Source organism: Antechinus flavipes, chromosome 4, assembly GCF_016432865.1.
Source record: "Antechinus flavipes isolate AdamAnt ecotype Samford, QLD, Australia chromosome 4, AdamAnt_v2, whole genome shotgun sequence".
In the NCBI taxonomy this organism is placed as follows: Eukaryota; Metazoa; Chordata; class Mammalia; order Dasyuromorphia; family Dasyuridae; genus Antechinus; species Antechinus flavipes.
The window spans coordinates 140396760-140522361 of NC_067401.1; the positions used below are offsets into that span (position 1 = coordinate 140396760).

At 35.3% G+C, this 125602-nt stretch overlaps 2 protein-coding genes across 6 annotated transcripts in view; both read right to left on the bottom strand.

Moving 5' to 3' along the window:
- ITGA2B (integrin subunit alpha 2b) overlaps positions 1-6140 on the bottom strand; it is a 16231-nt gene extending 10091 nt beyond the window's left edge. Inside the window, exons 1-14 of one of the 2 annotated variants that reach the window (XM_051994842.1) lie at positions 4935-5875; positions 4127-4248; positions 3872-3969; positions 3395-3575; positions 3187-3236; positions 2944-2989; positions 2589-2717; positions 2360-2407; positions 2159-2202; positions 1786-1839; positions 1525-1577; positions 1148-1356; positions 797-979; positions 57-102 (exon numbers count right to left, since the gene is read on the bottom strand). In XM_051994842.1, coding sequence (XP_051850802.1) covers positions 57-102; positions 797-979; positions 1148-1356; positions 1525-1577; positions 1786-1839; positions 2159-2202; positions 2360-2407; positions 2589-2717; positions 2944-2989; positions 3187-3236; positions 3395-3575; positions 3872-3969; positions 4127-4248; positions 4935-5122 — 1451 coding nt within the window. In that variant the 5' untranslated portion in view covers positions 5123-5875. Of the gene's footprint in view, positions 1-56; positions 103-796; positions 980-1147; positions 1357-1524; positions 1578-1785; positions 1840-2158; positions 2203-2359; positions 2408-2588; positions 2718-2943; positions 2990-3186; positions 3237-3394; positions 3576-3871; positions 3970-4126; positions 4249-4934 lie in introns of both variants that reach the window. The other variant, XM_051994843.1, reaches the window with a different exon arrangement.
- A 9882-nt stretch (positions 6141-16022) lies between these two features.
- GPATCH8 (G-patch domain containing 8) lies at positions 16023-121427 on the bottom strand. 4 transcript variants are annotated; one of them, XM_051994846.1, is made up of 9 exons: positions 78927-79001; positions 72799-72816; positions 70641-70713; positions 46701-46745; positions 44535-44602; positions 43745-43831; positions 37681-37824; positions 22736-22866; positions 16023-21094 (listed from the first exon to the last, which is right to left on the bottom strand). In XM_051994846.1, exons 5-9 carry the CDS (start codon positions 44559-44561, stop codon positions 17227-17229), a joined length of 4257 nt encoding a protein of 1418 aa, XP_051850806.1. In that variant the 5' UTR covers positions 44562-44602; positions 46701-46745; positions 70641-70713; positions 72799-72816; positions 78927-79001; the 3' UTR covers positions 16023-17226. The 4 variants fall into 4 exon arrangements, with proteins under 4 accessions (XP_051850806.1, XP_051850804.1, XP_051850807.1 ...); XM_051994844.1 differs by lacking the exons at positions 46701-46745; positions 72799-72816 and adding an exon at positions 121199-121427; XM_051994847.1 differs by lacking the exon at positions 46701-46745.
- Between the last annotated feature and the right edge of the window lie 4175 nt (positions 121428-125602).

Genomic DNA, 125602 nt, shown 5'->3' on the forward strand with positions numbered 1-125602 from the left:
CTTCTCAAAGGAGCCACTGAGATCCCTTATGAGAACTGTTCCATGCTAGTGCTCACCTGTATACGGCCACTTGGTTGGCTCCAAATGCTCCCACCAGCAGGTCTGTGGGCAAAGGAGGTAGGGTCAGAAATAAAAATACTGCATGTCAAACCATGTGTTCCCCAGTCACTAGCTTAGAAGCTATGGATTTCCCCTTGTTTTCTCTTGTCTTCCTCCCCCATGGAAATTTGGGCTAATGAAGAGCGCCATCTGCACCCAGAGAGGACCGTGGGAATTGAGTGTGGATCTCTTTTTCTTGTTTGCTTGCATTTCATTTTCTCTCTCATTTTTTCCCCTTTTTTATCTGATTCTACTCGTGCAGCATGATAATTGTGGAAATCTTGTATAGAAGAATTATACATGTTTAACATATATTGGATTGCTTGCTGTCTAGGAGAGGGGGTGGGAGGAAGGTAGGGAAAATTTTTATAATGTAAGGTTTTACAAGAGTGAATGTTGAAAAATAACTATGCATATGTTTTGAAAATAAAAAAAGCTTTAATAAAAAAAGAAAGCTGAATAATTAGGGATCTAGATATAGGATTCAGCTTAGATGAAAGAAGGGGAAAGGAAGAGATCTGGAGACCATGAAATGATAGATTTAGGTGTGGGCACTCGGATAGAAAGAGTTCCTAACTGTAATGTTCCCTGGCATTGGGAAGCAGTGTCTGAAGCACTTTCTTACATAATTTGGGTTTGTCCCAAGAATAGCAACACTAGATTAGAATGGCAACCTAAATAGGAAGAAAGAAGGCACCTGGGTATCCATTAGCATCAATGTCAGTGGCCCCTTTCAGGGCAAAGCCAAAGCCAGGACCTTGGTGGAAAGGGCTATCAAGAACCTGTGATGGTCGTGGGCTCAGGCCCTCATCCTGTCCCTGGAATATAAATACTCGGCCCCGTCCATTGGGGCCTCCAAATGGGGCACCTACTGCTATATCTGAGAAAGAAAAGAACAGTCATTATACGTCTTCATCCAGTATACTCAAAACCCAAGTCTACTCTTTCTCTTCCTCCTTCTCCTCCTCCTCTTCTTCCTTCTCTTCTTTCTCCTCCTCCTCCTCCTTCTCCTCCCCCTCCTTCCTCTTCCTTCTGCTTTTGATCTCACCATTGTATCCATCCTGGTCCAGATCACCAAGAGGAGCAATAGCTGAGCCAAAGCGCCCATATAACTCAGTGCCCGTCAGATGCTTGGGGTTGCCCAGGGAATGTGGGGTTCGAAGCTGCAGATAGACGTATACTCGTCCCACTTCTGCCAGCTTTCGGTTGGCTCTCTGCTCCATGAAGAGTGGGGCACCTACCAGCAGATCATCTCTCCTGTTAAATGGTGTGCATAGTCACCACGAAGTGGAAGAGGATAGGACGCCAACCCTTGTAGAAGGCTATAGTCGTGGTCTTGTTTTGAGGTACCATGTCTTTTAAAGTACTAGGTATAATAATGCCCAGAAGGATGCTTCCTCACATTGGGATTTCACCCCTCCTCACCCATCCCTGTTGATGTCAGTCACAGCCACCGTGTGCCCAAAGTATGATGCAACCTGTAAGGAGACACATGTTACATTCTAGGGTTTCAATCTCCTTTTTTTCAACTCAGGGCAATCCAGATAATCCTCAACATCTGGACACATTCCTGCCAGTGGCCTTGTCCATGACATTGACAACATAATAGCCCCTCCCATCCATGGATCATCTTCTCCCACCAATCCAAATCCCTCCTACCCCATCCAGGTTCCCTCTTCCCCCAACCTGCTCTCCTTGAAGCAGATGCAGGATGCTGTGGTTCTGGTAAAAAATCTCCACCTGTAGGGAAGGTAGGGCCTCAGTTCCACTACAGACATAGGTGAATGTCTGAGGAACCTGGGGGCCTGGCAGGAATCATGACTATTTTTGCCTACTGGACCCATTGTGGGGAACCCAGCCAATCATGAGCGATACCCTTCACCACTAGTCCCAATGGGAGATGATGGTCTGGCAACAGAAATGGAGATGAGACTGGGAAAAGGGAGAGGAACTTGAGAAAAGGTCATTCTGGAATTGTGGACTGAGATTGAGGGGGAAATTGAGTTGGTGGGGGTGAGCAGGGCAATGGTGATGGAATTAGGAAGACTGAGGGACTCACCGCTCCCAGTGTTGTGCTCCAGTTGGGGACACCCAGTACATATTCTAGAGAAGAATAGCCCATCCTCTGAGCAAATTAAAGCCAATTTTTGCTTTTACCCCAGGTCCTTGAGGGCCCTTCATTATATCTCAGGGACTTAGAAATGCCTCCCTCTCAGGGCTATCCTCAGGCAGAAGCTCTGAGTGGAGAGAAGTGTCTTACCTATATCTTTAGGATTTCCATTAAATTCTCCCACAGCCACAGAGTACCCTGTAGATAGGGAGCGGTCGTTGATAGGGGGCCACTCCCCCACCCCCTCACTCAAAGAGAAAGGGTGAGGACCAGGACAAAAGGAAGGAGTGATAGGAGGGCTGCGGTGAGTAAGATGATGGGGGCGGAAATTATCCAGGCAGATAGCCATGGCTTGGGGAATGAGGAAAAGACCCCATACCCCGATAGGCGTCCCGATACTCGGATTTAAAGACATCCTTGCTCAGACGCTGGGAAGGCACCGTCCAGAGAAGTGAGGATGTGGTGTAGCTGGACATGATGTCAGAAAGCTGAGCGCGGGCTAGCAGACCTGGTGAGTGGAAGACAGTTTAGTCTAGGGCTAGAAAGGGCTTTTCCTCACAGCACCCCTCAGGGTCTCAGCCCAGGACTAGGGGAGGGGAGCATGCATCAAGGATGATGTTCTGACCTATTTCCCCTGGGGCACATTGGGAAAAATCTCAAGAGTGATGGAGGACTGGAGAGAGGAAGTGGGGGTGGATAAGGGAGGGGGAGGGGCTGGTCGGGAAAGACGATACCTATGAAATAGTAGCCTCCAGGAGCCCCCAAAACCAGCTCTCCAGACTGAAAGAGAAGCACAGGTGAGGGCAGCTCCAGGCAGACAGACACTCCATTCCCCACCCCCACCCCCACCCCCGTTGCCTCAATTCAATAATTTAACTCAAAGCTACATTCATGAAGATTCTCGCATTGTGCCCCCATTCTGAATCCCCTCCCTACCCCCCAATTGTAATTTCTCTTGCCCTTAGCCCCTCATTCACCTGGGTGACTGTGGAACTGAAACCTACTTCGCAGTACCGCAAGTCTCTGCCTGGAGCGGGATAGGAAGAGAGCATGCGGAGAGAGGAGTTACTCACCTGGCGGAGCCCCTCCAGACCACAAGGGGCAGGGCCAGGGAGCGGGCGTGGCCATCTCTGGGGGGGCCTAAGGGAGGGACCCGGAGGTCGCGGGGGCGGGGCGGGGGCTCACGGTAGTTCCCCAGGTAGACGTAGTTCCCCAGGTAGAGCTGGTTCATGGCATTCTCCCGGCAGGGTGCGAACTCGGCGCGACGGCCGCTCTTGGGCTGAGCCACGAAGCAGCTCCCGACCGGCGTCTTTCCGGCCTCCTCAGTCAGCTCCAGCACGTTCCAGTGCTGCCAGGGAGCGCATGCCTGCGGGAAGGGCAGGCCGCAGAGGGTCCTGGGGATAAGGCGGCGCGCAGGGCTACTCCCCTGCCGCGCCTCCCCACCCTCAGCGGCTGGGGACCTGGCTCTCTCTAACTCCCTCTTCCCTCTCCGGGCCTGCCCACGGCTGTCCAGTGGCTCAGTGCCCATCGTGGCGCTTCTTCATGCTTGCCTGCTATCCAATGCCAAGCTCTAACTGTTCCCTGGCAGCCCAATGCCCTCCTTCAAACCTGCTGGGTCCCCCATCACTATCACTTAAAGGCCCATGCTTGCCCGGTGCCCACCACAATGATGTCCTTCCAACTGACAACGGATGCACCAAGTCCCTGATTAGCCTTGAAGGTCTTGAAAGTGATGGCGCCCACGCTGTTGTTCTTATCGTCTGGAAGGGAGAGGAGAGAGTCTGGGTTGGAGGTCATCAAGGACCACTTCCCATGCTTTCTCCAGCCTGCACGGCTGTCACCCCAGCAATGATCGCTCTTCGTAGCGTTCTCTCCTTCCCTCCCCTCGCCTTTTCCTTTCCAGAACTCAAGACTCACCGAGGTCAAATTTCAGGGTGCTGCAGTTACTCCCCTTGGCTGCCCAGGGACAGAGGAACACACCTCCAGTCTCCTCTCCGGGGCGGCCTACAGCCCTTGGGGCTCCTACCACGATCCCGATGCTGTAGATAGAAAGAGCCCTAAACTGGGATCCTCTGGTCAGCATCACCCAAGGGGAGCAGGAACAGTAAGATGAGACTGATCAAAGTTTGTGGGGAGATGCTGGGGCAGGGGATCATAAGAATTATGAGGGAAAGACTGAGTTTAAGGATGAAAAACCTCACGATTAGGTGTGGGCTGGGGGAAGAGTGTGATTTAATATTGGGAATATCTCTGGTTCCTTTTCTTTTTATACCCAGACTAAATTCTCTTTTAGCATTTGTTGTTTTCATGCTGACCATGGCATGTCCAGGACCCCTTAAGATTGCCCTTTCTGGCTAGGGTCTGTATCCACCCTCTTTATCAGCATCAAGCTTTTATCAGTCTTGCTCTCAATACTTTGGAAAGGATTATACAAACTTTTTCCCTTAGAAGTACAAATGCTCAAAAAGGGCAACGAGTGGGACTTCTCCCACAGATACCTAAATTTTAACAAAAGAACAATTTTATTCATGCCATGAAATGGAAAAAAAAATTAAAGGTAGAATTTCAGGCTGAGTTGGTAGGGAAACAATTTGAGGGACCCAGGTGACGGTCTACTTTGGCTCCTAAAGATTTCTGTCTGTAGACACAAGCACGCGTCCCTGTCCCCACTCTGGTCAGCTCAGGGCCCTCTCTCTGCCCTAGTTTCCACTGATCCATGACTCACCCGCCATAGTCATCCTGGTAGAAATCCAAAGCAAATCCAAAGTGGCTGCCATAGGGACCCATATAAAGGGCTGGCTGTGCAGCATCCAGGTTTAGGGCCCAGGCAGGGGGAACACCACCCAGCACCAGCAGCAGATGTATCCATCCCAAGAGCCAAAGAGCAGGCAGCAGGCACTGAGTCCTAACCATCTTCTTCCTGGTGATGAACCTTGAATAGAACTTTTTAAAGGCAATTCTTTTTTTTTTTTTTTCCACTGCCACCACTGCCAACCTCAGGAAGTTACTCCTTATCAAGCTGGCTCCCAAAATAACTCATTGAGTGACAGGGATGAGACAACATTCTTGTAACACTGCCCACTGAGTCTGCTGGTTTGACAAGTGGGAAATTCATCAGGGGATGAATGCATTGGAATGGAATTCCAATAATTGGGGGCGAGCTAACTTTCCCTGAAATAGAAAAACCAATTTTTTTTCCCTTTCATTTCTCTTACCTCCTCCCCTTGCCTTGCAGATACAATACGGTAATATCAGTGGCAGCTGTTTCCTTATTACTAGTTAGCATTACCACAGTTCATCAGTTACCACAGTTCTGCAGCTTCCTTTAAGGGGGCCATTCAAGTCTTCCTTAGGAGTTTGTTCACAGCAAATAATGGGTAGTACTGGCATTGAGTCTGCTCCAGTCACATAGCAGAAGACAAGATAGTAATGCTGAATTAGAGCTAAGTGGAAACCTAGTAGAATGGAAGTGTGAGGGAAGCTCTCCAGAGCAAGACATAGAGTACTCTGCCAAAGAGGAAAAAGGGTACAAGGGCAACGTCAGTCAGTAAGGAAGCAGGCACAAAGAAAGGTCAGAGGCAAGGAAGAGATGCCAATCCCACCTGTATCCCTCTGCTCATTCCATCATTGTGCCACTTGAAACCCTAGTTCTGTTGCCAGATTTCTGAATATTAGGCGTGTGCCTTTCCTTGGAAATTACTTTGTACATTTTGTTGTACACTTATTTCAGTCATGTTTAACTCCTTCATGAGCCTATTGGGGTTTTCTTGGCAAAAATACTGGAGTGGTTTGCTATTTCCTTCTCCAGCTCATTTATGTGACTTGTTCAGAGTCACACAACTAATGTCCGAGGCCAGATGTGAACTTAAGGAGATGTCTCCCAGCTCCAGGCCCCACACCCTATCCATGTCAGCACCTATACTTTTTATTTAATTCTGTTTTTGTTATACCTTTCCAACATAATATAGAGCTGCTTTAGGACAAAGCGCCTAACAGTGCTGAGACATACCAGGTACTTGTGTAGTCTTTAGAATTCACCTCAAACACTATATGCTCCAGAGGCATTGTCATAATCCAGAGCTCTCTTAACCACCCTTGTCAAAACTCACCGATTATCATTCTGTAAATGGGTGGTGGCAATGAACACAGTACTAAGCCTGTAGTCAGGAAGACCTGAGTTCATTTCAGAGTTAATAGCTACATGATCCTGGGCAAGTCACTTAACCTTTGTCTTAGTTCCTCATCTGTAAAATGGGGATAACAGTAGTCACATCAACCTCACAGGATTGTTGTCAGGATCAGATGAGATATTTGTGAGGTGCTTAGCACAATGTCTGGAACATGGCAGGTGTTTAATGCTATTCCCTTTCCTCTTATTTATACACTTATTGAAACAAGAGGTTTCTATCCCATCTACGTGTTTATTTCCTAGATATGGTATTCCCCAGGAACATATGAACCCTCAAGGCAAAAATCATACAACCAAGTCTGGCATGTGCACACTTAAGTATGTACTAGTAATAATGGACTAGAACTAAAATAAATTCTCCCCCTTCCTAATCCACGTGTTTAAAATTCATAACATATTTGATATCTGATGATTAATTAACCTTTCCTACTTGATTGTTCCTTAGTTTTTTCCATGAATTCCCCAGTGCCCAAGTAAGGTCTTGTAGCCAGCTTATATTGAATGCAAAATTCAATTCTATAAATACCAGAGTGTTTATATGATCAGCAATATGGAGGACACAAAATTGGTATTAAAATAGGCTCTGCCCTTAGGAAACTTGTAGGTCACCAAAAACAGGAACCCAACAAATACATATGATAAAGGGTCAAATTGCAAGGAACACACACAAAATGCTCTAAGTATTGAGACCAATGTGAAATGAGTGGTTATGGAAAAAATGCGATCTATGCTAGAGAGTATAGTGTTGGAATGGAAGCCCACATCATTGGTTTTACCACTAATAGAAGTTTTGAGAACTATTTGAATTAAAAAATTCAACTGTACAAGGAAGGGGAAGTTGTAGCTAGAAAAGTACTTTAGATAAAAAAAAAAAAAAGACTCCTGAGTTTTAGTGAACTGCAAATTCATTATGAATTATGGTGATAGGGGAGCCTAAAAAGTCAAAGATTTTAAGATAGGGTCTTAATCTGTAGCTAACTACTTATCTATATAACTTGGGGACTGGATGAACAAATTATGGTACAAAAATGTTATAGAACATGCTCTTATTAGTGTAATGGCCAACCAGAATTCCAGAGGACCAAAAATGAAACATTTTGACTAATGTCAAAACTTGTTTCCCACCTCCTAATAGGTAAAGGACTCAATTCAGAATAAGATGAAAAAAATTTTTTTGACATAGTAACCATGAAAATTTGTTTTGGTTGACTATACATCTTTGTGATGGACTTTATTTTTTATGTGTTCTCAGTTGGGATAGTAGAGTGAAAAGGCAGATCTTGGACACCTAAGAAAATAAATTTTAAAATGATTTAAATTGCAAGTAGTGCAATAGAGTGCTGGGTCTAGAATCAGGAAGACATGAATTCAAATATGACCTTAGACCCAAGCTTTGTCAACCTGGGAAAGTTGCTCTGTTTTCTTAACTGTAAAATGGGGATAGCTCCTACCTTGGAAAGATGTTGTGAGGATCAGATAATATTTATAAAAGTGCCAGACATCCTGTGTGTGAAGCGAATAATGTCCTTTTTCAAAGCAATTTACAACTCTATTCCAAAAGCGACTAAATTGTTCATATTCTCTGACTGACACCATAGAAGCCTGAGAATAATAAGCCCAATGAGAGTGCAAAACTATTTTGAACATATCTTTTAGTAGTGACAAAAGAATTGGAAACTTAAAGGTATCCCTTTGAAGAAATTATTATATAAACATAACAGAATACTACTGTATTGTAAGAAGTGAAGGAGATGGTTTCACAGAAATGTGGGAAGATTTATATAAAGAGGTATAGAGTGAAGTGATAGAATCAGCAGAACAATTTACACAGTAACAAAAACAATTGAGTTTTCTTAGACTTAAGAACTCTTTATCAGTGAAATGATTTCAGAGATCTCATGTTAAAACTTGCTGCCCACACCCTCAAAAGTTGGTGGAGTTGGTGCAGAATGAAATATTTGAAAATTAGTTTTCCTTAACTACATATTTGTTACAAGGATTTTGTTTTCTGTCAATTTTTCAATGCCCATTGAACAAAAAGTATTAAAATAAAATGAAAGTTAAAAGAGCAATTTCAATTAAATGAGGCCACAGGCCAAGTTCTAATTTATAAAGCAGAGATTTTTAAAGAAGAAAATATAGATGGTAGGATCAATGAATAGGGAAGACCTAGGTTTGTCTGTAGACAGCAGGGGAGAAGCCAATAGATGAAGAGCTAGAAGCTAATAGTAGGGGACAATCTGCTGGAGAAGGTAAAGGATAGAATCAAGGTTAAATATTGGTCTCCCAAAGGGCTTCCTTTTCATCAGATTGTAGAAGATGGAGGATTCTTTGAGATGATAAGGAGAATAATTTCTCCACAAATAATTCACATTTTTTAGTTAAATACAAGGAAAGGTCTGATTTGAGATGGTTAGTGAAGAGAATGCTATAGCAGATAGGAAGAGATGTTTGAAAGAGCCACTGTGGCAAATGGAATAGATCCTCACTTGTGCTTTGTTACAATAAAGGTTACTGACCATTTTGTAGAAAATCAGACAATTTTGTGACTTTCCCTACCTCTATTCAGTAGCATATAAATAAAAGTAGCATGATGATTGTCATCCAGTATTAAGGGTAGAGTAAAAATTAGTTCATCAAAGGGTGAGATTGGTAAGGGATGATATGTATCTGCTGTTGGGGTGATGGCCTGGGAGAGTACAAAACAGACTACAGAAAGTATAATAGATGAGGCAGATAATGGATTTGGGTTCATAATTACACAATCAAAATTAATGGGTAAATGGTACAATCAAAGGAATTGGACTTGCTAAGTTGGAATGGAGAAATAGGTCATGGAAACTAAACAAACTGAAGAATGAGAAATATGACATTTAAGGGAACATTATTACGTAGGGAAGAGTTGGATTGAAGACTAAGCCAGACTGTAAACCAGATACTAGACTCACTGAGTCAATAGAATGTTCTAGAGAATCAGAAGGAAGGTTGATTAAAATCTCTCTTGAAAATGGGTAGGGATGGTAATGAAGCCAAGATGACAGAGGGAAGCTAAGGAAGTAGCTTGAGCTCTCCCCAGTTTCCCTCAGAAACATTATCAAACCAAGCCTGTGAACAGATTCTGGAACAAGAGAGCCTACAAAGAGATGAAACAAAACAATTTTCCAGCTCACGATAGCTTGGAAGGAGTTTGGAAAGGTCATTTTCACTTGGGTGAAAAGGGAGAGCAGCCCAGGCTAGACCATGTCCAGGCAAGTCAGCAGTAAGGTCTTAACAGGACAGACCAGCAACTGTAACCCCTCAGTCTTGGCTTAACAGAACAGTGGCATAGCAGACTAGGCCTAGCAAACTGTCAGCCAGGGAAACCAGGCAACAAAGGGCTGGACTAGATCAGGCTATCCTCAGCACTTTGAGCAAGCAACCAAACACAAAAGGCCCCAACACTCAAAGTCAAAACTCAGTCTTACAAGCAGCTTGGGACAGCATCTCTTGTGGCCCAGGAGCAGAACTTAACTTTAAAAGCCATGAAATAAACAAAGAAGAAAGGAAGATAAAGGAAGGAAGAGGAAGAAAGAAAAAAGAACCCTGACCATAGAAAGTGGTGACAAGGGAGATGAAAACACCAATTCAGAACAAAATGCTTACATGTCCGTCTCAAAGGAGGATATGAATTAAGACCAGAGTCTTCTTGGAAGAGCTCAAAGAATTTTAGAAGTCAAGTAAGAGAGTAGCTAGGTGGCACAGTGGATAGAGCACCAGCCCTCTAGTCAGGAGGACCTGAGTTCAAATCTGGTCTCAGACACAACACTTTCTAGTAGTGTGACCCTAGCAAGTCACTTAAAAAAACTGGGAAAACAATTGAGTCATGCACAAGAGTCAACAGCTTGGAAAAGAACAAAAATTGACTGAAGAAAACACCTTTAAAAGTAAAATTAGCCAAATGGAAAAGATAAATACAGCTAATTGAAGAAAATCATACTAGATTTAGAAAATCAAACTAGAACTGTGTAAATGGAAGCTAATGACTGACTCTATGAGACAATCAGTCAAATAAACTAAAATGAATGAAAAAATAAGATAAAATGTAAAATACTTCAATGGAAAGACAACTGACTTGGAAAATAAAATGGACACAGGACAGACAATTTGAGAGCTACGATCAAAAAAATTAGCATGGATAGCATTTTTCAAACTACCTGATATACTAGAAGCAAAGGGCAAAACAAATCATTGAAAGAATACATTGATTACCTCCTGAAAGAGATCCCACAAGATAAACTCCAAGAAATACTGTAGCTAAATTCAAGAATTAGGAAGGTCAGCAGATGGAGTAGGAGGAAATGGTAGTATCATCAGATTAATTGTAAATAAATCATAAAATTAAATGTTGTGTCAAAGTGGCAGAGGGTTAAGCTGCTGGGTTGTTGTTTATCTTTCATTTCTGAAGACCACCATGATATCTAAAGTGAATTGGATTTAAGTGGCGGGCTGGGCAAGGTCACCTACATTTTTCCTCTCCAAAGCCATCTGGGTCCAAGGGCCAAATAGAGATCAGGATGACTGGAGACAGCCCTGGATGCAGTGAGAGACCTTGGCTTTTTTAAGTTGTTAGATCTGTTTCACTGAGGCCATACTCATTTGGTGATTAAGATAAAACTTGTTAGCAAAACTTCAAATGAAAAAAAGTGATAGAGGCTATTTGCAAACAGAAAGTATCAAGGAATGTTTTGATTATCTCATGATGTGGGGATGGGGGTGGGGAAAGGACAAGGAGTATGCTGGTAAATGTTATCAGGAGGGAGCCAAGTCTCAATGAATAATAGGAGAAAGCTGAAATGCCACTCATGGAGCAGGCATTCCAGAAGAAAAGTGAAAAAAAAAAGGCAAGTTTTGACTTGAACATGGCTAGGATATGGGTAAAGTAGATGGGCATGATGAAGGGGATAGCTGAAGTTTGAGGGTTCAGCAGTGTCTAGTACGACCAGAATTGAGAGAGTAATGAGTGAAAACGTTAACCCTCAAGGAATAAATCCAGGTAGATAATCAGTTTATAAAAAAGCTTTTTTTGGAAACATTAGATGAGGTTTTCCCCAAGCTTCTTGAAAGGTGGCATCACAGCAGGCATGAGAAGATATGGCTTAAGCAGATATGGGCATGCCAGCCAGTGCTATTTTATCACGAAGGATCCTTTGGAAGCCAGTTAATAATAGTCATCCTTGGAAGCTAGTTAAGTCATCCATAACTATCTCCTTTATGCAGCTTTAGGTATTGGCATACCTAGAATTGGCAAAACTCATTTTCCCGAGTTCAAATCTTGCTTTAGTAGTTGTGTGATCCTGGTCGTCATTTAACCCTGTTTACCCCAGTTTCCTCATCTGTTAAATGATCTGGATAAAGAAATGGCAAACCACTCCAGGATCTCAGCCAAGAAAATCCCAAATGGGACCATGAAGTTGAACACAAAACTTACCCACCAGAGACCCCTTCTCCCAAACAAAACAAAGCTTTTCCCATAGTCCTTAGACCAGAGATGAGGAATCTTTTTTTTTTTTTTGGAGGAAAGCCATACAAAATGATCAACTTGTAGAACTCAAGTGGTGGGAGGTTTCAGCTCATTCTCAGTTGTGGATGCCTTAATTTCACAGGCCCTACATAGGCCCAGATTGGACACTTCCCATACCTGCCTTAGATAAAAGTCATCTCTCTTCTAAAATCTCATGGCAAACAAAGAATGCACATGTCTTTTTGCTTAAATAGGTTCATCAACTATCTGCATATTTTATCCTTTTAAGAGTATAAAAAGCTCATAGAGGGAAGGGTTTATCTTATTTCATCTTTGTATTATCCAGTACACATAATAATTAACAGCTTGTTAGTGTCACAATAGTTTATAGAACATTTTGCATACATTAATTTGATAATTCTTATAACAATCCTGTCAGGGAGGTATATTTATTGTCATTTTGCAGATGAATCTGAGGTCTGGAGAGACACATCTTTTAAACAGTTATTAAGCAGCAGCATTGGACTCAAAATCAGTCTTTTTTCATTTTATTTATGAATGATAAATTAAGGACTCACTATAGGTTAAGTGCTAAAAAAAACAAAACAAAACTGGAAGTCCCTGCTTTTAAGGAGCACACATTCTAATTGGAAAAGTATATAAAACAAAGTTTAGCTGAAGGGAATTTGAAATGGCCTTAAAGTCCTAAGAGGTCAGGAAGGCAGATGTCAAGGATTAGGGTCCTTTACTGTAAAAGGGGTAGGCAGGGCACAGAGACAGAGCATATGATAAAGTTTGGAGGATCTTAGAATACAGCTGTAGGGTTAAGAAGAAAGGTTGGTGGCTGCTTCCAGCTGGTTGGAATTGATTGGTGATCAGTTAAGTAGTCTAGACAGGAATGGGAAAGGAAAACAAGTGTCCATCAGTGGAGGTGGCTTTTCCTGCCTAATGGTTGTGGAATTGAATGTAGAAAGACATTCTGGCTGAATCCGAACAAGAGAACTAGGGTCAATAAATTTTAAGTCTATATGATTTTTTTGGACTTGGTTTAAGGGACAACTTAATGATTAGAGCAAATTCAACAATGGAACAGGTCCCCTTGGTAGTGAATATTCCTTTAATGGAAATGTTTCAGGGAAACAGTAGGATTAGTTTTCATGGGTTTTGTAAGGGACTGAAATAAATGGAACTACATTCCTACCAATTCTAAGATTTGGCTAGGTAGAGAATGAGGAAGGGCATTGCATGTAACAGTGGAGAGGAAGAACAAGAAGTGGAGGAAATAAATACAGCAATGTGTTAGTGAAGAGAAAAATAATTCTGCTGAAATGTACACTTAGATAAGCCAGATTATGAAAGATACTGAAAAACAGATATGGAAGTTTGAACTTTATCTTGAGAGCATTGGGAAAACACAATCCTGGAGGACAATCTGATTAAAATGGAAGATTAATATGACAGTACCATCCATGGTTTGGAGGGAGCAAATAATGGGAGTGAGGCCAGCTATAATGCTATTGCAGTAATCCAGGCATGAAAGGATTCAAGTGACTGATGGGGGAATAAAGGGCTAGTATAAACCATCTGGAAGGGAAAATTGAGGGTACTTGATTAGAGACTAGGAGAGTCAAATGATAACTCGAAGGTATGACTGTGACTCGAACAATGGTGCTACCATTGATTGACACAAAGAGGAATTCTAGGTTTTGGGTTTTTTTTTTTTTTTTTGAGATTGTGATATCCCAAGAATAAGATTGGTATCACTTACTTTACCACTCAGTATGCCATTTTGAATATAGGGGGCCACAAAGGTTAACTCATCAAGCTTACTTCTTAATAGAAGCACAGCTAGTGGTACCTCAGCAATTCATACTCTTTATCTTTTTTTCCTGTACCATCCTTCCCTCTCCCCCACCCCCTGACCACAATACACATATAGCAGATCTCTGCTACTCAAAGCTTATCAACTAGGCACACTAATGCCAAATTCCATACAGCATTCTCAATAACGCAATTGGGAAGTTCCCTTCTTGTTAAATGTAGAACAGATGTGCAAGTAAAAAACAAAAACATTTTTTGTTCTCTTGTCAAACAATCCAACATAAAATGAGGGAAAAGAGGGAAACTGCCCTATCAGGTGGAAAAACCAGAAGAAGCCATAAACGAGATAACATAAAAATCAGATTTATCATTGGTCTTTTTTCTGCTTAGCATCAATTAGGGCTTGTTCTCACTGATGTATTTCTGCTCATCAATAGTTCTGCTTCTTTGGAATGCTTCAGAAGAACATTTCAAAAGAAAAACTGATGCCTGGAATAGAGAATTCATTGTAAAGAACATGTATTTTTGCTCATCAATAGTTCTGCTTCTTTGGAATGCTTTACAAGAAAATTTCAAAAGAAAAATTGATGCTGGAACAGAGAATTCATTGTGAAGGACAAGTATTATGGAACCTTAAAAAAAAAAAAAAACTTTACTATTCTGAGACCAAATTTTTAAATCAACAGGAAATCACTTTTTTGAGTTACCCACCAAAAGAAGTACAGTGCTCTGCACTCATGACCACCAAGGAAAAGGCGCTTCAGTTGTTCCCATCCTTCTCTATGAAGGTTGTCCCCATCCTTTTCTATCAAGGTTCTGATCAGGTTCAACAGGTATGATTCAAATCCAACCAAAATGTTTTCAATTGACTCAACACTTTGACAGCCTTAAGCACAAAGATGCCATACCTGACCCACAAACCCATTTTGCCCATCCTAAGTGAAAAGGGCTGAATCATGACAGAATATGCTGTTTCCATAAATCACTGGTTTATTAGAAAGTTTTCTCTCCCCTCATTTTACAGCATATATATATATATATATACCTATCTATCTATATCTATATATATATCTACCTTATGTGATAAAGTTAAATACAGTCTGTTATGCTTGTAAGTAGAATAGCTTCCCCCCCCATTTTAAATTACTATTCTGTGAGTTTTAAAAAAAACTGCCCCCACAAAAGCAGCAAGGCTGCTAAAATCCATGGGCTCCATCTACAAGCTAATGGTGAGCAGCATCAAAATGTTAATACTGTATCATTTATACCATTTAAATATTTACATCAACTTAAAGAAAAAATAAGTCCCTTCACTTAAAACAAATGATTTCATTTTTCCAGTGCTATTAATTTTAAAAGCAATGTTTGTTATTTAATGAGGAGCATAGATGAGGGTAAAGGCTCCAAGCTTTGGGTTTGCTTACAACTCGTTCCTTGCATTCAAAATGCTTTTTGTCTTTTTCTGAGGGGAGAAGAATGAGGAGAGTGGGGAGTAAGGAGTAGGAGAAGAGTAGTAGTGAAGAGGATGGAAAAAAAGAGGCACTCCTAAGAGCCCCAGACTACTAATTTCTCACCCTTTTAGGTGATCATCCTGCCTGGTTCAACCAACCAATTCTAGTCATGAAGGTTGGTTGGGTTGGGAAAGAGCCACCAACATTATTAAAAGTTAAGAGATGAGCTAAAGCCTCAGCACCAACTCAGGATAGTGTATTATGTTAAGGCAAAAGCCTAAGTGAGGGATGAGGAAGGGGTGCTGAGGTTAAAAACTTTTCTGGTCAGTAACTTTAAAAGAAAAAGGATGTGTAGTCCTACTATGTGAGTAGGACTAGTAACTCCTTTAGTCAATCAGATGAAAATAAATATGCAAGCCTCTCAAAAAGAGAAGAAAAACTGGCCCTTGCCTATTTTTCTTCTCTAAGCTTTCTCTATCAGTTTAGAACCCAAAAGGCACTATTAAAAATAAAAAGGTCAGAAAGTCTGAAGTACTAAGAAATGTTTTGAGAGTAGAATTGGAACAATACATTAATAATGACAGAAGCTGAATGAAATAATTACTCTGGATTATCTCACCCAGATAATAAAATTCCTAGCTTTTCAACTTCCCTACATCTGGTGCCTTAAAGGCCTGCCCCTCTGGAACATGACAACTTAAGCATATCATGTAGTACCCCCACAGATGAATGTTCCCTACAACACCTCCCATGGCTGCCATCCATTAGCTCTTAGGAGTCCCAGTGTTGAGTGCATGTTTTACTATAATTACTCAACATTTCTCAGCAAAAAAACAAAAACAAAACATTAAATGATTTTTCCCTTTTGCTTTTTTTTTTTTTTTACATTTTATAGTACATAACTTCAAAAATACATGAGCTTGATAAAATATACATGCTTAGTCATTTTGCATCTAGCAGAAAACAAATTTGTTTTTATTTTATTTTGTTCTCATTTTGCAACCTTTAAAAGTGTCTTAAACTACAGCAAACATATTTACACAAAGCCACCAGAACAAGGATCACTTAGAGTTGGCTGTAAAAAATATTATTGCAGTATACTACAAATATGGAACCTTTTTTCTTTTTTTTCCATGAGCTACAAAAAGCAGCATTTACGTTTACAGAGTTCAGTGCAATTCTTTACATTAAAAAAAAATTCCTATAAATTAAGAAGGAAACAACAACATGACAGAAAAAAGAATACGCTTTAGACACTCAAGCTCCTCTCTGGGGAAGCATATAGGGATATCCATGTTCCACAACACCCAATTCATCATAGAATCTTCTTTTCTGGACTATGTAGATGCCTCTTTTAGGGTGAGGAATGATTTTCTCTGTTTAGGTGAGGAGTGGATCTAACTAAAGTTTGGTGTCCAGGTCCACCTCTTTTCCACTTCACAACTGGGACAATGTCAGGTCACCATGGGATCAATTGCCAAGGAACCCAACCCAAGGCAGAAATGCTTTTCAATAAAATGCTACCACTGCCTACTAGGGAAAATTCAGCTTGCCCACAACACTGCTGACAAGGAATGGAGCAGCTGGGTTTATAACAAGTGCTCGAGTGACAACCTATTGGATAGAAAGGAGGAAATGCTAGTTGTAAATTTATAAGATAGGGCAGAGGTGCAAAGACCAGGAAGGGAATGGGGATGTGAAGTGGGGTTGACAAAGTTTCAGTGGAGAGATGCTGCTGCAAAGGAAGTGGGACAACATATGGAGATGTTCTCTGTGTTGAAAATACAAGAGGAGGATAGGGGAAGGAGGAAGAAGAGGGAAGGTGGGAAATGAGAAAGAAAGGAAAAATTCCCTGATTATTAGCCCAATGCAAACCTCATATCCCAAACCATTCCTGCAAGCCAAGAGTCATTTCTTTGGCTATCAAAAAAAAAAAAAAATTCCCCACCCCAACTTCCACTTACTGGTTCCAATGGCTCAGCCCCCTTCTTAGTAAGAAGTTCAGGTGTCGTCTCACTCCTTCTCTCCCCACTTATCCCTCCCCCTCTGCATCCACTCATGTACCATGGCTAGGTGGATGCTGCAGGTCTTGACCTGAGAAAATGGGGTGCAGTAGTGGGTGGAGGTGGAGAGCAGTGGCAGCTGCTGCAGCAGGGCGTGGGGCTAGAAGTGTGGGATAGAGAGCTGCATGGGGGACTGGGTGAAAGGTAAAAGGCCCTGGATGGATGGCAGAAGCAGGAATGATGTGGATGGGATGGCTGGCAAGAAAGGTAGCTGGGTGGCCAGGAATAATTGAGTGAGTGAGGTGAGATAAGGAGATGGGAGTCAGGTGGGGCTGGGGAATGTGGTGCACCTGGGCAAGGGGTTGGGGATGGGGATGAGGGTGGATGCCAATGGCGGCAGCAGCGGCAGCAGCATGATGTTGCAGGATGGCATGCTGCACCGTGGTGATGGAAGTGGCTGAGGCTGTGGCAGGCTGCTGAATGTGGATGGGCTGAAGGGCAGGTGTTGCAGGGGCCAGGGCTGCTGAAGCTGGGAAAGCCTTCACTTGCTTGGCTAGAAGCTGCTGTTGGATATGCTGTTGGGCTGCCTGCTGGAGTTTACTATACTTCTCCATCTCTTCTGGGGTGAAAGTGATGGGCTGACTCTCCAGGGGAGCCAGTGAGGCATCATCAGCCCCATCAGGGGACTCAACACTGGGTTCCCCACTCGGAGGTGCATAGCTGGGGAAGTGCTCCATGTCTGGGACTAAAGGGAGAGCACTGGATTCACTGGGCATGGACTGACTGGCTCCATCCAAGTGCTCCAGGGTATCCCCATCACTGGGCTCAGGGAGGTAGTTGTGGGGCATGACAGGATCCCCAGGATAGCAGTTAGGGAGTGCTGGGGTGTTCAAAGAAGCTGTGGAGTGTTCAGGGGCGCTTTCTTCAGGGTTTGGCTCTTCAGGAAGTGGGTCTGATGTGGGCCTTGCTGTGTCCTCTGAAGAGCATTGGTGTCCAAATGAGGCCTCAATGATGCCCAGGGGACCCTCCTCTGTCTCTGACTGTTCTTGCTCATCACCCCGCTCCAGGCCAGATTCTTCACATTTTTTGGTGTTTGGTTTGCGAGTGGCTGGGAGCTTCCCTATCAATGGGAGAACTGACTTATTGCCAAGGGAAGGTGGCAGCTTAGGCCCAAAGTAACCCTGTGGAGGATCCTTCAATTTGAGCCCTACCTTGTTTGGGATAACTTCTTCACTTACACTTGGTTTTCTTTCAATCTTCCTTGATTGAATCTTCTCTAATAATAGCTTAGCAGTAACTGAATTCTTATCCTCTGGGCTGCAATCACCATCAGATACCCTTGTTGGGCCAGTGCTATTCTGTGAAGGTGGATCAGAGCCTTTACTGTCATCCCCTCTACCATCTTTCTTTCCAGCTCCCTCGGCTCGACCTGACCTGTAATAGTGTGGGGACTGGGATCGATAGATTTTAGAACGGATGAAATCCCTGCGACCCGATCGTCTCTCCTCAGGGCTCTCATGCCCTCTGGAACCCTTTCTGGAATCTGACCTCTGGGAAGGGCTGCGGGTACTGCGGCTACGGTCCCGGCTATAGCTCCGGCTCCTTTGCCAGCTATGGGCTGTAGTGCTCCGGCTTCTCCGCTTGCTTCGGCTGCGACTACAACTGCTGCTTCGACTTCGGCTACGACCTCTGCTCCTTGACCTCGATCGCTCTCTGGTGTGGCTCCGCGACCGACTACGTGACTGGCTACAACTGAGACTGTAGTCATCTTCTGAGGATGAGTATTTGTGTCGCTTGGATCGATGTTTTGAGCTGGCATAGTCTGAGTCATCCTCTGAGTCATGAGAACGCTTTGAATGCCTTCGTGACCGGTCGCTGTAGTCGCTATAGCTGTCATCTGAGTAACTACGTTGCCGGCTATAGCAGCTCTGGTCTGTCGAAGCATCTGAGCTGCTCGAATAGGACCGCCGGGATGAGCGGCGGGAAGAATGATGCCGGCCGGACCGAGAACAGCTGCGGGAGTGTTCACTGCCAGAGTCTTCATCATCGTCCTCACTGTCCTGGGATGGGGATTTCTGGTGCTGCCGGCGTGATGAAGCTGCATCACTCTCCTCATCTCCACTACTAGGCTGGCTGCTTCTTCGTTTAGTGCTCACTCTTCGTTGGCAGGCAGATGGAGGTGGGTCGGCTCGGTGTTTTTTGCCACCATGATCCTGGGCACTACTGCTGCCACTTCCTCCCTCCTCCTTCTTGCCACTATTTCCCTCATCAGCTGGAAGTGCTCTCCTTTGGGAATCTTCCTGTGTTCGCCGGCGTCTCCTGGGGGGAGCAGGGCTGCCACTCCCTGGGGGCTCGGGTTTAGGTCCCCTTTCTGAGTCTGCAGGGGCTGATGATTTATTTTTCTTCCGTTTTCGCTTCTTGCGCTTTTTGGACTTCTCCCCAGACTCAGTTTTAGAGCCTTTGTCTTCTGGATCATCTTTGTGTTTTCGCTTATGTTTGCTGGACTTTTTGTGTTTTTTCTTCTTCTTCTGTCGGCGAGACTTGGCAGCTCGCTCTTTCCTGCTGGGGAGACTCTTGCCTTTGTCCTCCACATCTTCCCCACGGCTCTCCCCAGGTTCCTGCCTATGAAGGCTACTACACGCTGACCCTGAGGGCATAGCATCTGTTTTCTCCCCTGAAGTATGGCCTGTATTCCCTCCATCCTTGTTCTTATTTGCATCTGCAGGATCAGAACACTGAAAATGTTCCTTCGAGGGGCCTCCCAGATCCTTTGGTTTTTCTATCCCTTTTGTTCTGGCATCTTTATTTCTCGACAATTTAAAATCAAAGTACAGAGGGTTACAGCTGTATGAAATGGAGGGTGCTGTCTTGGTGAAAATGAGCAGTTCTGATGGCCACTGGAGAGCAGTGCTTTCATCTTTGCTCAAAACTGGAAAGAAAGGGCCTGTGGGGTGTTTAGGGCCCTCTGGGCCCTCTTTCCTTGCTGGAGTAGTCTGGGCAGCTTCTTTAAAAGGGACAGATTCAAGGATTTGATTTTCTACAAGCTGCGGACTTTCTCCACTATGGTCACTGGCATCTACTTGGCCTTCTTTTGCTTCAGCCTTGCTTCTAAGCTCTGTAGACTCAATCACATTTGGCTCTTTCTGTTGCACAGGGTTTTCTATCATCATCTTTTCTGCTCCTTGGCTCAATGCTAGCTTATTGCAGCTCTTAAGCTTGGGAGAACTGGTTTTTTTGCTTTCAGAGGTACTCTTTGGGTGTGCGTTCTGATCTGTTTCCATTTGTTCACTGGCTCGCATGAAGAGAAGGAAAGGAAAGTTGGGCTTCACTTTGCAATGAGCTGGAGGGATGTAGTGGTAATATTCAGGCTCTGCAGCTCCAGAACCATCTTCTCGTTTCATTTTTTTAAGCTTGGATAGTGTAGAGGCAAGTGACCCACCATCTTTTTCATGTGCATCTTCATCTTCCCTTTTCCCTTCAGGGTTACTGCTGCCATCAGAGTCTCCCACTTTCTGCAACGCTCCTGGGTCAGAGCCTTTCTCATCTGCTTTTGTACCATCTTCAGAGCTACCTTCCTCAGCATGATCCTTGAAAACAGATGCTATTGATTCGAGTTTGACAGGGGCTTTTTTGGCAAAAGAAAATGAGACCCCCAATTTCTGCAAGGGTGTCCCCAAATTATTCTTGATGCCAAAGCTGATGGCCTGAGGGGCCAAAACAGGAGCTTGTCCCAGACCAGCAGTGCCACTAGGTTGTACTGAAGTGAATGGGCCACCTTTGTCCGTGGTGAATTCAGTGCTCAGGCCAGAAGCAGCAGAAGCTCCTATGCCACTACTGGCAGTTGATTCATCCTTGTCATCTTCTCCTTCTTCATCTACAGCCACTGTGGTTGGTCTGAACATAGGGCCACTTCCAAGGGCACTGCCCAATGATTTGGAAAAAGGAAAGGTGAGTTATTAAGGATACACTTCACAAGTTTCACAAACTACTTACTATCTTTTACTTTGGCTTTAATATCTTTTCCCTTCACTGGCCTTTGTTCATCTACTAGCAGAAAAAGCACCATGTAAGTAATAGAAGATTATCTCCTCCTGAGTTCACTGTAATAAGAATTTCCTCAAAAGAGGCTGTGAAAATCTTATTCCACTAATTTTGTTTTCATCTCTGACCCTCAGTGCAAAAATACAGATTTTCATATGTTATGCTCCTGATCTTTTCCCATGGGACATCATCTTATTCTTTAATAGGGTGTCAATGGTTTTCCAAGTTTTATCAAAAATTAGTCTTCATTTCATTCAAAGAGGTAGTGGTAGAAATAATATATTAGAACTCTTAAAATAAGAAATCCCATCTTACTTCTTCCTGCTCCTCTAACAACAAAAAAGTCTTTAAGAGTTTTACCTGTATTACTGACTAAAGATGTTATCAGCCCTCCTTGCATACTATACCTAATCTATTAAGATGGTCTCTTTTAAGATTTGCTTGGTATTAATTAATAATGCTGAAAAGCATGACCACGGAGGAACATGCCACTTGCCAAAAAACATCTAATCATTATCTTCTTTGTAGTTTTTATATCAAAAAGCCTGTAGAGTACAGAGACATTCACTACAAATTATTAAAGCACATAATATAAATGACAAGGAGATTTATTTTTTGCTCTGACCTTTCCATGTTACTCAAATTCCCATGCTATTTAAAAGTCTTAAGAATTCATGTATTCCAATATCTATGTTAGCTCCAAAACTTGCTCTAAAGTTCTATTTGCAAGTGCTAAGACATTGCCCACAAAGGACTGAAGCTTTTGGGGAAAATGGAAAGCTCCAAAACTACATTAGGAAAAAAACCCAAAAAACTGGAGAACAATTAAGATTTTACAAAGGTGGCTTGGCACAATGCTTCTAAGCAAAAACAAAACAAAAACAAAAAACATAACCTCAAAGTTGGAATCAGCTCACTATAATGAATTTAGGGTAAGAACTCCAGCAATACTCCCTGGAGAAATAAATGTATGTGGTTTCATAAGGAACCACCAGAGAAGTGAGTAAGGTTTGATATGATTTAAAGGTAATTTAACTCAATATTGTTTCAAGATCTCATAAAACAAACTCTCTTCAAAATTCCTCCTAAGACCTTTCCTCCTTTAAGCATCAGGACCTAAAATGTATATCAGAAATACTCATTGAGCTAATAAATTTACAAAATAGACACAATATTAAATGATTAAATCGGGAGAAGTCCATTTCAAGAACAGAAATCGCATTTTCTATTTCTTTAGTAACCTCTTCCTCTATAATAATCCCATACTTAGTATGGCATATATGTTTAAAAAAAGCTTCACTTTGTCCCTCAGTTTCTCCATTAATAAAATGAAAAAAAAAATCAGTTTTTTCTCACTCATGAAGGAAGGAGGGGAAGAATAGACTCAGACCTAGTCATCCCCCTCTATTCCTATCCTATCTAACATCTCCTCACCTTTTTTAACAGAAGAGAATAAGTTCAAGAAAATGTTTAGATATCAAAACTATTACTAAGTCCAGGCTCTCTGAGAGAGGGACTCACCATTCAGCTTGCTTTCTCTGCTCTGCCAATTCATGCAGTCGTCGCAGAGCTTTCTCTTGCTTTTTCTCATCTTTCCTTGATCTTGAGGAGACATTACGAGCAAACTCTCTCTGCTTGAGATCTTTCAATCTCTGTGGTGACAGAAAGCAAGGAAAGAGTAGGTAGAGGGGATTAGAAGTCTGGGAAATGAGAAGCTGGGATTCCAGAAACTCCACCCCCAACCAATGGTTATTGAGCTAAGGCTGAGAGTCTCTTGGTCCCCAAGAACACATTACAATACTTTCCGAAGGTCATTGTAAATAATAGTTGATCAAATTTGGCAGTGCCATTGATGTATCTGCATAATCAGGGCAGTTATTTACAATATTGCATAATAAAATGTTGATTTCAAAAGCAACAAGCAAATCTCAGAACATTGAAAGTAAAGGGACTGTTTAATTGTCTGCTCTTTTAGAGTATAAAAATATTTGACAAACAGAGCATAACAGAAGTCTTAATAACATAGCCAAAGAGAACAGAAAGGGATTAGCTAGTGCAGAAAATTACCCAGGCATAAGATCTTGAAAAGCAATGTACAGATTACATGGGGAACAAGTTTCTGAGACAGAGCTCATGACTACAAAGTACAATTCATTTTATCAGAAAAAAAGTGCTGCCCCATCTTTCTAGTTTGAACAGACTTTTCCTGCTTATTTAATTAATGAAGTCTCAGGAGAGGTCTTCCCAGTACTAGCATGAACACAGCTTAACAACCTGACCACTTTCTCTCAGTCAGTCTGCTGAAAACAGACAGGAATTTGTGTAGTTTTTCATTCTTAGAAGGCCCTGAGAGGAAGCTCCAGGGGCAGGGAAGTGCGTGTGGGGGACAGAGATAAGTCAAAGAAGTTTGTCAATGGTCACATTATTTTGAATATAGCAACTTGCTAGAATGGAGGAAGCTTATTTCCAGGAGATTATCATGTAGTTTTCCAAAACTATTTTTAAATGGTGCCATGACACATCATCATCAATATTCAAAAGGGACAGAACCCAGATATTTTCATTATGCTAGATAATAGGAAAAACAAAAAATTAACAAACATATCAGTCTTACAACAACATTGGAAAAGGGAGTTTGACCCAATATAAAGTGGACATTGCTTTGTGAAAAAGATGAAGTTTGACAGACAGAGGAATTCTCTTACCTAATATTGATGAAATGTGATTGAATTGTTACTGAGTTGGAAAGGAAGGGGGAAAGAGTGGAAAAGACACACAAAAAAGATACAGCTAAAGACACTAGTAGAAAAACTCACTCTTGTGATCTGGGCTCCCAAATTAGAAGGATTTGCTTTCAATACATCAGCTGAAAATGTCACATCACAAAGAAAAAAAAGGAAAAAATAAAACAAGAGTGGAAGAGAAAAAAATAAAAGCAAGCATTACTACACAGGCTCTCTCAGTGAATCTGTAAGCTATTATAGTGAACACAGAAGGATGGACCCATCATCTCTAATACAGTGGGGGTGAGGGTAAGACCAAGCACCTAAACAACATGCACACCCAAACACATGCACACATACAAAACACTGACTAAAAATCCCACCCTGAGTAACGAGACTAGCTGTGCTTTTTTCAATAGAAAATTAAGAATGCACATTGCTGCCTCAAGTAGTCAGCCTTGGTTTGTTTTTTTTTTGTTTTTGTTTTTAAATCACTTTTGTTTATAGGAAGTTCAAGCCATCAACAAATGGGCAAATAATTTCACAGCTGGCTGCCAAGATTTTGAACTTTTTACTCCATTTTAAGGTAACTGTTATAAATTGTGACCAACTATTTTCAATAAAGACAAATAATAATTTCCTCCCTTTAAGAGTATTAAGACAAAGTGACAGGGTAGGAGTAGCAGGATGTTTATGTGTCTGTTTCAAGCCCCCAAACTTAAGTTTTAACTTTTTCTCTTCTCCAGACATGCAACTAATTCTCTAGCTATGGATTTAAAGGGGAACTATTCTCTTCCATCTAGAATTTTCCTTGTGATCACACAGAACTGAAAACTGTTCCTCTACCCAATCACTTCCTTTTACTATCTTTCACATTTTTCCTCTTTGGGAAGACATTTCCTGACTTCAGATATGATGCTTCTGAAAGAAGCTGTAAAATATTACTAATTAACACCCTCTGGGGGGTTTCATTTCTCTAAGTTCTTCATTCCTAGATGTGTTCAGACTGTCCATTGGAACCACGTCTATTGTGTGTAGTCAAGAGAAATCTGATTATAATAACAGTTCTGAAAGGGATGGAGGGGGAGAAAAAGAGAACAGGTGAAGAGAAGATAGAAACATATTATGATACAAATATGATAATGCCATGCCTAGGAGCATCAGAGACTAAAGAAGCAAACTTGACATTTTGTACTATGTAAGTATAGCCTTAAGAGGTGGCAATCAACTTGTTAGGAGGCAAAATCCTTATTTGGCACTAGAAGTTTAAAAATGCATTTTTAAAATTCAAAAACCAGACTAAACAGTCTATCACTCAGGTCAATATGAGTAGTACTGTGAAAAGAATAAACAGTAGCAGAGAAATTTAGTTTCTTCATTTAACCAACTTTCTGGATTTTATGTATAGGTAGTTCCTAATTCGGTATTGGCCTCCTAAGAGTTCTCTTTACAGATGATTAACAACTTTCAACACAAAATTCTGAAGATTTTATATCGAAATCTTCTCAATTTAGTTGTAAATAGATGCTTAAAATAACAAATATATAAGCTGCAATTCTTCTCTGAGAAATTAGCTGTTTGTCATATTCTACAATGCTTAAGTAATAGCCTACATTTCCAATTTTTAAAATCAGAGCTGAGGCTTTATATGTGAAATTGGAGAGGCCAGTTTCACTCTAATCCTAATAAAGTCTATGTTGAGACTTACCTATACCTAGAGTTTTCCTTCCTTTTCCCCTCAACATGAAGTTCAATATAACTTCAAGATGTGAATGTTCTGAAGACAATAGGAAAAAGGAGAAACAGGACCACAGACTATTAAATTCTCAAGAAAATATTAGTGAGAGGGTGGATGAATAATCTTTGTGGGTCTTTAAGAAGCAAATATATATTATTATCTAGAATGATTTAAATGCAAATCTACTCAAAAATTCATCTGAATCCACCTTTATTTTCACAGAGTCTATTATTTGCAAAACATCAACATTAGTTTCAGATCAGACTTTAAGGACCTAATGTTTTTTTCCCAAAAGGTCAATGTATTTTATTACATTTCAGGTAAGACTGATGTGAAATGATACCTACCACCCTGTCCCAGTATCTCAAAGGAACTATTACAATGTCCTATAATGAAAAAAGTATCATTCAGTTCTCTCTCTCTCAAAGCTTTTCTCTCTAGTTAGTGGGGAAGGTTCATTTGTAAATAAAACTAACCAAATGGAAAGTATATGCATTCCCAATTCTTTCTACTACAGGACCAGAAGGGGTATAATGGCAACAAGTAGGACTTCAAACATCATCTAGAAATACCATCATTGGTAAAATAAAGGAGCTTTATTGCCATCAAGGTACAAACCTGAATTCAGTCAGTGGGATTTTCAATGGCTGCTTATGGCTTCATTCCATAAAGCAAATCAGAACTGCTTCTTAATTAAGACTGTAAACATGCATTCCTGTGATTTCTACATTCTTCCTATTACTTGAAGTCCAAATTATATGGTAGAACTGAATCTTAGGGAAGGTCAAAGGAAAAGCAGCCAACTTATCTACTCAGAAAAGAGAAATAAATCGTACGGGAGAGGTGACAAAAATAACAGATGTGGCTTCAATCTACGCAATCTGCTAGGAAAAAGTAACTTATTTTTATATCACTCATAAGAATTCAACTTAAGAATACTGGCTGAAACATAATTTACTCTCTAGAAATATTATCTGCTTGTTGACTCCAAAGTAACATTACCTCAAACTCTAATATCCTTCTAAAACTGCTCCCTAAGGTTATTTATACATTTGCTTGTTTAGAAAAAAAGTTTTTTTTTTTTTTTTAAGGCACCTTGTTACTAAAATGCACTAAACTATACTACATTATTATTGGCCAAAACACATTTTGAATCAAGAGATTATTTCTCCCTTGAACATTATATGGAGCATCTGGTTATTCATTCATTCATTTATTTATTTTTGCCAAGTCAACAACTTATTTCGAAGATGTACAAATCCAGTGTCAAATGGAAGGAGCTTCTGAAACAAAAGATAATGTTCCAATTCAGTTTCAATCAAATGGCTATAGGAACCCAGATTAATTTATCCAACTAGATTTAATTCTCCTTTTATCAATAACCTGTCACGTTTTATCAACATGATTAAAGCTCTTTGGACTATTGTCAGAAATCAATCAGAATCTAAGATAAAAGTCAGAAAGAAAATATTGTATAAACACAAGAAGGTCTCCATATGTATACAAATGTGGGATCTCATCCCCTACTACAATGCTTGATAACCAACAACACTGATTGAAATCCTGGCTTTCATTATTTCTTTTTTACAGTATGTATAACTCAGGGTACAAGAATTTTTACCTCCCTGAGCCAAGACTTCCTGAGCTTAAGCATATATATTCAAATGGGAAAAACAATGAAACCAGGGTTCCTAACAATTCTTCTTATTCAACATTTATTAAGTGCTCATCACATGTCAAGCACTGAAGGTATAAGAACAAAAATTAGTTCATGACCTGAAGGGTTTACATTCTACTGGGGAATATGCAATACAAACTAGATCGGGAAACCAAATAGATCACAGATTTAGAATGGAAGCATGATGGTAACCAAATAGATCACAAGTTTAGAATGGAAACATGATGGTGGACTTTAATACATTTCTCATTGAATTGAGACTTACAACATCCTCCTAAAATAGATTTTACAATTACTTTCATGGCCACAAGAAAATTATTTAGTAACCCAAATGTCAGTTTCTTTGGTAAAATGGTGATAAAATCTTGTAATCAGGTCAAAGTTGGAATCTGAATTCAGGTCTGTCTAATGCCAGGTCCAGCACTCTATCCACTAATACACTGTCTCTCATGCACCCTAGAATTTAGAAATGCACAATGCGCTCAGAGAAAGGATAAATAGGTTATACAGGAGAAGTTAGCTCAGGAAAGATGGGAAACTCTTGAAAGGCTTTCTTAAAAATAATATGGGTACAAAAAGCACATGGGAAAGATTAAAGACATGTATAAAAGATAGTATTCTTTGCCAAGGAAAATACTCTTAGTATTTAAAAGAATTTTTCAGAGTACTTTTCAAGCTGAGTAGGAAAGACAGAAAGCAAGAACCCAACTATTCTTGATAAATTGAATTTACTAAGGTCAGTAAACTACAGATGTTGAAAGAACTGATAATGTAATCGTGGAGCCGCTGTCAGAGATTTTTGAAAGATTATAAAAAAATGGGAAAGATACTGCAGGTTTAAAGAAGGGTTAATGATATCTTGATTTTCCAATAAGGAAAGAGAATAGATTATATAGTTTTTAGTAAAACACCTGACAGAGGTGAACCTGATGACCTGATTTGATAGAAGTGAAATGGCTTATTGATTAGATTTAAGGAACAGTCATTAATGGTTCCATATGAACTTGAAGGAGGTCTCTGGTGGAAAACTCTTGGGATCTATCTGTTTGGCTCTGTGTTATTTAACACTTTTATCAATGATCTGAATAAATAAACAGAAAGTTTTCAATTTTCAAATGCTACAAAACTGTGGAGGATATTAACTAATATTAATAGGTATTTCAAATGATCTTGACAGGCCAGCACACTTGGTCAAATCAAATAAAATGAAAATGAGTAAGAATAAATATAAAATCTTTCACATGGGTTTAAAAAGTCAACTTGACAAGTAATAGGTAAGAAGACATGGCTAGACAATAAGAATTTTTGGAGATTTTTTAAACAGACTGCAAGCTCAATATAAATTAACAGTGAGATAAGGAACAATGTGAAAGTGTGATAAAGTGATCATAAGTTAAATTTAAAGGTACATAGAATTATGAAGGTGATACTTTTCCTTGATATCTAGAGCAACTTTTTTTCCCCTATCTAATCCAGGCTCCACATTTTAGGAAGGAAACCAACAATGAATGAGAGAGAGGAAAAACATTTATTAAACACTTATCCTTCTTAAAATGTAAATCAATCTCTCTCTCTCTCTCTTTCTCTCTCAAACACACACACACATACTCACACACACACACACCCTTCCTCTTTCCTCCCCCTCCCCAAGTACTGCTATAAACATTGGGAATAAAAAAAAACAGTGACAGAGTCACTGCTCTAAGAAGCTCATAATCTAATTGTGAATGAAAAAGACAAATACAGAAAAGCTCACTTTCAGGACATATGTAAAAGAATGGAAGTCCAATGATACTGCCTGTAGGTTTGGATAGCACTGTGGCAAGGCAAGTGTTAAAGGCCTGGTGGTTATCTGTCTTACTCTATCAGGATAATAGTTATTAGTAGTTCACTTAACAAAGTGAACATCTAGGTCTATTAAGTAAGGGATTGGGGTTGGGGACAGGGTTTGAAAGGAACAGTCATTCAAGGTTTCCTTCCGTGGGAGTGAAAGTATTCAATAAAGAAAGAAAAGTGGATAGTGATAGATTCCTTATTGGCAATGGTCTCCCTTTTCTATACTCTTGCCTCCAAGCACCCAAGATCAGGTGTGAAAATGGGGGTGTAGAAAGTGGTAAAGTATCTAAAAAAGGACAATGAGGAAGAGGCCTTAAGATCATGCCAGATTAGGAATGGATGAGGGAACTATGGATACTGAGCCTGAAAAATTTAGAAAGACATGATTTGTTATCGTTCCAACATCATGTCCAACTCTCCTAAACCCATTTTGGAGTTTTCTTGACAAAAATACAGGATTGGTTTGTTATTTCCTTCTCCAGCTCATTTGACAGATGAGGAAAACAGACAAACGAGGTTAAGTGACTTGCCCAGGGTCACACAGTAAGTATCCAAGGACAAATTTGAACTCAGGAAGAAGAGTCTTCCTAGCTCCAGGCCTGGAGCTCTATTCACTGTGCAGGTCACCTAGTATACAGAAGGGATATGTCAGCTGTCTTCAAATAATATGAAATACTATCTTTGCTTTGTTCATTAAAGAAGTGAGAACTAGGGGTAATGAATGCAAAGTTGCAGAAGCAGAGTAAGGCTTGATTAAGGAAAAATCTTAACATATTCAAAAATGTAACAAGTTGTTCTGGGAAGTAGCAGGTTCTTCCAAAGTATTCTCATACATAATTCCACCACAACAAGAGGAGGTATTAGATAAAATAGACACAATACAAGGAAACAAATCAAAATACTGAAATAATGTAGTGAGTATAATGGGAATATTAAGATATGTGCTAACTTGACTTTATTAACCAGCAAAATTATATCTAGACACCATTGAAAGATCAACCAATATTAGTTCTAACACAGGAAAGTCTGGTAGAATAATCGGTTTTTCAATATATTTAGCTAATTGTAGGTTAATATTAATTTGAACCAAAATATCTGACAGAAGCAAAAACCAAACCAAAAAACAAACAAACAAACAAACAGCCAGACCTTACAGCAAAGGTAAGAAGTCAAGATTCCATAAATAAACTTCCTAAAGAAATTGAAGGCAAACTCTTAAAAGGAGAATGCAGAGCTTGGGAGAAGCTTCTGCTCTTAAATTAGTTCATTCATCAACCCACAAAAGATTCTTCAGGCAGGGTCAGGTTTTCAAGAGAAATTGGCAATAGAAGAGGCTGAGAAGAGCAAGAAATCTATTTTTCTGTTATCCCAAGGAGGTGATGAAAATAAGAGGAAGTGGGGAGGTGGGGGGGGGGGGGAGGGGGGGAAGTCCAATCCTAGAAAAGTCAGCAAGAATTTATTGATTCACTTACCACACCATGCAGCTCCAGATAAAGAATGTTATCTCCTGTACAGCTGAGATGCACTCAACTTACTATCTTCAGCTATCTGCCTTAAGACTATTAAAATAAAATTATCGTGTACCCACATTTTGACACATTTAATTCCTTCACACTTACTCTTCATTGTAAAATCTTTTTGGGGAGTGGATTATAAGGGCCAAAATACCTGTACTTTGCCATTCTTGCCATTTTATAAATTGATGTTTACAGAAAATAATTGATGACAACAGTAAATTTATGACAAATATATAGGCACTCAGTAGCTTAAAGAGTTTAAATGAAATAATATACTTGTCCCCCATCAATGGCAAGTACCCCCCAAATTTCCAAACTCCAACTGTCTTTTTCACCTTGTTGATTCCTTGCCATTCTTTTCTCTCTACCATGTCACATGGAAAAAGACTCGGAGTTTGTCTTTAGGGCTTCATTTAATCTGCTTTACATTCTGTATTTGCTGTCCTAACCCTATAAACACCAAATATACAATCTTATGCCTGAAATGTGTTTTGAAAGAGGCAGGTATTTTGTTACTGGCAAGCTACTCTGAGTGTAAATCTAATCAGTAAAGAAGATTACTTCAACTTCAGAGTTGCCATCTAGACTATTAAATTCTTATGAGAAGTTCCAAATAGTGATGATATCAGCAAAATAAGAACTCCAAGAAGTTAGTTATGTCTATATTGTTCTTGTTCCACATCTGCCACCAACCATACTAGTGTATAAAATAAAGTATCTACAAATTTTATTAATAACTAAGAGTTTCTGACTAATATATAGAACACTACAAGCTACTAAATCAATTAGCCATGATTTTCTAAAATATTGTGATATTGTGTGTAAAAATAAATTCAGCTACTGCTAACCAGAATGATGACATAATGAAGAAAACTATGAATAACAATCCAGAAGAGAAAGAATTGGTCAGGGTGGCTGCCATATATTAGTCTCATGAAAAAATTCTTCACAGCTAGAAAAATCTTCAAGCTAAGATACAGTCTATAATCTAAGATTTTGAAAATGATAATTTTTTTTATAAAAATAGTAATAGCTTTTTATTTTCAAAATATATGCAAAGATAGTTTTCAACATTCACCCTTGCAAAACCTTCTTAGGTTCAAAATTTTCACCCTCCTTTCCTCCCACCCCTTCCCTTAATCAGCAAGTAATCCAATATATGTTTTAACATATGCAATTCTTCTATACATATTAAATGATAGTTTCTTTTTCAAAATATGGGTGGTATTTCCTACTCTTATATTAAAGTCATAATCACAGAACAGAGGTCTAGGTAAAGGTATCTTTTCCCAGACTACTGCTGCTCTATATGTCATATAAAAAAAACCAAAAAAATTTTTTTGGTGGAAGCTGCCCTAAGTGCTTAGCACAAGTGATGCTGGTGTGGAAAGGAACCAAATCTAAGACAATGAAGTTCAAATTGGCGAGAAAACAAGAGAAGTTCCTGAGGGGAGAAAGGAAATTGATTCTGCTAAGCCAAAAAGGGAAAAGGGTGGGTTGGGGGAATGGATAACTTTTTAGAATGCTGTTCATTTGGAAAAGTTGATTTAAAAAAATTGGATTCTCCCCCAACTGAGATTGATGGGAACTTGCTTGAGGAATAGAGATAAGGAATTATTCAGCAAGGGTGGGGAAATGCTGAGAAGTATTTTTAGTGGTGTAGAATATGAAGATGGGGGCTAATTAAGAAGATGTGTAATTTTAAAGTGAACTGTTGCCACAAAGAGATATCTTAAGACTGAAAAGCAAGAGGATATTTAAAAGTAACAATTCTTAATAAATAAATATGCTTATGTTTGCTTTTAAAAAGATAATGTCCATTGTTGGAGGAGATGTGGGAAAACTGGGACACTAATACATTTGTTAGTGGAATTGTGAATTGATCCAACCATTGTGGAGAGCAATCTGGAACTATGCTCAAAATGTTATCAAATTGCATACCCTTTGACCCAGCAGTGTTTCTATTGGGCCTATATCCCAAAGAGATCTTAAAAGAGGGAAAAGGACCCATATGTGCAAAAATGTTTGTGGCAGCCCTTTTTGTAGTGGCAAGAAACTAGAAAGTGAGTGGATGCCCATCAGTTGGGGAATGATTAAGTAAGTTATGGTATATGAACATTATGGGATATTACTGTTCTATAAGAAACGATCAGCAGGATAATTTCATAAAGACCTGGAGAGACTTACATGAACTGATGCTAAATGAATTGAGTAGAACCAGGAGATCATAATACACAACATCAATATTATACAATGATCAATTTTGATGAACATGGCTCTTTCCAACAATGAGATGATTGAGGCCAGTTTCAATGATAATGTGATGAAGAAAGCCATTTGCACTCAGAGAACTGTGGGAGCTGAGTGTGCATCACAACATAGCATTTTCACTCTTTTTGTTGTTGTTTATTTGCATTTTTTCTTTCTCATTCCCCATCCCCTTTTGATCTGTTTCTTCTTGTGCAACAGGATAAATGTGGAAATATGTATAGAATTGCGTATGTTTAATATGTTGGATTACTTGCTGTCTAGGGGAGGATTGGGAGAAGAAAAGGAGAAAAACTTGGAACACTTTGCAAGAGTGAATGTTGAAAAATATCTATATCTATATCTATATCTATATCTATATCTATATCTATATATTTTGGTTGCATTCCTAGATCAGAAAATGATATCTGTAATCCTTTTCTTTTATTTTATAAAGCTTTTTATTTTCAAAACATAGGCATGGATAATTTGACAACACTAACCCTTGCACAGCCGAATGTTTCAGATTTTCTCCTTCGCCCCTCCCCTTCCCAGATGGCAAACAATTCAATATATATTAGACATGTTAAAATATATTTTAAATCCAACATGTACAAACATATTTATGCAATTCTCTTGCTGCACAAGAGAGATCAGATAAAAAAAAAAAGAAAAGTGAGTAAGAAAACAAAATGCAAGCGAACAACAACAAAACGAGATCTACATTCAGTTCCCACAGTCCTCTTTCTGGGTGTAGATAGCTCTCTTCATCACAAGATCATTGGAACTGACATCAATCATCTCATTGTTGGAAAGCATCACATTCATGAGAATTATTGTATAATATTGATGTTGCCATGTATAATGACCTCCTGGTTCTGCTCATTTCACTTAGCATCAGTTCATGTAAGTCTCTCCAGGCCTCTGTGAAATCACCCTGCTGATCATTTCTTATAGAACAATAATATTCCATAATATTTATATATCACAATTTACTCAGCCATTCTCCAACTGATGGGAATCCACTCAGTTTCCAATTTCTTGCCACTACCAAAAAGGGCTGCCACAAACATTTTTGCACATGTGGGTCCCTTTCCCTCCTTTAAGATCTCTTTGGGATATAAGCTCAGTAGAAACACTGCTGGATCAAAAGATAAGTGCAGTTTCATAACTTTATAAGCATAGTTCCAGATTGCTCTCCAGAATGGCTAGATCCGTTCACAGTTCCACCAACAATATATTACTGTCCCAGTTTTCCCACATCCCCTCCAACATTCGCCATTATCTTTTCCTGTCATCTTAGCGAATCTGAGAAGTACGTAATGGTATCTCAGAGTTGTCTTAATTTGCATTTCTCTGATTAATAGTGATTTAGAGCACCTTCTCATATGGTTAGAAATAGTTTCAATGTTTTCATCTGAAAATTTTTCACATCCTTTGACCATTTATCAATTGGAGAATGACTTGATTCTTATAAATTTAAGTCAATTCTCTATATATTTTAGAAATTTTTTAATCAGGACCCTTAAATATAAAAATTATTTCCCAATTTATTGCTTCCCTTCGATCTTGTCTGCATTAGTTTTGTTTGTAAAAAAAACTTTTTAACTTAATATAATCAAAATTATCTATCTGGTATTCAATTATGAGTTCCAGTTCTTCTTTGGACACAAATTCCTTCCTTCTCCACAGATCTGAAAGGTAAACTATCCTATGTTCTTCTAATTTGATTATAATATTTGCATATATTTTGAAAATAAAAAGCTATTAAAAAAATAAAGAAAAAGATAATGTCCAGTTTAGCAGGGGTTGAAAATACATGTTTAATTTCAATGGTTACAGTAAAAGATAAACTAATCATCCATTCAACTGAGGTTTTGATTCCTCAAAATGACAGAAAATGGTGCCATTTCTCATATATATACACACACACACACACACACATATATATATATATATGTAATGAGAAAAAATTGGGGTAGGACAACAAAATAGGGATAGAGATAATAATTTCATTGCAATTACAACTGACTTTCTGGCTAGGCAGTTAAAATATGCCAGAATTTAGAGAAGCCAAGAAAGCTTTATTGATTTCTTTAAGATGCAACCAAGAGCATCATCAGAAAATTCAAGAATGCTTACACATATCATGATGCTAAAAATAGTTATTATATACTGTAAGTTTTTAAATTTGTGAAAGATAAACCATTTCTTAAAAATTATGCATTTCTCTTTTAAATCATTTAAATGTTAATTAAAATAAAGAGTAGAGAAGAATTTGAGGGTAATGTATAAATACAATTTTAATAAAGAGTTAATGTTAGCATCATTCACTATAAGAGATTTAGCCTAGGAGAAATTGATTGTACTGAGACTACTCATTTCAACAAGGCACTACCAGGCAATTTAACTAATATCCCTTTTAATGGTTTTATTAATTTTCAATGATGAAAACTTGGAAGATGCAAATTAGAGCCATTGCCACATGGCTATGAACATTTACCTACTGGCTCAGATTCACAATTCTGTGTGCCTTCTGGACCACAGGAATAAGGTTTTAATGATGCTAGAACACGTAAAATTTTAAGGGATGGTAAATTTGAAGGCATGTATTTATGTTAATCAAAGAGAAAAAATAGGCTCCATTTAGTATTGGAAAGATTATTTATCTGGGATGTACTAACATTAAAATTTCTTGAGAGAATTCAAAATGCTGTGAGAGATGAGCTAAGGAAAACAAGTTATAGCACAACTCCACAATTTTTTTCTGTTTTATTTGTTTTTAATGTTGCTATTTCCTGATTCAATCCTTTATTAAATATCAGTTCAAAGTGTAAGCATTTCAGTAAAAGAAAGCTCAGCATTATTTAAGTAGCAGAATAAAAAGAAATAACTTCTTATGGTACACCTGACAGCATGAAATGCCAAAGTGAGTCATAAAGAGGGTAAGTAAAACATATAAATCTACTTATTAACTAACTGTTTTAGATTAGCCCATGGGGTTGATAAACTTCATTTTTTCACAGTTTTTTTCTAGTATAAAATGGAGTGCGCTAAGTACCTGTTCTAGAATACCTATACTGACTTTTTAAAAGTTAGCTCTTTTGGGAAATGAAGTGGGAAAGGGGAAGAGAAGAGGGCAATCAGCATTAAATATCTTATTTAGGATAACACAGTAGTTAAGTGTCAACGGTCTGAGTCCACATTAGAACTCAAGTCCTCCTGACTCCAGGGCCAATACTCTATCCACTGTACTACCACTAGTTGTGCCTTAGATATCTTGTGGTATTTTAATTTTTTCCTGCTATTATTATAATGACATAGAGCCTCTTAACTAGAAAAATGTATTGTTAAAATTGTAAAATCTCTTAAGTGTAAAACAATAAGAAACAACTGAAGACTAGTTTCCCCTTCCAATGATTTCGATTATAATTAATGAAATGATGAATCTGAAAATAATTAGATGAGTAATAGCATGTTATTACATAGCTCATCTTTTCCTCTGTGAAAGTTAATTTGGAAGAAATGTGAACTACATACATTATTGCTTAAGAATTGATTCCCCTAACTTCTTCAAATAATGTCATATTGACAATATGTTCAAGCAATGACCAAAGAAGTTAAGTTCAAAAGGTGTTTATGAACAATTAAGTATTTTTTTTTTAAATAACCTGGTTAAATTCACTGTGGGCGAAACATCAAACATAGTCTATAGATGACCAAATCCATTTTTATTAAATCACAACTAAAAAAACCCCAATAACTAACCAACCAACCAACCAACCAAACCAAAAAAACCCTACACATACCACGTAGGCAAATCAACACATCTCTTCCTAAAACTAAAACTTCAAGTCATAACTTGCCTTTTAAAATTTTCATGGACTTTTGCGGCTAAAAGAGCAACAAGAATGAAATCTCACCAATCCCAAAATCAAAATGTTAAACTTCTTTAAATTCATAAATCTTAGAAATTTAACAAGCTCCATAAGTAAGAATTGAACTCTCTGCCAGCATATTCTGACAAAGTCATCCTTTATCCAGACAGAACCTTGCTGTGGGATTGAAGGCTTGTGTCCCCCTTTCAAAGTTTCATCAAGGGAAATTACTATTTTCTTCTTTAACCTCCTGCTTTCTACATGAGGCAGAAAGATATCCCCAAGTTTCTTTTCCATGCTAATAAAAAAAAAGATGTTTAAGTTATCTTAAAGTATCCTTTTACAAAGCTACCAATATATTCTGCCATTATTTAATTTTTTAAAAAATAAAGTGCTTAGTTACAACAGGCATTAATTTGTAATTTTCTTGATAATATTTATCTAATGAAAACCTTCTAAAAATCTATGAAATTCATAGTCATTCCTTTCACTTCAAATCTGGAGAGAATATAAGTGTCAGGACTGTTTCCATAAGAAAACTACATATAATGTTAGTCAGGCTTCACTACTGGCAAGTAGATATGGATCTTCCATATCCTCCAAATGTTTTTTAAATTTAATTTGAAAATATAGCAATCAGTACACAAACATGTCAAAAGCATATTTTCCAAATGAATGTGTATAGATGGGAAATCACAGCCAAGAGCATCCAAAAATGAATCCTAAAATGGAAGGAAATGAAATAGGTGGGTAGGGAAAAGTTAAACTTATAAAAATATAAAACAAGAATGCAGAGAAGATATTAAACCAGAAACCAATGGTTCCTGTAAGCAGTTAACTCTTTCTCACCTGTTTGTGTGCATGATCATAGGAGTTGATATGGTTGTCGAACTCCTGGTGTTTTTGATATTGCTTGTCACAGAGTTCACAGTAAAAGTTAGCTCGAAGGTCTTCTAGGGCTTTGGCAATAGCCTTCTCTTTATCAACATAATCCTATAATAGCAAGAAAAATGAAACCCATTAAACTGAAGTTTAAAAAAAAAATCACTTACCTGAAGAGGGACATGTTTTTTCATCAACACTACAGATCCCCAAAAAGCTCATTTAAGGAACAACAATGTGGCATAAAATCCATACAGCCGAACCAACAAATATCTTTATATATTGTTATTCAAAGGAATTTGATATGCATTCAATGTCAGAGAAGAACATTACAAAAGTTCACAGTTTTAAGAACAGCTAAGGCCACAAAGCTAAAGGATATCCAGCTATAATAATGTGTTTGGCTAATAAATACAACTTTTTATTTTAAAAGTGAATCTGGCAACCCAACATCACTTCAGAAAAAGTAGCTTACAAGGGAGAGCTAGATGGTGCAGTGGATAGAATGCAAACCTAAAGTCAGGAGGACCTGAGTTCAAATTCAGTCTCAGGCACTTAATACATTCAGCTATCTGACCCTGGGCAAGTCACTTAACCCCAATTGCCTCAGGAAAACAAAAAACAACAACAAAATAGTAGCTTACATTTCCAAACCCCATTCCAGGAACCTAATTCATATAATCACAAACCAAAGAGGAATCAAATTTTTGTACAGAAGATGTTCCTATTTTGTAAATTCCAGCTGACTACAAGGATTCTGTAAAACTGAAGCAGTTTTGAATTCAATACTGCATTTGTACAACATAACAATCATGAGACAGAAAAAAGCAGAGGACATATGCTCTATTCCCTTCCCATTCTCACACGATATTTACAATGTCTCATAAAGAGAAAAAAAATCACACTGACAATGTGAATTACATTTCTAAGTCATGATACCTTCACTACTCTGATACCTTAAGTTGATAAGAACAAGTCTCAATCTCACACATAAAACACACACACACAAAAACGATGTGTGTGAAAAAAATGTTTGAATATGTCATTTGATGAATGACATATGATGAATCATATGATGAATGATGAAATGATGAATCAGAAAAAGACTGTTCCAATTGACTATGGGATTTTATTATGCTTCTCAAATTGTATAAACACTGAGTTAGCTAGAATAGGAGGCTTTTCTAGAAACTAGAGCATCTGGCTTCCCAGGGAGGAATTGTTGCAAGAAGCCTCAGTTATAGCAAAGTTCCTTTCCCAAGAACCTTCTAGTTTTCAAGGGTCGTAAGAATGTTGGGACTTCCCATCCATGTCCTTAAAAATATCTGAGAGAAGTCACCCTGTTTCTTGAAAAGACAATTCATAATAATTTAGTAGCTGATTACCAACCAGAGAGTCATCCATATCCCTGCTTCTGCAACTTCTGCTTTTTCCTGGTTTATCTTCCATTCTCTTTGGCTTTTTTCAAGCAAACAACTGATCACTGACGTAAATTTGTTGTTCAATGGTGTCTGATTCTGTGCCTCTGTGCCCCACTGCAAACAATACTGTTCATAGGAGTTTCTTGACAAGGATATTAAAGTGGGATGCTATTTTCTTCTCCAGTGGATTAAACAGAAATTAAGTGACTTGCTAAAATTTGAACTTGAAACCAAATTTGAACTCAGGTCTTCCTGATTCTAGGTGCAGCACTCTATTATGCCAGCTAGCTGTCCAATTATATAAATATGGTGGGGTGGGGAAGAGGAGGAAGAAGGATAAACTGTCACTTGACAACACTATAAAAATGTTTCATTTAGATAGGGATAAAATATTGTCAATAGTATCCCCCATCCACATTAAATACTTAATTAACCTCTTTGATTAAAATTTTCAATAGGTAGAACTGTCTTCTCCACACTCAAATTTTCTCATAAAAATACTTTTATATAGATATATGCATACACATGTAAAATATACCAATCACAGATTTAGGATATACATTTCTTGTAATTCTTTGTGACCTTCAGTTTTTCTGACATTTATTTGGATTCATCTAATTCAAAATTTGTGATAACTGAAAAAAATAAAAGCTGAAAATACTCCCCCTGCTGGACTTTTAAGGTTTTACTTATAAGGGGAAAATAGCCAAGTTCCCAGGTTAGCTAGGAGAAAGCAGCTTGCAGAGTTAAAGAGTCAGATGTCCTGCATCTAACAATATGCACAACCTCTCAGGGCACAAGCAATTCCCTCAGACTGTAAGTGGCAAATAAGGTGTGGCACCCCAGCAATAGTAGAGGGCACATCTTCACTAGGACTTCCCTAGAGAAATCACGGTGTGAGAAAAGAAACAAAACAAAAAAATTCAGAACACTTTAAAATAAGAATCCAAGAAATTTAGAATATTTTTCAAAATGGATTGCACACTCAAACCATTCCACATATATTTTAAGATGTGTGTTTACACCACTGAATAAGGACTGGATTTTTATACTAGGTTTAGAACTAAATACAACCACGTTGGATGTCTGCCTGCAAAGTGAGTTCCCCTAGATACCAACTTCTTCCCTGAGTTAAGAAAGCCTTTTTATCCAGCAAGCCTTTTAGTTAATATGTGCAAGAATGTTAGCTGTACAGCGATTAAGACCCAAGTCTGAAACAAGTCTCAGAAACACTGTAACTGTGTGACCTGGGGGAAAACCCTTAATTTCTTGGGATGTCAAGTTTCCTAATAATAGCCTCTAGCCCCCAAGGTTGTTATGGGGTCCAAATGAATTGTAAAATATTCTGAAAACTTTAAAAGTTATGCTAATGAACTGTTATTTGTCATTATTCCTCCTCCTCATATTCCAGGTAATGATAATAAGAGTCAGTTTCTTGAGGTCAAGACTGCTCATTTTTTGTGTTCATAGCTATTCATGTATTTGGCACTTAACAGATGCGTAATAAATGCCTGCTGACCAAATCTAATTTCAGAGAGTTCTTCTGATTAAATGTGAGAATGAATATAAAAAACAAAGATCAATCATACTATATATAAATGGCTTATACTGTGATTTGTTTCCATAAACATCTAATGATAATGAAGTCTGAAGCTTAAAGTTTACTTTAAAAAATTGCATTCTTACAAATATTTTATAGTTCTGATTTCATCAAATCAATATAGTTTCTTAAATCTTATCTTGCAAATGAGTGGTTTTACCACACTGTTGCCTCACAAGTTTTTGAAAATCATAAATGTACATAGAAAATGCTTTTCCTTAGAACAAAGTTCTTATTCCTTCCGACCTCCAAAAACATTTTTAATGAGTATCTTTTGATTTTTATCACCATCATTTCCCAGTATGTCTCCCTGTGCACCTCCCTCCCCACTCCTGCCCCATCTTCTCAGAGGTGATATCTCTTATAACAAAAGGGAAAAGTTAAATAAAAGAAACCAATACATCAATCAAATCCAACATTAAATTCAATTTTCCACTGACAGAAAAGTAGTATTTCAGATATTTTTTGTTTTATTCTTTGATGTGAGAATTCTTGTCTATGATGTTTGACTAGCACATACTTGAACAAATCAAAATATGATTAACTATAGTGATTTCATGTAAAAGTTTAAGTACTGACTTTCTTTGAAAAAGGATATCTTAATTCCTTATCTTATAAGTGAAGGGTTCAAATTACCCATCAAACAAAAAGCTTCAATCTGATAAAACCATGGGAATTTGTGAAACATATATGGGACTGTGGTTTGAAGAGACATTATTCCATAGATGTATAATTTTGATGTGTTTTAAATTCCAGATATTTAAAAATACTTAAGCAAAGATAACACAAAAATCTGCTTTCAAATTTCACGTGCAGAGAACATTTTAGTACAGAAAGAAAAGATAAATTGTCAAAGTTATGTTTACTTAATATCTAAAACAGTTTCTATGTGAAATTTTTATAAATAATGCTCCTTATGTGTGACAGTATTTAAAAATTACAATATTTGCTTAAAGACAAGATTTTTCCTTCTCTAGATTTCCTCTAAATCTATAATTTGCTTAGTGTTTTTACTTTTTAAAAAAGAAAGCACATTTCAATTGATGACTTGGGGAGGTGAAATCTAAAAAACCCAAATCATTTGTTTTAAATGTAAATATCACTAAAGAAAAAAAGTACAACTTAAATTTTATTTAGAGAAAAAAATTAATATTAAGTCATCAGTTTCTGTGTAATTCAAAATCTGATAAGGTCCTTAAACCCAACTATTCTGACTGAAAATGAATCCATTAGACTCTTAAAACATAGTTCCCCTATTCCTAAGGCAAGATGGCTTAGAAACAGGATTGATTTTTAGAGTTATGCTTTATGGTCGTTGCTCTGAAAATTAAGACTTTCTGCATAATTAGTATAAATCTATAAGGCAACAAAAGGAAGGCAAGGGAGAAGCAATATGATGCAAAAAGAACATTCATTGATAATCTGGGTTCAAATTCTGATCCCTGGATTAGTTAGTTCTGTGAGGACTTTGGCAAGTCACTTCTCTATTACTTTAAATATTTTAATTGCTTGTAAATGGAGAAATACTAGTTCCGCTTCAAACAGGACAAAAAGCAAATTCCTTCTACATATGCACAGATATTACAAAGACACTAATGGTCAGCATATAAATTTGAGATCCACTATGAAAAATGATACAAAAATTTGAAAGTGAAATATCTATTTATTCATACACACAACCTCATGTTTGGATTCTAAAGTTTTTCAAGTAAAATTATAAAAGGAAATTGATAAAAAAGGAAAAGAGTTTTCCTTTGAGAACAAGGAACAAACCTCTCTCAAAATTAACAATTAAAAATTTTAAAATATTTGTTTTGGTTACAACCAAATATTTTGACAAATTCACAAGTAACAAAGTAGGAAGTATGATACTAGAATCTCCTTTCACTATATTTCTGGTTGCTAGTGACCTACAATTCCTGAACGGCCACAGTTAACCTGACCTGAAACACTGAAATAATTGTTTCAGTTTTCAAAATAAAAGGTCTTAGATTAAAAATAACTTTATTTTAAAAAGCTTTCTAATTTCCTTTTGTTCTAAATTACAAGGTTAACTAGACTGAAACAGAAACAAAAATTTTTTAAAGTTCCTAGACACTTTCATTACATGTGCTCAAACAATATATCTTTTCGCAATTAAAGGAAATGTATAGTTCTTGTTTTCTACAAACAGTAGCTGATTCTATGAGACCAAAGTCTTAGATCAGGATATAAAATTCCATTCTATTTCAGAATAGTCACAAGACTATAGATATTTAAGAGTAATAAGTAATTTACAAATGATCTGTACAGTTGGAATACCCACATCAATGAGATAACAAATCCATTAGGTATCAAACCATTTATTTGCCACCAATTCCTACAGCAGGAAGTCTGAGTGTGTTGTAAGATTTGTTTTTTTCCTCTTTTATAGTCCCCCCCACCCCACCCTCAGACTCCCAATAAGCATTTGTGCAAAATTCTTTACTGAATATCTAACTGGATCTTTAACTCCATACATTTCTGCAGCAAGCAGACACCAAATAAATCTCCAATAAGCTATTACAATCAACTGTCTGGAAGGCAAAAACAGTGGATTGAGCAGTATAGTATCTTCAGGAGGTAGTGTCTGATGGCTCCTTTGAGTCTAAATTACAAGGCTTTCTGTCTCTCCCATAACAACCTCTCCCTAACCCCTACAAGATCTTTAATATGACATTTCCAGAGAGCTAGTGATGGAAAAATTCCCCCATCCCCCCTTTCAAAAAATAGCCAGAATGTATTTTGTTAGCCATAACTTTAAAAATTTAAGAGATGATCAATTTAAATTATAAAATTGACAAGATCCAATGGTACATATGAATCTAATAAGTTTGCAACCACATCAAAAAACAAATTTCCCAAAGGAGCTTTGGAAGCAACTGGAGCCATCTGATGATATAGCTAAATATTATCATAAATTATTAATTTTAAAAAGTTGTCTTTACATTTATCCTGGAGACTCCAATCACAGACAATCTTGATTAAGTACCTTGTACTTTTGTCTCAACTCTTCTGTGTCTTCTTTTTCTACTTCTAGGACACGCCTCCGTTCGGTAGCATCTTCAGCATAATCAAGCTTAATAAAAAAAGAAAAAGATCAGTTTTATAATCCTTATATGATTCAATTAAACTAAAAAGTGTTGCATTATCAAATACAATATTGTTTGTAAAAAAAAAAAATTGTTGTATACTATTGCCCACTTTTGTCACCCCACAGAGAAAATGGCATGCAAAACAATTCATTAATCCTTCCATAGCAGTGGTTCCCAGCAAGCACATCCAATGTCAATAATGGACTTCACTTTATGGAAATGCAGATCTCAAAGAATTAAAAGTGGCAAAAAGATTTCAGGTAATGAAGTATAGGGAAGGAGGGGATTAATGCTCCTTTGTAGAGGGGAAAGACTTTTATTGCAATAGAAAATTTTAAGACAAATAGGACTGCGTAGGGGGGAAATACTATACAATTCAGAGGCTTCAGGATCCTTATATTTTGCCAGAGTTGTGATCATGGGTAAATCTACAACCCTCTCTGTGACTCAGTTTCCCAAAGATAAAAATGAGTTATTGAATCACCTGTTTTTCTTAAAGGAATCACAGCATAAAATGTTATGAAGTCATTTTTTTAAATTCAAAGAAAAAATGCTATATAGTTTATTATTATTATCTACTACTCTACTTTTTCCTGAGAATACTCCTATCCACACTTATATTTATTTATATTAACATAATTTAGCTCACATATTTCATAAAACAATGGACTAGCAAGATCAGCTTACCTCCATTTCCATTCGACCCATACCCATGACATCATACTTGACAACGATAGGAATGGGATCTGTTCTCCCTGAAACAGGAACACATAAACAGGTGAGGCATAAAGCCAAGTCATCAGCTCACTTTACACAGTGGGTTTGGGTGGTTAGAGATCTTGCCTTGGAGTGCAGAGACCAGAAAGCTACAGTGAACCAAACACAAGCCATTCTCACAGCTTACATCCTACCCACTTTTTTTCCCCCGCTCAAATTCAACCACCCTTGGCTAACTTAACAACCTGGGATTTATAGCACTAACCACTCTAGCAAAAAGAGATTGGTGGTCAGATTAAAACCCTACAGTACATACTGGCAGCAGGAAATTTAAAAACTTTTGTTTTGACTTTAAAGATCCTCCCATCAAAAATAATTCATTCTATTCTAACAACCCCTTTGCTCCATAGCCATCTGAATCTACATAAATACTCTATTTCCAACAAAAATGTTAGGAATTTATAAAGCCAACTTAGTAAAATCAGAATTTATTTTTATTTATTTGTGAAAATATGGCTTAGAAATTCAAAAAAAGAGGTAGTATAAAAAAAATAAAATGAGGAAGCAGGTACCCTTAGGTAGCCAAACATGATTTTATTCACACACCAGAACTTTCTAAAATAGTAATATTATTTTCTCATTTCCCAGATTGGTTGTGGCAATCAGTAAGCTGTGAAAAGGACTAGTTGCGAAGAAAATTGACTTTAAACTAATCAAACTATGCTGAAATTTGTTTTTATGTATCTTTAATCCACTCATAACCAGCCAAACAAAGCAAAATGGGGCAGACAAGCACTTTACTACCACAGCTGTTTTACATCACAACTTGCGCTGTTTATTGTGATGTAAGCCCACTTGAAAAGAGGACTTACCTTATCCGTAGTATACCTTGAGTGAAAAAACACAATGTTTACTTCCCTCATCTTTTACACTCAGGCTGGTGTAAAAAACTGCTTTTGTTATACACACATATACATATTATACCTTTGGGCCAAAAAAAAAAAAAAATCAACTTTATCAGGCCAACAATGAGGCATTAAAAAAAAAAAATCAACAAATGCCATGACCTTGATTGGATCTTGGACTCTGTGTGACAAGGATTTAAGTTTTTTCAAACAGCCATGTAGAATTTATGGAATTTGTATTCAACTGATCTGCATTTATAGAATTAACTTTTGTCTTCAGGCAGTGGTAAAAATCCAGGAGTTTACCTAAGTATCACCAAAGACCAACTGTTACTTTTAGCAACAAACATGAAAATTAATTGGGGGCAATTAAAATTTCAGATTTTAAAAACAAAAACCAAAAAAACCCATCTCATGCCAGCAAAGAAAAAAACATTTCTGGAGTATAGCTTTCATTTGGATTTTTTAAAAGACTGCCAGTTAAACAAACAAACAAATTAAAAAAAAAAGGGGGGGGGGGGAAGAAAAGAAAAAGACAAAACCTCCCCAAAAACCAAACCCAAAAAAACACATCACTATCTTGCGCCCAATGGTATAATAAATAAGCAGTGACTGCAATCTTTAGCAAAAGGACCAAATTAAAGACAGGTAATAAAAATGACGTCCTTAAGTGTAGTATCACTTTTAAAACGTCTCAATCAGGGATTTACTGGTAAAATTAGATAAACTAATGGAATTGAAAAAAAAAAGTCAAAGGAATTCAATTTTATTTTCTACTTTTTTGTTATTTGTTAAGCTTTGTTTTTGCAAGAATGAAGACTTTTGGCACAGATTCAATAACTACGTAAACCCCTGTACATAAACACTGCATCAGTACTTTTGCCTTCTAAGGCAGTCAAAGTTTGTTTTAATTAATTTATTTATTTGAAAATTGCAGTAGCAAGTGCTAGCGCCCATGATGTTGTGGGGTAAATCAAGTTTGAACAGTATTAGAATTTTAGGTTTTAAATGATTTTTTTTTTTTTTTTGTGGCAGTTCTATCACAAACAGATACATCCCTTCTTAGCATTACCCTTTAATGAACAGGGATCAGACAAGTTGCATAAAGGAAAGGAAAGGAAAATGAAAAAGACCAAGCAGAGGGATGAAGGCTACAACAGAGAAAGTAAGCCTAACATATTGGTGCACTGATGACAAAAAGGAGTAATTCAGTCTGAAAATAAAAAATTACCACTGCTAAGTTTACCATCACCACAACAAGTCCAGGATCATAATGCTGTAAGAAAGAAACACCATTTGTTAGGCAGAAACCATTAGGGTGGAAAACAGGCCTTCTAGCAGGCAGACAGGATGGGTTAAAGTTAACAGTTGGACTTCTCCCCTCCCACTACTTCAGGGTGGGGTTGGGGCAGAAAGTGGTCATCACCAACCAGTTCTGACAATAGCTACCAGGACTTAGTATTTCTGTACTATTTCTTGGTAACATGTACAGCTCCTCCTGCTTGAAAACATAAAATTGGGGATGGAACAGGAGAAGAAAGAAAAAGTATCAGCCAATTTAAAACAATAACACCGACTAAAACTGGAGCAAAGAGCTAAGATTTTTTTGTTTCCTTATCTACTTTGGTTTGAAATGATGTTTGGCATGAATTTGGATTGCTTCAATAATTTTACAAGACTGAACACTCATTCTGGTCGAAAATTAGGCTTTTGGTCTTAATATCTGACTGGCAATTATATCTAGCTCTCCAAGTTTTCTTTTCTACAAGGACATGTACCAAATATAATTTGGAGTCTCAAGAGCCAATGCTTTAGGAGTCAGAGAGAATTGGTATAGCCATCTATATCACCAGAAGACAAATTCTAAAGAAAAAAAAAATCAACTGAAAAACTGGAGATAATTTTTAAAGCTTCACCCTAGAAAATACACTCTAAAGGCCTGGGTTTAACCTCTGGTTTTCATATCTTAGATAGTCAAATAGTATTTCAGTTCTGCTGTGAATGAATTAATATTCTTCAACTAATCTCCTCTGAGCTCTATTCCTTCATAAGGAACTCTTTCCAAGCATCTACAATACTGAACAAAATTACTTTTACTGGAGACCAATAATCCTAGAGTATGGCCTATATGTAATTTCTTTTCATTTAAGGCAGGCCCTGGACCATGGAAAAATTCTAGAAGACATTCAATAATTCTTAAAAAAAATTCAGAGCATGTAAAACATCCATTGGTAATAGATATAAGGTTCAAATTCTGAATTCTGCATGCCACACAATTTTCTAAGACTACAAGTTAAAGTTGAGTTGTCATGATGATCTGTGTAGACAGGAATGCCTTCCCCAGAGTGATACAAATGGTAGTAAATAATCCTCATTTTAATGTTTGGGTTCTTTAAGAGCAACACCTTCTAACTCTTAAAAGGCCACAAGTCCAGTGACTAGTCATTGCTATCCACCAATAATGCCCTTCTTACTGCTCCTTACTTAACAACATTCCATTTCCTGAATTACTTGCCCTGTTTGTCTCTATCCTATACCTGCAATACTCAATCTCCAGGCATCCTTCAAGACTCAGCTCAAATCCCACTTTCTCCAATCCACCTTCTCTAGCCTCTCAGTTGTTAGAACTTTCCATATGAGATTATCTTCAATTTATCCTGTATATCCATCACATCTGTAAACAGTTGTCACCCTCATTAGAATGTGAGCTCCATTAAGGCAACTGTCTTTTGTGTACAGGGGCACATGGTGAGAACTTTATAAATTAATAATAAATGCTACTGACTGACTCACAAGGAATTTCTTAAACTGATGAAAAATTTAAAAATTATTTGCATATCTATTGTGAATTGTAGACCAAAAAAGAAAAGTTACCACCTGGAATAAATTGGTTTCCTTGATAGATAAAAAAGGGGTGGATACTAGAGGTAGCAATAAAATGTTAATGTGCTATTCTCTGAAAAATTTGTATCTTTTAAAAATTAAATACTGGGGCAGTTAGGTGGCACAGTGGATAGAGAAACATCTCTAAAATCAGGAGAACCCGAGTTCAAATTTGATCTCAGACACTTGACACTTCCTGTGTGATCCTGGGCAAGTCACTTAACCTCAATTGCTTCAGCAAAAAAAAAAAAAAAATAATAATAATAATAAATAAACAAACAAACAAATAAATAAATAGAAATAAATTAAAAGTAACTCAAAGAGGGAGGGAATATCTCAACTATTTCCTGGGTTTCCAAGGGGAGTATTTCAGAACCAAAAGATACCAAATGCTTCTCCCTCCCCACTTAAAGAGAAATACTAAATACCAAAAAGCTCAAAAAGTAAATAGATGCTGAGTATCTACAATATGCTCTGAAAAAGCAAGAAAGAACAAGCTAGGTAAAAAGGGAGAAGACCAACAATTAATTTACAGTGTGCCCAAAGTAAGGTAATATAGACATACAATACTTCTAAATTAAACTTTAAAATGTTTTCTAGCAAAAATTACTAATAAATCCCCTTTTTTATTTTTATAAAATTAATTCCATTTTAATTTATGAAATGATGTTGACAAATTGCTAAATGTTCCTAAGGACGGTTTTTCCCACTGCTAACACAACAACTAAATAGAAAATCTTTTTTTTTTTTTTTTGAATTATAGCTTTTTATTTACAAGTTATATGCATGGGTAATTCTACAGCATTGACAATTGCCAAACCTTTTGTTGCACTTTTTCCTCTCCCCTTCCCCCCCATTCCCTCTCCCTGATGGCAGGTTGACCAATACATGTTAAATATTTTAAAGTATAAATTAAATACAATACAAGTGTACATGTCTTAACAGTTATTTTGCTGTACAAGAAGAATCAAACTTTGAAATAGCCTGTGAAGAAAATCAAAAGTGCAGGCGGACAAAAATAGAGGGATTGGGAATTCTATGTAGTGGTTCATAGTCATCTCCCAGAGTTCTTTCACTGAGTGTAGCTAGTTCAGTTCATTACTGCTCTATTGGAACTGATTTGGTTCATCTCATTGTTGAAGAGGGTCACGTCCATCAGAATTGATCATCATATAGTATTGTTGTTGAAGTATATAATGATCTCCTGGTCCTGCTCACTAAATAGAAAATCTCAAGGCTTAAAATTTATCAATCATTTTGGTAATGACAAAGCAAGTCCTAATTGACACAACACAAGGAAAACATTTAAATTTGTAATGAAAAACTAAGTGCTTTGGTTTCCTTTTTTCTAATACTCTTTTAATATCTTAATTTTTTCTTCCATGCAAATGAAAAACTGTTTATCTGTAGTCAACCTTTCCTTCAGACTTCCATATTTCCAAATACCCATTAGGTATTTTCCCTCTATGCACATACTGTTATTTCAAAATGTCCTTACCTCCTTCTCCAACTCAGAAATCACCTCGCTTCTCTTCCAGCTTTTTTATTTGTTAATGGCACTACCATTCATTCTATCAATTAATTTACCCAGGCTATGGACTACAGCCCTTTCCTCCAAAACAACTAGATAGTCATTAAATGTTTATTTTAATGCATTGCCATCACATTAATTTAGCTTCCTATTTATTTAAATTACTGCAAGAGTCTCAAAACTGGCTACCCTACTCTCATTTTGTCCCCTTTTTCCCATTTCATCTATCCCATATAGTGCTGGTGGAATAATTTTTTTGATGGTTCTGATATTAATGCTGCTCTCTTCCCCATGTCCCCAGATGTCCAATGACTTCAGATTACCTACCAAATAAAATTTAATAAAAAATTCTAGGATTCAAAAATCTACAATTTGGCCCTGACCTGGCTTTCCAGAATTATCTCATTGTACTTTATTTGTTAGATCTCATGCTCCAAATAGAAATCTTCATTGTTCTTCAAAATTAGAGCCCAAATGCCCTGTCTCCATGACTTTGTTCATTTTTTGCCTGACTGCCCTTTTCTCCCTCCATTCCCATTTATGATTACACAATTTCTTCCCTCCTCAAAAACCTAGCTCAAACATTATTTCCTCCACTATGTCTTTCTTGGCTCTTCCCATTTATTCTCCCCCCCCCATATCAATAATCATTTTCTATTTACACAATTTCTATTTCCTTGAATGTACTTTCATTATTTTAGCATATATGTCACACACACACATTTATATTGAATAGGTTTAATAACCTACAATGTAAGTATCAAGAGAACAGGGGCTGTCTTTGTTTTTCAATGTATTCCCTTCAATATGAGCTAAGTGGTACAGCAGATAGTTTGCCAAGATCTGGAGTCAATAAGACTTATTTCTCTGAGCTCAAATTTGACCTCAGACATTTACTAGCTACACGATCTTGGGCCACTATGTAATTCTCTATGTGATTGTGTAGTCATACCCTATATGACCATATAACCCTGTTTGCCTCAGTTTCCTCATCTGCAAAATGATCTAAAAAAGGAAATGACAATTTCTGCCAAGAATATTTCTGTCAAGAAAGTCCCAAATGGAGTCATGAAGTCAGATATGATTAAATAATAACACTCTCTACACTGTATCACAATGTCCTACACGCAGTGAGTATTTCATGAATAGTTGTTGATCCAATTTAAATTTTTTGGTAACTGTAGCAGAAGAGTACATAGATGAAACTGCCTGTTGAGCACTAATTTTACCTAAAAATATATTCTGGTATACCAATTGGGTGGAGAAAGAATTTAAATAATTACCTTGAGCTGAAAATGAGGGCAATTATGTTATTTGGGAAAACCAACTAAACTTCATTCTGTAAACAAGATTAAAGGAAAGAGAATGAAAGCTTGAACTTCCGTATTCTTTTCTTCTTGACATTTCAGATCAAAATCTATAATACACTGGAAAATCTGTGGCTAATGACAAGTCTGTCCAGCATCTAATCATTATATATATCAGCTTTAAAAAAAAAGGAGCTAGTTAGAAGGAATCAATTAGGTTTAAAGATTATCTACTTGAGTTATTAAAATGGAATAATGGTAGCCTATAGTTATATAACATTTAATGATTATAGAACTTTTTCATTATCTCATCTGGGAGCTTAACCTTCAAATCTAAAAATTTGAATTTAACTTCCTTTATGATTTTTATGTCAACATAAAGGGGCTTTTGTTATTTCAAATCTCTGCTTTTTCTAGTCCATACAATCAACCATAGACAAGTGAATTTCCTAAAGCATGAATATGACCACATCACTCTACAACTCAAAAAACCACAGTGGGTTCATATCAACTTTAAAATCAAGTATGTCCTTTGTTTGCCATTTAAAATGTTCAACAGACTGGTTCCATCTCGCATGTCCAGACTGTTTAATTCAACACTAGCTTTGTAGTTGATACTCATATTTCCTTTGCCTTTGTGCACAGAATCCTTATCCCAGATTTCTGGGATTCACTTCTTCATGTTTAGCCTCTTGGAATCCCTAGTTTTTTTTAAAAATGAAGTTCCTCACGTGTGGAGTTTCTTGATCCTCAAAGCTACTACCTTATATTATTACCTTATATTTATTGTTTTATTTTTAGATAAAGAGATAGCAACACAATAATGGATCCAGAACTGGCCTCAAAGCCAGGAATGTTTTAAGTCCAGCTTTTGACACATAGAGGTTGTATCACTCTAAGTAACTCTCTTAAGGCTACAAATTGCAGATAAGGTACCACAAGCATCAACTGAGGGAATGTCTTCAATTAAGAGTTCCTTATACTAATGAAATCTCAGGTCTTGTCTCTATCCTCTTAATTACCAGTTAGCTAGTATGGATCTTTCAAGATCCAGTATGAAATTGGTTAGCATCTTGTGTACATGTACAAGTACGTGTGTACACACACACACACACACACACACACACACACACACACACACGTTTATCCTCTTATAGTAGTTAAACCTGAGGGCAGAGACTATTTCATTTTTGCTTTTGTATCCCCAAAGCCCATCAGAATGCCTATGATATTTGAAGACACTCTGATGTAAAATAAATCTTCCTACTTACTTGTTCAAAAATCAGAAAAGCTATTAACATGGGGAAGGATATTGATGGATGATGGGAAGACATAATGGAGATAGCATCATAGCATTTTATGCAAAGAATCATAGGATCAATGACTTAGGACATATTATCTAGCCCAACTTCTTCTGAGGAGCAGAGAATTAAATATCTTGTCCAAGGACACATAGGCTAACAAGCAGCAGAAGACCTTTAATTAGAAATCCAGTGCTCTTCTCTCTACATTCAAGCTACACAGAACCAAAATGTAAGAAACAGTTACTTATGGTGTTAATCTTCAGGGCCTCAGTTTTCTCATCCATAAAATTAAAGTATTAGACTAACTGAACCCTAAGATAAAGTACAGCTCTAAAATTCCATGTTGTAAAACCATTTTCAAAAGAAGAGATTAAGATATTAAGCAGTCTAGTGGTGGGTATTGAAATATCCGCATCAGCAAGCTAAAGTCAACTAAGAATTATACTACTATTTTAGTTTAAAGAGCAATAGAAAATCCTAGCTCCATTACTTACTAGTTTTGTTGCCCTAGTGCTGGTTATTTGGCTTCTCAGAGCCAGTTTCCTGCCCAACCAGTGAGAGGCTGTTGTGAAAAAAAAAAAAAAACAATGTACAGGGGAAAATTCTATATAAACCATAAAGCACTAAATAATTCTCTTAGGCTCCACATTACATTAAATTTCTCTTTCAGTAAAAACATATATTAAACCCTAGAAGTTCTTGAACTCCTAAATTTCTCTTTCAGTAAAAACATATATTAAACCCTAGAAGTTCTTGAACTCCAAAAAAATGTTCACTTCCACTTTTACTTTTTGGGGGCTTGATAACAGTCTCTAAAAGATTTGAATTCCACAATTTGGAACTATGCTGAAAAGCTATCAAACTGTATGTACATACCCTTTGACCCATCAAAGTTACTACTGGGCTTATATACCAAAGAGATTTTAAAGAAGGGAAAGGGACCTCTGTATGTGCAAGAATGTTTGTGGCAGCCCTTTTAATAGTGGCCCGAAACTAGAAACTGAGTGGATGCCCATCAATTGGGAAATGGCAGAATAAATTGTGGTATATGAATATTATGGAATATTATTGTTCTGTAAGAAATGACTAGCAGGATGATTTCAGAAAGACCTGGAGAGACTTATATGAACTGATGCTGAGTGAAATGAGCAGGACCAGAAGATCATTATATACTTAAACAACAATACTATATGATGATCAATCCTGACGGACATGGTCCTCTTCAACAATGAGATGAACCAAATCAGTTCCAATAGAGTAGTAATGAACTGAACCAGCTACAACCAGCGAAAAAACTCTGGGAGATGTCTATGAACCACATAGAATTCCCAATCCCTCTATTTTTGTCTGCCTGCATTTTTGATTTCCTTCACAGGCTAATTGTACACTATTTCAAAGTGCGACTCTTTTTATACAGCAAAATAACGGTTTGGACATGGATACATATACTGTATTTAAGTTATACTTTAACATATTTAACATGTATTGGTCACAACCTGCCATCTGGGGGAAGGAGGGAAATAGTTGGAACAAAAGGATTGCAACTGTCAGTGCTGAAAAATTACCTAATGCATATATCTTGTAAATAAAAAGCTATTAAAAAAAAAAAAGATTTGAACTTCAGTAATAACTAAGATGTTAGCAGGCAAACCTTTTGTACAGTCCTGATCAACAGTTTACCAATAAAAATCATTTAGTACATTATAATCAAATCCAACTATAAAATCATGACACCCCCACCACCACCACCACACAACACCTTAGCTGATCACCCATTTATAATATTACTTCTATGGAACAGCCCAATAAAGGCATTTTACCTTAAGCAAAGTCTATCTAATATTCCAGCCTGAATTTTCCTTAAGTTCACAGTGCATCTTCAATCATCTACAACTTTTAATTCTTCAGAACCTGCAGTATTACATGCTATGGACAGCCAACAGCTTTCAGTTAAAAAAAAAAATCTTTATCAGTATTTCTCAATTTATCTGATATCAACCAAAAAAGAAAAAAAATACTATGTAGAAACTCAGAACATAAATGACTCAGGGTCAATGATTAAAAGTCAATAATCTTATCCTTCTATACGGTTTTTTTAAGAAATTATCTATATGAGATATCAACAAACATGAAATACAAATTCAGAGAATATATTAAAAACATGCCAATCAGGATTTAAAAAATGAAATGAAGGTTTTGGTTTTTTTTTTTTTTTTTTTAAAACACATATCTGTTTTGTTGTACAAGAAAAATCAGACCAAAAAAGAACCAAAAAAGAAAAAAGTAAACAAACAAAAAGATGGAAATATTGTTTTGATCCACAGTCTCCATACTTTTCTCTCTGGATGAAGATGGCATTTTCCATCCCAAGTCTATTGGAACTGACTTGAATCACTGAATTGCTGAGAAAAGTCAAGTCTATCACATTTGACTATCACATAATCTTGCTATTGTGCGCCATATTCTCTTGGTTTTCTGTTCACTTCACTCAACATCAGTTACTGTAAGTCTTTCCAGGTTTTTCTAAAATAATCTGCTCATCATTTCAGTAAGTTCTGAAGAAAGTTTGTATAGAGGCTTGGACTAGATGAGTTCTAAGGTCTCATACATTCATAAATTCTATGAAATCCATGGCAGCATTGGTTATCAATATTAAAAATATTTTTTAAAAGGCCAGCAGCTCTTGGGACTACAAAATTAACAATTCTTTCTCCCACTCCAAACAGCCATTAGTAAATCTAGATAACAGAGAAGTAATAACTTGACCAAGATCATAGTGATAGTAACTGGCAGAGCCGAGATTCAAACCTTGAATTTTTGGCTTTGAATCTAGAGCTCTACTATAACACAATTTTTGATTTTATTACCTGTTTTTTGATCTCTAACTTTTAAACTGGAATTATACCAAACAAAGATCTGTCAATCTCCCATATAATGATTTAAGACTTTTTTCACAGATCCAAGGCAGGGAACATAAATACTGTTTAGTTTACTTTTTAAGTAAGGAAACCGTAATTCAGAAAGTTTGAGTGACTTTCTGGGGTCACAAAGCTACTAAGTGATAGAACTCAAAAAACATTTTAAATGTTTAGTGTATAAATTAGGGTGCAAAACTTAAAAAAAAAATCTAGACACACAAACCCAGAGAATACTTTTTTTTTAACTGAAGTTCTGTATTGCCATACATCTCACTATTAATTTTTTGATAAATGGAATAATCACCTGCCTTCAACCATTTATCTTCTATTTCATTTTTAATCTACCCTGCCTACCAACATATATATCAAGGTCTCATCTACCCATCATCCTCCTTCATTCTTTGTTATATCTTTCTTTTGTCGCCAAATTTTTGTAAAAACTGTCTAATATCACTACTTCCATTTCTTTTCTTCCCATTCATTTCTTAATTCTTTGCATATTGGCTTCCAAACTCAATATTTACAGAAATCACTCTATTACCTTAAGTATCATCTCTTTACATGCTAACTCTGGTGACCTTTTTTTAGTTCTTATCTTTCTGGATACTTTCTGAAGTATTTGGCACTCTTGATCACTTTCTCTCCCCTCTGGGTTTTCACAAAATTGTTCTTTTTTGGTTATCTACCTATCTATATGACTATTCCTACTTTGTCACCTTTATTATCATCCATATCACACCTCCTAACTGTAGGAGAATCTCAAGAAAGTTCTATACCCTCTTCTTTTCTTTTTTTCCATTAAGTCTTGTTAACTTCCTCAACTTCCTTGAGTTTAATTCTCATCTCTATGTGGATGACTTCCAGATCTATTTACATAGGTAGCCCTACTCTCTCCTAAGTCTAGTCACCAATTGCCCCACTGGACATTTCAAACTGGATGTCCCTTAAGAATCTTGAACCCAATATACCCAACAAGACTTATCTTGTCAATCTCTTCCAAACTTTCTTTTTTGTATGAAGGAAACTATAATCTTTATAGTGTCTGTATTCCCAACTTTGGAGTCAATAATATCACTTTCCTGCTCACTAAATTCCAATAACTGGAAGATTAAATAAAAAAATAAAAAATTTAAAGCCACATTCTGGCTCCAAACTAGGCTTTTTATTCTCTACAATTCAATTTCAATCTCTCTCTCTCTCTCTCTGTATGTGTATACATATATATAATTTTTTGCTGTTCCTTATATATCAATCTCCTGTGTTTGTGCCTTTACATAGGCAGCTGCCCTTGGAAAACATTTTTAGAATTCTAGTTCACATTAGCTTAACTCAAGTGTCAACTTCTACAACAATGCTTCTTTTTTTGTGTGGCATGAAACCCCTTGGCAATCTGATCTTGAAGCTTAAATGTTTTTAAAAACATAAAATAAAATAAAATAAAAGTGCATTGAGGATTACAAAAAAAAAAACCAAAAACCCAACAATAAATCTCAATTATACTGAAATAATTATTAAAATATTTTTAAAAGCCTCCCATTCCTGCCACTGCCATGTAAGAACTTCTAGTCAACATGAAGTCTTTTCTGATTTCTACAGATGCATAAAGACTTTCTGACAAAACAACACTTTTGCGTTTATTCACTTCATTTAAATTTATATGTACACATTGTCTCCCCAATAAAATGAAAACTTCTTAACAGGGAATATTCCCTTTCTATCTTTGTATTCTTTTATCCTAACAAAATTCCTAATATAAGCAGAAACTTAATAAAGGCTTGTTGACTGATCGATTCATTTCAGTCAGAAAAATGGACAGTTACATATCTTGGGGAAAATCCTGGGCTCATACCATAATCAGCTTATATATGATATGATCCCAGAAAATCCTTCAAGTTCTCTATCTATAAAAATGAGGACTGAACCTAAAAAAGATCATTTACTCCACCTACTTAACAGTGTGCTGAGAGAATAAAAAGACATAACATGATAATTTAATTTTAAAGATTCACTTTAGAACTAAATATATGAAAGGCAGTATTACTACCTTACCTTTCTTTGGTTTTGGCTTCCTATACTGCCAATTTTGACTGAAAACATTTTATGTGAACAACCCATTTCCATTTTCCTCTATTTTTTTTTTAAATTTCCATTTTCTAGAATAAACTATCACTCAATTTAAAGAGTATGGAGGAAATTACAACAATCCAAAGATTTCTGATTTATAAATTATCAACTGGAAAGTCCTGCTAAGCAGGTTTTACACAACAATTTTATTCCTTTTTTGTTCTAATAATCTCAGAACATTTTTTCCTGAACAACCATCTATTCCTTAAGAGTACTTTTCTATACTAGTACATCTGAAGTGCCATCAAAAACTGTAAAACTATTTCTAAAGGAAATCTTATATAAATGGAAAACAGAATATAAGTACATAAGATGTATGTATGTATCTTATGCATACTAAGCGAACACTTTATGAACCAAATTCAGATAAACATTTCACTTGTATTACCTTTTCAGCAAACTGGTTCAAATTCATCTCTAATTATCATCATTTTTTAAAATTCTTAAAAAAAATTTTAAATCACTTATTTCCTTGGATCTTTCATATTCTTCACTGGTTCCTTGAAGATAAACAGTTTTTACTTTTTCTTGAGAATTTATAACACAATACCACATTTCTTAGTTCATTTTCCTTCTCTCTAAAATAAAATCTTTTAAGACAAAGACGATGTTAGAATTGCCTTGACAAGTATCCTATGGCACACTATCACCACCAAGAACCATCTTCACCCATACTGTCATTTTCTAGGAAGAGAGGAGCTAAGGCCGCAGCTCTGTAGCTTTAAATTTCCACTATTCGCCAACCTCCAACTGACTTCTTTGTATATGGTGTGGCCCTAATGTACTATCATCAACTCCTCAGATGAATACAGATTGAACTTAACAGTAAGGATTTTTTAACTGAACATTTGCATGGTGTGTGTGTGTGTGTATATATGTATATGCAATTAGTTGAATCTTTCTTCATACGATCTTTTGCATTTATCCCTTATTTGAAGTCATTTCCACTGTCAATAAGTATTTATTAAGTTCCTACTATGTTCCAAGTACTCTGATAATTATTTATAAATATCTCAGTTGATCCTTACCACCCCAGGGATGTGGGTGCTAATATTATCCTTATTTTACCATTAACAGAACTGAAGCAGACAGAGGCTAAGTGATTCGAACAGGTTCAGTTAGTACATGAGCCTGAATTTAACTTTAAGGCTTCCTGACTCCCAAGACAAGAACTTCACCACTTTATTGTCAAAGTTAATATTTTCAGCTGCAAAAGCTTCTAAAAAAACACTTGAATACTTCAGTGCCAAATCAATCTTTTTTTTTTCCATTATAAATGGATACGTGATGTAAAAAAGCACTGTACATCTCTACCAACACAAATTTCACAAGTTATTATAAATTATAACATAACCCCCACAATAATATTGTAGAACCCCGCTATAATATCACCCAGTAAAGTTTTAAACTCAAAGAAAACTAAATTCTGAAAGGATAAGAAAGCATTATACTTCTGTGCCCAAGATACTGAATTAAATGAATTGTTGAATTAGTTTAATACAACTAGCACTTTTGTTGAATGAAAACCACCACCCTTCACAATCCAGGTTTGAAAAATTTCTTTGTCTTTCTTTCACTACTCGCATTCAGTCAGTTACTAAATACTGTCAATTCTATCTCCCCAAATAGCTGCTTCCTAGCTTCTTGTTTGGAATACTTTCACGTCTCTTCTATGGAGGTTAGCTTGCCTCTACCATATGACTTTCACATAAATGCTAAATCTCGATGCACAAGTCTCATGATGGCATTCTTATTAAAAAATTTTTAGCCACATTGTCTATATGATAAAATTAAAGTCTAAATCTGAAATTTGGAATTCTCTACAATTTTCCTTTCTAGTTTTATTTTACAATTAATTTCAAAAAGACTATGTTCTACTCGAAATAGGATCACTAACTATTCCATGAATTTGCTATCTGATCTCTTACTTCCATGCCTTTTTTACAATATTACCCATTTTGGGGAAAAGATTTTCCTATTATGGAATATATTTCTCCTTTCTCACATCTACTTTTCAGAATCTAACTCCTTTAAAGTTCATGAGTTATCTCTTTTAAGAAGTTTCTTTTGAGAGCACTAGCCCTTTAGTCAGAAGAACCCGAGTTCAATTCTGACCTTAGATTTGACTTAACACTTCCTAGCTGTGTGACCCATGGCAAGTCACAACCCCGATTGCCTCAAGGAGAAAAAAAGAAGTTTCTCTTATTCTTCTGGCTGAAAATGCTCTATTCCTCTTTAAATTTTACTATAGTATTCTGGCTGAGATTTTCCTTACTTGAATTCTACTCATCTATTTCTAAATGTTTAGTCCCTATCAGTACAATATAAGCTGCTGGAAAACAAGGATAATCATTTTATTTTCCTTATATCCCCAGCCCTGGCAAGTATCTCCTATCTAATATTTGAAGTTTTTTACTAAGAGATACAACATGCAAACATATTAGTAAATACAAGACAATTGGAGGCAGGGGAGGGCTTACAATTTAATTTTAATCTTAACTAATAAAATTAGGAAAGACAGATTCTCATAAGAGTGGAATCTGACATCTTAGCATCAAAGGAAGTTAAAGTATTCTAAGAGTTAGAAATAAAGAATGAATGCATTCTAGGCATGTAGAAAAGCCAGATTCAAAGGTATGCAAGTAGGAGATGGAATGTTATTTAAGAAATAACAAGTGGGTCAGTGAAATAACTGAAAACATGGAGGGGAATAATATAAAAAAAGTTTGATGAGATAAGTGGAACTAGAATGTAAAAAGCTTTAAATGCCAAGCAGAGGAATTTTTATGTTATCCTAGGAGCAATAAGACGTCACCAAGTATTCTTAAGCATGTAAAAGACATAATCAGATCTATACTTTAGGGAGATTATTTTACTTTTTAAGTATTTTCTTTTTTCCCCTTAAATTAAAATTTTTTTTGAAAATTACAACTCCTCTTCCTTTCTTCTCTATCCACCTCCATCCATTGGGAAGGCAAAAAATGAGATACCCATTATATATGTTAAGTCATGCAAAATATTAGGTATGTTGTGAAAGTGGAGAGAGTTGGATCCAGCAAATACATAGGAAATATGTTCCAATATATACTCAGGGTTCATCAGCTGTCGCTCTGGAGATGGACAGAATTTTTTTATCATGAATTCTTTGGGACTGTGGTGGATCATTTGTATTGACCAGTAGCTAAGTCTTCAAAATTAATTAGCATTACAATATTGCTGTTATGGCATACAATGTTTCCCTGGTTCTGCTCAATTTTTATTTTGTACCAGCTCCTATAAGTCTTAGAAAGATTATTTTGGCAGCTATGGGAAAGATGGATTAGAGAGAGAAGAGGCTAGAAGAAGGATGACAAAGTAGAAGATTATTATAATAGTCTTAGGCAAGCAGTAACATCATTCAGAAATAAGATGGTGAGAAGGGGACAAATACAAGAGATTTGGTGTATATAAGAGAAAGAAGAGAAGGGGACAAATACAAGAGATATTGCAGAAGTAAATTCACAAAATTTATCAACTGATTACAGTTAGCAAATTAGGAATAGTCAATGACTCTAAAGATGCTGGACCATAGATTAACAATGATAATGCCCTCAAAAAAAAAAAAAAAAAGTCTTGAGGAGGGATGAAAAAATGGAAGAAAGTATGTTTTTCATATATCTACTCAAAAATCTTAAAAAAAAAAAAGCCACATCATAAAAAACTGCCCACAGTATAAAGTTTAAAGCTTGTTACTCACATTGCTCTATAATAGGGCCCAACTTTCTCTCTTAATCTGGTCCAGTCAGTTAAATTTATTTACTGTTCAGTGTTCCTTAAAATGGAATGCCCTTTCCCATCCTCTCTACTTGTCTTTCAAGATAGCTCAAATTTCACCTTTTCTGTGAAGCTTTCTTTTATCACTGCCTTTTCTGAAAATACTTGTATTTTATATTTTTATACTGTTCCATGTTATAAGTTACTTTTTTCATGGGTAGAGAGGCATGTTTTATTTCTCCAGCTAGAATGTAAAATCTGAGTGAAGATACTTTGTCTTAAGTTCCTTCCAGTGTACACAGTAGGCACTAAATTTTTGCTTCTGATTCTTAGATTACTGATTTTGATCTTGCAGATCATCAAGTCCACTTCCCAATTTATATTTTGCCTATAGGTAGTTCTTCTGAAAGATTCTGTATTTTGCCAATGTTCTAATTTGCCTCTCTGATACGTATATAAAGGAGTGGTGTCTCTGCTTTTGAAGATAAAAAGACTGGGATAGCAAAATAGACTTTCTAAATAGATTTGGGAAATCAACCTGGAATGTTATGAAAGCAACTAAAATGTCCAATCCCTTTAATCCAAAGATCCACTACTACGCATATACCCTAAGAAGGTCAAAAAGAGAAAGGTTCAATATATACACCAAAAATATATACAAACACACTTTTTATATTTTAAAGACAAAGTCTTGGTGATGGCTAAACAAGTTGTGGTACATGAATATAATAGAATATAACTTCACCATAAGAAATAATGAATGTGAATATAAGTTGGCATGGGAAGATTTACAGGAACTGATGATGCAAAATATCAGAGAGAAAAATAATATACACAGTGACTACAGTGTAAATTGGGAAAAAAACTACAACAAAAATTGGTAACTGGTGGTAATTTTCCTTCATTCTTGAAGAGGACCAAAATGACAACACTAAGTTGGGATCAAGGTACAGTGTTTCCAACTGTTGGTAATCAGACCAATACAAACTTGGAAGGCTCTCCCATAGGTAGAAAAGAAATAGTCCATATGAATATTTAGAGTGGAGATATCTCCAAATTTGTACATGTCATATTTCTCTTGAGTTATTGTGATTCTGCTTTGCTCATACAGTATAGCATCTTCTCTGATGTGGGCACATAATGCCAGGTAGTCCTATGTTAGTGTCTTCTATGTCAGATAATCAATCAATTCCAAAGTTCTTCAGCGAGACCTTGAGTCTTTGCAGTATCTTCTTCTGATCTCCATTTGAGTGCTTGCCTTGTGTGACTATAAAACGACCAAGACTGATAAAAATACTCACTCTTGCCCTATCATGGGAAGATATTCCCTCTCATCTTTGGAGAAGTGGAACATAGAATATACTATCAAACTTGATACACGAACTATTGGTAACTTTCTGAAGTGTTTATTGTCTGTTTCTGAAAGAAGGGAAAAATATTTGAAAATGAAGGTAACAAAGAAGGCAAAACATATCAATCATAAGTTTTAAAAGCCATTTTACTTTAGTTACTTTGTTACTCTTCTCATGTTACAGGTGAGTTACTAAATTGCCTTTGGTGGTTTTTTTAAAGTAAAATATTCTCTTTCTCTCTTCACTTAGTTTTATCTTAGCACAAGCTTCACATCAGGTTTTTCTCACTCCTCTAACATTACTATTGAGATGGCCAAGCACAAAGCATTCTGAATTTCTTGAGGTTTGGCTGATTATCAAACTACGATTGGCTGTCTTTCTGATTTAGTTTCATTACTTTTTTTTATACGGTTTTTCTTCCAAATCATGACTTTCCTCATCAAAGTTTTGCTGTCATGGGTTGACATAGGAATTTTGCAAAACTACAGATAAAACAGAAAGCCAGTAGTTAACACAGAAAAATTTTAGAAATTCATTATGAATATTATTGCCATTTTTATCTTTTAATATTATAACAATTCCGACCTCCTCTCTGGTACTAAAGGAAGACCAAAGAATTTTACACAGATTTTCCTGATTGCAGGAATGCTTGCAATATGGAAAGAATAACTGTACTAATTAAATCTGAGCAAGAAAATCAAAGGCATACCAGAATTTAGTAGTAATTTCCATACTAATTAACTCTTCTGCAAAAGAATTATTTGTCTCTGACAAATTTGTATAAAATTCCTAAATGGCTACTTGAAAAGCTGGTAGCAATTACACCTGCAGGCTATCCTACTTCTTTCTCAGCTCAATCTATATATATTTTTTAAAGAATCACATTCTGTTTTGGAACTTGGGAGGCTACATGTACACTATCTTTCTAACGTTCTGCTAAACCCAGAAGCATGGAATCTTTGTTGTAAACAATGAGATTTGCCTCTTTTAGAAAGGAAACTATGTTTCACTGAACCTTAAGTCCACTTTATTTACATAAAAAAACTTATATACAGCAAAAACCATCTTTACTAACTTCTGTGGTAGCAGTCTGGTCTACTTTTAGATGGGGGTGAAACTCAGGAGTTTAACCGTTTAACAGATGTCTACCTGCACAAGCCTGTCATTCCCATTCACACCAGTATATAGGTCAGATGGTTAATGGTAGCCAGTAAAGGGTCTTACTAAGCAAAGGGGAACAGAAAGTAAGATGGGAGGTAGCAATATTAAAAAGGAATGAGGGGCAGCTAAGTGGTGCAGTGGACAGAGCACCAACCCTGAAGTGGCAAGGAGTTCAAATCTGGCCTCAAACACTTAACACTTCCTAGCTGTGTGATCCTGGGAAAGTCACTTAACCCCAATTGCCCCAGCATAAATAAATAAATAAATAAATAAATAAATAAATAAATAAATAAATAAATAAATAAATAAATAAATAAATAAATAAATAAATAAATAAGGAGGAAGGAGGAAGGAAGAAGGAAGAAGGAGGAGGAGGAATGAGTATGTCCCCCCCAAAGAGGGGTGGGACAGAGGAAGGGATCTTTGCAGATAAGGAGTCTTACTGGAATTTTAGTCTGGGTTATCTAGTTAAAGAAGTAGTGAAAATAGAATATAAACTTTTATCACCTTTCTCTAATTAGATTATAAGCTCCCTTAGGTTAAAATACAGTATTTTATTTTCAAGCACAGTGACCTGTCACATAGTATTCTCTAAGTAAAGACAATGCCCTTAACCTTTGACCCACTTCCTGGGTATACAGACCCACATCCCAGCTAGTCAAAAATAGGAACAAAAATATAACACATATCTAACTATTTTTAAACAATATTTGTGGGTAACAAAGAACTAGAAACAAAGTTATTTCCTATTAGCTTAAGAATAGTTTTTAAAATTTTATAATACATGAATGTAATAAAATATTGTGAAGTAAGAAATGATGAAGGACAGTGTCATGTAATAGAGAAAGGATCAAATTCAGAATCAGGAAGACCTGGATTCACATCCTGCCTCCAACACATACTGACTATGTGAACTTGTCACTAAATTCACTGTCTCAGGGATTAAATCATCCTGGGATTAAGTTGCAAAACTGATGACAATGTTGACTGGTAGTAAGGAAGTTCCCTATATTAATGAATTACTAGGTCGGGTCCTTTTAAAAAAAAAAAGTGAGAAGTGAGAAAAACATAAGATCTGTATTACCTGATTAACAGAATGATATAAGCAGAATGAAGGGAATAGAAAACAGAAATGGAAAAAAAAAATCACTAAAATGAAGTCAAACTCTAACTTGAAAGAAAAATCTAAAAGACCAGATGATGAAACAATTCCTCCCCCATAAAGCTGAGAAGACAGACACATGATTTTTTTTTCACTTTTTTTTTATTTTTAATTAAAGCTTTTTATTTTCAAAACATATGGATGGATAATTTTTCTTTTTATTTTTTTTTTAAATTTTAATTTAATGATTACTTTATATTGACAACATTATCCCTTGCACTCCTTTCTTTTCCGATTTTTTTCCCCTCCCTCCCTCCACCCCCTCCCCTAGATGGCAAGCAGTCCTTTATATGTTGGATATGTTGCAGTATATCCTAGATACAATATATGTTTGCAGAACCGAACAGTTCTCTTATTGCATAGGGAGAATTGGATTCAGAAGGTATAAATAACCCGGGAAGAAAAACTAAAATGCAGATAGTTCACATTCGTTTCCCAGTGTTCTTTCTTTGGGTGTAGCTGCTTTTGTCCGTCATTTATCAATTGAAACTCAGTTAGGTCTCTTTGTCAAAGAAATCCACTTCCATCAAAATGTGTCCTCATACAATATCATTGTTGAAGTGTATAATGATCTCCTGGTTCTGCTCATTTCACTTAGCATCAGTTCATGTAAGTCTCGCCAATCCTCTCTGTATTCATCTTGCTGGTCATTTCTTTTTTCTTTCTTTCTTTTTTTTAAATGGTCATTTCTTACAGAACAATAATATTCCATAACATTCATATACCACAATTTACCCAGCCATTCTCCAATTGATGGGCATCCATTCATTTTCCAGTTTCTAGCCACTACAAATAGGGCTGCTACAAACATTTTGGCACATACAGGTCCCTTTCCCTTCTTTAGTATTTCTTTGGGATATAAGCCCAATAGAAACACTGCTGGATCAAAGGGTATGCACAATTTGATAATTTTTTGGGCATAATTCCAGATTGGTCTCCAGAATGGTTGGATTCGTTCACAACTCCACCAACAATGCATTAGTGTCCCAGTTTTCCCGCATCCCCTCCAACATTCATCATTATTTTTTCCTGTCATCTTAGCCAATCTGACAGGTGTGTAGTGGTATCTCAGAGTTGTCTTAATTTGCATTTCTCTGATCAATAATGATTTGGAACACTCTTTCATATGAGTAGTAATAGTTTCAATTTCATCCTCTGAAAATGACACATGATTTTTCTATGGAATATTTTTGCCTTTTCTTTGTCACAAAGGAAGGTTCAATCTAATAGAATAAGTAAATGATATTAAGACAAAAGGTATCAATAAGATAAATATTTTTAAAAAGAACAAAGCAGAGAATATGGATAGAAATATAAGCAGCATGAAGTGTTAATGTTTTTTCAAGGGCTGGAGGCTTCACTTCCATGAACCCTATTCACTGTCCTCTCTGGCCAGAGGCTAGCTTTCCTATCTACACCTCCTACCTTCTTTATTGATGCTGAAAGTCCTCCTCAATAATGAGAACTGCTAGTGTATCAGATCAAGTGTAATGAACTTGGATTGATCATGGATTGTTCCTATATCTTCCTAGGGTAGTTTGACCTCTCAGAGGACTTTAACATTTGTCTTTCCCAATTTCACCTTAACATTAAGTGCCCTTCCACTAATATCTCCATTTATCCTGTCTCTATCTTATTTATACATATTGGTTTGCATGTTATCTCCCCTACTAAAGTCAGAGAACACTGACAATAAAAACGAGTTTGTGGGGTTTTTTTAAATTAGTTTGCTTGTTTTAGAGAGTTCAGAGGTAGAAGGAAGCCTTTTTTTTTTTTTTTTTTTTTTTTTGGTATCCCCAGCATTAGCACAAGAAGTTTAATAAATGTTTGCTGACTTGAACATGGCTGCTAGAACAGTAACCTGGACACAGTGTGGCACCAATCTGACTGTGGCATATGCAAAATATCAAAATTTGTCATTAATGAAGCTTTGTCAATGCTATAAGGGGCAAAGCCAATACAGAATACTGGAACTGATATCCAATTAGTAAACTGGGGGAAAAAAACTGCTATATTCATAGACTTATAAGTTACATAACTTATAATTCCAGCATAAAAGTGTTAACTATATAGTGAAAATGTCCCCTGAAGAATCTGCACAAGTCTATTGCTATCTATCACATCAAAAACTGTAGTAATTTCTTTTTGCAAAGGACAGAGTGAAATTTTCTGCTTAAAGGAGAGTTAGAAAAGTCATATAAAAGTCAATAAGGAAGCTCTATAATATTTTCACTTTTTTTGTTGTCTACTTGTTTGTTTTTTCTTTCTTGTGGTTTTTCTCCCCTTTTGATCTGATTTTTCTTGCACAGCATGATAATATGTTTAGAAGAATTGTATATGTTTAACCTGGATTGGCTTGGATGGCTCGCTGTCTTGGGGAGGGAGAAAAATTTTGAACATGAAGTTTTGCAAAGGTGAATATTGAAAACTACCTTTGCATGTATTTGGAAAAATAAAAATAACTGTTGGAAAAAAAAGTTTTTACAATAGACATAATTAAGCCAGTTCTGCTGACTTTTGAAATTAAGTTATTTGAGAACTTTTTAACAAAACCAATTCGACCTCTCCTATGGTGCTAAAATGAAATGCGCCGAATACAATATATTACTTGACTTCCAAGACTGAGAACAAAGGATGAGTCTAAACATATTTTAATTACAAAATAATTTTTTTGGAGATATCAACAGTTTATATAATTCATGCTGTCTTTTCAATCCTAACATTCAATTATTCTTCTCATTGTAAATATAGCTGATTTTCTGGAAGCCGTTTTTTTCCCTCGCTCAAAGGTCAAAGTTAAGTTTTATGCTGTTATCCTAGACCAAGAATTTTAATTTTTTTTGTTATAGATGCTTTTGGCAGTAAGGTGAAGCCTATGGATTCTGTTTCAGAATATTTTTAAATGCCAAAAATACAACAGACGGATTACAAAGGAAACCAATCAAACTAAAAAAGTTATCCAAACATTTATTTTAAATTAAGAATTTCTATTCTAAACTATACCTTAAATTTTCTCTCTATTTTAAGTAAAATCATTTTTGTTTTAGCTGACTTTATACGAATAAACTTCTTTAAAATGAGGGAAAATAGTTTTAATTTTCATAGGTGATTCCTTCATATAAGATCTTGAAACTGCAAAACACTGAAGAATTTCCAACTAGTTAACTATTAATGTAAAATTTACTTGCCAATATTTTCATTTTTCTACCTTAATTATCACAAAGCAATGTGAAAGTTACAAAAAAGGATTTACTTCAATAAAAAAGAATATTGTACAGCACAGAACTAAACATTTAAAACAGGTTGATTTACATTTCACTTCATTTCATTGAATTTACAATGAAAAGGATTCAATTAGGAAAAAAGTGACTTAAAAAAGACTCAATCTGTCCTTGACTCATCCAGTATTATTCCCTGAATTTCAATTGGAACTCAAAATTGTATGTATTTGTAGAACTTATGAAAGGTAAGCTAAACCATAAAAGTTCTTAAAAGCACAAATAATAGGTAATTGCCTAAATCCATGGAATCAACTATTTGCTTCCCCATTCTTTAGAAATACACTATAAAATTTATTCTCACTTTTAAAACTTTCTAGGTACCCAATATAAGGTTTAAGAGCAGTAGTAAGAGATAGACAAAGGGACTACTGTACTTATTGTACTGAAGTCTTATTGTAAAGAAGAGGAGTTTAAGTCACGCATATGGTATATACATTAATTCCTGAGCAAGTCACTTAATCTTTTGGTGTTTCAAGCACCTCTCTAAGATCATAATTTTTTAGAGTTACTTTATTGACACCGATAAAAGCAGCTCATCTAGACAAATATAATGGCAAGTCTGGGCACTCCATCCTATGGGTATAATAAAAATTTGACGTACACACATTTTTTTAGTCCCTAAAATACTGAAAATCTTACCCACTATCCCAGTAATAACATAGTCTTATTTTACATTCAATTCAACAAGCAATTACCGATATTAAAGATGATAGTGACTACTTCTGAATAGCACATGCTCCATAAAATTGCTCGATTGGTTTTTTATTTGGTTTGTTTTTTTAAGAATAGAGATAGATTACACTGAGTTGTGCACCCTTCTCCAATTACTACATATCCAGTTGATTTCCTCTACAAAGGAAGGAAGAAGATAGAGGCCTTCCCTAACCATTCTTAACATCACAAAGTTCCCTCTTTCCCTTTTCCTTTGAACTTCTATTGAATTTATACTTGAACAGTAATGAATTATACACAATTTGTCACTTAAATATATGATCATATGATATTCCCTAGATTAGTTTTCATCTTCCTAATTTATAGTAAAGTCCTTAGAGGGCAGAAATCTCAATGATACTATATCACTATGTGGTACCCAGATAATGCTGAGCTCAAAAAAATGCTTGATGAACTAGACTACAAGTTCTATGAATATCTGTGTTTGACCAAAGGCATGTCCTTTCCCCCCCACTCAGGTGATTAAAGTTATTAGAAGTGCAATTTATGGCCAAGCATTCCCTCTATTTCAAGCTAAAATGCTATGGAAAAAAAATTAATTTCAACTTCATAGTCAGACTCATTCAATTGGCCAGTCGCATAACTGGAGTACTGAACAAATTTGATTTAAAGAAATATACCAAACTAACATATATCTGCATTCCCAACTAAATTCCCATTAGAAATATGTTATTGCTTAGTATATTAATCATTTACTGCTGAACAGTATTTCTAGATAATATGTGCAAATAAAATAAAGGGAAGGCTTCAAATGCTAAAATGAAATGTTCCCTATACATATTCTTGAATCATCAGAACCCCAACCAAATTGTGAAAATTTATTTCTAAAGTTCAAAGAGCCAAAATCCCTTGCTAAGGAGTAAGAGGGACAATTATTAGATACAGAAGTTCAGTCAGTGTTCCCAGTCCTTACCAAGTTAATGTTGACATCTGCAAGGAACAAATGTGGCCCCCAAAGCTGAAATAGCTGAAAAGTGAAAGGAGTTGGTTGATTTCCAACTAACTAGCAAGTACATCTGAAACAAAACACTTTGTCCTTACCCTATGATCAGTATGGTTAGAAGAAAATAAATGGTACAATGGAAGCTCTAAACCACATGCCTACCAGATTTATTATCAAAAGCCTGGAGAATCAGTTGAGAAATGGCCTTCTTCCACCCTAAAAAATCCTCTGTAACTACTTAGCACTTCAAATGGGTTCTTTTGCTCTCAATCAACGATTTTTTTCATAGAAGCACAAAACATTTAGAACAATCATGGAGCGTGCTAAGGTATTTTGAGGCTACCTTTCCAAGAGACAAAAGTTGGACTATGTCTGTTGGATAAATCCCCTTATAATTTGGCAGCCTGGACAACTGATTATCATTAACAGGCAAAAAAATAATAGCTTATTTATTCCCACCACCCGACTTCTCAAATAAACAAAGTAAATCACACACAATATGTTTGACCTGTAGATTTTAATGAAGTAGCAGCTTACAATTGCAAATTATTTGCAAATGTGTTTTTAAAATACATCAATAAAAATAAAAATAATCTACTCTAGAGAAAAAGCAGAAAAAAAATAAACCAAACATCTTTCAAAGACAACAAAAAAATTTGGCAGACTGCATTAGGAACATTTTTTCCTTCTCTCACTTTTTTTTAAATTTAAAAAACTTACCCTGAAGAGATTTCCCCAATCCCTGGCCCAGCTTCCACCCATGTTTCTGGAGTAAGCGGTGTCCAATATTATCCTGACAGACAGAACAGAAAGACAAACCAAAAATATTCCAATAATATATTCTTCCCCTCCTACCAACATTTAAACACGTGATGAGCAAAAGATAATTCTACATATAAGCATGCAAAAAATTACTAACAGGGCAAATAGCCCAATAAAAGGGAAATAAATAAATGTCAAAAAACTGCTGGCTAGTATTTTTCCAGGGGAAGAACATATGGGTAAGGGTACTTTCTGATGGTGTGCTGGGCAACTTTTGTGCATAACACTTTCAAAGGAAAAAAAAGTGGGAGAAAATAAAAGTTTATCAGTAAAAAAATGGCATTAAAAAGCATAAAATCAAGCTACTTATACAATCATATCCATCACCTAGACAGCACCACTTTTAAGATTTTGTAAAAAGAAAATCTACATTGTGTTTAGTCATTTTGTTTGTGTGTCAGGCTTTCATGATACGAAGTAAGTTGTAAGTGCAAGACTGCCCCACCACTAGAAACGAAAACACAATCAGAGCAAAATCCAGGCTAGACTTGATTGGGTTTTTTTTATATATATATATATATAATTTAAATATATAAACTAGCATGCAGCCAATATTAAACTGAAAAAACAGTGAGGTTAGTAAAACAAGAAAGTAAATTGATTAAACAAAAAAAAATTAAATAAAATGAGTTCAAGCACAGACTGGGTGATGCATTTCAACATGTAATCTAACAAAAATGCTAAGATGTTAGAATGAAACAGGCCTAGCAATAAGTTACAGTAAGGAACCATTAGTGCATGTAGGGGGAAAAACAACAAACATAATGTCTCATCTTCCTAAGGAGCACAGGAGAAATAGTTTTTCCAATATAAAATGTGTTTAAAAGGCATTGGAAACAACAATTAAATGTCAGCTATTGGACGAGTGTGAAGAGTCAGGAAGGTACTCAGGAAGACATGGCAGCCTTTCACTTGATAACTTGTCAAATCACCTATTATTTATTATCATGCCAATGCTAAAATAAGCATCACTGTAATTAAAAAATAATCCTATCAGTTTTTAAAGAACTGTCCACATAAACAGCTGGCTACCAACCATGTACTAAGTTAAGTTACAATATGTTATATTACTTGGTGATATAAATCTAAAAATAAATTCTATAATTTTCAAATCTTAATTCCTAAAGTCAGTACATTTCCACAGATCTTGGAACTAAATATCTTAAAACCACCTGGCTTCTGACCTTTTTTGTAGTGGTCTTAATATACACTTTGACAGCACAGAGGTGAGAAATACTGCCTCTGCTGTTCTTTATTAAAAATAGGTGAGGAAAAAAAAAATTTGCTGAGACCTTGCTTTAAAAAAAAAAAAAAAAAAAAAATCGCTGGAGTATGTAAATACCAAGACAGAGCAAATTCCCAGAATGAAAGGAAAAATATTTTTAAGCCTATAAAATGATGACAGTGCTTAAAAGGTAAAAGGCTAAAAATTATTTTTTGAAGAAACTTGGAAAGTTAACAGATCATAGTTCATTTGGGCTCTAAGAGTCATGAATATTCTATACTGTCAGTTCTTATGAATGATGGACTAATTCAGTTTTGATCAATAATTAAGACTATCAAGAAGCTCAGCACCTAGCTATAACAAATTCTTGCAAGTAAAGTTAGGCGTTTAAAGCCTTTATAGGAAAGTATCAATAGGAAGAGAATTATTAGTTTTTCTAAGTTAAATCCCAATAAAACATTTTTCTGTTTTAAATAGAGACAAACTTACCTTATGCAATCCTAGTTTTACCATAAAGTTCCTAAAACTGCAGCATTCTGATGTACTTGCATATTACAGATGACCTTTGGCTTAGATAACTAGATTAAGAGGCTACTAAATCTTTTTTTTACTTTTGTTGTTACTCTACTTGACCAGGATTTAAGGAATTAAGCAATGCTGACAAAAATTGCTGTTTTTTTAAAAAGAGAAAATGACAATCTTTTGCTAAATGGAGATGAGACATTATGCTGACTGTATTGTATTATGAATGCACTAAAATAAACAGACAGATGAAGCAGTATGCTATTTCCAAAAGCAGTGCAAGTGGAGTGAAAGCATTTCCATACGAACCTGGCTTTAAAAACTGGGCTGTCAAAAGAACAGTTAAATGTAACACAAAGTAAGAAACTGTCCAATCACTAATGGTCTTTTTTTTTTGTCTTGTTTTCAATTCACTGCTTGCAAGTAATGTATTTATTAAAGAAGAGTGAAAGCATAAAGTAAATTCACGAGTCAAGACCAGCTGAGAGATTCAAGAGCAGCATGTTGTGACTGACACAGTGAAGGGAATAACAAATGTTACAGGGAGAAGAGTAGGGAAAAGAAAATTTTAGGAAGGTTATACACATTAGCACCACTTTTACAAACCACTCAAGAGGATGGCTTTGACCTCTTTAAAAATTTTGGATATAAGGATTTCTGTTATCATAACAGTAGTAGCATTTGCTTTCTAAAGTAAAATTTCAAATGAAGAAATTTTAGGATAGGAAAAAAAAATGTGTTCTACTTACTTAAAAGTCTATTTTTCCAGGTCTGAAAAGACAATGAAACTGCTGGAGTGAAAATGTCAATATATACCAATATTTAGCATTTCCTTCTGAATGCATGAAAGCAATGGAAATGATAGCAGAATAGGTTACTTCTCTCCTTGCATTTTCCTAGTGTCAATTTTCTTATATATATACAACTAGGCCAAATAAGAAAGAACAGTTTCTCTTAATCTTTTTCACCCCAGAATCCTTTCACCCAGAATTATTATCCGTTCTTGCTGGGGAAGACCAGGATTAGAAATGAACTGACAAGAGAGTCAGTATTCAACATGGCTCTTTTTATACCCCAGAAGGAGAGAAGCAACCATGTACTGTTAGTGCTTTCAGACCCAGCAGGCTTTGGACAGGTAAAATGATGGAGCCATTAGCATGTAATGGTCTTGACTATCTCTCTCAAGTATTCACTTAAGTCATTATGTTTATGACAGGGTAAATAATACCCTCTACCCAGCTTCTGCTTCTACAAAAAAATTTATTATTAATCTACCTACCATGTGAAGGGTTATGTTTCTATCTTATCCCAGATATTTCCCATGGATGCATTTAATATAAGCTCCTTGATGAAAGCGGTTGTTTCATTTCTGTATTTGTATTCCAGAGCATAATATAATTCTTGAACACAAAAAAGCTTAAGAGATGATGGCTGAATTAAACCTGGAAGCTTTTTATCATCCCCATGGGCAACCTAGAAAGAGTTCCATGGGAAATGATTTCTATCTTGTGTTATAGGGAAGGACTAGAAATCTTTTATCAGAAACTTCCATAATGTATATAAATTAAGGTTATAATATGAAAGTCTGACACAAATATTGTGCAAACAGGTTGTGATTAGTAAAGAGCAGTGATGAGCTGCTATTAAGTACATTTGAGGGATCAATGACCAAGTACTCTAGATACTGAAATAGGGGTTGGGAATACAAGGAAAAAAAAAAAAAAGAAAGAAAGAAACAATTTCTACTCACAAGAGCCTTACATTCTGAATGGACTCTATCTGCAAAGAAATCTTCCTTATTTAACTAATGTGATAACTAAGATAATGCAGGTAATGCATGTTTTCCCCATGTCAGTTTTTCACAGGATCCCATGGAGCAGATCAGTTTTCACACTTCATTAGTGTTACTATCTATATATATGATTTGGATGCTGGCAATCCATGTTCAATGTCACTTTAGGAAAAGTGGACCATAAACACTTCTAGCACTGGCTGGTACAGAATTTGGGATTCTTATCCCAAACTCTTTTCATGATTACATCCTGGTTACATCTTGGTGGGTCCCTACTTTTTGCATTTCTGAACCACTGCATAAATGGATTTATATTATTTTTTACTTCATATTCTCTCCTTATTTCATGCCTTTTTATATGGGGAAGGGAGAGGGAGATTGTTCTAAGGAAAGATGCCAGTGTTTTTAAGGAGAAATAAGAAAATTTACTCGGGAAAATTCTTGAAAGCATGAAGCATTTACTTACATTAAAAAAAAAATTAATTATCATTTAATACCAGAAATGAACATAATGCAATCTCAATTCTTTAAACATTTATTCAGTATTTCTGTTTGTAAATTATATTCCAAGAGATAAATTCTTAGGACTTCACTTTGCTCCATGAAATTGTATGTGACCACTTTTAACAGTACCAATCTATGCAACAGGAACTCTGGGGAGATGCTAAAATATGAATCAAAATTTATGAAGGTCTGATTTCAAGTGTCAATGATAAAAAACAAATAAACCAAGTAAAATCAAATACAGGTAAATAATAAGCTCAACTTAGTTCCATATTAAATTCTATTTCAGTTGATAGCCACATTGATGTTAAGCAAATAGCTTAATTTAATTAGCTCATTTTCAAAACTGAGCCCTCCCCCCGCCAAAAAAAATAGGCAAACCTCTTGAGTGGATTGTAAGCTTTGCTGACTGTGTACTGAGAAATTCATAAGCAAGGACTGGATGCTACTGGGTGAACCCATGCAAAAAACAAGTTGTAAAAGATTCCCAAAACAAAACCTAGAGCTCACTACAGATGACACAATGAAGACTAGAGAGAAAAGCCAAATAGTAATGCTACACCATTCAGCTCCAAGAAGCACATTATTTATAGTGCAATCCACATATGGCTACTGCTAAATGTCAAGTCAGTAGTCTTAATATACTTTGGAGTTAATGGAGTCCACAGATTCAAAAAGATATGCAAAAAACAAACTTCAAAGTTTAAAGTGATAAAATTCAATTGCATATAGTTTCTTAAAACTCTAGCTACATAGACAAGGCTCATTTTCCCCAAGAAGCAAACTGGAGTCTAAGGATTTTCATGGATTTTTCAAAGACTGTTCCAGTTAACCTGACTGCTCTGGGAAAAGAATTTTGTAAGTTAAATATATCCAAGTACAAACTAACAGATGATATGCAATTTAATTTGTACAATGACAGTTTAATTTAGGCTCTACTCTCTGACATCATTTAAGAATTGAGAAAAATATAGATTCAAGGGCACTGTGGGATTCAAATGGCTCCAGCACTCTTAAACTATAGTTTTAGATCAAATTAATATTTTTTTTCTTTGCATATCAACTTTAAATATGTGAAGTCCATATAGTACTGATGGCTGTTTTTTTTTTTTTTAAATCAAGATTTCAAGTTATTTTTTTAGTAACTGGCATATAAAAGTCTTATCTTTAGAATTTTATTTTGATCCCTTTAACTCAAAGTAGATAATTACATTACCTATTAAGCAATCTTAATTATTTTCTAAAGACTTATTCTATAAAGGTCATCTGGAACCTTACTAGAGATATTTATAAATGTGTTTGGGAGGAGGGGTAGGATACCCTTTAATCAAAGATTGTGAAATAATTCAGAACTGCCTATTATGTATTTTCTTATACTATAAAAAATGAAAGATCTAACATCTTAATGATTGAATGTGTAAGGCTTTAGAAGCTATCCAAAGGTATATACTGCATTATTACACTTCTGAATTTTTATTCCCAACCTGGGGTAGCTTTGCTTCACATACACTCTCTTAAAAAAGCAACAACAAGACCTTCATTCTACACTCACAAACACATAAACTGCACAGTCTTCCATGGTTACCAGATATTGCAGAATAATTTTAAGGAAAAGAAAATGTTTTATTCACTAGACTTTTAGGACCTTGTAATCTGTAGACTCCCAAACCTGCATACTTCCAGCCACCTTTGAGTTGCATGCTGTAGCAAAATAATCAGCACCTCTCAAATAGATATTGCTGCAGAGACAGATCTGAATTCAACAGATAAACACCAAGCTTTACAATACCATCAGTCCCTGGGAATTCCAAGATAGCATAATGGTTATAATCATTATTGCTATCACTGAGAATTTGGAATTCAGAAATGTCAATATTTCTTTGTAATGGTTAAAATATGATACCTTTTGTTATTTGGACAGATAAGTTAATTCCAATTTATAAATAATGCATACCATTCTACCTCTGTCCTTAAAATAACAGAAATTCAATGGATTGTCATTTGAAAGTGCTCCTCTCCTCACTATAGGACCTAGAATTCATGTCTTGAATTCTGAAATGTTTTTAAAAACAAACTGGCCCCTTAATAAAGAAACTGTGGTTGGTGAAATATTAGCCATACCTGCCACAGGACAAGAGAGAAAGTAAGCTCCAATCAATATAAATGTTCAATCTTAAAAGAAGCCTTTACAAATTTAAAAATATTGTGAGATTTAGTACTTTAAAAAAATCTTTCAGTTAAAATGGGCATATTAATAATGAATACTCAGGGCTGCAAATTCAGTTATTAGCTGTGGTCAGGACAGAGAACCTTCAATGAATTAAAATCTTATTTTAAGGTATTAAACAACTCTGCATTACAGATATGCCCAGACTTCCCTCATCTAACTATCCTTTAAATTTTAACCCATTAACATGTATATTCAAAACATTTATCAAATGGGAGGGTCTTCTTCTAAGTGCAAGACTGATATAGATATCATTTGAATAACTTGGTGATGATTTCCAGGGTGGCATAGAACAAGACAGTAATGCTAGTTCTTTCTTATGAAATTTACAGTGGGCTTGGTATGTCAATTAAAAATCTTACTTCAAAACATAAGAATAGGATATTTAGCACATCGGATGTGAATTCTCCCTCTGCAGCATTATCACATGCGTCATCAATTACTGCCATGCCTAAGACTAGCGTCATGCCAGCACATTAAGACAGAAGGTACTATATGCAGTGTTCACTGGACCAGAAGAACAGAAATAAGAAGGGAAGTGGGAAGAAAAGAAACCCTAGAGAAGAAATAAAAAAATTAAATTAAATTAAAAAAAAAAAAAAAAAAAAAGGCAGACCGTGCAATACAAACCAGATCATGGCTGCTTAGCTAATATGGGCCAACTGCTGTGGAAGAAAAATGTCGAACACCCCAAGTTGTGTAAATTTCTGTAAACATCTAAACACACACACAAACATACACAACACCAATCCTAAGTAGGAATATAAATGCATGTTGATCCTTTGCTAATGTTGCAGTTTTGTGAAAAACTAGACACTATAGTGCTATCATACAGAATAACTAATTTTTTTTCTTTTGAAAAATGATAATCTCAGTCTTTAAAAAGAAAAAAATCCAGGACTGATGAAAATGTTAATGCTGTGCCATTCATTACTCCATTAAAAGTTTTACTATGTACTCTCCCAGGAATAGCTAAATGGTACAGTATAGAGAATATAGGACTTGGAGTGAGGAAGAGCCATTTTCCTGAATTCAAATTGGGCCTCAGAAACTTATTAGCTGTGTGATCCTATTTGCCTGTTTCTTCATCTGTAAATTGAGGTGGAGAAGGAAATGGCAAATCACTCCAAGATTTTTGCCAAGTAAACCCAAAACGGGGTTGAGAAGAGTCAGACATGACTGAAAAACAACTGAACACATATACTCTACACTGTTGAGAATGAGGCTAAACCTATTTGTTACCAATATTGAGAGCTGACATTATTTAGATGTTTTTCTATGTTTTATGGCATTGGAAGGCAACAATGAGATATTCAAACGAAGTTTTAAAAATCCAGAATTTTTTAAAAACTAGGGAAAAAAACTTCATTTGTTTTGAAATGGATTAAATTATATCCAAAATGAAGCAGGGAGGTATGGGGGGAAAATACAAAATAAAAATACTCAGCTATTCTGTTCTCAATTATATGGATTTTATTAATCCAACAAATACAAATATACCATCCCTTACTGTTTTCAATAGGAAAGTTATATAGCTCATCATTCTATACAAGGTAATTTAATTAAGCAAAAGTAAATAAATGAATAAAAAATTTAAAAGGATCAAAATACATTTTAATCCTTAAATTTACAGGGGGAGGAGGGGAGAGGGAAGAGAAAAAGAGCTTAAATCCTGCTACCTTTATTGATATGGGCCAAAATGATACATTGTCATTAAAAAAAAAATTTGTAAGTGCTTTAAATTATGAACCAAAATAAATACTAGCCTATACCCCCAACCCAATTAAAGACCAGACTAGAGAGCAGCAACTCTACACTGCCACAATCCATAATTTTAACTGCATTCACATCAAATACCATCCGAACGCTATCTAGCTTGTTGATGGCCCAAAAAATAAACACTGAACATCTTACCGATTCTATAGGTTTGTCTAGTGACGCTTGTTCAATCTCCAAGTGTCCTTCTTCATACTGATCGAAGTGATTACCCTGTAGGAGAATTGCTACAGTTATCTTTAAAAGGTAAATAAATTTTAAAAATTTATTTCCTACTCCAAAAAAGTAATTTTAGCCTGCTGATTATTTTTTTTCTTTTTAGAATATAGACATCTGAAAATATAAACTGCAAAAGTTAGAGCTTTTTAAAAAAATTAAACATGCTATTTGGACTCTCAACTCTCAAAATATGTTATTTTCCCAATTACATGTAAAACAATTTAAAAAAAAACATTTTTAAACTTTTGAGTTCTAGATTCTCTCCCTTCCTCCCTACCTTCACCCCTTCTCCATCCCCCACCCGCACCCCCAAGAAAGCCCATATGAAATTTTGCAAAAAGTCATGTTGTGAAAAGAAAACACAGATTTCCCTCCCCTGGAAAAATCCTAAAGAAAAAGAAAAAGAAAAAAGAAAAAAAGGATGCTTCAATCTGCATTCAGGCACAATCAGTTCTTTCTCTAAATATGGGTAGCATTTTTCACCATAAGTCCTTCAGAGCAGTCATGGATCACTGTATTGCTGACAATAATGAAGTCATTCATAGTTAATCATCTCCCAACATTGCTATTGTTGTGTATGTCATACATTTCATTTTGCTTGCGTTCATGGAGGACTTTCCAAGTAAAAAGACCCTCTCATCCATCAAAAAAAAAAAAAAAATGAAGTTCCCTCTAATATCTCTTCTTTGGGTATGCTTTAATTTTTATATATGATAACTTAGAACTTATCACTCAAAATCTATGATCTGAAGACGGTAAAATATTCAAAGAAAACAAAATTTTGGCCATTAAGAATTGAGAATTTACTGTAATTTTTAAAAAATTTTACCACCAGAAATAGTATTAACTAGTAATATTTTCAAGAGCTACTTCTAGTTTATATTTCTAATTTGAAATTTTAGAGCGACAGACTAGAAAGAAATATGCAAAGTGATCTATTTTCTTATTTGGGGGGGAGTAGCTTTCTTTGTCATTCTCAGTCTATTTAAAAATTCATTCAAATTTCCTGAATAGATAGCTAAGCAAATACCTAATAAAGTCAAGGCAAGCTAGAATCATTGATATCAACCATCAAATCCTGAAATTGTGCACTAGAAGAACCCTTAGAGATCAAGGCCAATTCCTTTGTTTTATAAATAAAACATCTTATTAGATATAAAATAATGTTTTTTAATAGATCATCACAGTGAGATGAAATAATTCACAGTCCAATTAATAACAGAGAGAATTGGAAGTCAGGTCTCCAGATATTCACTCACAGTGAGCATTCTTTCCTTTAATACCAATGATTCCCAACATTTTTGAGTACGAGGGCCCTATTTAAAATTTTTTTAAATTAATGTACTTTCCACAACTGTTGTATTATTTAATAAGAAATTACATAATGCCAAAATTCTTTTAATTCAATATTTTTAAAAAATTAATTTATATTTCAATAATTTTATTTAACTTTTTTAAAAAGGCATTTATCTCTGATGGTATTTATTTGATCTAAAAAGAGGAAAGTTTGCAAAAAATTCCTTCCAGATCCAGCTCACAGGATGGGTTTATGTCACATTTCTTCTCTGCAATACATTCTTAGAAATATATCATAAAAAAATTGGTATATGTATGTGAGATTCAAATTCTGCCAAGTCAGATTAAAATGTAACTGGGAAATATGTTTAAAAACAATACAAACAGACAACAGGGATCAGTTTCTATTTAAGTTTGTCACCACTGTCCTATAATGGCATAAGGAAATTAATCTTTCCAAATAAAAATAATAAAAGAATTAACAGTACACCTTTAAGTTTCCACTTGTTTTTAAGAAGTTTCCAAAAAAAAACTATGAAATATGAATGTAATACAATGCACTATAAGAAATGAGAAAGATTGATATATGACAGAGTTTAGAAAAAAGAACCAAGAGAACACCACGATTACAATAATGTAAACAAAGGCAACACTAAAAAGGCCCAGTCTCAGATTAACGGCACAGAGCAATTCTAATCTTGAAGAACAGAAACACTTTCCTCCTCTCAGAAGAGAGGTAAAATAGATTACAGCAATTATACATTACAGGTTTTGTTTTGCTTAATGTTAATGGTTTTACTTTGCTAAAAGGGAGGGTTCAATGCTTCTTACTCAAAAATAAACCATCTAAGAAAGAGACAGGGAAAAAGAATTCTATCAAATCAACTCAGGTAGAAAGAAGGACTTCACTCCCAGCACTAACCCTTTAAAAGTTTTTTTAATGCATTAAAGTAACAGAATATATATATTCTCAATTTCAATTCAATTGCACCTTCCCCTCTATAGACACTACTTCTTAGAGCACTCATTGCCTGTTGCTATTAATTTTGCTGACACCTAACAGTACAAAAAGTAATTCGTTTTTCAGGAATAGGTCTTTTCTAGGTCTTAACAAATAAATAAATACTGGGCACCCCAGAAATGTGACCACTAGCATTTTACCAACAAAAACTACAGAACTGCACTTCATACTTTTCTGGCTTATGTACTTTTGAATTTTATAATCTGGAAATAATATAATATGTAAGATGTAAATATATACAGTTTACAAAGCACTTTCATCACAAGTCTGTAAGTAGTGAAAATATCATTAACCCCATTTTATAGATTAGGAAACAGATACAAAGGTTATCCAAATTACTTACAGAGATTGCCATTTCGGTGATCTCCCTATTTACTATATCATTTAGTCCACAGCACAGGACCCGATTATTTGGCAATGGCAGAAATGAGGAGTTTCCTGTAGGCTCCTCAGGTTTTTTTGTATGAACCTCAGTTTGGCTTGGGATCAATCACTCAAAAAGAACTGGGGGGGAAAGAGGGGGAGAAGGGGAATTATGGGAGGTCAAGAGGTAACCTGTTCAGATGAGCTCAGCTTCTTCTTTGAGCCTTTCCAGAAAATCCATTCTGAAGATCCCTAAATCTATATATATGCAGTCCCCTTCTCTCTCCTTAGCTCAAGTCCCACAAACATCTCAAACTCATTAAAAACTCATTAAGTCTAAAACCTAGCCCTCTTTTCCAAGCTTCACTATTTCTGTGGAAGGCTTCAACATCCTTCCAATTACCTAGGCTCAAAACTACAACACTTTCCTCAATTCCTCATATTCAAACAGATTCTAGGTCCTGGCCATTTTTGCCCCACGACTTCTATTTGTCAGTGCCACCATCCTAGTTCACTATGGGCATGAATTATGGCAACAGTCTCTGACTTGCCAAAGTGATTTTTTCCTGAAGTATTGATCTAATCATGTTATTCCTCTACTCAAACTTTAAGTGAAAGAGTTAATAACTTGGAACTTATGAACATTAAAAAAAGTTTTCATAATTATACCAATTGGTTTCCTTTACAACCCTATATATGGTTAAGTTTATTTATTTATGCATGCTCAGGCATTTGGGGTTAAGTGATTTTGAACTCAGATCTTCCTGACTTCAGGGCTGGTGCCCCTCACAGAATTATTTTATACATTCTAAATATACATATTCTGAAATGGTACACAGATTTCACTGGGCAGAAGCACCCATGATGCCAAAAAAAAAAAAAAAAAAAGGTCAAGAACTCCTGCTATAGGTGGTTTCAGAAAAACCTGGGAAGACTTATATGAAATGATGCTATTATTATAAGGTAAGCTCCTTGAGGGTAGAGTCTGTTTTCCTTGCTTGTATTTGTATTCCCAGTTTATTATGACAAGGCTTTCTGCTAAAGGACTTAGGAAACAAAGGTAAAAGATAGTCCATGCCCTTGAGGAGCTCACAATGTAGCACAATGCTTGGCACCAAGTAATCATTTAATAAATATTATAATACAGGAAGTAAAAACATAAAGAAAACTTAAAGGGTACAAAAAGTACAATGTATATGCATGGCTTGGAGATACTTAAGGAGTGGTGGGGTGGTTCCAAGGTAAGGTGAAACCTCCCAACTTGGAGCCCAGAGATCTGAGGGACCAAGGTCTAGCTGCAGGAAGAGGTCAAAAAAGTCATGTTATTTTTAAAAAACATGGGATATGATGGACAATCTATGTTCCAGTGGTACCAAAGAACTGTTAAGAGTACAAAGTGAATGTCAATAACCAATAAACATTAAGAGCCAATGATGTGCCAGGCACCATGGTTAAGTGCTAGGATACCAGTAAGAGAAAGAAATATATTTTCTACCCTCAAGAAGCTTGCAAACTAAAAGAAACTAAGGAAGGGGTGGGAGGATGGAGGTGAGCGCCAGAGGGTGCTCAGGGATGGGGAATGATGTTCAGGGAATCAAAACCAAGCAAAAAGGTAAATGGTGAATGAAATTTAATGAAGAAATCTGAGCCTTCTATATAAAGGAAACATAAAGGAAAGAATTCATTGCTCCATTCATTCCAGCTCTTCAATTAGAGGAGCAACTTAAAAGAGTGCTGAGGTGTTTCTTAGCAAAGATCAATCAATCTCTAAAATGATAAGATTTTAGGTGTTAAGCATATCTTGGGGGAGGCATGATGTAACTAATAGTAAATTAGAAGTCATTTAATCTAAACTTTTCTAGACCAAGGATCACTTTTGAGTGGATTTACTACTGGAAATTTACCATAGATAAAAGCCTCAGAATGAAAGCATAAGAGATAAGAAAACAACAACGAATCATTAAGAGAGTTAACAAAAGTGGGCAGAGAGTAGTTCACAAAGAGAGAGGGACTTATACATAATAAAACAAGCAGAATCAGGAAAAAAACAATTTACTTGGTAACTACAATAATACATCAAAAGGACAAAAGAATTATGACCTTAGGGCAATAATAATGAATAAACATTGTGTGTGTGTGTGTGTGTGTGTTTATAAGGGAGGATTCCTATTTGGTGGGTGTAGGGAAAGTACAGAGGAAAAGTGGGAGGGAGGGAAATAAGGGGAAAGAACAGGGAAAGGGGGAGAAAGTAGCATTAATAAAACATTGAAAACAAAATTCAGATGAAGATACAAATAAGGAAACTCTGCTATTATTAATACACTAAAAACTAGACATGAGTTCCAATGCTTTGTTCTTTAGAAATAAAAATACTCAAGCTTATTGATAATTATGTTCATAATAAAAAGAGAATTTTTAAAAATGAAAACAATTAAAATGATTCCAGTGCTTCAAATCTGGGGAAAACGGTGAAGTTCTTGATAAAAATGGGAATTTTAGAGAAGTGGGTTTAGGGGAAAAGACCATGAATTGTTTTGGATGTGTTTAGTTAATGATGCTGGACAAAGGGAAAAGGTCATCCAAAAACGAGGATGAAAATACAGGACTTGAGCTCAGGGCAAAAATGAGATAGACATATAAATTATAATTTACACCTTTAATCATATTCACATACACAGCTAGATATTTGGGAGTCATTTGCATGTCAATCTATAACTATATCCACGTAAATATAGCTAGGTGTTTAAGAGTTATTTGCACAGAGGCAATAATTAAACAAATGGGAGCTAAAAACACGAAGAGAAAAGGTATAAAGAAGTGTTCAAAATAGAACACTGGTACAAACCCATAAATAAGTATTATATGAGTAACCCTGCAGAGAAAATGGAGAAAAGAATGGTTCGACAGGAATAAGGTAGATCTAGAAGAAGCCAATGTCAAAAAAGAAAAGAAAAATAAACCAGGTATAAGGGAGTATTCAAAAGGAATCAACTTCATCAAATGCTGCAGAAAAGTCAAGAAGGATAAGAGAGTAAAGAAAAAGTCACTGGGTTTAGCATAAAGAGATCATTACTGACCTTGAAAAGAGCAACTTAAAATTTAATATGAACAAAAATAAATTGAGTATGAAAGAGAAAGGCAAGAGGCATAGAGCTTGGTCCCCCTCCCCCTCCAAGATATGCAGCCATGGGAGAAGAATTATATATCTTAATGATATAAGTTTCCCTGAATTGCATACTCAGAAATTACATCAAGCAAAATGAGAGAGATTTCCTACTGAAAAATTGAAAGTTACATTCCTAATGAAGGACCTTATTATACAAGCAGGTATATACAAATAAAATAGTTTAAATTTTTAAAAAATTTATTACATGAGGCTCTAAAAAAAAAAAAACTTCAGAAAAATATATGTAAGGCCTTGTTCTCTCCATATTTTCCCCAGAAATGAGCAGAGCATTCAAAAATCACTACCAGACACATATATCATACCATAAAGGGATTTGAATTGTGAAGAGTTCCACAAAATTTCCTTTGCATCTGACCTCTCATTCTTCATCTTCTCTCTCCCTCCTTTCTAATTTCTAAAAATATCAAAAGTAGTCAACATGGGATTAAAGAGGAAAAAAAAGAACAGCCTGCATATCTACTGAGAAAGGATACATGCCTCAGGTAGTTTAAGTTTTATTTTAAAGCACCAGCTGCCTTCTCCGAACAAGCATTTTCTCCCTTCAATAGGAATATCAAATGAATTAATTTCAAATAAGCTGAAGGTGAAAAGTTGAGACTGCCTAATGGGAAAAGGAGTGACTTAAAAAAAAAAAAAAGTCAACACAACTCATTTGGAGAAACAGAGAAGGGATCTGGAACATTTATAAAATTAATGCTAAAAATCAGCAATATTCTATTATTTAATGCCCTATTTTTACATACTCTTGCTCTGCAATTTACAGTCCCTGATATTATTTTAAACAGAAGATATTGCTATTAGCTATGACAGAATTTGTCTAGTTTAATTTTTTAGATTACTGCTTTACACATTTTGTAATTTATTGATCCTTATGCCCCATTTTCCTTGTGCAAAAATTCAGAAGGAAAGGAAAAAGAAGAAATATTAGCAAATACAAATCAAACCACATTTTTAGGAGATATCTAGAAATGTTTTAATGAAATCTTGTTTAGTACAGAATAAACTGAAAACCTCGTCTCTTGAAAACCAAAAACATTCCATAGACAGACCCCATATTAAACTCACAACATTCTACAGGAAAACATTTGCTCAGAGTGGTGAAGCTCTGATATTTCTTTCATCCAGCATTCCATGCAATTGGTTAACAAATACCATTTCACCTTTAACATCACAAACTACAACTACAAAATTCATTTCAACACCTCCACCACACAATCAATTTGATAGTTGATTTATTTGTTAAATATTTATTATTGGACTACCACTATCTCAAAGCATTAAAAATATTTACATAATATTTTTACATATTAAGTATTTAAGATTGCAAAAAGCTTGATTCCCAAGAACAGTCCAGTAAGATAGGTGCTTAATATACCAATTTTAGGTAAGGCAGCTGATTCAGAAAGGCTAAGTGACTTGCCCAATGTTACAAAGTAAATGATCTGAAGCAGGATCTGATCTCAATTCCTGCCTTTACCACAGACACTATCTATATAATGAACAAAGAATAAAAGCAGAAAGATTTAAGCCTTACTGTTAATTATGCAAAACTGGAATGTTACCTTCCAAACTGTTGATATTAACAATAAGTGAAAAACTATCCAGAAAAGCAAGTAAATTAGGCCCACAAAACAATTACTGATATTCCTTTCATTTTAAATGAAGTAAGAACTGATGCCGTGAAGTGAACAAAACCAAGAGAACAAGGTACACAGCAACAATATGATGATCAACTCTGATTCTTGGTTCTTTTTTTTTTTTTCTTATGTAGTTGTTTTATTTTTTAAAATAGATATTTATTTTCAAGATATATAAATATTTGTGAACATTCATCCTTGCAAAACCTTGTGTTCCAGATTTTTCTCCCTCCCTTAAATATATGCAATTCTTCTATATATTTTCCCATAATCGTCATGCTGTAAAAGAACAATCTGATCAAAAAGAGGAAAAAAAGAAAGAAAACAAGCAAACTACAATAAAAAAGTGAAAATATTTTGCTGTGATGCAAATTCAGTGGCCACAGACCTCTCTCTGGGTGCAGATGGCTCTCTTCATCACAAGACTAGTGGAACTGGCCTGAATAACTTTGTATTTGAAAAGAAAAGAGCCACATCCATCAGAATTGATCATCATATAATGTTTTTATTGCCATGTACAATGATTTCCTGGTTCCACTCACTTCAGTTCATGTAAGTCTCTCTTGAGACTTCTCTGAAACCATCCTGGCTGATCGTTTCTTATAGAACAATGATAAAGAATAACATAATTTATCAAAATATACGAATTCTGTGTTGGTGGAACATATTTCTACAATTAAAGTTGTTTGAAAAATATTTGGGACCAATAAAAAATTCAACTCTCTCATTTGACCATTATTGTTTTATATTTTGTAATATATTTCCCTTCATAAACTCTTTTGACAGTCTTGATTTTCTGTCTTCCAAATTAGCTATTATTTTTTTCTAGTTCAATAAAATAATTTTTGGTAGTTTAATTGGGACAGCATTGAATAAGTAAATTACCTCAGGTAGAATTGTCTTTTTTATAATATTGGCTCTGCCCCATCCAAACAATCTACAATTATTTAAATCTGACTTTTTTTGTATAAAGAGTATAATTATGTTCACATATTCATAACCAAATTTTTGGCAGGTGCTTGACAATAATTTACTAAGTTATAAAAAATGAAGATTGGAAGCCTATATATTATATTCAGAAAAATTAATGACTTCATATAGTTGAATCATATTTTGAATAAGTTAATTTTACTCTGTCTCAATACACACATTTTGTAGTGTAAATGAATCATGTTGATCTCGCAGTAAAGGATCTAGAGTTCTAAATATTTAATAAAAAAATACTGAACTTATTGCCTTCTATTAAAAAATTTTAATTATATTCACATAGTTCCTGGGTTTGTTTGGGCAGGTATGCACATATTTTATTTTATTTTATTTATGGCTTGCTTTTTTAAATTAAAACTTTTAATTTTCATAATATATGCATGAATAAATTTCCAATATTATTTCTCGCAAAACCTTGTGTTCCAAATTTCCCATTGCCCCTACCTCCTCCCCTAAACAGCAAGTAATTCAACATATGTTCAACATAGTAAAAATGTTAAATACAATATATGCACATATATTTATATAATTATCTTGCTGCACAAGAAAAATCAAATCTAAAAGGAAAAAAAATAAAATGCAAACAAATAACAGAAAGAATGAAAATGCTGTTATGATGCACTCAGTTCCCGCAGTTCTCTGAGTGTAGATGGCTCTCTTCATCACAAGATCATTGGAACTGGCATCAATCACCTCATTGTTGAAAAGAGCCACATTCATAGAGTTGATCATCATATAATCCTGTTGTTGCCATGTACAATGATCTCCTGGTTCTGCTCATTTTACTTAGCATCAGTTGGTATAAGTCTCTCCAGGCCTCTCTCAAATCCTCTTACTGATTATTTCTTATAGAATAATATTCCATAATATTCATATATCATAATCTACTCAGCCATTCTCCAACTGATGGGCATCCATTCAGTTTCCAGTTTTTTACCATTACAAAAAGGGCTGCCACAAACAATTTCGTATATGTAGGTCCCCCTCCCTCCTTTAAGATCTCTTTGGGATATAGGCCCTGTAGAGAGTCAGAACTCTGGAGAAGTATACTTGAAACAAGATGTTAACTCAAGTGAATTGATGAGATAATGGTTCTCTTGTTCACATATATCTATTATGATATAATGACATATAAATAATCACTCTAGTGTGATATACTGATATAATCACCCTAGATTGGCTTATACTCAATATATTGTAATGATGTGATTGTAACAGCGTATTTAAACTGGGGACAAAGTCAGAGGGAGACTGGTTGAGACTGGCATACTGCTGGAGGAGACTGGGTCAGACTGTGACAGATACAGACTGTGTAAGAAACAATAAATAAAGACTTTGGATTCTATTCTTGTCCACTCTCGTGGAGTTTATCCTGCTGAGACCAAGGCCCTTCTAGAGGACCTCCAGAAAAATAGCCTGAACATTCTAAGCCCAGCAGAAACACTGCTGGATCAAAGGTTATGCAGTTTGATAGTCCTTTGGGCATAGTTCCAAATAATGCAGGTATTTTATACCATCTATCTCTCTTCATCATTTCTTACAGCACAACAATGTCCCACCATATTCACATACTACAACCTGTTCAGGCATTCTTTAATTGATGTGTTCTCTCAGTTTCTAATTCTTTGTCATAGCAAAAAAGCTGCTGTAAATATTCTTATACAGCCTTAGTTTCTTTCTACATGACTAATCCCTTTCTTAATCTAGTTATCTTTTATTCCCTTTCCTTTTCCCCTTTTCCCTACTATGTGAAATGTATTTCTATATTCAATTTTGCTTGTCTATTCGTCTCTCCTTTGCCTAGTTCAGATGAAAGTAAGGTTGTTCAAATGTTATCTACTTCCCCCAACTTGTTTGTATAAACTTCTACCAATTACATGAGATAATTTTGTCCATTCTTCATCTGATTACTGTGTCCCTTTTCCCTTTCCTTTCTAATATTTTTAAAGATCATTCAAAACAAGAGAACCAATCCTGCAATCTCTGCCTCATTAGATTTCCAGTATGAACACTTAAGTTTACAAGCACTTAGACTTTGTTCATATTTGCCTTTTTAATGTTTCATCTTCTCTATACTTCAATCTTTTTTAAAAACAATGCTGTTATTTCTCCAAATTGCTCCAAATCATTATTAATCAGAGAAATACAAATTAATTCAACTCTGAGATATCACTACACACCTCTCAGATTGGCTACGATGACAGGAAAAGATAATGCTGAATGTTGGGAGGGGATGTGGGAAAACTGGGACACTGATACATTGTTGGTGGAATTGTAAACGAACCGAGCAATTTGGAACTATGCTCAAAAAGTTATCAAACTGTACATACCCTTTGATCCAGCAGTGTTTCTACTCGGCTTATACCCCAAAGAGATACTAAAGAAGGGAAAGGGACCTGTATGTGCCAAAAATGTTTGTGGCAACCCTTTTTGTAGTGGCTAGAAACTGGAAATTGAATGGATGCCCATCAGTTGGGGAATGGCTGAATAAATTATGGTATATGAATGTTATGGAATATTATTGTTCTGTAACAAATGACCAGCAGGATGATTTCAGAAAGGCCTGGAGAGACCTACATGAACTGATGCTGAGTGAAATGAGCAGAACCATTATACACTTCAATGGACGTGGCTCTCTTCAACAATGAGATGAACCATTTGTTAGTGTGAACCACAACATAGCATTTCCACTCCTGTTTTTGTCCACTTGCATTTTTGATTTCCTTCTCAGATTATTTTTGCCTTATTTCTAAGTCTGATTTTTCTTGTGCAACAAAAATAACTATGCATATGGATACATATATTGTGTTTTAACATATTTAACATATATTGGTCTACCTGCCATTTAGGGAGGGGGTGGAAGGGAAGGAGGGGAAAAGTTGGAACAGAAGGTTTTGCAAGGGTCAATGCTAAAAAATTGCCCATACATATATCTTGTAAATAAAAAGCTATAATAATTTTTTTTAAACTGAAAAACAAACAAACAAATAAATAAATAATGCTGTTTGTTCATCAGGAATGTTTTATAACCCTCTATTGACTGAGGGACCATTTTCTCTCCATTCTTAGCCCCACTTTTCCATCCCTCCACTCCCTGGGATTATACTCACTTTTGCTGGCTAAATTGTTTTTGATGGCAAGCGTAAATCCTTTGCCTTCTAAAACATCATATTCCATGCTCTCTTTCCTTTACAGTATTAATTGGATATCTTATGTGATCCTGACTCTGACTCCTTGGTACCTGAATTCTTTCTGTTTGTTTGCATTAATTTTTTTTTCCCTTTAAATTGAAAGCTCTATGCTGTCCTGAGAGTTCTCATTTACTGTTTTCTTCCAGGAGGTAAATATTGGATTCTTTTTATTTCTACTTTGCCCTCTGGTTCTAAAAGATCTGAGTCGTTTTCTTTTTAACATTTCTGAAATAGAATATTTAAGCTCTTGTGTAGGTTATGGCTTTTACTTAGATGATCTCTCCCTGATCTGCCTTCCAATTGAGTTGTTTTGGGATTTTTTTGCTATGAAATACTTTATATTTTCTTCTGTTTTTGTTAATTTCTGCATTTTGCTTTGATATTTCTTATTGATTTGTAAAAGCACTAACTTCTAATTGGTCCATTCTAATTTTCAGGTAATTTGTTGTGTGGGTAAACTTCTATACTTCTTGTATTTAAAGCTCTGAGTTTCCTTCCTAATTCTTTCTTCCATAGTACCCATTTTTTTCTCTAATTTCCCCCCCACTAATGTATTAATTTCATTTGTTAAAAAAAAAAAGCAAAAAACTAAATTTCTTTTGAAAAATTGTTTTCTTTTTAGGAATTTCTTTTAGGAATTCTAGTTGCACTTACGCCCAAAATATTTTTTTCTCTTTGTTTAAACTTTCCTGGTAGATGCTTTAGAGTTATCATCTTCCAGATGAGTACCTCACATACTCCATCTTTTTTATTTAATAATTTTAAATTTTGTCTGACTGTTCTTGACCCCAACAGAGATTTTCTAGGCAAAGATATTGAAACGGTTTGCTATTTCCTTTTCAAGATCATTTTACAGATGAAAAATTTGAGACAAAGAGGATTAAAGTGATTTGCTAGGTTTATACAGAGATCACATTAGGATTCAGGGCTTCCCGATTCTAGGTCCAGCACTATCCATCATGTAATATCACTGCCCAGTTTTTTATGATGGGATTCTCTTTTATTTGTTGTTTATTCATTCTTTTAACCTACTTCCCAACTGTGAACTTTATGTTAAGATTGTGCTCTGTAATTCTGGAGGGAATGTCGGGCTAAGCTTCTGTTCTTTTCAATCTTGTTGCTTTCTTGGGGATTGAATTGCATAATTCTAGCATCTTATGGATAGTTTGGGCCTGGAACCTCAAAGCTTGCAACTGCTCCCACAGTAGTCTGAGTTCTGCAAGTTCCTGATTTGGGTTTGAAGTTGAACAATACATCTATAGGTTTGCTCCTCCTTGAACTTCCTGGAGACCTCTGCTGGAATCAGTCATTATCACCCAGCTGGAAAGCTTTACTGCTACAAATTTCTCTTTGGTCTGAGATTTCAGTCCTTTCAGGCTTTAGATTTGACAAGGAAATCAAAGAGATCTCTCTCAGCTCCTGGAGTCAGAACCATACAGCTTCATTTGGCTTCTGAATTTGCTATTTTCTTAGTATAAAAACTAAGTATAAAACCAAGGGTCATTGATCTTTCTTCTTCCTGAAACATCCCTGCTACAATCTGCCCTGAATTTGTGACCCAGATCTAAGTGGTGGTAAGCAACAGAGTTGCCAGCTGGCACCCATTCTTGTACAAGCTCAGGACCCTTTGTGCTAGATGTGGGACCTCTTCTTGTCCTGGTTACAGTCTTTCCTTGCAACAGAATGTTCCATACAACCATTCCTGGCATGTTCACAGACCTCTCTGTTGCCCTTTGCCAACCTAGGCTAAGAATGACTCACTCTAATTTTTTCCCTTTAATTTCCCCCCTCAGAATTTGTTATGGAAATTCTGGAAAATTTCTTAAACTTGCGTGGAAGAAATACTTTGAAATATAATCTTAATGATTGCTGTTTATAATAATTGTTCTTACCTCTTAGAATGGTCTTCACTGCTGAGTCTAACCCCAAACAATAATCAACTGGAAGGTAATTCGGTCACATATCCCACCCTCTTCTCACCCATAGCTAACTATGCGTTTGTGTCCAACAAAAATATATTTCCCACTCCTACTATTAGGCTCCTGTCGACAGGTGAATGGGCTCCTCAGCTCTAACCTGAAGGCAACTGTTTAATCAAAATTGGGTTGGCAATGAGTGGAGGGCAGATGATAAAAAAGTTTGGAGACTATCACTCTAGACCAAATCTTTCTTTCTAAATGCCAACTGTTACTTAAATTGATATACAAAATATGTGGTAATTCATATGTAGTAATAAAAGATTTCAGCTTAAAAAGATCAGCCTACAAATGTGTCTGATAATATTTATTCAAGGTAACAACTAAAAAGGTTAGCCCTGACCTAGTCCCTCAACTTCAGGAAAATAATGCTCTAGCCTATTTATGAAGCTCTAATTAGAGCCAATTATAATTTAGCTGGCATACAATGATACTAAAATACACAGAAGGTTTTGTTATGTATAAGTCAAAGACTTTGGTTCCATGCACAGAATCAATTTGGGAAGTTCATCACAATTACACATTAAGCAATGCAGTAATCATTTAAGCATAAGCTAAGATGGGGCTATCCAAGAAGCTTATCCTTTAAGTAGAATCCTGTTATTTCTAATAAGTGCTGATTTTGAAACCCTTTTACTCCTACAGGCCTTTTACTTCTATAGCTGTACACTTTCTACAATTAAATATATGAAAACTAAAGGGGAAAATTACCACTAGGGAAAAATGTAACTGTTAGATCAGCTCTTTAAAAATAAAGCCACTATATCCCAAAGAAATACTAAAGAAGGGAAAGGGACCTGTATGAGCAAAAATGTTTGTGGAAGCCCTTTTTGTAGTGGCTAGAAACTGGAAATTGAATGGATGCTCATCAATTGGAAAATGGCTGAATAAATTATGGTATATGAACCTTAAGGAATATTATTGTTGTATAAGAAATGACCAGCAGGATGATTTCAGAAAGGCCTGGAGAGACTTACATGAACTGATGCTGAGTGAAATGAGCAGGACCAGGAGATCATTATATACTTCAACAACATGATGATACTTCAACAATATGATGATCAATTCTGATGGGCGCAGCCCTCTTCAGCGATGAGTTCAACCAAATTAGTTCCAATAGAGCAGTAATGAATTGAACCAGCTACACCCAGCGAAAAGAACTCTGGGAGATGACTATGAATCACTACATAGAATTCCCAATTCCTCTATTTTTGTCCACCTGCATTTTTGATTTCCTTCACAGGTTAATTGTACACTATTTCAAAGTCCAATTCTTTCTGTACAGCAAAATAACTGTATGGATATGTATACATATATTGTATTTAACATACACTTTAACATATTTAACATATATTGGTCTACCTGCCATCTGGGAGAGGGATTGGGGACAAGGAGGGGAAAAGTTAGAACAGAAGGTTTTGCAAGGACAAGAGAACTGTTCGGTTCTGCAAACATATATTGTATCTAGGATATACTGCAACATATCCAACATATAAAGGACTGCTTGCCATCTAGGGGAGGGGGTGGAGGGAGTGAGGGGAAAAAAAAAATCGGAACAGAAACGAGTGTCAATATAAAGTAATTATTAAATAAAAAATTTAAAAAAAAAAAAGGTTTTGCAAGGGTCAATGCTGAAAAATTACCTATGCATATATATCTTGTAAATAAAAAGCTATAATAATTAAAAATTTTAAAAATAAAAATAAAGCCACAAACCTATAATTTCAAAGAGCAAAAAAGATTCCTAAGATAATAGAGATGATTTGATATCTCTCTTCCCCATATGGAAAGAATGCTTAAGCAAAAATTAGAAACTAATCATTACAAAATTTCATACAATCAACTTATGGTCTAGTGTTGTGGTATCGACCTTGATGTATTTTCAAATGGATTATCCACAGCAAATTTTAACCATCAATATGGCTTCAAATAAGAGTTAACCCAAGAACAAGAAGTTATAAGGTAGATAAAATATGTCTCTAGCAGCAAATCCATGTTAACCACACACAGCATTCCTATCTTATAGCACTTTTAAGGTTCACAAAAGTTTTATGTCCATCATTTTCATTCAATCCTCATAACACTGGGAAGTAGGTGCTATAATTTCTAATAAGTTTCTGAGGCAATATTTGAATCAGGAATTTCAGAATTAAATCCAACACTACCTAATGCATCACACAATCCCTTGAAAATAAAGGACTACAACAGACAAGTGAAAAAAACTTTTTTAAATGGATGTTTAAAATAATTTTTAAAATAAAAGAAAATATGGAACAGAAATTCAAGAGACAATTTAGACTTGCAAGATTGGACTTGGGAATCATCTACATAAAGCTTAAAGTAAAAACTATACTGATAAATGCAGTTATTGAGGTAAATGTACAGACAATACAAAAAAGGATAGAGACGTAAGAGAATATTTAGGGAACTAGAAGAACAGGAATTAGAAAGGGAGCCAGAAAAACTGGTTAAGGAGGCAAAAAAGCAATCAATAAAATACAAGGTCATAGAAGTCAAGGTAACAAGAGAATAGCCAAAAATGGCAATTGTAATGACTGCGTATTTAAAATCAGCCGGAGTCAGGAATTCAGGTTAAGGGAAAAATCTTCAATCTTTATTGAAGTGAAGAGGTGAATAAGGATTGCAATAGCAATATGGGCAAGAAACATTGCGATAGCAATATGGGCAGCTGCGACAGGAAGCCAGCTAACAGAGGTGGATCTGAGTTGAAAGGGTCTTCCCAATGGCAATGCAGTCTCCCCTTCCCCTTCCTTTTCCACTCCCCTGCCTCCACCCACCAAAATCGTCATTTCCTATACAACACATCAGGACTTGCACAAAGAGTGGGTGGGGGCCATTCTTTCTCCAAGCTTATATATTAATAGAGTATGGTCCAATTACTATTTAGCCTCATGTGCTTAGGACCTCAGTGCATGAACTCAAGCCTCAGCCCATTACAGGCAATAGTGCTAGAGAGGTCAAGATGACATTCTTAATATCCTGAGAAAAAGATACTGATTTGCGTATAAAAAAGTCACTGGCACCCACCCATTGAGAAGGTAATCTTAAGAAAACATTAAAGATAGAAATCATGGATGTGGCTCTTCACCAATGAGATGATTCAGGCCACTTCCAATAGTCTTGTGATGAAGAAAGCCATCAGCACCCAAAGAGAGGACTGTAGGGCTTGAGTGTAGATCACTCTTTTTGTTGTTTGCTTGCTTTTTGTTCTCTTTCTCTTTTTTCCCTTTTTGATCTAATTTTTCTTGTGCAGCATGATAAATGTAGAAATAAATATAGAAGAATTGCATGTTTAACATATATTGGATTACTTTCTGTCTAGGGTAGGCAGTGGGGGGAAGGAAAGCAAAAATTTAGAACAAGATTTTGTAAGGATAAATTTTGAAAATTATCTATGCATATTTTAAAAATAAAAAGCTTTAACAAAAAAGCTAGAAATCATATTACAAGAGCATAAAAATGTAATAACAATTGGAGGTAGCCAAGTACAAACTATTTTCCTGCAAGTTTCACAGCAAAAGAAAAGTTGGGGGAATTATCTAGTCCTTAAAAATGGTTAATCAAATCGTGATGTGTTAATATAGGAGTAGCTAGGTGGTGTAATGAATAGTCTGTAGACCTAAAGTTAAGAAGATTCATATTACTTAACTCTGTCTCAGTTTACTAATCTGTAAAATGAGCTAGAGAAGAAAATAGCAAACCATTCCAATATCATTGCCAAGAAAATTCTAAATAGGGTCACAATGAGTTGAACTGAAACCACTGACCAACAAACATGGCAGTGGAAAATAATACTAGGCTGCAACAAACATCAAATAGGATAAAGCAGAAATGTATTAAAAGTATATTAACTAATACAAAATAAAGCAAGCAGAACCAGAAAAACAATATAGAAAAATGATAAAACTAGTCAGTTAAAAAAAAAAACAACCATTAAAAAAAAATAAACCTGAAATGTGAAATTATTGAAAACAAGGGGGGGGGGGGGAAGCTTTACTTCATTCTCCCTTCCTTTGCAGAGGAAAAGTACTGAACATGTCATATAATTTTAGATTTTTTTCAATGTGTTTATTGGTTTCACTGAATATTTTTTTCCTAATTCATTTTTTAAAAAAATTCTTTGTTATAAGTAATGGTTCTGGGAGAAGAGGGGAAGGAATACAAGAAGAAACCTTGCACTCGTTTCTTTTCCGATTTTTTTTTCCCCCTCCCTCCCTCCACCCCCTCCCCTAGATGGCAAGCAGTCCTTTATATGTTGGATATGTTGCAGTATATCCTAGATACAATATATGTTTGCAGAACCGAACAGTTCTCTTGTTGCATAGGGAGAATTGGATTCAGAAGGTATAAATAACCCGGGAAGAAAAACTAAAATGCAGATAGTTCACATTCGTTTCCCAGTGTTCGTTCTTTGGGTGTAGCTGCTTTTGTCTGTCATTTATCAATTGAAACTTAGTTAGGTCTCTTTGTCAAAGAAATCCACTTCCATCAAAATGTGTCCTCATACAATATCATTGTTGAAGTGTATAATGATCTCCTGGTTCTGCTCATTTCACTTAGCATCAGTTCATGTAAGTCTCGCCAATCCTCTCTGTATTCATCCTGCTGGTCATTTCTTTTTTCTTTCTTTTTTTTTTTTAAATGGTCATTTCTTACAGAACAATAATATTCCATAACATTCATATACCACAATTTACCCAGCCATTCTCCAATTGATGGGCATCCATTCATTTTCCAGTTTCTAGCCACTACAAATAGGGCTGCTACAAACATTTTGGCACATACAGGTCCCTTTCCCTTCTTTAGTATTTCTTTGGGATATAAGCCCAATAGAAACACTGCTGGATCAAAGGGTATGCACAATTTGATAATTTTTTGGGCATAATTCCAGATTGCTCTCCAGAATGGTTGGATTCGTTCACAACTCCACCAACAATGCATTAGTGTCCCAGTTTTCCTGCATCCCCTCCAACATTCATCATTATTTTTTCCTGTCATCTTAGCCAATCTGACAGGTATGTAGTGGTATCTCAGAGTTGTCTTAATTTACAAGAAGAAACCTAAACAAAACAGCAAAAGAAATGAAAATCCGTTTTTAAACATATAATGTATGTTAAATTTAACAAAATATTATTTTCTACCCCCTTTCTAAAACTGTCTTCTGTGTATTAGGTGTTTTTATTTTAAATCAATACCCCCAAGGGAAAAAAATCCTTTTAGTTTCTTCAGATTCATAAAACCAAATTATCTCTAAGGTTTATCCTTCTAAAGCATTGAGGATATTTTAAATTTAGTACCAAGAGATGCACGAGAATAGGAATATCTTTTTCAGATATCAAGAATTTAAACTTTTGATTCAGAAGCATTGAATAATTCAGAAGCAATAAAAGTAATAAAATAAGAACATGTTCCACAGGAAAGTAGTAATCTAATTAGGACTATAGGGATAATTTCCCTAACAAAGTCAGTCACTTCAGTCTTTCACTGCAATAAATTCTCACAGAAATAGTTTTCCTTCAATGAAACTGTATTGTCTCCATTCTTAGCAAACTCCTCTTATTCCTCTAATCCCTAAACACAGATATTCCCCTAGGTTCATTCCTTAGCCCTCTTATCAACAATCTCGTCCTTTTATCAATGGTGCCTTAATTGGTAAATCTAATGTCTTTTTCTTTATTCTCATCCTCTTTGACCTCTATGCCAAGTAACACTGCTAATTCTCTCTTAACAAAAACAAAAGGAATAGGCTTTGACAGGTCAGGGTGAGGAATAATATTCTCCATCCTTCAAACAGGATTTCAGACCTGGAGTCCAAGGCTCACATGATTCCTTATAGATCTAGTGTAAATGAAGTTTAGATATATCTTGCTATGTAAAAATGAAGGGCTATGATAGGGCTAAGTACTTGTAATACTATAATACAAAGGCACCACTATCATTATTTTGTCTGGTCACATTAATTGAAAAGTGAACCTTGAATCCCTGAAGGAAATCTAATTGTTCCTATCTACATGACTCCTCAATCTGCTGGATAATCATCTGTATTGCACTAACTGTGAGTACATATTCCACGGTTCTGATTTGGACCCTTTTCTCTTTTCACTCTGTAGTCTCATTTGGTGATGATGAGTTCAAGCATCTCTATGCGGATGATACTTAGAAAGAACACTGGGAAATGAGTATGGACCACAACATAATACTTCCACTCTTTCTGTTATTGTTTGCTTCCATTTTTGTTTTTTTTCCTCTCAGGTTATTTTTATCTTCTTTCTAAATCCGATCTTTCTTATACAACAAGATAACTATAATATTTTTACATATAGTGTATTTAACATATACTTTAATATATTTAACATGTATGGGACTACCTGCTATCTAGGGGAGGAGGTGGAGGGAAGGAGGGGAAAAGTTGAAACAGAAGTTTTTGTAAGGGTCAATGTTGAAAAATTACCCATGCATGTTTTGTATAGAAAAAGCTATAATAAATTTTTTTTAAATGATAACATGTAACTTTTTGTTTTTAAGTATTCTTTCATCTTGATATAATCAAACCTTTCGTTTTTGTCTTCAATATTTCTTTTATTTTTTGATGGAATGAAAAAAATTTCTTTGTCTATTAAAAAAAATCCTGTCATTCTTTAAGATTAGGTTATTTAATCTCTTAATTTATATGTTTCATGGTTCCTAATTAAATAGAATTTTTATTGTATTATGATCTATTAAGAGCTAATATTTCTGTTTTTCTGCATTAAACTGTCAAGTTTTTATGCCCCAATATATGGCCAATTTTTGTAGAAGCACTGTATACTGCTGAGAAATTTTTATATTCCTTTTCTATTCTCATTCAGTTCTTTCCCAGGTATCTATCATATCTTACTTATCTAAGATGATATTCATCTCCTTCATTTCTTTTTATTTTTTGTTAGATTTATCTAACAGAGATACAATAAGGTGGAAGACCCCCCCACTACGAGTTATGCTGTTTTATTTCCACCTATTTTTGTCATAATGTAGTTTCCCTCTTTATCTCTTTAAATTAAATCTATTTTTTGCTTTACCTTTTTTGAAATGATTACAGTCCCCTTTTTTGAATCAGCTGAAACATAAGATCAAAATGTATACCTGATGTAGATATAAAAGGATAAAGCATAAAGTAAACTGGAAGAACAAATAATATATTAGTTATCCAGATTTATGGATAGGAGAATATTTTTTGTATAAATGGGAGAAAGCATTGTAAGATATAAAATAGATCATATTTATTAAGTTAAAAAGGTTCTGTACAGATAATACCAATGTAGCCAAGATTAGAAGGAAAATGGAAAATTGGAGGGAGAGGGGGAGATATATATTTAGGCAGTTTCTTAGATAACATCTCCTATCTCAAATATACAGAGAATATGTGTCAAATTAATAAGATTATGAGTCATTCCCTAACTGATAAATGGTCAAAGAACATGAAAAAGCATTTTTTGGAAGAAGAAATCAAAGCTCTATCTAGTCATTTTTTAAAAGGTTTAAATCTGATTAGAGAAACACAAACTAAACAATTCTGAGATTATTTTATACCTATCAAAAATTGGCTAAAATGATAGAAAGGTGTAAGGGCATTGTATAATATAAGGGCTTTCCTAGATGTAAAACTGTCGTATGTACTCTAAGCTATGCAAACAAACTGAATAGTACCTTATGTAAGCAAGTTTTTTTCTGTGCACTACTTATATAACCACCTTTTTCCTGGGCTTGGGCAAATAACTACTTTTATTTTGTTATTCAATAAAAAGCTACTTGCCCAAGGGAGGGAAGGAGAAGCTGGAGCTAAAAGGGAAAATGATAAATGCTAGAGGTAGAAAATTGGGATATTAATACACTGTTGGTAAACTGGTAAACTGATCCATCATTTAAAACCACACATGCTCCTTGACTCAGCAATACCACTATTAGGTCTGCTTCCTAAGGTGATCAAGAAAAAAAAAAAAAAAATACGACTTACTCTAAAATTTTTACAGCAGCTCAATTTGTGGTGGCAAAGAAATGGAAATTAAAAGGATTGCCCATCTTGGGAATAGCTAAATGAGATGTAGTATATGATTATGACGGAATACTACTGAGTTTTAAAAAATGATGAACAGCTTGATTTTAGAAAATCATGAAAAGACTTGCATGAAATAATAAAGAGTGAAATGAGGAGTAAAATGTTGGACACCATGATAGCAATATTGTTAGAATAACTGAATAATTAAGTTTTTCTGAGTGTTATGAACTAAGTTATTCTGACTATTACAAATATTTAAATCAACCATAAAGGACCTATGAAAGCAGACATAATCTACCTCCAGAGAAAGAACTGATAAAAAATATGCATAGTATGATTTTACCCACAAACACACACACACACACACACACACACACACACACACACACACACACACACACAGAGTGTCAAATGGTGGCATTTTCAATAATGTTGAATAGATAGGGAGACAGTCTGAAATTTAAAATGTAAACACCCCCTCCCCAATTTAAATTCAATTAAAACAGAAAAAAAAAAAATCAACACTGGTAAAATCTGAATTCACTCACCTTTTCATACTTGTTTCCTACCTGCATTTTGCCTAAAGGCAGGAAAAAATGCTTCACCATCAAGGCTGAACTGATTAAAGAATTTATTACATTTAAAGCTTTCAATATTGTTTTCCTTTATATTATCATGATTCACAAACACAAGCTAGTGAGGCTTCCAAAGAAATATTTTATAAAATAATGTACAAAAACCACATATCATCAATATTGGTTTTTCCCACAAAGTAAAAAAAAAAAAAAGTCAAAACAACACAGTTGGTAACTTTTTCTCTTTTCTTCATTGGAAAAATCTAAAAACTGCTCTGTTTTTAGGCCAATAAAAAGTAGGTATGATTTGGGAGTCCATCTTTTTGGTTAATAAATTTCTTCTATAATTACCTTTGTATATATTTGAAAAAATAAAAAAGCCATCAGTAATAAATAAATAAATAGCTTCTACATATCCCAGCTGTAATAAGGATAATAAAAATTGCCTTTTCAATCTTATTTAACTAAATGTGAATTGTATTATACTTTTATCCTTATATTATGGGTGCTACAAAAATAATTGAGGCAATCAACTAGTGAAGTCCATATCTCACCTGAAACCTGTCAATTCCTTGCTATATCCACAATATGTAAACCTAAACTTTTTTTTAAATGTAAGCTCTCCTAAATTAGAAACCAAATATTAAATTTGCTTATTCTTTAAGTATCTACATCATATACTCCAAATGTTAAAAATATTAACCTTGTTTTCATCTGGAGCATTTCAATACTATGCATTTAGTACAGTAAACACAGGTGGGTTAGAGTTCTAAAGTAAAATGGATAATTCATTTTTTATAAATAGAAAATCATTACCGCCTCTTTTGGTAATCACTGCAATATCAAATCAATGGATTCTTTCAGTATTCATGTAGTAGTCACTTATAATTCTACTGTAAGTATCTAAGAATTAACATTCACAATGTTAAATAGCAATATTAAAATGAAACTTTTATTGTCAGATTCTTACACTGAATAAGATAAACAATATTAGAATGATTTTTTAAAATCTTAAAACTCTGGAACTATTTAGTAATCTGAAGCTGGAATTCATTTTCATGAATAAACTGTAAGAAATATATTAAGCCACACATATGAGCAAACACAAGAAATGTACTAGTAATTCTTATACTGATGATCCTATATTACTCAATCACTTCAGAACTTTTTCAACAAGTGTCTGGTCTCTAAAAATGACAAAGGCAGCAGTCTTTTTTCTTTATATGCTCAGAATTCCAAAATAAACAGAAATGAACACATCTAAGCTTACCTCTACAGCATATTCAAATTAATATTTCATATGTTTAAATATTTCTGTGATAAATTTTGCTTTTAGATGAAATGTCATACATTCATGTCTGAAAATATAGATGAATCCATTGTTAAATGACACAACCTGACATAAAAATATAGAAATCATAGTAAGAATGAACTTTAAATATCTTTTAATCCAAACATCTTATTTTGTAGATTAAAAAAAATGTATGAATCAGGACATCTAAGAGAATGGAGGAATACCTACCTAGCAGGCCTCAGTCTTGGATCACTCCCATTATCGTCGTCTACCACTTTTATTTCTAATCAAGTACATCTGAATTAAGATGAAGAAAAGCACTCAACCATTCTGATTTGGTCTACTACAAATTTATTTTACACAACCTCAATTAAGACCCTCACTGATACTAGGCAATTTTACTATACCTCCTCTATTCACTATTATCACCTTCTGTAGCTTAGCTTCTTTAAACTGTGGCTCATGACCCCAGACGAAGTCTCATAACTGAATGTAGGGGTCACAAAATTAAGATTTATTATCAGTAAATGTTTGGTTTTTATGCCTATCTTATATATCTACATACTAGAGGTCACATAAAAATTTCTTGGGAGAAAAGAGGTTGCAATTGGGAAAAGTTTAATAAGCTCTGCTCTACAGATTTTCTTCTAAATTTTTTCATCTGTTTTCTAACCTCTCATAGCTCCTCTACCATCTAATATTTTACAGAAAAAAATAGTCATTTGTTTTGAGTTTTTTCTTCCTTCTTCCTCATCTCATTCCTCAGTTGCCTTCAACTACTATACCCTCCTTCATCCCTGTCTTATGTGAAGAGATGCTCCTGTTCCTTAACAAAGCTAAACTTTCTACCTACACAAGCAAACCCATTCCATTCTACCTTCTCCAAAAGATTTTTTCCTCTATAATCCTCCTTTCACTTATTTTATATCCCTGTCTGTCTATTTGCTACCTCCTACAAACATGCTCATGTCTTCCTTCCTGCTCAAAAATCCTCATTTGATCCTTTATTACCTCCCACTAACTAAAGTCCTCTCTCTTTTGTGCTTTGTGGTTAAACTCCTAAAAAAGGTTACCTACAGTAGGCATCAACCACTATTTTTCTTCTCATTCTTCATAACTCTTTATAACCCAATATGTGGCCTCATCATTCCAACACAGTTCTCACCAGTTTCCAATTAACTCTTAAATGACAAGTTCAATGGCAACCCTCTTTCTTGACTTTTCTGCAGATTTTGACACCATTACTGCATTTCTTTTATACTCTCTTAGATTTTCGGGACATCACTCTTTCTGGTTCTCCTTTTACTACCTATAAGACTTTTCTTTCTAAGTTTCCTTTCCTGAATTCTCATCCACATCACATCCTCTAATCTTATATGCCCCACAGGGTTCTGTCCTGAGACCTCTTCTTTTTGCCCTCTACATTGCTTCATTTGATGATCTCATCAACTCCCATGGATTTAATTACCAGTTCTATGCTGATGATTCTCAAATTTATCTATCCTGATTCTATGTATCTGCTAACCTCCAATTTTAGATCTTCGTCTTCTCAAACTATATACCAATTAGATGGCAAATAGCCAAAATGATTTTAATAAGGTTCCTTCAAAAAAGGAGTTTCTAAGTAATAGTGGCAAAGAGAAAAATTTTGGAAATGGTAACAGAGAAAGAATGTCATGTTTCAACTATCCTCTCATGGAGATAGAGGTGAGTGAAGGTACAATTGGTGCTTGAAGAGTATGGTCAGAAATTCCGGGTTATGGAGGAAAGGAAGTGGGCAAGTCTCAGTTTAAATAATTGGAAGGATCGTAGGAAAATACTATAGAAGTCAGTTTCCCCCCCATCAGCATAGGAAACTGCCCAGGACCTAGGCTTGAGTTACAATGCCTACTATTCCTTCTAAAGGACTTGAGAGAAGGAGTAGGAAGTTTCTAGTTCTTTATTATTTCATTTCCCTTATCGCGCATCTTAAAACATCTCTGGTTCCTTCACATGGTATGATTTTGAGGCATTGCACCAAATGTTTGTATAGCAGGACCTTAATGTCTCTTTTACTCTTTACACTATTCCTCTCCTACTAGAGTCATCTTTGAGTCATTTGTTTACTAAGTTTATAATTAACTAAGATCATTTTATTATTTAGCAGTTATAATGACAGGTGGAGTAGTCTAGTTTTCAAAAATTATAAGAGAAATGAAGCTGTGCATGGAGGCAGAAAGAGGAACTAGGAATCCATGAACTAATAATGCAGGGTATGGAAACAGATAGCATCCGAAAGTTGTCATTCATTGTTGGGTCATATCTAGAGATGACTGAGAAAGGGGCCTGTACCTAGAGATGGCAAAGATAAGGGCAATCAGGTCTTACAAATCCTAGCAATATCCTAAGCAAAGAAATCCAGAAGCAAATAACAGGTCTTAAGGCTCTGTCACCAGTAGCAGAGTAAGGACTCAGTTCTAGTTTCCAACTATTTGAAGTTTAAATTACCAATAATTGCCAAGGCAATAATCAGATCAAAGGAAAAGCCAATAATTTTGTCACTATGAATCTACAAAACTACCTGCAAACCGATAGCAGTTTGAATCCAACAGCACTGTCTAATGAATCCTCTCATTAAGGACATGTTAAGAGGTGTCTGCCCAGATTCAAACCTGGGTTAAGATTAACAGTTAAGACCAGGAAAACAGCACATTTCACTATGATCACATCATTGGGGGAGTCCTGAAAGCTTGCAGGTCCCCAATATGAGCTAAACCTGAGATACTGGAATAACACAACAATGAATAAAATATAAAAAAGCATAAGGAGGGGCAGCTAGGTGGAGCAGTGGATAGAGCACCGGCCCTGAAGTCAGGAGGACCTGAGTTCAAATATGTCCTCAGACATTTAACATTTCCAGGTTGTGTGACTCTGGGTAAATTACTTAACCCCATTTGCCTCAGGGAAAAAAAAAAAAAAAAAAAAAAAAAAAGCATAAGGAGCCTTGAGGACTTCTCCATCAGAAGTACTAAAATAAAGTCCAAAGTCATGAAGTAGACTGGAAAAGCAAATAAACCAAAAAAAAAAAAAAAAAAAAAAAAAAAAGCCATTGTAAAAGGATATTATGGTGTCACAGAAGTTCAAGACCCAGAAGAGAATGACTCCAAATATCCAAAGCATAACCTCATGGAAAAACCAAAGCTTGGAAAACATCCAAAAAGAATTGTTGGAGGAGATAAAGTGACAGTTTTTTTTAAAAAGAGCTAAAAAATAATATTTAAAATCAACTGAGACTGATAATGGGGGAGGGATGAAAACAGAAAGATTAAGAATAACTTAGAATAAGATATTTTCCAAGAAAATAACTCTCTGAAAATTAAAAATGACAATGAAAGTGAATAATTTGTAAGACATCAAGAAATAAGAATCTCACAAGACTGAAGGAAAAAAAAACAAACCCGAAAAACAGAAAAAAGATCTAAGTATCTCATGACAAAATCAACTGACCTGAAAACTGACTGAGGAGAGATTCTCTAAGAATTAATGAACTATCTGAAAGCCATAACTAAAATTCAAGCCTAGTCATACATCCTATTTCAAAGAATGATAAGAGAAAACTGCTCTCATCTTTTAAAAGCTACAGGGAAAAAAAGTAGAAATAGAATTCACTGATTATTTCCTAAAAGAAAACCCCAAGAACATTATAGTCAAGATCCAGAAAGAATTCAACTCTGAGGTCACATAACATTTGGCAACTACCACTTACAAAGAAACAGAGAGATGAAATATGATATTCCAAAAGGCAAAAGATGTAGGCTTACAACCAAGAGTAACCATTATTCTTAGCAAGAGTATAATACTACAGGGTGGGAAATTAACCTTTAAGCCAGCCCCACATCTGAGCGAGCCCAGAAGGGTAGGAGAGCTCAGGAACTTCATCCAGTCTCGTGTTCTGAGGGTTTGGGTTTTTTGACACATGAAATAGTCAGAGAGATAAGACTTCTAAACAGGGATGTAGTAGTAAATAATCTAAAATAGGTTGAAAGGTATTTTTTGAGGAATTTAAGGATAGGATTGGTGTGGGGAGGGGCATATTTGCATCACACACTTTTAATATGAAACATTAACATTTTCTCCATCATTTAAGTCTATACAATCAATGAAACAATAAATCAAGCCCTAATAATGTAACATTTGCCAAAGTCCAAGGTGTAAGTGCTCACATTGACAATTTAAAAATCAGCTCTTACAAGCTAAGCTGATAAGAGCTGACTCTAGCCTTCCTAATGAAACTTAAAAGAAAATCTGAATCACAAACACATAAATCAAAAGAAACCTAAATAGGTAAATATTACTTGTTCATATATATATTTCACATAGCAGAGAAATAGGAGAGAAAAGCTATTAAAGGAAAGTGGAATAAGAAGAAAGAGGGCAGATTAAAGGAAGAATTAGAAGCAAAAAAAAAAAAAAAGCAATTTCATTGTATGAACAATGAAAGAGAGCAGCAGACTGGTTAAGAAATCAGAATTGAAAAATACGTAGTTTACATGAAACAATCAAAATAGATACACAGAGTTAAAATAAGGGGCTAAATGAGAATTTATGTTTAGGCTTCAGTAAAAAAAAATGATGGGGTAACAATCATGATATCAGAATATAAAAAAAACAGACCTAATTAAAACAGATAAACAAGGAAATTACATTTTGCTGAAAGGCACCATATCCAATTAATAGCAATACTGAACATGGGTGCACCAAATGGCATAACATCTAAATTCTTAAAAGCTAAATAAGTTATTGGAGGGAATAGACAGTAAAACTTTTAATATGATAGTTCTCAACTTACCCCCTTTACCCTAGATAAATCTAATTTTAAAAAAAGAAATGAATTTAATCATTTTTATTTTATTTTTAGGTCTTTCTACCATCTTGATCTTCATAGATAAAGCAAGGAAAAAACTGACCACAATTCCTTACAAACATGTATTGTTGAGTAAAATATTCCTGCATTGCTATCTTTAAGGGTGTATGTTGGCCAAGGTGGGGAGGGCACGTGATTTTTTTTTTTTTTTTTGCTTCCTTATGTATAATGTATATCTTATCTGGTTCATTAATCAACCTATTTCTTACCCTGGATCAAATAGATTGATTTTTTAAAAATTTAATAAATAGGGCAACTCCAATTGTGTGAACCTAACTAGTAACTCAATTAGCCTGAGTTTCAGTTACATCATCTTTATTCAAATTGTTACTGTGTTCTCCTAGATTTGGAAGTTCTTTTCAATGATACATATAACAACCCATACATGCCTGTTTATCCCATGCCATTCTTACTCATCTTCCTCCACAAGTTAGATAGGAGCATCTTACTCCCTTTTTCCTGAGATCACCAACCATAACACCAATAATACATTCTGCCTAACTACCTGTCATTGCTTACTTTTACTACATGATTAATCCATCTTCCCTTCCCATTATATACAAACCGTTCCTTAATGACATCTTTTACTCCTGTTATTCAGAATTGCTCACTGGTTTTATATTGCAGCCTACTCTCATTCACCATATACGTCTACGTCTACCCTGCCTTCTGTGTGGAATTCATTTTTAATTTTTTAAAGATAGCTGCCCTGTCTCAAAACTATTCATAAACACCAGTAGAATCTTGGTGGTATTAAAAATATGGACTTTGCTTTCATGGGAAACTTAGGATCATTAAAATGAGTTTTGTAATTTTTCAAAGGCAATCCAATACATTTTCTTCCTTCTGCTAAACAGAGTTCTTTCACCTATATAAATACTAATGTACAAGTTCTACAGAAATGTTTCAAATGGTCTTCAATCCTATATGGAAGCACTGACAGAAAAAAAAAGTCAAATGATACTAAGAAAATAGTTTTAGACTCTCAAACTTTAATTTCACTAATGCTTCTTTGAATATGAGCTCCTTGTCCAAAGATTTAAGTACACATGTGATCAAAAGACAATCATATCAATCTTGGCATTATTGCTATTACACTTCCCATTTCTCCTACCAAAGAAAGGAGCAAAATTAAAGAATAGCTTACAGTTACTCTTGGAGATGCAAAGTAAGGAATAAGTCACTTTCACTGTACAAAAGGAAAAAGAAATTTCATTTCATGGGAGGTTTGGTCATGACTATTGCAACAGTAATGTCAATTACAAAAAACTACCATGAAAATAAATTGCAGTTTATGGCCCATATCAATGAGAAAAGAGGTAGATATAAATTCTACAAAAAATTTTTATAAATTCCAATTAACATTCTTCACCTATAAAATAAGGATAATAATTCTTCCAACATATACTTCATAGGATAGTTATGAGCAAAGAGTTTTGCAAACTTTAAAGGAGTATATGAGTTATCACATAACACCTTGACATTTCTTGGCACCCTGAAATGCAACTTAATTCCTATATCTATGCCATTCCCTAAATTTTGATCACCACTCTCTATTCTCTTCAGCCAAATCACTGACTCCACTTTGATTTCATTGAGTTTACATCTCAATATTCTGTAACTAGTCCTAATTCCCTTCTTCTATGCTATTATCTATTGCCTCCCATATCAGAAATGATCTCACCCAATGTTTCCTACCTATCTAAATCTTCTCTTCCTTCAAGGTGCAGCTTGAACCACCATTATATTGCTTTCCTTATTCATTAAGAGTGATTTCTCTTTCCTAAAATGTATTTTTTAATAATAGATTTTTTATTTTCAAAAAATATATATATGCAAAGATATTTTTCAACATTTACCCTTGCAAAACCTTGTGCTCCAATTTTTTTCCTTTCCTTCCTCCCATCTCCTCCCCTAGATGACAACCCCTAGATGTTTGGATTAGTTCACAACTCCACCAACAATGTATTAGTGTCCCAACTTTCCCACATCCTGTCCAACACTTATTATATTTTCCTTTCACCTTAGCCAATCTGAGCAATGTAGTGGTTTCTCAGAGTTACCTTAATTTGCATTTCTCTGATCAATAGTGATTTAGAGCATCATATGACTAGAAATGGTTTTAATTTCTTCATCTGAAAATTGTTCAATATCCTTTGACCATTTATTAATTGGAGAATGGCTTGTATTCTTTTCCTAAAATCTTTTATACCACAGTGGTCCTTTCTTATAAAATTTAGTATCTGACATATTATTACTATGTGTATTTATTTTATTAGAATATTAAACCTTTTAAGACTCTCTTAAATAATTTTCATATCCGCACAACCTAATATAACACAATGAGCATAGGAATTGCATAACAAATGTTTGCTAAACTAAGTACAATATGGTTTTGCATTCATTGCAATGTCATCTTTTAAGGAATTACAAGAACTTTCACATATTTACATTTATCTCCAACAAAATAATTTTATTATTAAAGCTTTTTATCATCAAAATATATACATAGATAATTTTCAACCTTTACCCTTGCAAAACTTTATGTTCCAAATTTTTTTCCCTTTCCTCTTCCCATTTCCTCCCTTAGATGGCAAGTAATTCAGTATGTCAAATATGTACAATTCTTCCATACATATTTCTACAACTACGCTGCACAAGAAAAATCAGATCAAAAAGAAAAAAATGAGAAAGAAAACAAAATGCAAGCAAACAACAACAAAAAGTGAAACTACTATGTTGTGATGTACACTCATTTCCCACAGTCCTCTCTTTGGGTGCAGATGGCTCTTCATCACAAGATCATTGAAACTGGTCTGAATCAAGATTACTCTTTCAGGCTGATATTTCCAAGAAGGAAATGGAGGAGGGAAGGGGAAGGATACAGTAAGTGAGATCCTGTCTGAAATAACATCAAGAAGTAGCAGAAATTATTGGAAATTTTGAGTACAGCTCTCCAAGAATTGCAAAAAATAAGTTTTTCAAGGAAAATAAAAGTAAAGATAAAAAGCAAGAGTAGTATTGTGAATTTACTCCAATAGTAAGCTAATATTTAATATGGTATACACAATCAAGATCAAATCTTGAATTGAACTCAATCATCCTCCATCAGAAGTAAAGACTCAAGCCACAGATGAGTTTGTGTTAAATTTGCTATGCTGAAATGTGAAGTGTTTAAACAAATTTTGTGTGTAATTTGAAAGCAGCATTGTATCTATCATATTTTTAACAGTACTCATTTTGCTATTTTTGCTAAGTACAAAATAAGAAGGAAAAAAAACCTGTTTAAATCTATTGAGACTGATCATAGGTAACACCATTTGAAATTCTCAGCAATTAAAATTTAAATTTAGTTGTCTTAAATATTTTGTATTTTTTAAGTGAAATAATATTTCCTCATAATAGATAAATAGATATTAAAGCTGGAAGAAAAAATTCAGTGGAGCAGCGGAAAATAAAAGCAAAGTAAAAAAAAAAACAGTTTATATAGCGGAAATATAAAGTAAAAAAGGTAAAATCCAGAAAATATGATTTTTTTATATTGCTCACTGGGATTTGTGAATGGATGTTACTGATGGAACAACTGTGTTACGCACTAAGAGATAAAAGATGGAGAAACCAGTCTGCAATCTCAAATAGCTCACCTTCTAATGGAAGAAACAATATGCAAACAACTATGTAGTAAAAAGGTATAAATAAGATAAAATATAAGTAATCATTAGTACCAGGATCTTCTTTCAGAAAGTGGGACATCAAGTGAGACTTCAAGGAAGCCAGGAGATAAGAAATAAAGAGGAAAAAGTTTTAGACATGCAACAGTGAAAATTCCCAGAATTGGGAAGAGTTCTTTATTCAAGGATCATAAAAGAGACCAGGATTACTGGATTGGATAGTACTTACAGGGGAGTAAGATATAAGAAGACTAGAAAGGAGGAAGCATTCCATGTTATGATGTGTGTTTTTTTTTTAATCAGGATTTTATATTTGATCCTGGAAATCACAGAATTTGGGGAGACCAAGGATAGGAAGGATAGGCATGAGTGATATGATCACACCTCCTTCCTGCATTTTAAGAAGCTCAAATTAACAACTGAGTGGAAGATCTGCTCTAGTAGGAGACTTGAGGTGGGGATATCAATCATCAGGCTACTATAATTGTTCAGACCTGAGATGAAACAGGACTTGGCAATTGGTAGGGGATAAAAGGGTTTGAAGAATGTGGGCAGGGAGCAGTAAGAAATTGAAGAATTGAGGTTGACATCCTAGGTTGTAAATTTAAGTAAATGGAAGGATTACATGAAAGTTAGGAGAAGGGAACAGTTTTGGACAAGTTGAATTTAAGATGACTATAGGACATACAGTTCAAGATGTCCAATAGGTAGTATGAGATGTAAAAATGAAAGCCAGCAAAAGATTAGAGCAGGACAATTATATCTGAGAATTATTTGCATAATGGTAACAGAATCCAATTACTGTCTATTAACAAAAAACATTAACAGATTTTTCTTAAAATAGGATGCTAAAAGAAGTATCTGAACCTGATAATCTTATGTCCTGACTTTGAATAAATAGAATTTTCTAATTTACCAAATAAAGTAATACAACACCTACTAGTATTATTCATAATCTTATTTACATAAAACATAGTCTTCTAGTTATAATAAAAGCAAAAGTGATCAGTGACAATTACGAATAGTAATATCAAAGACATTTTAAGGAACTTTTTGCACCAAAAAACAAATCTACTAGGACATGATTATGGCTTGTTATACATGTAACAATTATAAAAGAATCAAAAAGTATGCTATACTATTGCTGTTTTATGTTTAAGATACTTGGGTATTATAAAAATGGTGATAAATTCTTAATTTTATTTGGTTAAAATATGATTAATACATGCAATTTCGTGAAAAGGAAGGAAATTTTTTTCCACAAAAGGGGGAGGATTGTTATGTCAAGTTTATAGCCATTGATTAAAAGGTTAAGACACATGTCTTCTTTTAAAGAGGCAAAAGCTGGCAACCATCTAAAAATAATGTACTGGTCTTTTTCCCCCGGTGTATACCAGCTTCTTATTCAAGAATTGCTACCAATTTTTGTGGGCTTTTAACAGTTCTGAAAAATAAGAGGTCAAAGTTATAGTAATCAGGTCATATCAATAAAAACTGGCCCATATTTTCTTTATATCAAGATAACCACAGTAAACTTCAATGATTGAGCAGAACCCACCCCACTTAGCCTTGGGACACAGATATCCTTCCTTGATGAAGCCTGAGATGTTTGGCATTTGTTTTTCTCATATTCAATCATTATTCCTTGGATTTTTATGTTGTTTTATTTTGTTTTTACTATATTTGTGTTTTAATTTTTCTTTTCTTTTCCTTTAGTACTACTTATATCAGGCTTTTTGAATATCAGAACTGACCAGTAACAGTCTTTTAAGTCATTTATGTCATGAAAAATTTATAAAAGACTTTCAAGAGCCTTACCACACAAGGCTTATAAAGTATGGTGGAAGCAATAGCCATGTAAATTAGGCTACTTTTCCCCTTAAAATGTAATTATACCATCCTCTAGATTTTATTGGCTCAGGGTAGGTATTAAAAGATCAAAGGCATAATGGGTAAAATGCCAAACCTGGAATCAGGTATATTTGGCTTCCTAAGTTCAAATGTAGCCTCAAATATGTGTGACCCTGGCCAAATCACTTAACCCTATTTGACTCACTTTCCTCATTTGTAAAGTAAACTGGAGAAGAAAATGGCAAACCACTCCAGTATCCAAATGGAGTTTCAAAGAGTCATATATGAGTAAAAGAAATGAAAAATAACTACTAAAAGATCAGCCTACTAACAACACTTCCTGGTGCCTTGGTACAGATTCAGGCACACTTTGATGTTTAGTGGTAGATCAATATGTAAAACTCTCCTAGAAGCAGGAGAACTTTGCTCATTTGAATCACCTCAGAATGCCTCAATAACATCTTTAATATCCTTCTACTACTAAATAAATCTTATTAATTGTTGAATGATCCATGAGTGTCCCCTTTTGTCCTACTATTGAACATAAATCACTAAGAAACTGATCTGAGGTTCAATCCAGAACAGACGGTAATGGGATGAACTAGATTGCCAGAGGTTCTTGACAATTCTCAAGTTTTGTTATTTTTATGTTCTTCTAATCCTAGCTAAACCACTGATTTAGTATAACCTTGAGACCTAGGATAGTAACTGACTAGTCCATCTGCCATTATTCAGTAATCTCCAAGTTCTTCTGATTACATGTATCAGCAAAAAAAAATCTGGGGGCATGTACCCTCAAAGTATATATTTATGCATTTATAAATTATATACACATACCGATTAATTAAAAAGCATGTATATTATGGAAATTATGCCAAAAGAGAAAATTTAAAAGAATGAGATAAAGATAAAATATTTCATCCTAGAGCCAATTGAGAGCCATTAGAGCTGATCAAATAGAAAAGCATTATATCAGTGGTCTTTAGGAAAATCACTTTAGCAGTTCTATGGAATATGTAGAGGCATTTTAGGTAAAGAGACCAATTAGGAGAATACTACAACAATCCAGGTGATTGGATGATAAGGGACATTTATCTAAAGTGGTAGCTGAAGGAAAGCTGAAGGAAAAGACAGAAATGAACAGATGGGAGAATTCTGGAGATAAAAACTATGAAATTTTGCAACTGATTTTTGGATGTAGGTAAGGAAGGAGTCAAAGATGACAATGAAATAGTCAACCTTGGAACTGGAAGTATAGTTGTGCCTTTAATAATAATGATAAAAGTTTTCAAGAAAGGTGGGCTTGAGAGGGAAAGAAAAAGTAGTAAAATCTTCACTCTATCATAATCGATCGATACTTGCTTATCCTTTGGAATCTATTTTGTCCCATACCAAGTGAAAAGTGGGAAGGTAATTTTCTTTTTCATCAGTCAATGCTCCAGAACTTTGATGAAGTGATGTGGAAGGGGAATTTTCCCAAGTGTACCAGCGTAGTGGCTGCTGTAGGTGTCCAGAGGCATCAACAGGGCACAGAAGGGAAAACTGGTGGTATGCACAGGGAAGGAAGCGCCTGAGTAGAGGAATGATGTAGAATAAAAGTAAATTTATTACATATAATGATGTACACCTAAGGCACTATGCTAAGAGTTGGGCATACAAACAAAGCAAAAGGTATTCTATGCCCTTTAAGAGCTCCCAATCTAATTGAGGGAGACAACTTGCAAACAACTACATACAGGAAAAACTGAAAATCATCAACAAAGGAAAGGCACTAGAATTAAGAGGAGCTGAGCAAAACTTCCCACAGGTGAGAAACCAGTAGGCAGAGATGAGGGAGAACATTTCAAGCCCAGAGACAACCAATAAAAAATACCCAGAGTCAAAACTTTGGAACTCAAAACTGAAAGAAAAAAAAAAGTTTAAAAATTGTTTAAAAAAGTAATTGGAGGAAAATAACTATTTATCTCAAGAAAGTGTCTTGTTTAAAGAACAACAAGGAAGCAGCATTAGTGAATCTGGGGCAAATGGGTGGAGGAGTGGAAGGAAGTAACTCCACTTGTTTCCCAATGCAGCCTTGCCCCCCAATCCCACCTAGAGAACTATCCTATATAACAAATCTTTTTATTTTTCAAAATATACACGTGGACAATTCTTCAACATTAGCCCTTGCAGAACCCTGTGTCCCAATTTTCCCCAACTTCCCCCATGCCCTCTCCCAGATGGCAAGTGGTCCAATATATGTTAAATCCAATATGTGCATATATATTTATATAATTAACATGTCACATAAGAGAAAAAGTGAAGAAAATAAAATGCAAGCAAACAATAACAAAAGTGAAAATGCTATGTTGTGAATCACCCAGTTCCTACAGTCCTCTCCCTGGGTATAGATGGCTCTGTTCATCACAAGATCATTGGAACTGGCATCAATCATCTCACTGTTGAAGAGAGCCTTGTCCATCAGAATTGACTGTCGTATAATTTTGTTGTTGCCATGTATAATGATCTCCTGATTCTGCTCATATAATAAATCTTAAAAAGAAAAAATAGCTAGTAAAACTACATAAGACATCAAAATAGTCTTATATTACAACTGCCATATTCCAAATGCACAGTTCCCCACTCCTGGAGATAGAGAAAAGGAGGAATGTTGTTTTTTCATATCTTTTCTTTGAGGACAAGTTTGGTAATTAACATTTCACTATACTGAGTTTCAACTGTTTTTCTTACTGCTATTCTTTCTACTTGGGTTATAAAATGTACAATCTTTAAGGGTTGCCCAGGGGCAAAGAGAAGTTAACTGATTGATCCAAAGCTACAAAGCCACCCAATTCTTCTTCATTCCTAGATCAGCACTTCATATCTAATCCAGAACTTCTTCAAATTTTTTTTTGGTCTCAAAGCACCTTTATATGCTTAATAATTACTGCGGAATCCCAAGAGTTTTTGTTTATACAGATTTAGTTTTTTATATTTACCATATAAGAAATTAAAACATTTTTAATGAATTCATTTTTTAAATAATTAAGTCCATTATATGTTAATGTAAATAACTCACTTTTATAAAAATAAATTACTATATTTTCAAAAAAGAAAAAACCAATTAGTGACAACAGAGGCATTGTTTTACCTATACTTGCAAATCTCTTTAATGTCTGGCATTCTATCTGATGCAATGTATATTGTTTTAGTTTAACTATATAAGAATGCCCACCCTTACTGATATGTAGTTGAAAAAGGAAAGAATATTTTAATAAGCAAACGTATTCATATTATGAAAAGTTTTTACTTTGAAGATCCTCAATAGGGTGTCAGGAACCCCCAGACTATACTTAAGAGAACCATCACCTATTTCATAAGGTCTCTTGACAAATTAATATGGTAATAAAGAATCCCACAAGTAAATTTATGCAAAATTAGTGGTGATATTTTTATTACACTTATAATATGTCCTAGGGAAATTTTATATTAAAAATATACTATTACTAACCTTCAGATAACAAACTCCCTTCACTGAGTACCCGCACCTCTTCTAAAGTCTTAGAGAACTGAATGAAGCACTAAAAAAATGAAGTAACTTGCCCAGAGTTGGTTAGTATGTGTCAGAGGCCAAACTTAAACCCTGATCTTCCTAACTTTTGAAACCAGCTCTATTAAATGAGGATTACTTCCATTTTTTTTCAACAAAACTAGCTAAGTAATTCATAAATTCTTAAATGCATCAATAATTCTAATGATCAACCTACAAATTAAAATAGGAGGAAGACAGCATATATCTTGTATGAATGTTATAATCTGGGCTAGCAAAGCTTCTGAAGAACAAAAATAAACAGACCTAGAGAAAAAGAGGATAATGTAAAATAAGTTAAATGTCCTCTATCAATGACTTTTGATTTTTAAAGTTTCCCTTCCATATTTTGTTAATTCAATTCCATTTACATAATTACATACGTATTTGTGCATATCAACTAAAAAAATATAGCGGATGACTCAGTAAGATCACTTATCTATGTGTAGATAGGGTGGATAGAGCACTGGATCTGGAGTCAGGAAGACCTAAGTTTAAATATGATCTTAGATACTTTTACTAGCTATGTGACCTTGAGCAAGTCATTTAACCTATCTGCCTCAGTTTCTTCAACTGTAAAATAAGGATATTACCTATTTCTCAGGGTTATTGTAAAGATCAAATTAAATATTTGTAAAGCATCTAGCATAAAGCACCATATAAACATTAGCTTTTATTATTAATATTGTAATTTTAGAAGACCACATATTTTTAAGTTCATTATGCACATGAATCCTTAAAATAGACTTTAAATACCGATGCACAAAACAAAACTAGCTAAACCTCCTGGCAACAAAGTGGGGTTAATAAGCAAGGCAAAAGTTTTTATTTCTCAACTTGAATTAAATGGCATAATAATATAACAGTGAAATAACGAAGCATTGGTTAATAAGCTTGTGGGGAGCAGCTAGGTGGCGTAGTTGATATACAATGCCAGACCTGAAATCAAATAGACCCATTTTTCTGATTTCAAATCTGGCCTAAGATTTAATAGTTGCGTGACCCTGGGCAAATCACTTAACTCTGTTTGCCTTAGTTTCCTCATCTGTAAAATGAATACAAGAGTAGCAAATCATCCCAGTATCTTTGCCAAGAAAAATCCAAATGGGGTCACTAAAAGCTGGATATTACTGAAAAATTACTGAAGAACAATCACCAATACAAATAAAGTTTTATTCAGCTGGAACTTACTGGGCAAGGAAAATTCCAATTTTGTTACAGATGGCAGAAGAAGAGCAACAAAATTTGTCCATTGTACCTGGTACTTTGGGTTATCTTATGGCTGTTGCAAGACTTTCAAAACATAGTTTTAAAAACAATATTCATTCATCCCTTCCTTTTCTCTTATGTTTCCTTCACAATACTTATAGAATTCTCAAATGGACCTGATTAGAAAAACCTGATTTCTCAATAAACAGACTTAAATATGAAAAATGTTTTAAAGACACTATAAGTAGATGTACTTTTTGTATTATTTCTAGGGTCATTTTCCCTTTTCCAATAACCTTAAATCAAAGAATTACATCATAAATAAAGGCCAATCAATTGTGACCCAGCCATTCTGAAGAGCTAGTTGGAACTATACACAAAGGGCTATAAAACTGTGCATACCCTTTTACTCAGCAATACCACCCTTTAATCCAGCAATACTACCCTTTAATCCAGCAATACTGTACTCCCAAAGACATCACAGGAAAAGAAAAATAACCTATATGATGAAAAAAAAAAATTGGAGCAACTCTTTTTGTAGTGGGAAATAATTGGGAATGTGGGCAGGATTTCCATCAACTAGGAAATGGCAGAACAAGTATATGATTTTAATGGGATACTATAGTTCTAAAAGAAATGTCAAGCAGGATACGTTCAGAAAAACCCAGAATTACATACATTAATGCAAAGTGAAGTGAGTAGAACCAGGAGAACACAGTATACAGTAACAGCAACAATCAACTGTGAATGACAAAAAGATCAACACAATGATACAAGAAATCCTAAAGGACTAGATGAAAAGTGCCATACACCTTCAGAGAAAAGAAATGCAAATTTAAACACATTTTCTTTTTGTTTTTTCTGGTTTGTGTTTTCTTTGTAACAAAGCCAATATGGAAATATGTTTTGCATAATTTTACATATATAATCTACATCAATTTGCATGCCTTCTCAAGAAGAGTTGGAGAGAACTCAGACCTCAAAATTTTAAAAAACAATTTAAAAACTTTACATATAATTGAGGGGAGAAAAATGGAGGGAAAAAGTCAATCAATATTTTCCACTGAAAATACTCACCAAAAGTTGATTTTAGTTCTCCTTTGAAAAGTTAAAACTTTACTAAATATGTAATAAGAATATAAACTATAATTCTTCAAAACATCTTTTAAGATGAATTCTTTCAAAATATAGCTCTGTGCTTCAGAATGATATGAATAACAGATACAATGTGCTGGTTTATTTTACCTGACAAAAGTTTTTTTCCCTAACAAATAAATATAGTCAGTATAAAAAAACTTTTATTGGGGAAAGTTGGTAGTTTTAAGTGACAGATGGAAAGACAGGAAGAAAAGAACAAAAACAGTAGAGAGACAGACAAGGGAGACTGTTTTGTTACTCTCATGTCAAATTTAATATACACTTTAAAAAACTGAATGCAAAATCTGTAAAGTTTCATACATACACATATTTATACTCTTTTGTTCTCTGCATATTGAAATAACAATGTTTGCTAATGTTTCTCAAGTTCTTATTAAAAAACAAAATTTAGCAATATTTTACAAAAATCTTTTAATTGGAACTTTAATATAACATTATTATAATAATCAATCAAAATGTTTTGAGTAGTATTCTATTACCCCATACCTGTTAGGACAGCAGACTAAAGAAAAAATTTTTCCTGGATAAAAGTTGATCTAGTAGAAAATAAACTTAAAAGATGGTTGATTGATAATCATGTCTCTAGATAAATTAATACTAAATCTACCTTATTGGGATTAAAATGATTTAGCATAAATAAGCACCATCTTATTCTCATACTGGATTCTGTACTGGAATCTAAATACCTTTCCCAGTTTTTTTTCAAGTCATAACATTCATACTAATTTTCACAACTTAAAATCATTTACATATGACATTTTGTCCTCTCTATTTTAAAAAAGGGTCTGCTGAGATTCTGAGTTTGGTGATCACAAATATTCACCCTTTAAAAAATTTTTTTCCTCAATGCTCAACTTATATGACAATTTGCAATATGATTAGATCACCTTGAATTCTCCTCTGAAAAGCACTTCAAAACCCTCAACATTTTTTTTCAAAAAACCTTAATATTATTTGATTTTCTATTATTCAAAATATATCTCCTAACAGAGACTAAGAATAATTGGTTGCTTTAAACCATTTCAAACTTCTTTGAACCCATATTATACCCCTAAATCACCTTGTGCTGCAGCCACAGAGCACATGACTGCAAGGATTTTCAATATTCCCCAAGTTCCATTCTTGGTCCCTCTGATGACGACTGTGCTAAAGTTCCAATAATTTCTGCTGGCCTGTAATCCCCCTTCACTTTGCAACCTAACTCGAAATAACTTGCATCCCCTTCCTCTGACTACGGAAAGTAGCGAAGAAGGATATCCCGGCTGCTCTAGGTAAGACCCTGCAGAAGGATGAAAATTTGAATTCCAGTGTTCTTCCCTGACCCAAATTACTGTTGCCAGGGTGTGCAGCAGTAATGCAGGGTTCTTTTGCTTGGATCTGGCTTCTTTTTGAGACTCCGAAGGTACACTTTTCCACCCAACCTCTCCTCAATTCCTTTCATTTTCCAAGATTCCCAAGGTGACTGATAAAATACCTCCAGAATACGGCAATTCGAAACAGGTAAGGATGGGTTTCTAATTAATTAGGTGGTTCCCCCCCCCCCCCCATCGAAAGCCTTCATCCTACCCAGCTGACATTTTCCTCCCTAGATTTATACTTTGCAACTAGGAAAAAAGAAGTTAAAAATAAAATAATTTCAGTCTTGAGTACGAGTTAGCAAAAACTTGTCAAGCCCATCGTCACCGGGAATAGCCGGGGCTGTCCAAGGACGTGCGTGTTTCTCGAGGCCAATTAGCGGCCCCACAACAACTACAACAACAACAGTCATGGACAGGGTTGGAGGGGGCGGGAGGTGGGTAACGCCATTCACCCCAGAAAAGCTCTGGCCAGGGACAGCCACAAGGCTGAACAGCGGACCCATTTTCCAGATAAGGAAATGGAAACTGTTGGAAAACGAATTTTTTTTTTCTTGTAGGAGAAGGCATTAAAAACGACACCCCCCCTTTTTTTTCTTAATTACCTCCCCTCGCCCGTTCCGGGGAAGAGAGGGCCCGGAGGGAGCCCCCTAATACCGCCGCGGGCCTTCGCATGCAGCTCGGGGAGGGGAGGGAGCCCGGGCCCAGAGAAAGGGAAGCGGCCTCGCCTCAGGCAGGGGCGCCAGGCAGCCGGGGGCGGGAGGAAGGAGCGCTGGCTCCGAGGCCTGCAAGGGGAAGTCCCGGAGGGCCAGGCACGGCCGCCTCCAAAGGCCGGCGTGCTAGGAAAAGAACTTAAGAGTTCGAACTGTGCTGGCCGCGGTACCGCTGTTTACCTGGAAGTCGCGATCCTCGTTGAAGCGGGAGAAGCGATCCGCCATCTTGCCGCCGAATAGCTCCTCTCCGGACGACGACGACGACGACGACGACGAAGACGACGCAGGCTCGCTGCTCTCGCTCGCTCTCTCGCTCGCTCCCGCTTTCGCTCCTCCCCCCTCCCTTTCCTTTTTCCCGGCTTCCTCCCACGCCGGCAGGTCGCGCGCTGGCGCGAGAGCGAGCTCGCGGGCTCCCGTCGCGACGGCACCGCCCGGATAAGAGCCCAGGGTGCTCCGGAGGCGCCGTCTGGCCTCCCCTGCCCTCCCTTGCCCTTAGCAGCCGAAGCTCTCTGCGCATGCGTATTTACACTCAAGAGCGATAATTGCTCCTTGAGGGAAAGAGTGGAGGGGAGGAGTCGTAGCCAGTCGAAAGATGTCTTTACCTTCTTTTGTGTGTGTGCGCGTGCGTCCGGGCGTGCGTGTGTCCGAGTCTGCATATAAGTATATACCTATACATAGCCCAGAAGTGTCCCAAATGTCTTAGTGCAGCTTTGAATTATTAAAAATTAACTTTTAAAAATTTTACTTATTGTTTCTGCATTGTGATTTAATGTACTCTGGATAATTAATATAGCGCTTAAAAGTGTGTATATGTACATCTCAAAAGCCTTAGTGTAATTTTAAGCTATTGTATATTCTTGTAATATTGTATAATATGTGATACATATATTAAGTACATTGTCATATTAAATATATTGATATACATTAAATAATACATTAATAACAAATGGCTTAAACTGCACTAAGTGTTTAGGGACATCACATATTCATATGCATTTAAGATATCCCCAAAACCTTAAGATAGTTTTTAAACTAGTAAAATTTAATAATAAATTATTTTTACAATACATAATGTTACACTTTATATAAATGTTAAATTGTGCATACTTTAAATACTAGTATGTATAAAATATATTGATATAACATTTATATAAATATAATAAATAATAACCTATGCCTTAAGCTGCATCAAGGCTTTTGAGACAGCCTATATACATTTATACTTATGTATAAAGCAGTTACCTTCCCTCCCTTGTAAAATAGGAATAATAATAGCACCTAAGGATTGTTGTAATAAAATGAGATGATATTTGTAAAGCTCTTTGAAACTGTTAAAGCACTGTATAAATACTTTGCTGTTCAGTCCTGTCCAACGTTTTGTGACCCCATTTGGAGTTTTCTTGGCAAATCACTGGAGTGGTTTTTGCCATTTCCTTCTCCAACTTGTTTTACAGATGGCAAACAGGGTTACACAGCCAAGTAAGTGTCGGGTCATATTTGAACTCAACAATGTAAATCCTTTAGACTCCAAGCCTAGGGCTCTATCCCACTGCACCAACTACCTCCCAATATGTTAATACTAGCTCTAATCATGTAGAAAGGATGTCCCAAGCATGCAATTTTAAGCTTCAGTAGCTTAAGATAGCTTTAGGACACTATGCATACAAATAAATACCTATTAAAAAAATAAAAACAAATAAAAACAAAACAAAAACCCCAAACCCTTTAGAAGCTCTCTCTACCAGCCGGCACTGGTTCCATATGTGGTACCATTGATTACAGAAAATAGAGAAATTTTGAATGCTGCAGGTAAGTTCACTTACCTTGGCAGTATACTTTTGAAGGATGTACACTTTGAGAATGAGGTTGATGAAGTACTAACCAAAGCTAGCTCAGTCTTAAAGCAAAATATGGATGAGAAGAAGTATTAGATTGACCAGCACAGACCTCATTGTCAGATGCCTGTGAAACCTGGAGAGTATATTACTGCTATGCCACAAAATTGAATCACTTTTATAATGAATGGGCTTAGGAATATTCTGCAGATCACCTGGCAAGAAAAGGTACTAGACACTGAGGTCCTTTCTTGAGCTGAACTACCAAGCATTCCAACTGAACTGCAAAGAGCACGACTCCAATGGACTCCCAGTTGTCATAATACCAGTAGTACCTTTGTCTAAGAAATTGCTTTATGGAGAACTCATACAAGGTAAGCGGACGTGGTGTTCAGAAGAAAATACTCAAGGACACTCTCAAGATCTCTCTGAAGGACTTTGGAATCGATTGTGAGACAATGGGACACACTAACATAGGACCACCCAGCACGGTGTGCCAGCATCCAAGAAAAAGCTGTGCTCTGTGAACAACAGTTTGCAGTAGCTCAAAAGAAATGTGAGAAGCACAAATTTGGAGACATCTCCACTCCAAATATTCATATGAACTATTTGCGCCTGCCCTGCAATAGAGCCTTCTAAGATCCCCACAGTTAGAGTCACGGCACCTTGATCCCAAAAGAGTGATGTCATCTTGATGCTCCAAAAGAGGGGGTCTTCAAACTGCGGCCCACAGGCCAGATGCAGCAGCTGAGGACGTTTATCCCCCTCATCCAGAGCTATGAAGTTTCTTCTTCAAACTTCTTCAAAGTTTTTGTTTTTACCATAGTCCGACCCTCCAACAGTCTGCGGGACATGAAAGGACAACAACCATTGTGTGTGTGTGTATTTTTGTGCATACATAGGTATGTATGTATGTGCAACTATGTTTAGTGATGCATGTGTGTACATATATCTATATATATTTTTATTTATGTATATATTTAATACCACACCTTCTTTTCAGCTTCCTTTTATGTATTATCCTCAACAATTAGAATGCAAGCTTTTTGAGGGCAAGAACTGTCTTTCTTTTTAGCTGTTTGCTCTTAACTCTGTGCCTGACTTACTATACAGTAGTTGATAGACACTTGTTTTCTTCTTTTTTTTCTCTCTTTGTTTTGTTTGGTCAAGAATTCTCTCTATAGATAGGAGAGCTATCATTTTCCTTGCTCTAATTTGTTTAGAATGTGATTTTTAATATCTGGGTCATGTATCCATTTGGAACTTTTTGTGATATATATAGTATGAGACCTTGGTCAGCCTAATTTCTGTCAGGTTGCTTTCAAATTTTTACCACACTTTTGGTCAAATAATGAGCTCTTGCCCTATTAGCTAGAGTCTTAAGACTATATTGCAAAGAGATCATAAAAAGATGTATTAAAATATTTATAACCACATTTTTTCTTCTACTAGAAAATTGGTAACTAAGTGTAGGGATACTTACATTTCCACTGGGAAATGGTTGAACCAATTATGATATGTAATGGTAACGAAATATTATTGTAACAGAAGAAATGAATGAAGAAAAGAATGGTTTTGGAAAAACTTGGAAATAATTGTAATGATAGCATTTATATAACATTTTTAAATGCACCAAGTGCCATGTGTATATTATCTCATTTGATGGGAAGATTTGTAATGAATTAGGCAGAGTGAAGTACGCAGAAGTAGAAGTAATGTAGTAACAGTCACATTGTAAAGACAAAAACAAAATTTCAAAAGACTTAGGAACTTGGATCAAAAACACTGACCAATCACAGTCAGAAGAGTGATGAGGAAGTCTGTTTCCAATAGTTAACAGGAGAACTTAATAGACTCAAGATGCAGAATGAGACTTGACATTTTCAGATGTGACTAATGTGTGGATTTGTTTTGCTTGACTATGTTTATCTGTAACTAGTTTTTGTTGTGGTGGTAGTGATTGTTAAATTTCAGGAGGAATTTGGAGGGCGTAGAGGATATAGTAATAAAGATTTTTTTTTAAAGAAGAAAGCATTTTTTTTAAATGCACAGAATATAAATGGCCAAAGGATAGGAATGGACAGTTTCCATATTTATTTTTTTAAATGATAGCTTTTTATTTTCAAAATATATACAAGCTAGTTTTCACCTTTACAAAACCTTTGTTCCAAATTTTTATCCCTCCTTTCTCCCCATCCCTTCCCCTAGACAAGTAATCCCATATATGTTAAATATGTGCAATTCTTCTATATATATTACATTTATACATTTATAAATATAAATATATACATATACATACATATATATACACACACATTTATCATACTGCACAGGAAAAATCAGATCAAAAAGGAAAAAAAATGAGAAAGAAAGCAAAAAGCAAGCAAACAACAAAAAGAGTGAAAAAACTATGTTGTGATCCACAGTCAGTCTCCACAGTCTCTCTGTGTGTGTAAATGGCTCTCTCTATCACAAGATGTTTAGAACTGGCCTGAATTATTTTGTGGTTGAAAAGAGCCATGTCCATCAGAATTGATCATCGTATAATATTGATGTTTCCATGTACAATGATCTCCTGGTTCTGTTCATTTCACTCAGTATCAGTTCATGTAAGTCTCTCCAGGCCTCTGTGAAATCATCCTTTTGATCCTTTCTTATAGAACAATAATATTCCATTACATTCACATACAACAACTTATTCAGCCATTCTCCAATTGATGGGCATCCATTCGGTTTCCAGTTTCTTGCC

Bases quoted from the DNA above. Each gene is read 5' to 3' on its own strand.
- GPATCH8 (XM_051994844.1), bottom strand. From the start codon at position 121,243: ATGGCGGATCGCTTCTCCCGCTTCAACGAGGATCGCGACTTCCAG. The intron at 43,832-44,534 runs GTAAGCTGATCT...TTTTTTATTAAG, and splicing joins TGGGTCGAATGGAAATGGAG to CTTGATTATGCTGAAGATGC. The intron at 37,825-43,744 runs GTACTTAATCAA...TTGCTATTATAG, and splicing joins AGTTGAGACAAAAGTACAAG to GATTATGTTGATAAAGAGAA.